General features: G+C 43.8%; 2 long non-coding RNA genes and 1 pseudogene across 2 annotated transcripts; 1 reads left to right on the top strand and 2 right to left on the bottom strand.

Moving 5' to 3' along the window:
- Nucleotides 1-38,938: 38,938 nt before the first annotated feature.
- Nucleotides 38,939-47,994, bottom strand: LOC115838283. The gene is made up of 2 exons (XR_004033285.1): nt 47,889-47,994; nt 38,939-40,103 (listed from the first exon to the last, which is right to left on the bottom strand). It is a non-coding gene; the product is annotated as an uncharacterized LOC115838283 (long non-coding RNA).
- Nucleotides 47,995-65,452: 17,458 nt separating this feature from the next.
- On the bottom strand, nt 65,453-119,712 carry LOC115838282. The gene is made up of 4 exons (XR_004033284.1): nt 119,647-119,712; nt 91,388-91,444; nt 90,540-90,619; nt 65,453-66,535 (listed from the first exon to the last, which is right to left on the bottom strand). It is a non-coding gene; the product is annotated as an uncharacterized LOC115838282 (long non-coding RNA).
- A 15,802-nt stretch (nt 119,713-135,514) lies between these two features.
- On the top strand, nt 135,515-136,054 carry LOC115838385 (annotated as a pseudogene).
- The last annotated feature ends 8,125 nt before the right edge of the window (nt 136,055-144,179 follow it).

Raw genomic sequence — 144,179 nt, 5'->3', positions numbered from 1 at the left:
AGTTCTAGCGTGTACATACTCTGGGTGGGTGGAGGCCTATCCAACACGGACCGAGAAAGCTCGTGAAGTAACCCGTGTGCTTCTATGAGATTTCATCCCTAAGTTTGGGCTGCCCTTACGAATCGGCTCGGACAACGGGCTGGCGTTTGTGGCTGACTTGGTACAGAAGAAGACAGCAAAGGTGATTGGGTATGAATCAAGGATTGGAACATAGCCCTGTTGTGGCCACGGTGGAAAGGACCCCAGACCGTTGTCTTGACCACTCCCACAGCCATAAAAGTAGAGGAAATCCCAGCCTGGATCCACCACAGTCACGTAAAACCTGCAGCACCTGAGACCTCGGAGGCGAGACCAAGCGCAGACAACCCACGCAAGGTGACTTTGAAGAAGATGACAAGCCCTGCTCCAATCACACCCGGAAGCTGACTGGTCCACGCATGGCCGAAGCATGAGGAAACTCATCGTGGGACTCATTTTCCTTAAATTTCGAACTTGTGCAGTAAGGACTTCAACTGACCTTCCTCAGACTGAGGACTGTTCAAGTTACTGAGTAGGGCAAAAAGTTAAAACAGTCTGTTTTATAGTTATTATGAATGTACTGGAACTCTAAAAGGGACTTGTGTGTATAATGCCACCCAGTACAAGGTATGCAGCCCAGGAAGTGACCAACCTGATATGTGCTATAACCCATTAGATCTACTTGATTCCCCATTGGAAAACAGGAGAGTATGTAACTCTAGGAATTGATGGAACTGGACTGGCAAGAAGACCTGGGTTGTGAAGATGAGAGTGAGAACTTCATCTTGAGTGAGGTTCTCAAAGGGGGGGGAAATGAGGAGCGAGGCCATTTCTCTTACTGTCTCCTGTCTCTGAAGAGAAGGAGGAAGTAAAAAGTTGAAAAACAACAGGAATGAAGTCAGTGGCAAGGCCAGCCAGTGCCACTGATGACCAGGCCTGAGGTTAAATGGTTAACCCCCCACTCTAACCACATCTGCTCTTAATCTATCACGACCATTTCATGTGGAACCCCTTAGAGTTGTAAGCCCTTAAAAGGGCCAGGAACTCTGGCTTTGGGGAGCTCAGTTCTTGAGACATGAGTCTGCCGAGGCTCCTGGCCAAATAAAGCCAAATCCTTCCTTAACCCAGTGTCTGAGGGGTTTTGTCAGTGGCTCGTCCTGCTACAATAATATTACAAATGGGCACGTTATTGTGAATAATCTTCTTAACCAGCAACATTTGCAAGAGGACTACTCTCTGCCAGGCCCTGTGTTAAGTGTTCCACGCACACTATCCGCCCCCCTGCCAAGGCCTCTCAATAGCCTTCCAGTGTGGGAAGTAGGTACCTTTATTTCATCACTGATTGTCACACACATCATTATTTTATATACTGTTAAAAAAGGAAAACAAAACCAATTAATTTACACAAAGTATTTCTTAGCCCTTAGAATTTTTATTTTACAGTTTTGAAAGAACTCTTTTAGATTTCCTTCAACAGAGATAGTTACTACATACCACTCTTGTGCACAGATAATAGGGAAAATGCAATTGAAATGAATAGGTGAAGATACTCCCCAAACTTCCTCTGATCTAGGGCCCACTCTTGGGATCACCATGGCCCAGTCCTTGAGATCCAAGTTTTACCCACAGTGCTGTCCTTTGTGGCAAGAGTGTTGGTATGGTGGCATTGCCCCAAAGAGGCTCCACTCTTGTCTCTGGGGTTCTCTCTCTGGCAGCTGACATCCCATCTGCGAGTTCTAATGTGTATGTCCAGGTGAGAATGACTACATTCACAACTCCTGCCAGCCCCACAAACACCTTAAAACACATCTCTATCTCAGAGATGTTAAGATGTGAAAAGAGTGTATCTTAGAGTCCTTGAAATAAATTAGCACTCACTTAAATTATTCCCATTTTAGAAATGAGGCTTAGGAAACTTTAGTAACTCGCCCTTTAATAAGTTCACCCTCGCTAACAATTGGCAGAACCAGGATTGAACCCAATCTACCTGAGTCCCTCTGACAGTGTCCTCAGTCAGGAGGAGGTCTCCAGGCCAGGGCCCAGTGGTGAGAACAGGAGAAGCAGAACCACAAACTGTCTTATGCTGGCCTAACCCAGAGAACCTCCATGGTTTATCACAAACAGCATAGGCAAAAGAACGGCTATTTTCATAGTTACAGGACAGATTTCACCACAATGCGATACTACTTACTACTTCACCACAATGCGATTCATACCCTTAGGATGGCTATAATTAAAAAAAAAAAAAAGAAAAAGGACATTGGCAACTGCGGGTAGGGATATAGAGAGATTGGAGCCCTCATACATTGCTTTTGGGAATGGGAAATGGTGCAGCTCCGTGGAAAACAGCTTGGCAGCTCCTCAAATGGTTAAACATCGAGTTATGAGCCCAGCAATTCTACCCCTAGGTACCTGAGAGAATAAAAAACCTATGTTCACACAAACTCTTGTAATGAATGTTTATAGTCATATAATAGATAGCTAAAATGTGGAATCAACAGATGAATGAATAAACCAAATGTGGTGTTTCCAGGCAACAATCTATCTTTTCACTGTCGTAGAGGCTAAAGCAACTAACTCCATCTTGGATGCTAATCTGCCATTTTGACTTCTGATAAACCCATTTGGGGAATGCCTCTAAGATTTCTACTTTACTACTTACTGTAAATCCTGCCCTTAGGCAAATTCCTTTTGAGGCATGGATATCTTTTCCCTATGGTATATAAGCCCTGGGCCTGGGGTGTAATGGTGTGGGGATTCACTGTCTCCTACCACCAGGAACGTGGCTTCCATTCCTATATCCCTATTAAACGTTTACTTCTGAGAAGCTGGATTGTCAGCCTCTTTCTCTGGCCTCTCAACTCCCTTGGCCTTTGGAGGCAGGTTTGCATAGACCTAATCACTGCAGAATAGCCATAAAAACGAATGAAGTACTGAGGCATGCTATACCAGGGATGAATCTTGAAAACATTCTAAGTGAAGCCAGACACAAAAGACCAGGTATTGTATGGTTCTATGTATATAAGATGTCCAGAATTGGTAATTCTATAGAGATAGGAAGACGATTAGTGGTTGCCAAGGGCTGGGTAGGTGGGAATGAGGACCGAATACTTGCTATGATCTGAATGTGTGTGTCCCTCCAAAATTCATATGTTGAAACTGAATATGTTGAAAGTGAATACCTGGTGTATTAAGAAGTGGTACCTTTGTGGAAGTGATTAAGTTATAAGCACTCCACCCCAATAAGGGAGACAAGTGTTCTTATAAAAGAGGTCAAGGCCAGGCCTGGTGGCTCACACCTGTAATCCCAGCATTTTGGGAGGCCGAGGCAGGCAGATTGCTTGAGCCCAGGAGTTTGAGGCCAGTCTGGGCAACATGGTAAAACCCTGTCTCTACAAAAATTACAAAAAGTTAGCTGACAGCCGGGCACGGTGGCTCATGCCTGTAATCCCAGCACTTTGGGAGGCTAAGGCAGGTGGATCACTGGAGGTCGGGAGTTTGAGACCAGCCTGGCCAACAGGGTGAAACCCTGTCTCCACTAATAATACAAAAATTAGCCAGGGGTGGTGGCACATGCCTATAATCCTAGCTACTCAGGAGGCTGAGACAGGACAATCGCTTGAACCCGGGAGGCAGAGGTTGTAGTGAGCAGAGATCATGCCATTGCACTCCAACTTGGGCAACAAAGGGAGGCTCTGTCTCAAAACAAAACAAAAAAATAAAAAGTTAGCTGAGAGTGGTGGCACATGCCTATAGTCCCAGCTACTCAGGAGGCTGAGGTGGGAGGATCAGCTGAACCCAGGAGGTTGAGGCTGTAGTGAGTTGTGATTGTGTTGCTGCACTCAACCTGGGCAACAGAGTGAGACCCTGTCTCAACAACAATAAAAAAGAGATCAAAGGGAATGCCTTAGTCCCTTTTCCCCTTTCACTTTTATGCCATGTGAGGACACACAAGAGCACCATCTTGGAAGCAAAGATGGAGCCCTCACCAGACACCAAATCTGCTGGCTTTGATCTTAGAGCTCTCAGCCTCCAGAGCTATGAAAAATAAATATCTGGGCCAGTGGCAGTGACTTGCACCTATAATCCCAGCACTTTGGGAGGCTGAAGCGGGTGGATGACCTGAGGTTGGAAGTTCGAGACCAGCCTGACCAACATGGAGAAACCCCGTCTCTACTAAACATACAAAATTAGCCGGGCTTGGTGGCTTATGCCTATATCCTAGCTACTCAGGAGGCTGAGGCAGGAGAATTGCTTGAACCTGGGAGGCGGAGATTGCAGTGAGCCGAAATTGTGCCATTGCACTCCAGCCTGGGCAACAAGAGTGAAACTCTGTATCAAAAAAAAAAAAAAAAAAATTTAAAAATAAAAATAAATGTCTGTTATTTCTAAATTACCCAATGTTGGGTATTCTGTTATAGCAGCAGGAATGGACTAAGACACTGCCAATAGGTACAAAGTTTCTTCTAGGGGGTGATAAAAATATTCTGGAATTAGATAGTGATAATGGTTGTACAACATTGTGAATATACTAAAAACCACTGAGTTATACACTTTAATTAATTAATTAATTTAAGACAGTGTCTCACTCTGTTGCTGAGGCTGGAGTGTAGTGGCATCATCACAGCTCACTGCAGCTTCAACCCCCCAAGCTCAAGTGATCCTCCTGCCTCAGCCTCCCAAGACCACAGGCATGCCCCACCATTCCTAATTTTTTTTATTCTTATTTTTGAGGAGATGGGGGTCTTGCCATGATGCTCAAGCTTGTCTGGAACTCCTGGGCTCAAGCCATCCTCCTACCTCAGCCTCCCAAAGTGATGGGATTATAGGTATGAACTACTGTGCCTGGCCCAGTTATACACTTTAAAGTGCTAATTTTATGTTATGATAATTATATTTATAGCACTTTAAAGCCCACTCAAGTGTCTATCCTCTATAAAAGCCATTCCTTAGCCTCTTCTGTCACTCAACCCATCTTCCCACCTCAAAACAGATCCCATTTCTTCTAGAATCCCTTTGTCCATACTCATCAATACCTGCCTGGTCCACTGCGTGGTAGCCAGCAGTACGTGTATCTCGCCTTCAAGGGTGGTGGGGCCCTGGAGGGCGAGAGATATGAGCTCATCTTTGCGTGCTCCAGCGCCACAGCCTGCATGCTGCGTATAAGAAATGCTCAACAAATCTTTGAAATCATTTCAACTCTTTCCTATGCAATAGAGCTGTCAATGCATCTGTGTCTCTTAAACCTCTCCTTCTGCCTGAAGACACTTTGGATTTATCTGGCTTGTGACCAGGTGGCTTCTGAACAAATAGGGACTTTGGTCAGTTTCACAAGGTGCCCACAAGTGCCAAGCACTGTGCTGGGAGCAGTGGCCATAACAGAACTAAATGGCATGGTCCCTGCCTTCAAGGAATTGATAATCCAGTAGTGGGAGATGAGGCAAGAGTCCATACCCCTTTATCCACAGTTTCACTTTCCATGGTTGCAGTTACCCGTGGTCAACTGAGGTTCAAAAGCATTACATACAATAAGATATTTTGCGGCCGGGCGCGGTGGCTCACGCCTGTAATCCCAGCACTTTGGGAGGCCGAGGGGGGCGGATCACGAGATCAGGAGATCGAGACCATCCTGGCTAACACAGTGAAACCCCATCTCTACTAAAAACACAAAAAATTAGCCGGCAGACGTGGCAGGCGCCTGTAGTCCCAGCTACTCGGGAGGCTGAGGCAGGAGAATGGCGTGAACCCCGGGGGGCGGAGCCTGCAGTGAGCCGAGATCGCACCACTGCACTCCAGCCTGGGCGACAATGAGCCTCTGTCTTAAAAAAAAAAAAAAATATATATATATATATATATTTTTTTTTTTTTTGAGAGAGAGAGAGAGAACGTGACCACATTCACATGACTATGACTATTTTTACAGTATAAGTGTGAAATGCTTTTTGATGAGCGCGATGAGGCAGATGGGTGGTAGACACAGCCCCTCACCTCACTTCTGTAGCCTTAGTGCTGCGTTGACCCTTGGAGTCACCTACTCGGAAGGCTGTTCCAGGATAGTGTGCTAGGAAGCTCTTCGTGTCCAATGGAAGGATGTTGTTGAGGACGTTGGTTAGCACTCTGTGTTGACAAGACTAGCCATGCTGAAGACTTAAATCTCTATATGTACAGATGAGAGCTGATCTGGCTCCAGGCAATGTAACCATACCAGGTTTGTTGCCCGATGTGTGGAAAGTGATGACACCAAGACACCGAGGTGCAGCACAGAAAGAGGGTTACTCATAAAGCAACCAAATGAGGAGATGAGAGCGAACTTCAAATCTGCCTCCCTGAGTTGGGGCTAGAGATTTTAAGGGGTCTGGATGAGTGTGGGGCTGAGATGTGGGGATCATTCCTTGGTCAAAGAGTGCAGGGTGAAGCCATGGGATGGGGGGGAATGAAACTACATTCTCATGCCAATTTGGTTCCACTGTGGGGGCCTTCAGATTGGTTGGCGTCAGCCATTCCGCTGGAATTCAGGATCTGAAAAACATCTTAAGCAATCCTTAAATGAAAGCCTTATGATGCTAACGTCAGAGATCCTATCCATAAGAACAATGGGAATGCAAATGGTCATGTGTGACTTATTTAGCAAGCAGCTATAAGGAAGTGTGCCAAGTGCAGCCTGATTAATGCTTAATTATATTTCTGTCAGAACCTGGCATGTAATTTTTGTTAACCCTGATGGTTTCAGCAAGAGACCGGGCCACACTTTCTAGCGGTGGTGTTTTCCAAGGAGGTGAAGCCCATGCAAGTGGCTCTTTCTTCTCTCTTCTCTGTCCAGGTGACCCTGGCATAGGCAGACGCTTCCCTCTGAGCCAGCCCATCCCTGTCTCCCTTTCTGTGTGGACATCCTTTCTTCCTCCCTCCTGGCATCAGGCTGAAGCAGCAGCATAGGCACACAGGAAACACACAGCTCCTCACCCTGGCCCCGCTGGGGATCCATTAGGCCAGGCTGCCCAGATCACGGTGGCAAGATTGGAGACTCAAGTTGGGGTGGTGGCTGTGAAATCGAGCATGCCTCCCAGGCTGCTTCGTCAGAAGCCATTTAGGCCTAACTGACTTAGAAAAGGGAGGCTGTTCTGGGAATCAAAATCTAGCTTCCCAGAGTTTTCTCTGCCCTGGAGTTGGGGGCCCAAGCCCCAGATAATAGTGTTACAGACATTACATGCCATTTGCTCATGAGAGCCTTCTTAGCACATATATTCCTTGGGAACATCATGGGAACAAACTGCTTGGATTCAACTCCCATTTCCTAATCAGTTGTGTGGCCACGGGCGAATTATACTTAACCTCTCGGTGCCTCAGTTTTCTCATCAGTAAAATGGGCGTAAGGTCATTGTCTTAATAAATTTACACATGTACAGCACTTTGGGCCACAGTTGGTTCATGGCTAGCACTCCCACCTAAGGCCGGTCCCTCCAGGAACCTGACACTTTTGGTGTTCCATCTCTTCTTCTCAACCATATTCCTGTCATGGTGGGTAGCACCCCTGTTCATCCATTTGAGCCAGCCACAAGCCTAGAGGTCACCCCACTCCCCGTCCCCACAAACCATCATCAAGGCTCATCAACCTTATTAACTTCCTTAAAAACTTCCAGATCCGTCCCCTCTGTCCTACTCTACAACTTCTCCCCAGAGCTAGCCCAGTAGCCCCCCAACTACAACCATCCCAGCCACTACCCATTTCCACCCTGCAGCCAGAGTCATGCTTTGAAATGCAGACCTGATCTTGTCACCCCTCCCTGGACTCGCCCTGCTGAAATCTCTTAATGACTTTCCACACCTCTTGGGGTGAAAATCAAAACCCTAACACCATGCAGACTGAGTCTGTTAGAATATTTTTGACCCTGAGGATCAGAAACCCTAGCAAAGCAAACTTAAAATACAGGCAGTTTATTAGCTTCCTCACAGGTAGACTGGATAGGGTGGGCTTCAGGCATTGTATGATTAAGGCTCTAGGAACACGTCCTGCTATTCTCTCAGCCCCGCCTTCGTCCCCGGGTGCCAGCTTTGTTCACAGTTCAGCTAGCATTCTTTTGATCAATATCAAGTGAAACACTTCCAGAGAAAAAAGGGAACATCCTGCCCAGCCATGAAATAAAACTCCTTCCTGTCAGCCTGAGTGAGCCAGCTGAGGCTATGTGCCCATTCCCAACCAAAAGATTCCTAGTGACATGCGTGCACTGAGTCCTTCCATGCTCTGCCTCTGGTGGGAAATGGGTTCTTCAGGACAAAAACACATTGAAATCATGCTGAAAGATACAACTAATATTAAAACCAGAAAGCTTTGCTTGAATGACGCGCAACTCTGAAGAATATGGAAGAGATAACCATGAACCTTAAAGCTCCCCACTGTTCTCAGTGACGGATCTAGGATCACAGGTCCCTAGGGCCTTGACCCCATGGAGATGAGCAGCAAGAGCCAAGGGCTGGAGCCCCAAGAGAGGACAAAAGGCAAGGAGCTTGCTGGCCTCAGAGGAGACTCAACGGATGTGATGGAAAAAACATGAACGTGCTGCTGTAGCATCTTCTGCACCCAGGCTAGGTTCTCAGCCTGCTAATTGTTTTCTTTCTGAAAATGGACTTAACCACCACAAGACTTGAAAGCAGGGACTCGAACTGCTATTTGTACATGGATAGTCACGGCAGCACTATTCACAGTAGCCGTTTGGTGAAGCCTTTTGATTCATCTTTTGGTGAAAACAACCCAAATGTCCATCTACGGAGGAGTGGATAAACAAACTGTGTTGTACACATATGATGGAATATTATTCAGCCTTGAAAAGGAATAAAGGAATGGAATTCTAACACATGTGTTAAATAAAATTGATAGGCCATCGTTTTGGGCTAAGCTCCTGCACTAAGTCCCAGTAAGACCAGACTCAAAGTCAAAATGGAGTCACCCATGCTAAAGTTCCACATCACTAAACCTAAATTAACTTATTATCTGTAGTTCTGAGAAATCAGGAGAGAGAGATAACAGCCAATTTCCCAAACAGGCCAGCTTCAATCTTCAGTTGACAGGATAATGAAGTTCCCTCTGCCTTAATCCTTGCACACAAAAGGTAGCCTGGAGTAACCTGAGGTTCACTAATCAGTGATTTTTCTACTTTTTCGATCTCCTTGTCTCTGCCTTACAAGGAAAGTCGCTTTGAAGTGACTAATACACTTGGCTCTTTGCTTCCACTCCCGCTAGTTCTTTTCTGTTTGTAAGGCCAACCTCTCTGCTCAGCTCATCGGAACATGTATTCTTTTTTTTTTTTTTTTTTTTTTTTTTTGAGACAGAGTCTCGCTCTGTCACCCAGGCTGGAGTGCAATGGCTCTATCTCAACTCACTGCAACCGCCACCTCCCAGGTTCAAGCGATTCTCCTGTCTCACCTCCCGAGTAGCTGGGATTACAGGCCCAGCTAATTTTTGTATTTTTTGTAGAGACAGGGTTTCATCATGTTGGCCAGGCTGGTCTCAAACTCCTGACCTGAAGTGATCCACCCGCTTCAGCCTCCCAAAGTGCTAGGATTACAGGTGTGAGCCACCGCACCTGGCCTAAAACATGTATTCTGTTTTATGGAATGAAGTGTTACCCAATTCTAGAATCACAAATAAAGTCAGTTAAGATCCTTAAACTGGATTTGTTGTGATTTTGTGTTTTGACATATGTTACAACATGGACAAATCTTGAACATATTATAATAAGTGAAATAGGCCAGACACAAAAGGATCAATATTGGATGATTCCACTTACATGAGCTACCTAAAGCAACCAAATTCATAGAGACGGAAAGTAGAACGGTGGTTGCCAGGGGTTGGGATGGCAATGGGAGGCAGAGCGAGGAGTTATGCACCCAGTTTCAGAGTGTGGGATGGTTAAAAAGTCCTGGCCACGGCGTGGTGGCTCACGCCTGTAATCCCAGTACTTTGGGAGGCCGAGGTGGGCAGATTGCTTGAGGTCAGGAGATTGAGATCAGCCTGGTTAACATGGTGAAACTCTGTCTCTACTAAATATATAAGAATTAGCCAGGTGTGGTGGCGTGTGCCTGTAGTCCCAGCTACTCGAGAGGGTGAGGCAGGAGAATTGCTTGAACCTGGAAGGCAGAAGCTACAGTGAGCCGAGATCGTGCCACTGCACTCCAGCCTGGGCAATAGAGTGAGATTCTGCCTCAAAAAAAAAAAAAAAAAAAAATTCTAGTGCTGGAAGATATTGATGGTTGCACAATGGGAATGAACTTACTGCCACTGAATTGCATCGCTGGGAAATGGTTAAATGGTAGATTTTATGTTATGTATATTTATCACACAGAAAAAAATAGATCAGCCAGATGTGGTGTAGTCCCAGCTACTTGCGAGGCTGAGGCAGGAGGATCAGTTGACCCCAGGAGTTTGAGGTTATGGTGAGCTATGGTCGTGCAGCCTGGGAACAGAGACCCCATTTCTTAAACAAACAAACAAAAACTTCTGAACAGTAGAGGGGCAATAGGCGAGTCTCAAAGAATAACTATTATTGATTGATTCACCAATCTGGATTAAAGACATTTTTAGTGAAATACTTTCATTAGATCTTGCGATGATGATAATGCTTGTTCCCAGGCCTCCCAACGCACGGAGCCCCAAGGCAGCGTGTGTGAGCGTGAGCTCCTCTCAGTCCCTGCACAGACTAATCCTCAGTAACACCCAGTCCCTCTGAATCATGGCAGGCTCTTTGTGAGATGGGCGTTTCCTCCTTCTGTTCCCTGCAAGGAGGAGGCTGAGGAGTGGCAGGAGGGAGAGAGAGGAGGTGGAGATGGGAATTTCCTCTGGCCAGGCAGGAAAATACTGTGAGGAAACCAAACTGTTCCCATTCATGGAAAATGTCCTTTCCTCCCCACTTCGTGTTGCCAGAGGGTTGATGGAGCAGCTGTCACCAGTTGGGTGTGACTCATTAGTTTATCATCTCTCCCCACCCCTATTCCCAACCCCCTCCCTCCAAACCCACCCACCCTGAAAATGCCTGAGCACAGTCTACTATTTTAAGAACTGAATTCCCTGTCGACATGGCAACTTCAAGGCTGTACTTCTTGTTAGTGGCTGCCTGGATGGAAGAAAAGCCACCTTTCACCAGGGCTCCAGCCAGCCTACAGCCGAGGTTAGACCCAACCACAGGGTGTCTGTCAACCTATTTTTTGCTTGTTTTACAACCCTTTAAAAACATAAAAACCTTTGGGTAAGAACAATCCTAATGACACTCATCAGATCCCAGAAAAGGTGTTGGTTGATATGGACAGCAGGATGGTGGCCAACTCCCCCGTGGAAAAAAATAAAATTACATTAAACATTTGAAAAAATATATATAATGATAGAACTATTTTTAGCCTGCTGGTCAAACAAAACAGGGCAGGACCATAGTTTTGGGTTTTGGGGTTTGGGTTTTTGATGTTTGTTTTTTTAGAATTTAAAGAGAGTGACAATATGCTTTCATGTTAATTATTTAGCAAACAGCAATACAAAATCTAAATTTTAATTCCTCCATTTTTGATTAATGTGTTTATCTTACAAAGTAAATGCACAACAGCAAAATCATATCTTTAATGTTATTCAAGGGCCATCTTTTAAATCTGTGGAAGAAGTCTGATTAAACAGTTCCCAAGAACCATAGTTTACCCAACCCCTGCTGCAAGACAAAAGCAACAGGTGTCAACACTGTATTTCTCACTGTGGACATTTGAAAGGTTGCGAGGAAGAGGAGGCTGCTAGGGGAGAAGATGGGAAAGGGATTCTGGAAGAAGGACAATGTGATTGATTTTTAAAATTTCCTTCCAAATCTACACATTTTTATTATACTTTAAAGATTTATTTAGATTCTTCAAGTACTCCATAATTAAAGTCTTAGGCTATGCCACCCTTCCCGTACCCCAGATAATGATTGAGGCTTACAATCTACGATTTCCACTTGTAGAAAATGACATTTACTGCATAACCTCTTCTCTCTCTCTTTTTTTTTTTTTTTGCAACAGCCAAATTTCCTTCAGACATGTTGAAGAAAGGATGTATTTTTAATGTTTCTCTTTTTTGTTTGTTCTTTGAATTTTTTATTTTTTGTCACAATCAAGATAATTTTCAAATAAAAATTTTTAAGCATATTTTAAGCATATGAAAAAGTAGAAAGACTAATGAAATAACCCCTCATGTACCTGATACTCCTAATTTATATTTAAAGGGCTTTTCTGTATAAATTAAAGAAATGGTTTCTACTTGCTTAAAACATGGATTCAAAGGGAAGAAAGGCTGAGCACACGTGTAATCCCAGTTACTTGGGAGGTTGAAACAGGAAGATTGCTTGAGCATAGTAGGACTCCATCTCTATTTAAAAGAAGGAAAGAAAAAGAAAGAGAAGGGAGGGGAGGGAGAGAGGGAGGGAGGAAGGGAGGAGGGAAGGGAACAATACCTCTGCAAATGGCATTTGTACAGAATCCAATTCTAGGTCATGCCTGAAGTGCTGGGTGCAGGTGAAGGTGGGAGGAACATTTGTAGGTAAGAAAGGGGGACCGCTCTTTGATGGTTACCATGGAGACCACTAGGCTAAGATGGTTGAGGTCATTTATGGGGCAGTCAGGTTACTGCTAATGGACTCTGGATCAGAACTATAGGATAAACCTCACTATCTCTGAAATTCCCTCACCTGCGTCCCACAGTATTATCAATTTGAGGATATTCTCATTCTGAATTTCTAGGGTTTGATTAAAATAGAGACAACAAACAAGCAAAACACGAACAAGCAAAACAAACAAAACAAAGGGTTAACCTGCATACTCACTTTGAGGAGTTCTGGGATTTCTGCGATTTTATAGTCGACTACTTGAGTCCTGTTTACAACAGTAGGGCCCCTAAATCCCCAGAAGAAAATCCTAGGAGGACTCATGCAGGTCTTGGGGTATTGATCCTTATGTGAGGATGCTGAAAGTATAGCCAGTGACACGCAGTCCAGAAGAGCAGGGAATCCAGCTAAGCCAACAAGATTTGGAGAGTTGGGGCTCGCTTTACCCCTCCTGAAGGAACTTGATTCCAGTGTAGAATATCCATCAATTGCCAACGTCCAGGGTTACTTTATACAACAGATCATTCGCTATAGGGCAGATCAGTAAGAAGTGTAACTTTGGCATGGCGCTGCCTGGACTCAGGTTCAATCCAAAACATATACTATTTCTACTGTGATGTACTCTCTTTAAAAAAAAAATTGTTTTTAAAGAGATGGGGTCTTGCTATGTTGCCCCGGCCGGTCTCAAACTTCTGGGCTCTAGCAGTTCTCCCACCTCGGCCTCCCAAAGTGCTGGGATTACAGGCCTGAGCCAATGTGCCCAGACTGATGTACCGTCCCTCACACCTACAAATATGGCTGGCCAGGGGAAGGATGTCTAGTACTCTCAAAGGGCAGGTGCACAGGCAGAAGCAGGCTGGAATTGGTCATCAAGGGATAAACATGAGCAGAGGGGACCAGGCAGAAGGCCACCCGGGACCTAGACTGGTCCTCAGCCACCCGGGACCTAGACTGGTCCTCAGCCACCCGGGACCTAGACTGGTCCTCACGGTGATGAGGTCCAGGCCTGAGGTCCTTAGTGAGCGTTCTGACGCTCCGGAGGAAGAAGACTGCACCGGCGAGGGGCGGCCACCAGGGGGTGCGCGGGGGCCGGAATTTCGGGAACCTAGGGCTGCGGCGGGAGAGAAGCAGGGGTGGCCTGGCAATGACAGGTATGTTATGGGCGGCTGCTGACCTGTCGCTAGCTCCTACATAACCAGCAGCTCCTTAAGTGCAGTTATTATGTTTTAGTCGCCTTGCTTTCCCAAGTGCCCATGAGCCTCGTTCTGAGGTTTGCTCTTTGAAGAGTCAAATGGATACGTTCTCACTCTGGGAGGAGGGGAAGTGAGGCAGCCCTGCTCAGACTTCTTGGTCTCGGGGCACCTTTATACTCTTAAACGTTACTGAAGACCTCGAAGAGCTTTTAGTTTGTTTATGTGGGTTGTACCTCTCAATAGTTACCAGTTTTTAGATTAAAACTGAACCGGCCTGGCCAATATGGGGAAACCCCATCTCTACCAAAAATTTTAAAAATTAGCCGCCCTGGTGGTGGGCGCCTGTGGTCCCAGCTACTTGGGAGGCTGAGGCAGGAAAATGGCTTGAATCTGGGAGGCAGAAGTTGCAGAGAGCCGAAATCGCGCCACTGCACTCCAGCCTGGGTGACAGAGCGAGACTCTCTGTCTCTCAAAACAAAACAAAATTGGCCAGGCATGGTAGCTCAAGCCTGTAATCCCAGCACTTTGGGAGGCCGAGGCGGGCAGATCAGGAGTTTGAGTCCAACCTGGCCAATATGGTGAAAACCCATCTCTACTAAAAATACAAAAATTAGCCAGGCCCACGTGGTGTCGCATGCCTGTAGTCCCAGCTACTTGGGTGGCTGAGGCAGAAGAATCACTTGAACTTGGGAGGCAGAGGTTGCAGTGAGCCGAGATCAGGCCACTGCACTCCAGCCTGGGCAACAGAGCGAGACTCTGCCTCAAAAATAAATAAATAAAATAACCGAAGCAGTCACGGTGGCCCATGCCTATAATCTCAGCTACTTGAGAGGCTGAGACAGGAGGATGCTTGAGCCCAGGAGTTCGAGATCAGCCTGGGTAACACAGCAGAGACCCCTGTCTCAAAAAAAAAAAAAAAAAAAAAAGTTTAAAAAGTGTAAAATAAAATAGAAACCAACGGCTGGGTGTAGTGGTTCATGCCTATCATCCCAGCACTTTGGGAAGCCAAGGTGGGTGGATCACCTGAGGTCAGAGTTAGAGACCAGCCTGGCCAACATGGCAAAACCCCATCTCTACTAAAAATACAACAATTAGTCGGGTGTGGTGGCACGTGCCTGTAGTCCTAGCTATTCGGGAGGCCGAGGCAAGAGAATCGCTTGAACCTGGGAGGCAGAGGTTGCAGTGAGCCAAGATTGGGCCATTGCACTCCAGCCTGGGCGACAGAGCGAGACTCCGTCTCAAGAAGAACAACAACAACAACCAAAAAAACAAAATGGAGAATTTAAAAAATTTCTTTATTTATTACAATAATAAACCTGCTACATGTTAACATTTCTCATTTAGAAAAATACCTATATTTTCCAAAACAAAAAGAAGTTTGGCCCTCTTTTATATTTCTGCAATTTTAAAAAGTATCTAGCTTAATAAAAGACAGATGGAGTCTCATATCTGCTTTTGCATTCAGTCTGCTGTGATATCAGACTGAGTTTTCCCAAAGCACGCAGCTTTGTACACTCAAGAGAGAACAGGGCGAAATGGGCAAATAACATCTCATATGAAAGTAGTTTTGGCCCTGCAGACCCCCTGCCCATTTTGATATTAAGTAGAGTCTAAATGCCATACAGTGTTATTTTGGGATGAGGATCGAATTGCTTTTTGTAAAAGGAAGGTTGCCTTTGGTGAGGGCTGAGGGCTGAGCACTGAGCACCAGTTTACCTGAAGTTCAACCATAGGCAAAGATGTGATGTCCACAGCCAGGGATGCTAGAAAGCAGGGCCTCCGCTGGTGTAGACACGCACATGCTTCATGTCTATTCCCAGCCTGTGAGTGGTAGGGCTCTATTGCAGCTGACTTGTCACTGCTTGCTGTCCTGAACTGCAGCTGATAGGAGAATGGCCAGAGGCATAGGAAAAGGTTGACTTGCTGGGAGGAGAATCTTGTTTTTCTGATTCAGGTACTCTGCTGACTTTGAAACCATAGGGTTCTTATCAATTCACAAGTATTTCAAGACAGGCTGGGCACGGTGGCTCACGCCTGTAATCCCATCACTTTGGGAGGTCGACGAGGGAGGATCGCTTGAGCCCAGGAGTTCGAGGGAGGATTGCTTGAGCCCAGGAGTTCGAGACCAGCCGGGGCAACATAGTGAAACCCCATCTCTTACCAAAAAAACGAAAAACAATTAAACTAGTATGGTGGCATGCATGTATAGTCCCTGCTACCCGGGAGGCTGAGGTGGGAGGACCACTTGAGCCCAGGAGTTCAAGGCTGCAGTAAGCGGTGATCACACCATTGCACTCCAGCCTGGGTGACAGAGCAAGATCCCATCTCAAAAAAAAAAATTATATTTTTCAGAACAATGGCCCCAACATCTCTGTACCCCTAGGCCTGCCCTGGTGGGGTTGGGAGGGCTGTGCGGAATGTCCCATCTGAAGGCAATGTGGGAGCATTGAGTAACAGATCATGCAAATTTCTTCCCAGTTATTTTCCTCCCAGGGTACCAAACCAAAGGGATTATTGTAATCATCTGAGGAACTTCCTAAGTATACTGATTCCTGGTCCCACCTCAGATCAACCAGGAGGGTAGCCTGGTTTTTAACACTCCCAGCAATTCTGGTACCACCAGGCTTGGGAGCCACCAGCCTTCTCTAACCCTGTTTACAAACTCAACAAAGGCCCTCCATCCTTAGGCCCTTGAAATCACCTGGAGCATGTATTTAAAATTTTGAATTCCAGCCTGTATGGTGGTGCACGCCTGTAGTCCCAGTTACTTGGGAGGCTGAGATAGGAGGAACGCTTGAGCACAAGAGTTCAAGTATAGCCTTGTCAACATAGCAAGACCCCCGTTTCTAAAAAATAAAGTAAAATGTGAATTTCTCAGGGCCAATCCTTAGAGGCCCAATATCTAAATTGGGTAGATCTAGGATAGCCTCATGAACAAGTTTCCAACCAATATCCCAGTTAATTCTACTGTAAGGGGACTAGGACCACAGTTTGCCTCCAGGGTTACTGCAGTCTGTGTGTCACACTCCATGTGTCACAGTCTGGGTGCCACAGTCCTTGTGTTGCCCATGAGTGACACTCGGCTGGGCGTGGAGGCTCACACCTGTAATCCCAGCACTTTGGGAGGTCGAGGTGGGAGGACTGCTTGAGCTCAGAGTTCGAGAGCAGCCTGAGCAACACGATAAGATGCCCATCTCTATAAAAAATTAAAAAATTCACCCAGCATGGTGGCGCATGTCTATGGTCCCAGCTACTTGGGAGACTGAGGTAGGAGAATCGCTTGACACTGGGAGGCAGAGGCTGCAGTGAGCCATGATTGCATCACTGTACTCCAGCCTGGGTGACAGAGGGAGACCTTGTATCAAAAAAAATTTACCAAAGAGTTACACTCCACGTGTTGTGGTGTGTGTCACAGTCCATGGTGTGTCACAGTCCCTGTGTCGTGGTATGTCGCAGTCCCTGTGTCATGGTGTGTGTGTCACGGTCCATGGCATGTAACAATCCCTGTGTTGTGGTATGTGTGTCACAGTCCATGGTGTGCCACAGTCCCTGTGTTGTGGTGCGTGTGTCATAGTCTGTGGTGTGGCATGGTCCCTGTGTCACACTGTGTGTTGCCATGTGTGTGTCACAGTCCGGTGTGTTACTCTATGTGTTGCAGTCTGTGTGTTACAAAGTGACTTTAGGGCCCAACTCAGAATCAGCATAATCTTAGCCTTCCCTCCTTTATCCCCTGAACAACCAGACGCCCTCCTGGGAGCCAAAATTTAAATCCAGGAGTTCCAAGTCCCCTCTGATGAAGGTGACAGCCTTCCTCCCCAGCCCCAGGACTGTGTACTCCAAGAAGATCCCTTTATTCTCAAATCCTGCCTGGGCCCCAGCCTGAGCGTTGGTCGTGCCCGCATTCACCCACTTGCCTTCTCCCCACTTTTCTACCATCCTTCTGATTTGGTCTTGGGGGTATGTGCTTGTGGACAGATACACATCCATCTTTCAAAAGAGCTCAGCTAAACGTGCACCAGGAAAAAAAAAGTGGACTTAGGAGCTCACTCAGATTTGCTTACACAGAGCCCTGCCCCACCTTCTCCCCCTGATTTCATAGAGGATATTTTAGTCTCATCTTCCCACAAGGAGCCGCTCTTTGCTCTCCACCTCCACCGTCCACCTCCAGCCATTGGTTTGGATGGTCACCAGCCTGAGCAGCTCACACAGTTTCCTAGCAGGACTCCTGGAGCCCTGGCTCCCTGGGAAACAGCCCCTGAGATCCGCGTGCAGCCCGCGGCCCTCACCCTCTGCTGCTGCCTCAGCTTTCACCCCCACATACGAAGGGGGTGAGTGGTAACTCATTTCATGAATTGCGTTAAGCATCAAATCATGATGTGTGTGTGTGTGTGTTTTTTCACTTGTGTCTATGCACACACACACACACATACACTCTCACACACTCAGGATGAAGTTGGGTTTGTCTGTTTCTTTAAATCCCTGCTCAGCTCCATCATCTGTGGTCTGAACTACCTGGGGACCATCAGTGGAATCTGGAGTTCTCTGCTGTCAGTTTTGGAAGACTTGATTCAGGGAGACCCGGTGAAAATGATGAAAGCACACCCATCAGGGCTATCTCCCAGCTCCCATGCTAATTACAGCCGAATCTCTGGGGGTGGCCCTGGCCCCCAGGGCTGCAGTGGCAGCAAGGCTGAAGAGCACGGCCCCACTCTGAGTCCTTAGGTGCAGCTTCCCTTCCTCCTTCCCTCATTTCTGTGGGTTTTCTTGGTTTGGAGACCATCCAGAAGAAGCTGGTCTAACCCAAGGAAAAGGGAAACGATCAGAATGAAGTCCTCATTCATTTATTCAGTCTCTCTTTAATCAACATTTATTGGGTATCTAACATGTCAAGCCCTGGGCTAACTATTAGAGGTACTAGGTTGAAAATAAAGGTACAGGCCCCAGAAGCGTAGTGGGGGTAACAGTTATCAAACTAGCAACTGCAGAGAGAGCTTAGCTTGTTCCCTAGGATGTTGGCCCATCTTGCTGGACCAGGGGCGGAGGGCTGTATGAGTGATGCAGGCCATTGTGGGGAGTAAGGATTCATCCACAGCAGTTTCCCCTGTAGGACGGGCAGCTTCAGATACCACAAGAGTCCTTTGAGAGCCCTCAGCTTTCAGGCCCAGGCTCTTTAATTCTTCATGTTACACTTCATCGGCTCTGTGCCAGGCACTGCTGTCATGCCCATTTTACAGACAAGGAAACTGAAACTCTGAGAATGAATTCGATTGTCTAAATTCCTCAGGAAGAAGAGCCAGAAGCAATCCTGGGGTCTGTGTGACTTCAGAGCTCTTTGTGTGACAGCTGACCTGTCCCAGCTCTAGACAGGCACGCTTTCTTTTTTTGAGACGGGGTCTTGCTCTGTTGCCCAGGCTGGAGTGCAGTAGTGCAGTAGTGCAATCACCACTCATTGCAGCCTCAACCTCCTGGGCACAAGTGATCCTCCCACCTCAGCCTCCCCAGTAGCTGGGACTATACGGACATGCCACAATGCCCAGCTAATTTTTTTTTTTTTTTTGCATTTTTTGTAGAGACCGGGTTCCACCATGTTGCCCAGGCTGGTGTCAAACTCCTGGGCTCAAGTGATAGGCAAGCTTTGATGAAGGAACTGGTAAAAACTGACAGGACCATTTCACTGGCACCTCAAAGGAGCCCTGCCCCTGCCTGGAGAGCTGGCAGTGTGAGGCTGCTGGTGTCAGCAGTGGTGAGTGGGGCTTTGAGGCTACTGTGGAAGATGGTGCCGGGGCTGCAGCACTCCTGGTGGGTAGCCAGCCATCACCTCCTGGGCACAATAGCTGACATTTATTGGCTGCTTACTATGAGCCAGGCACTGCCTAAGCATGATATAATTTATCTAATATTTACAACTACTCCCAGTTTTACAGAGTAGGCAACTGAGGCACAGAGAGGTAAGATAATTTTCATGGGGTCAGATGCTGGTAAATGCGGAGCCAGGATTCGAACCCCGGCACTTTGACTACTGAGCTTGTGCACTTAAGCACTGCGCTAGACGGCCTGTGTTTGGTGTGTCTGAAGGATGTCATATTTTTAAGTGCATTTGGCTGCATTGATGACGTGCCCCAAGAAAGAAGACAGCAAGTGTGGTAGACTGCACACATGGCTGCAGTACTTTGCAGCTCTTTCCATTTCAAGTGAAGTCCATTTGCCCACCCCTTGTGTTTGACAACACTTACTTTGATGAAGAGAATGTGGTGGAAGGGAAGGTGCGTCCGTTCCAAGCCTGGGGCTCAAGAAGTCTTGTAGCTTTTGCTCTTCCCATCCTTGGAAGCCTACTGCCATTGGAAGAAGCCCGGGGTAGGCTAGTGTGCTAGATGAGAGACACGTGGCCAGGTCACCCTTTCACCCCAGCTGACAGCCTGCCAACCACCAGATGTGTGAGAGAGGCCATCTTAAACCATCCGGTGACCTGCCAGCTCACCACAAACACAGTGAGCCCAGCAGAGCCAAGCCAGAAGAACCGCCCAGCCGACCCACAGAGTCATGAGCAAATAAATGTTTATTGTTTTAAGCTACTGAGTGTAAGCCACTGGGTGGCTCATTTTGTAGCAACAGATAACTGATACAGCAGGAGACACTTGAAAGAGGAGGAAGCTCTGGAGTTGGAGGCATTCCCACCGGACAGTATGGCTAAGTAGAAACCCTATGAAGCAGGAAAAATACAGATTCAGAGGACAAAGGGGAGAAGCGGGAGAGACCCTGCCTAGGTCCTTTGGAAACCCAGCACCCCTACTTCTGGCTTCTGCCAGATGGAGGAGTGGCAAGAGGAGAGAAATTCCAGATAGATGATGGGAAGCCGAAAGCAGGGGTTGTCTGCTGACTTTGGGAAGAGAGTCCCCCCACCCCATCGCCAGCACAAGGCAGCCGCCTCTTGACAGAATCAGTGGTGTTGCGTGTTGTGCAGAAAGGACTTGAGACACTCCCTTGAACTTCCCCAGGACCCTGTGTGCTATGGAAGGGATCCAGATACTCCCACTGGGCTACTGCAGTGATTGGGACTAGCGATAAGAGGCTGTGAACCTCCACTCAAGCAGGATTGTGAGAATGGGAAGTAGAAGGATTGGAGAAAGGTTTAGGATGCAAAGTGTAGGAAAACTTGGAGCAACTGAACTAGAGGGTCTGGCCACTGTGGGCGGGGCATCCTGAAGAAACACTGCTTGTCAGAGTACAAAAGGATGCCTCGACAACCAACAACAGGAATAAAAAAAGATTACACGCCGCTTATTAAACGCCATTACCATATAGTATGTACACATCATGGTGTAATCATGTCTCTTTGGGGACATTGGTGATTTCTTGATGTAGCCATCTGCCCTTGTTTTAAGGGTTCCCCTTCCTTGGGGCATTTGCATTTTAAAAGGAATCAAAGCCTGCAGGTGAAGGGATGATGTTGGATTGGTAGAATTTCAGGCATTCATTGAAAATGGAACAAGGGTTTTCTTTTATGTTGGCTCCTTCCCTAGGTTCTTGACTTCGGTGCCAGCCACGAAACCACAGAAAGCATCCCCCAGGACCTTGGCGTTGGACTCCTTTCCTTCCCTTCCTCCCAAAGTGTCCCACTGTTGCTCTGACTTGGGGGAGCAGGGCTCTCCCTGGCCCTCCCGGCTGCTCCCGGCTCAGGAGCGTGGGAGGTGAGGGGACGCGGCCGGGGGCGGCTCGGTGGGGTGGGGGGGGCTCGCGCGGCCGCCAGGGGGCGCTGCGGCGCCGCCGAGGCCGCGGCAGCCTGGGCGTGTGGCCTGGCGTGGGCACTTTTGTGTTGTTTAGATGCCAGCGTTCGCCGCTCACTCCTTTCTCAAACATGTTTCTAATTTACGCAGTATCTCTTCTACGGAAAAAAACTTTAGGAAAAAAAGATGCATGCTTAACGTCAGTGCCAGGGTGGGCAAAAATGGGTTTTGACACCAGATGCAGGTTTAGTTCCTGAACCCTCTGGGCCTGGGGTGAGCCGCCAGCAGGGCTCCTCCGCAGCTGCTCCTCCCGCTGGGGACAGAGGCGCCTGGAAACGCGCACGCCCGAACCCGGCCGCCCCGAGAGCCGCGCGTGGAGCCAGCACGCCCGCAGGTGCTCCTCCTGAAAACGGGTTCGGTTCAGGGCCGGTGCCCGAGGAGGGGAAGGACGACGCGGCACAGAACCTGGCGCGCCCCGCGGAGGGGGCCTAGTCTGGGCTTCTGGCCTTGCCCGGGCGCTGCCGGCACCCCCGGGGAGCAGAGAGGCGGAGGGGGCACTGTCCGTGCGCCGGGGGCAGCCACTGGGCACAGGGCGAGGTGGGGGAGGTGCGGGAGGAGAGGAGAGCCAGAGACCGGTCTGATGGGGGTCGGGGGGACGTGGGAACCAACAAGCCTGACGCCTGCAAATAGAAGTCATCAGGAAAGAGACCTCAAGGCCCATTCGACTGCTGGGAGGTCTCCGGGGTGGGGTCCTGGGGGGAGGAGTGTCTGATTGACGGCTAGGTTCTGTTTTTCAGACCAGATTAAAAAAAAAAAAAATCCCCTGTCGCCTGGGGAGATGTCTTAGTCACTTTCCTCCAGCAGGAAGCTGCTTCATGTTGGAGCCTCCTGGGATTGGCAGAGTTAAAAATCCTTTAACCCAGGATGCCTTGGGCCTTTTGTTCAGCCCTGACAATAGAATTGGGTGGAGGGGGCTGGGAAGGCAAGTAGCTGGGTTAGAGATGCATCTGTGGGGTGGGGGTATGGGGAAGCTTGTGTTCAGCCACTGGGTACATGAAAGCAATTGTGTGTGTGTGTGTGTGTGTGTGTGTGTGTGTGTGTGTGTGTGTGTGTGTCGGGGGAGGGTATAAGGGAGCCCAGGGACACTGGGGCACCAGCTCGTTAACACGTGTGTACGAATGCTGGCTGTGCGCTTGGCAAATCCTTAATTACACAGGGAGACCTTCCTAAACCGGGAACTCAGTATTGGTCCCTAAAAGGTTGGGTAATGGCTTTTTCTTGCATCTGGAATCCAAGGGGACCAATCTCTCTGGCTCCCCTGGGCTCAGATTCTTCTAGACGTCTTTGTCTTCTAAAATTCACATAGTTAAGGACACTCAGAAATGCATACCTTTCAACCCTATTAATCATCCTAAAACCTGTGCTTTCAACATATCACGTCCTTGATCTGTAACCCTCAGGGGCACCCACGATCTCCAATGACTGGGAGTGATGGCATTTAAGTCTTTCCACCATGCAGAAGTTTCTTCCCTCATTCCCCATGAATTCTCTCCTGTAGCCAGCCTGGCCCCTCATAACCCCTTAGATATACTGTATCTTGAATTCTCCAGCCTTTCTGCAGTTGCCTTCCTGGGACATTCATTCCCATGTTCACAATCTAGCCAATTGTATCCCTTCTCTATTCAGTTATAGCATCAGTCAGTCAATCAACAAGCATTTATTGAAAGTCCACCATGTGCAAGACATGTTTTAGGCCCTGGTAATACATCCGAGACTAAGACAAATACCTCCTCTTAAGGATTTTATATTTTAATGGGAGAAACAGAGTAGACTCATGGCTCACGCCTGTAATCCCAGGACTTTGGGAGGCCAAGGCAAGAGGATCACTTGAGGCCAGGAGCTCAAAACCAGCCTGGGCAGCAAGTGTCTTCTTTTGCCTCTACAAAAGAAAATTAAAAATAACAAAAAAAGGAAGCTAAACTAGAGTATTGTGGTAGAGGGGTGTGTGTGTGTGCATGTGGGTGCGTCCGTGTGTGTGGTGGGTTGATGGGTGCTGTTTTATTTAGCCAGGGAAGGTCTCTTTGAGGAGGTGGCATTCGAGACCTTGTGGGTGGGAAGGAGGCAGCCATGTGGCGATCTGGGGAAGAGTGCTGCAAGCAGAAGGGCAAGTAAAAACAAAAGCCTTGAGGCAGAAATGTGCTGCTTATGCTTAAGAAACACTGTGAAGGCCAACGTGGTTGGAGCAATGTGAGCAAGAAGAATAGAGGGGCCTTGGGAACAGAGGTAGCTGAGTCCTCATGGATCAAGGTAAGAAGTGTGGGTTTTATTTTGTTGCAGTGGGAAGCCTTTGGAGGGTTAAAAGGTGGGGAGTGAAGAAAACAGTTAAGATACTTTGCAAAAGTCCTGGCAGGAGGAGATTTTTAAAAACCAGAGTTGTGGCTATGGAGATGGTGAGATGTGATACTGGTTTCTGGGTCAGTTTTGGAGGTGGGAGTAGATAAGGCTTATTGATAATCTGACCCAGGACTAACTGGGTAGATCGGTGCCTATGTTGGGGGTAGGAGGTGGATCTGTAATTGTGTTTGGGCCATGCCAAGACCTATCAGACATCAGGTAAATATGTGTAGACAGCTTTGAGTCTGGAGTTCAGATTTAAATTTGAGAACCAGCATGTAGGTAGTTTCAAAGTAGTAGGCCAGAGTAATTCCACTTAGGGAGAGAGTCAAGTAAGTAGGTAGCAGATGGCTGAGACTGGTGCCACTCCAACCTTCAGAGATCTGGTAGGGGAAAACCCAGCAGAGCAGACTGAGGAAGACAGCCCATGAAATTGGAGGAAAACCAGAAGATGGTGATTACAAGGAACTCAGTAAAGGAAGTATTTTGAGAAAGAGGATGTATCAGTCTGCTATTGCTAGGTAACAAACAACCACAGAAATCTCAATGGCATAACAGTAAGTATTTATTTGACTCACATAGCTGTGGGTCAGCTGGGGGTTGGCTGGATGAGGCTGATGTTGGCTGGGTGGCTCTAAGCTGCCGTTGGGCTGAGCCTGCTCTGCATACATGTCCCTCACTCTTCTTGTACCTGCAGGCCAGCTAGGGCACATTTTTCTCCCGTGGTGATAATAGGCACAAAAAAGCAGGTGGAAACATAAAATGCCTCTACAGGCCTAGATTTGGAACTGGCACCATGTCACTTCCTCCTACATTCCATTGGCCAAAAGAGGTCATGCAGCCACACCCACAGTCAAGGGGCAAGAAAGTATAGTATAGTCTACCTCTAGCGGGAGGGACTGCAAAGTCGAATTGAAGGGGATAGGGATAGAGTGAGGCAGGACAAGAAATAGGACCCATAATTCAGTCTTCCACAGAGAGAGTGGTCAAACACGTTCAGTGCCACTGACAGGCCAGATGAATAGAGGACGGTGAACTGGCCACCAATGTGACCTTAAAATGTCAGTCATTGGCATCCTTGATAAGAGCTATTAAAACAGGCAGCTAGGGCTAAAAGCCCAGTTGGAGTGGGTGGAAATGAGAATGAGAAGTGTGGAGGTGGAGATGTCAGTGTGTAGACAACTCTTTCAGGAAGTCACTCTAAAGAGGGGCAGAAAAATGGTATAAGAGCAAGAAGGGGATATGAGGCTAAGGCTTTAGAGCTTTTTAAGTCCTGTTTAACTTCCATGGAAAGGCTCTAGTAGGAAGGAAGAAATTGATGAACATAACAGAAAGCGGATAATTGTGCTGGCAAAAGGGGATGGGGCCCAGGGCACAGATGGAGGGCTTGGCCATGGATGGCGGGTGGAGAGAATGCAGAGCTGTAGGCATTCTGGTGGCTTTGGAGGGAGGTAGGAAGATCCGGCAACAGATCGTACCTACTTTCTCTATGAAGGATAGTCTGAGGTTACAGTAAGAATGAAAGAGGAAGGGGAGTTGAGAATATGCAGAGAGAGGAGAAAGTGTGAAATTATTGCACTGTGGAGAAGGAAAAGGAATTTTCTAAGTAACCGTAGTAGGATTGTCCAACAATTCAAATGCCTGTTTGAAATTTATGGCCAGAAATTTGAATTGAGTCCATTCAGAGTAGCTGGCCGATTTTCTTTAGTGGTGTTCAGTTGCTCAGGTGCAGGTGTGAAGTAAACAGTTTGATTTAACCACAGCTGGGTTTTCGCCCAGTGAATACAATGGAGAGAGACCAGAGCAAGAAAGGTAGGAGTGTTTGCCAGGGAGATTTTGTGTGCTGGAGCATGGAGTTTCAGTTCTCAGCTGGCTGAGAATGAAAGCCTGAGGGGAGAGATGTCATGAGAAAACAGGAGAGTCATGGAATAGAGGTCTGAGATGGGAAAATTGCTGAGTCCAAGAACTAAAGTAAGTGACCTGGAGGACTGATAGGTGAAGGGATCTCTGGATCTGAGAGTTTAGAGATGGTGTAGACATTCATGGTTCCAAGATCTAGGATATGACCAGGAGGCTGAGGCAGGGCAGGAAGAATATTCTGCTAGGGCTAAGGATATTAACAGTCTTAGAGATCGGAGTGTTGGGTGGGTCATCAGCATAGATGCTGAAGTCACCAAAAATGATGATATGAGAGGAGAAAGAGCCTGATACTAAAATAATCAAGGGTTGGGGGAAGTGACTAGGAGGGTGACAGATGACATTAACTAGGAGGGGTGATTGGTGGCTTTTTTAATTAAATATTTTTAATTTTTAATACTTCTTAGAGTAGTTTCAGATTCACAGCAAAATTGAGTGGAAAATCCAGGGTTCTATATATCCACCCTCCTGAGAGCAGTGTCCCCCACTATCAACATTCCCCACCAGTATTTGTTACAATTGACGAACCTAAGTGACACATTGTTATCACCCCAAGTCCATAGTTTACATTGATGTGAATGCTTTATTCTTACTTTACATTACTTTTGCTGTTGTACATTCTGTAGGTTTGAACAAATGTATTATGACATTTATCCACCATTATAGTATCACATCTAGTAGTTTTGCTGCCCTAAGAGGCTGGGCTTTTGAAAGAGGAAGGAGAAACTATTTAGAAACTTCAGTGATGAATGCGGAGGACATCTTCAGGCCCCGAGCTGGGTGGCTGGAGGGAGAAAAGACCCTCTACTGGAGAGGGCTATAGGGCAGCAGCGTCCTGGGTGCAGGTGGGCTTCTGGAAGAAGAAAGTGAGGGTCCTAGTTTTGGAGGAGCTTGAGAGTAGAGGCCTGGGGTAAGATTCGGCAGCGCAGGCAGGGTGGAGGCAGGGTTGGCTGCTGGGTGCTCAGCAGTGTGGGGTCGGGAATGTGTGCTGTGGTGAGTGGGGGCGGCTGGGGCAGGCGGCAGGCCCTGGAGGGAGGTGGCAGGTCGGACACCCTCACCTGGCCCTGTTGTGGAAGCTTTCCAGATGACCTTGGGGAAAAACAGACTTCCCTTTCCAGGAACCCCTCTAAATTCGGCTGGTCGTGGTTCTCGGGGTTTATTCTCTCCTTCCCGGTATCTTCAGCGTTCTTCTTCCGTGTGGATTTCTTACTTCCTCAATTAGAGGAACTTTTGGGCAGGAACCCCAGCTCTACCATTTTGCACCCGCTCAAGTGCAGTACAGCACTTGACACATCATGTTTGTTGACTGCGTTGGATACAACTGCGGTCTGGTTTCCCTTCGCGGCCAGGAATCCGAGAACGCACCCTCACCCCGCGGCTGCCTCCCGGGCCAGCTGCCGTGCAGGTCCCCGGTAACCCGACGCCGGGCCGCTCCCCCTCCCGCCCCGGGGCTGCGGCCGCCAATGGACGCAGCCCAAGCCTCCGTCTGGGCCATGGGCCCCTCTCGGCGCCGCCTCCGCTGGGCTGGATCAGGGGCACCCGAGGCAAAGGGCCTGCAGACGCGCGAGCACAAACCGGCTCCCGTTCCCAGCCCCTGCTCGCCGCCCTCTGCGTGTCCCGGCCCCGGCCCTGCCGGGACACTTCTGCCCCCTGCCTCGAGCCCAGGAGGGCTGGCTGCCGCCCCAGGGCGCCCGGGCAGTCGCAGATGGCGGCCTCCAGAGGGCCACGCCGAGGCCTCTCCCAGCCCGGGAGCCAAGACACTTGGCTCTGGCCCCTCTCCACCGTTTGACCTGCCGAGAGACGTTGGGCGGTCCGAGAGCCTCCGAGCCTCGGTCTTCTCATCTGTAGCTGGGGCTGGGCCCTGCGCACCTCTGAGTGGAGTGATGCAAGGGTGAAGGGTTCGAAAGTCTCCCTGTGTTGCCCAGGGGTCAAGGTCAAACCCAAGACACAGTGGCCGCCAGCAGCTGCCCCGCCCGCAGCAGCTGCAGAACCGCAGCTCCTCCTGCCACCGTCCAGGGAACTCCCTAGCTCCAGAGGAGGAGCCTAACAAGGGCACTTGGCTTTCCTCCATGTCCCCGGCACGAGGCGTTTCCTGCAGCTCCTCACTTCCAATGTAGAAATCAGCTCTGGATTTCAGCAACCCTGGGAGAGGAGGCTGGAAATAGATGCTGGGCCAGCAGGAAGGTACATAGGCGGGACACCTTTCAGCTGCCTGTTTCATCTCCCGTACACGATACTCGCTAGAGTGTAACAAGTGTACCAGAGGAAACACTCACTGACAATGCCGATTTTCTCCCCAAATGGTTATAAATGCACATTCTTGAGTGACCTTCTACAGGCCACAAATACTGATGTATTTATCTGTACCTTGGGTCATGGTACCCAATAGAAAAGCAAAGGAGAGCTCAGAAAATACATTCTAGTCTCAAAGAGGAAGGAAGAGAAAAGAGGATGTATTTGTCAGTCTGCATTATGTTAACATTCATAGCCTCCCCTCACCCCCCATGATGGCAGGACACAGGTCACCTATGGTGATGGGGACATATGAAGTTCCCTGAGTTCTTCACTTCTGTGTTCATGTCCTGAACAGAATCCCAAGTTAGCTCCTGGAACCCGCAGCCTTGGCTCACACCAACAATGTCACAGAGGTAAACTGCTCTCGCTTCCCTGAGCTTGGACTTCAGGGCCTGGCAGCCCCCTCAGGTCCTCACCCTGGATGAATCCAACAGCAGGAAGTGACTGGGGAGTCCCTGAGCGGACAGAGGGAGAGGCGCCCACCAGCCCAGGCCTGATGTTCTTATGAATTCTTTTGGTTCCAGACCTTTATGGCCTTGCCAAGCCCTACAGCAAAGATGAGAGCAGCTGGAAATTTCTAGCAGGAAAGTGCCAGGTTCTGAACAGGTCCTAGTCTGCCTTAGAAACAGTTAGGGGCTGGGGCTGCTGGCGATTGGCATTCTTGTCTGCTTGGTCTCACAAACAGGCAGGAATTGCTTGTTCTCAGAAGGGAGTGCCGCCCCTGATGCTGGGCGGGAGCCGAAGTAAACCCAGGACACGGGGCTGGGGACGAAAATCAGAAGCCTCACTTCCACCCCAGCACCAAGACAGCGACACAAAGGACCTCCTCTGCTGGACAAGCAGGAGGCGACAGGCTGCCCCGGGGAGGGCTGAGACTCACCCAGTGTAGGGCCAGGCAGCTGCAAATGAAACAGGCCCAGAAGGCTCAGACAGGCATTCAGTCTTTCCCAGAGCCAAGAAATCCTGGCTAGAAACTTGACTACAGAGCGAGGAAAGGCACCGGGAAATACTTGAAACCAGGCGAGACCCCTGGTAATGCTGGACTTCTGACAAGCAAGGAGTCGGGCCAAGTGCTTCTTCCCGCCTGGCCCAAACACAAAAGCTGAGCTGGCCAGAGAGGTCCCAGGGGAGGTGGGAGAGCAGCTTGGGAGGAACCCAGCAGGAAGAGGAAAGCAGGCAGCAGAGTGATTTTTACCCTGCTCAGACCGCAGAGTTTTCGCACCGCAAGTCTGCAGACCAGGGGCCCACACTGTCTTCACGACCACAACCAAGGCCACTCCGGCCACTGGAGGCTCACACGAGGGTGTTATGGAAACTCTAGTGCGGCAGCGTGGGGTCACCAACACCTCAGTGGCCAGGCTGCATGGTGCCTGGGCCAGCTTCCCTGTGAGGAAGGGGAGTTTGCAGGGAAACTGCAGAAAAGCTGTTCCTACTGTGGAGGGACTGACCTTGGCCCCTGGAGCAGACTCAGTCCTTAACCACGTGCTCAGGCTACTTTATTTTAAATGAATTTGCACAGTAGCATGTTATGAGTGAAATTCATAAACCTACAAAGGAATAGTCTTTTATTCATGCTGGTATGTGTGGAAGGGGGTTACTTTTTTAAAGTTCTAAAATTAAAGAAAAAAAGGTAAATCATCTTGTGTTGAGGATTGGATTTTGCAACTGAATTCTCTTTATCCTTTGCTAGATCTTGAGAAAAAAAGAATAAAAAGAAATATGCTGAAGTACGATGACTTAAAAAAAAACTCTGAATATAAAAGTAGAACATGCTCTATAAAAAGAAATTCAGACAAAAAAATATAAAGAAGGGAACAAAAATCACCTGTCACCACACCACCAGTGAGATAGCCCTGATAGCATTTTTGTATATTTTTCCCATACTATTTTCTGTGCATACAGACATATGTTTTTATGTGAGATAAAATTGTTAACATGGTCATGCTCTCAGCATTCTTCCTGCCCCTGCCTACTGAAGAAAATCCTGAATTTGTCTATTTGGTTTCCGTCACTTCTCTCTTCCAGGGAGAGGAACAATTATTACTTGCTGAGAGGAGCTAAGCTGATCTGCACAATGAAGGAATGGAATGGGCTAAGGAAGACGTCCAGACAGGGAAAAGCCTTATGAAAGGGAATTCAACAGAGTTTTCAGAGATTAGCACATTTGAGGCTCTCTAGATAATCAGGTGTGGAGGAAGGGGCTTCTGAAATGAGCTAACACGACTATGACCCAGAGTCCTTTTAGTGTTCTTCCAAATATGTGATCAAATAATGGAATTTATTTTGTATTAATTTTGAGCACTAAACTGTGCATTAAGTCTATAGAGAGATTGAACCCTATGGTCTCCCCTCTGATTTACAAGAATTATGTTTTTAAAAGATGGGGTCATACTATATTTACTTTTACTTATAAAACATTTTTAAATTTTAATTTTAAATTAATTTATTTTTGACACAGAGTCTCGCTCTGTTGCCTAGGCTGGAGTGCAGTGGCTCGATCTCAGCTCACTGCAACCCCCGCCTCCTGGGTTCAAGTGATTCTTCTGCCTCAACCTGCCAAGTAGCTGGGACTACAGGCCCATGCCACCAAGCCCAGCTAATTTTTCTATTTTTAGTAGAGACAGGGTTTCACCATGTTGGTCAGGCTGGTCTCAAACTCCTGACCCCATGTGATCCACCCACTTTGGCCTCCCAAAGTGCTGGGATTACGGGCATGAGCCACCCCCTGGCCTTTCAAAAAAATTTTTAATTCACCACTATACTAATGAGGATATATTTGGTACTTATATGATCTTTTTTTAAAAAAAAAACAATTAAGTCTCATGGTCAATAAATGCAGAAATGAATTATCCTTTGAAACAGCTGCATGGTTGGCCTTCATTTATCTTCATCATAATTTATTTAACCCCCACTTACCGATTTTTGTCATTGTTGTTGTTTGTTTGTTTTTAGATAAAGTCTCACTCTGTTTCCTAGGCTAGAGTGCAGTGGTGTAGCCTCAAACCCCTGTACTCAAACAGTCCTCCCACCTCAGCCTCCTAAATAGCTGTGACTACAGGTGCACACCACCATATCTTGCTTTTTTTTTTTTTTGAGATTGAGTCTTGCTCTGTCACCCAGGCTGGAGTGCAATGGCGTGATCTCAGCTTACCGCAACCTCCATCTTTCAGGTTCAAGAAATTCTCCCACCTCAGCCTCCAGAATAGCTGGGATTACAGGTGCGTGCCACCATGTCCAGCTAATTTTTGTATTTTTAGTAGAGAGGGTGTTTCACCATGTTGGCCAAGCTGGTCTCGAACTCCTGACCTCAGGTGATCTGTCTGCCTTGGCCTCCCAAAGTGCTGGGATTACAGGCATGAGCCACCATGGCCGGCCACATCTGGCTATTTTTAAATTTTTGTAGAGATGGTGTTTCACTATGTTGTCCAGTCTGGCCTCAAACTCCTAGCTCAAACAATCCTCCCATTTCAGCCTCCCAAAGTTTTGGGGTTATAGGTGTGAGCCACTGCACCTGGCCAACCCCTCCCCTGTTGATGCCCACTTATGTTGTTTCCAAGTTGATAAACGATTACCTAAGGTCATCCTTATGTGCATACATCTTTGCATCTTGCTGAATTTTTCTTTAGAACATATTCCTAAAAGCATCCATGCAGAGTTAAAGGATAATAAGAACATCAGAATTCAGTGCGGTGCCAAGTTGCTCTCTGGAAAGCAAAATTAACACAATGACCTCCAGGGTTTGGTTTCTGCTCCTGAGTGTAGTTGTGCTGCCCAGGGAGGTCCAAGTGGGCAGAGATACTTGGGATAGAGTGGAGCCTTTGCACATGGTAGGGAAAGAAGGGAGGTTCTTCCTGGATGGAGGGCAAGAAAGGCCAGCGAAGGCCCTATGGAGGATTCATTTTGCTACCCAGCATTCTTTCCTCTGCCTGGCAATCACCTTTCCTCATTCCATAGAGACCATTCAGTCCATAAGGTTTGGGTGGTGTTGACCTCACACTTTGCCTCTTACCTCCAGCGTGGGCTAACCATGGGGGTGACCACATAGCTTGAGCCAGATCAGTCAGAAGACTCCATACCCTGGAGTCCTTGGTGATTGGACCAAGGATGTGTCTGTATCTGCAAGTCCACATGACCCATTCCAGGAAGCAGCTTCCTCTCTTCTTTATTCAGCCTCATGTGACACCAGAACTGGCAGTGTCCCTCTCCTCCCACACACAAGGGCTGCTGGGATGGAGACAAAACCCTGACAACATTGCTGAACCTCAGGATACAGCTGTGTCTGAAGTCAGCAGGATTCATACTAGACTTTGCCGTTACATGAGAGCCTGTATACTTCTTCCCCCCTGCCAAATTTTCATTCGATTTTATTTCTTACGTATTGAAAAAAGAAAAAAGAGCCAGGCATTGGGGTGCATGTCAGCAGTTTCTGTGACTGGGGGTGGGAAGTGGAGTTTTGGCGAGAGAGTGGCTGAGGTGGGAGAACTGCTTGAGCCCAGCCTGGGCAACATAGTGAGACCTTGTCTCAAAAGAAAAAAAAAAAAAGCATTGGATTTTTTTCTTTTTTTTTTTTTTGAGATGGAGTATCACTCTGTCACCAAGGCTGGAGTGCAGTGGTGCGATCTTGGCTCACTGCAACCTCCACCTCCTGGGTTCAAGTAATTCTCCTGCCTCAGCCTCCCGAATATCTGGGATTACAGGCACCTGCCACCACACCCAGCTAATTTTTTTATTTTAGTAGAGATGGGGTTTCACCTTGTTGGTCAAACTAGTCTTGAACTCCTGACCTCAAGTTATCTGCCCTCCTGGGCCTCCCAAAGTGCTGGGATTACAGGCATGAGCCACTGCACCCAGTTGGATTTTTTTCTTTTTATTCACATAACACAAAATTAATCATTAACCATTTTAAAGCGTGCAGTTCAGTGGCACTTACATTCACAAGTCTGTGCAACCAGCACCTCTATCCAGTTGAAGATCTTTTCATCATCCCAAAAGGAAACACCATACTCATTAAGCAATCACTTTCTCTTTCCCTCTCCCATCAACTCCTGGCAACCACTAGTTGGCTTTCTGTCTCTATGGCTGTACTTCTGGAAGATGGCTTTACCAAGACTGAAAGTTTCATATAAATGGAATCATACAATATGTGACCTTTTGTGTCTGGATTCTTTCACTTCACATAATGTTTTCAGGTTTCGTTAACATTGTAGAATGTTTAAGTACACCATTATTTCTTGGGGCTGAATACTATTCCACTGCATAGATACACCACCTTTTGTTTACCTATTCATTAGCTGGTGAGCATTTGGGTTGTTTCTGCCTTTGGCTATTATGAATAATGCCACTATCAACATTCATGTACAAGAATTTCACTACTTGTTTTCAATTTTTTTGGGTATAGACCTAGATGTGGAATTCCTGGATCATTTGGTAACTACTGTGTCCATACCTTCCTTTTCCAGTGTAAGCTAGAGCACAGCGTGGTTCTGTTCTGGGCAAACAAAGGAGTCCAGACTTACTCAGGCCTTGAAAGAGGAACCAGCCAGGCATGGTGGCTTTCATCTGTAATCCTAACACTTTGGGAGGCCGAGGCAGGAGGAATGCCCAAGCCTAGGAATTCAAGACCAGCCAGGGCAACATAGTGAGACCCTGTCTCTACCAAAAATAAAAAACAGCCAGGCATGGTGGTGTGCACTTGTAGTCCCAACTACTCAGGTGGCTGAGGCAGGAGGATTTCTTGAGCCTGGGAGGTCGAGGCTGCAGTGAGCCATGATTGCATCATTGCACTCCAGCCCAGGTGACAGAGCAAGAGTCTGCCTCAAAACAAACAAAGAGGAAGCAGCATGGCCAAAGCGGGGAGCAGTGAAGAAAGTGCTCTGCCCAGAGAGAGTGTGAAACCTCAAGATATGGGAAGCAGAGCAGGGAGGAAGCACTTTCTCTAGTGGGAGTGAGCGGCATATGAGAAGGTGGTGTTTTCTGAACAAGTAGCAGGGCCATATTGTCCAGAAGACCCAGGGAGAAGAGGCATCTTAGAGCAGTTATTTGGCAACCCAGTGTGTGGGAGGAAATGCTCCTCTCCTTCCTCTTTTTCTTCCTCCTCCCTTCTTGCCTGTGCAGAGATGAACCTCTAGGGAGTAGCTGGGTGGAAAAGAGCACATTGTCAAAAATTTTTAAGTGAAAGGTTTTGTTTCATTCTGTGCCTCTCACAGCCCTGCCAGGGATTTCTCCATTCTGGTGAGCTGCAGGTCAGAACTCAGGGCTGCATTTGAGGGTGGTCAGCCACCTTCAGCTATGTCTGCTCTGCCTGGGGGAGGCTCCCCCTTTCCTAAGCTGGGTCAGGGCCTTCCAGGTGCAGTGAAAGCCCTGACCCAGCTTAGAAATGATTGGGGTTTCTGCTCCTATTTCTTCATCCCCACCGCCTATCACTCTCTACACCCCGATGTTATTAGTTCATTTTGGGGAGATCAAACCAGGACAACTGAAATCCATGTTTTTGCTCACTCTGAGCACAGTTCTCTTCAAGGTCAGGGTTACATCCTCTCTGTGGAACGCACTATGGTGGAGACTGGTTCTATTCAATTCTCTTCATGTTGAGTGCCTTTTGTGTGTGTCATGCTGGGCCAGGTCATGAGCAATGGGGGAAGAAGAGATGGGCAAGGACATAGGGTTGCAGGCACTAGAAACCGAGGCACCTGACCCTGGGGAGCATGGACACATGTCTCAGTGGAGATAGACAGGTACCCAGAGGAAGCAGGTGGGGACATTCAGGAGAACAGACAACATTACAAAGGTAGGGGGAATTTTAGATCCCTCTAGTGCATACCTATGAGTGTAATATAAATTTTAAATTTTTAAAGTAATACCTTCACATACCCTAGAAGCTGAAGCCTCCTGCCAATAGCCAGCACCAACTTGCCAGTCATGTGAGAAGCTTCTTGGAAGCAAATTTTCCAGCCCCAGTCAAACTTTCAGATGTCTGCAACCTCATAAGAGACCCTGAGCCAGAACTGTCAAACTAAGTTATTCCTGAATTTCTGACCCACAGAAACTGCGTGAGGTAGTTAGTGGTTTAGTATTAAGTGGCTTCATTTGGGGGTGATTTATTGCACAGCAATAAAGAACTAATCCATAATCCTTGATGTTATTATTTTCTTGGGTCAGCATCCCCGAGCAAAGAAGCTAAGGAAGGAGATGTTCTGTGCTGTGCTGTGAACAGTGGGGATTGTGTGTGTTGGCAGTGGGGTGTGGCGGGGAGGGGAGGGGCGTGGGTAGTGGGGTTTTTTAGAGAGAGAGTCTCACTATGTTACCCAGGACTCAAACTCATGGGCTCCAGTGATCCTCCCACTTCAGCTTCCTAAGTAGCTGGGATTACAGGTGTGCACCACTACGCCTGGCTGTGAACACACACCTAGTGTTAATAGCTAGGACCACCTTGCTCCTGGGTTGTGTATAACATGATGGACTAAGGATCATCAGGCCACATTACAAAGCCTCCTTCAAAATGAGAAGTTTCACACCAAGTGAAGTGTGCTTCAGAAGCCAGCAGTCTCGGGAGGAGATGCCTGGGCTGGCAAACTTTGCTCACAGATGACCTCAAGTGCTCAGGTAACACACATCAAAATGAGAGTTATGGGGCTATAGATCTAACACAGTTCTCATAGCTGGGAATTGACTGAGCACTTTCTTTTCTTTTCTTTTTTTTTTTTTTTTTTTTTTGAGATGGCGTCTTGCTCTGTTGCCCAGGCTGCAGTGCAGTGGCACTGTCTCGGCTCACTGCAACTTCCACCTCCCGGGTTCAAGCAATTCTCCTGTCTCCGCCTCCTGAGTAGCTGGAATTACAGGCACCTGCCACCATGCTAATTTTTGTATTTTTAGTAGAGACAGGGTTTCACGATGTTGGCCAGGCTGGTCTCAAATTCCTGACCTCAGGTGATCCACCCACCTCAGACTCCCAAAGTGCTGGGATTACAGGTATGAGCCATCATGCCTGGCCAACTGAGCACTTACATTAGAAAAAGCTGGTCTCAGCCACAGGTTCATTTGGGTCTGGCCCATGTTGCCAGAGGGTGGAAGCTTCAGCCCTTCCCATGAAAATGAGGCAAAAACCTCTGCAGTATTTCCCAGCAAAACAAGTTTCCTTCCTTGTGGTGTGAAGGACACACCACTTCCCTGTGTTTCATCAGCTAAAGTGAGCTTGTGTCCAAGAAGTCCCCACCCCTCTGTCCTCTGAGTACCTGAGATTCTGGGAAATGAGTTCTATTTTAAGCCTCTGGGTTTTCCTTGTCAGTAGGAGCACAGAGCTCCTTGCAAATAGGTAGCCACAGGGGAGCTAAAAAAAAAAAGGGAAGATGAAATGAGACCCACGTAGCCCCAAGTTTTCCACCTAAAGACTCTGGAATCCTTCATCGCCCTTGGAGACATTAACTGTCTTTGGGTAGGGGCTTCTCTCAGCGACGGAATGGTTAACCGATCTGAGCTCCTTCCCTGTAAGAAGTTTGATATAAAACATGTCAAGAGTGTTTTAACACTTCTGTATTTTTTCAGCCAGCCGCAGTGGCTCAAGCCTGTAATCCCAGCATATAGGGAGGCCAAGGTGGGCAGATCACTTGAGGTCAGGAGTTCGAGACCAGCCTGGCCAATATGGTGAAACCCTGTGCCTACTAAAAATACCAAAATAGCCAGGTGTGGTGGCAGGTGCCTGTAGTCCCAGCTACTCGGGAGGCTGAGGCAGGAGAACCACTTGAAACCAGGAGGCGGAGGTTGCAGTGAGCAGAGATCGCACCACTGCACTCCAGCCTGGGTGACCAGGGCGAATCTCTGTCTAAAAAAAAAAAAAAAAAAAAAAAAACTATATTTTTTGTTGTTTGCTCCTTTCTTTTTTGATTTTGCTGCCGCAAAATGGATATTCAGCACCATCTACCTCTCAACAGCTATAAAGGGAAGTAGTTGAGAAAAGACCACTTTCCAATTTTCCTACGTCCCTTGGGAAGAAAGGACATGACACTTGGGTTCAGATTTTTTAAGGCCCCAGTGTTGACTAGTCTTCCCTCCTCTAGCCAAAGCCCATAGGTAGTAAACAAATTCAGTCAACTGGTTTCTTACAAGCCTTCCTTAAGCGTTTCATGAAGGATGCTTTTTGGATTAACGGCTAATATTGACTTCAGTCCCCAAAGGAAATTGAACATTTCCATGCACTTCCCAAAGGGTAAATGAAGAAACCCATGTTGAAAAAGTTAAATCAGGATTTCTGAGAAATAACCATAATTTGTGTGGGAGGGTGTCCTTGGCCTTCACTCTCATGCTCCTTGGGAGGACAATGTCAGTGCCATAGCTGAAGGGTAAATGGTGTGTGAATGAGGTGCCCTCAGCAGCAACTTTAGACAAGGCTGGCAGTGAAAGACAAGCAAAAATGAAATCAAAGTAAAATACTGCCAATGCTTCTATTGTCATTTGTATCATGTTACCCTTAATGATTTGTAATTTTACATTTAAAGTTATTATCTTTTGGCAGGCACCTTGACTTTAAGTGTCTGTTACACCAAGGGTTATGGCAAACTGTGTCTGCAGCCCACAGTAAAATCCAGTTTAAGGCTCTCCACACTGGAGTGCAGCTATCCAGGTAGGTAGTGCCACCAGCCTAAGGTCACACCTTCTTCCTTGGCGTGAGGTTGCCCCAGGTTGGCACTTATCATGGTCACTGCTTTGGTGACTGTCATTCTGCCCAGGGCTTTAAGCGACCACCTTCCACAGACTCCCCCATTTCATACTACAGAGAAAGCATCTCGTGTCTTGCCTTCCCTCCCTCAGTGTGCTAGGACTGCCTGGTGAGTGGCACTAAAGGATTGTCCCTTGGTTCCTGATATCTAGGAACCTACATATGCTTAAAAAGAGCAAGATACCTCCCCAGATTGAATCTCTGCAGGCTGAAAAGTTGGATGGATTCCAACCAGACCACCACCTCCCTAATCGCACACACGTTTAAGAGACTAGAGACTGAGGAATGTTCAGGGATTATCACAGAACATTCTGGTCCTTTTGTTGGAGCCTGAAAGCTCTTTAGAGCAATTGAGTACACAGAAATTCAGCCAGAATGGGAGCACAAGCAGAAGCAGACCAAGCTATTTCTCCCCTGAACACACACTCTGCACACTGACAGGTAAAAATATAGCTAAAAGAAATGGCTATTACATAAGTTCCTAGCCAGTGTCCAGCACACGGTAAGTCTATCAGTTAGCTCTTCCTGTTTAACAAATCTTCCCTAAACTTAGTGGCTCAAAACAACCATCCTTTAGCTTACGATTCTGCAGTCCGGCATATTTCTGCCAGCTTGCCCATGCTCAGAGGCCAGCTGCCTGGTGGGCTGGGGCCTGGCTGGACTAGGACAGCCTCAGCTGGGGCAGCTTCTCTGTGTTTCTCATTCTCCAGCAGGCTAGCTCGGGCTTGTTCACACAAGTTTCCAGAGAGAGAAGTAGGCAAGAGCTTCAGAACCGTACAAACAAGGTCCGCTGCATTCTACTGGCCACAGTGAGTCCCTAGTGTAGCCCCAATCGAAGGAGCAGAGAGGTAGTCTGTTCCTCTTGTTGGAAGAGGGGCACAGAGTCATTTAGCTTAGGGGTAAACATATAGACGCAGTGAAGGATTGTGGCCATTTTTACAATCTACCACTGTAGCTACCAGTAAGTTCTGTGTTTATAGTTTTTCAGCCACTTCCAAAAGGAATTATATTGATGTGTTAGTTGACAAGCCTACAATGCAAAGATAGATGGGAAAAGAAGACCATCAGACAGGTAAAGAAGATTGTCAAAGACCAATACCTTTGTTAATGAAGGCACTTGCTCCCCCAACAGCCAACCCCTCAAAGGGTCCCTCCCTGACCCAGCCCTCCTCCTCCCTCCCCTTAATGTGAGATCCTCACTGGGCCTCAGCCCAGGGCTTGCGTCCTGCCCTCAGGACATGAGCATCTGGTTGAGACTGTCTCCATCTTCTGGTGTAGCAGCTTTGGTCCCTTGTGAGCTACTCAACTCCTTGATGGAGTCATTTCAGAGTCTCTGGGAAAAATTGAAGCTCTCTTCCAAGAGTTGGGGGTGGGCTCCCCTGGTCTGGAATGTTCCTTTCCCTCTTATTTGGAAGTTAGAAAGTGGCTAGTAACATGGCTGGCACCTGTGGGATCATCCTCTTCCTCAAGGTGGCTGGATATGTGGAGACAAGCACGAAGAAGTCCAGGCTCTGTCACGACGTTGCTGACTGGCTTCTGCCACATTTTCAGGTGAGGCAAATCTGTGTAGTGATTTCCTGTCAAGAATAGGAATGGCATCCCCTCCTCCCTCTGATTGCACTACAAATGCCATCACACACGCAATGCACTCATGGGAACTCCATTGTTCTATTTCTTCAGCAGAGCAGACACCGTTGGCTTCTCATCTTCATTCACACAACCCTCTTTTCCACAGGCATCTTCTAGCTAGAGGTGAGCGTGTGACACCACACGGACAGTGAGAAATAGGCAAGTTCAGCCTAGTGATGCTTCTGGCAAAGCTTGTTTTCCTGATTTTTAAAAAAGGAGTGGGGGGACTGGCATGCCTTTTGTCCTTCCTCCCTCCTCCTGCCTGGAACATGGATGTGAGACCAGGAAGTACAGCAGCCATCTTGTGACCATGAGGACTAAAGTCCTGTGCTGAGGATGGTAGAGTAAAATGAAAGAAGCAGCCTGGATGCCTGATGAGCAGCTGCGCCAGTCCCAGGGTCATGCAAATCAGTGTCAATCATTGTGGTTCTGGTTTTCTCCTATTTGTAGCCAAATAAATTCCTTACTGATACAGGCAGGGTCCTTGTTGGTTCCAAAAAAAAGTGGATTCACAGAAATATAACTGAAAGAACCATGAATTTCTAAAGAAGTCCTAGAAATAGATCAGTCAGAGAAGTTGTCCATTTCAGGCAGGAGTTTCTACTGTAAGTTGCTTGGATGGAAAATAAATCAGTGTTAAGGAGGTGAGAATGCCATCACTTGAATCATATTACTATATCTTATTAAATCTCAGATGCCATCAGTTGTAAGGTATAGCATTATTTTACGTATCACTATGAGAGAAGAAAATGCTCTCAAGACATATCACTGATTGTAAGATGCATCCACCTTGATTTCAGAGATTTTAAAATGTGAAAAAAGGGAGGGACATCTTAGGATCAGTGAAATATGGCACATATTTATTTGCTTCCTTGATTCCTGCCTGCTGTCCCCATTAGACCAGAGACACTGTCTGCCGTGCTCTCTGCCAAGTCCTCCGTACCTAGAATTGGGCCTGGCATAGAGTGGGCTCCATAAATATTGGTTAATTAATAAGTTAACTAATAAGTTCTAGTCCTTGCTTTTCCAATAACTTCCCATGCTACCCTGGCTGGAGAAAGCATTTCCCTTTCTCTGTATCTCATTTCTCCATAATCTAGTTCAACTGACCCTCACCAGAACAGAAGAAACAAAAAGTCCCAAATATATGCAAAGCGGACCTACACTCTGCATCACCATGGTGACACCTCCCAGGGTCCCAGAGGGCAGGGAGGCCTCATCTTCCACCATCCCTAGAAATCTCTCTTTCCCCAGAACCCAACTCCTTCTAAAGTTCTGTGGTTAACCCTTTCCAGGCAAGCCTTTTCCAACACTCTGTTTGGGTTACTAAATGTGCTCCCTACAAATGGACTAGGGCCAAGGAATTATGCAAGATCCTTCAAGCAAAGAGATAGTATTTTGTAACTTCCCTGAGTTTCTCCAGGAAGATGAAATGCACAACATATTTTAGAATAATATCAACCTACATCTGTCAGAGAGGTAGTCTTGTCTAACCAAAGCCCTTGAGCTGGTGAGGGGCGGGGTTCCTGGTGCCCCTTCTGCTGCACTAGCATTGTATTCAGAAGTAATAAAGATGATGGCTTTCATGTAATGAGTGACGAACCCTTTGCATATATTCCTTCATTGAGTCTTCAACAGAAACTTATGGGGTAGGAAGTATCTTTATCCCCATTTTACAAGTGGGGAAACTGAGGCACATAGCTGTTAAGTAGGTGGCAGAGCCTGACCTCGAAGTCAGGTGGGGTAGCATCAGAGTTTATGCTCTTAACCACTATGTTCTATTGCCTTATAACTGCCTTACACTGGGCACCTAGTTCATGCCAGGCTCTGTGCTTGGCATTGAGGCACAGACAAAAATAAAGCCTCATTTCTACTCTGGAAGAGTTCATGCTCTAATGGAAAACACAGACCTCCTGGCAGAGATGGTCATGAAGTGTCACAGGAACACAAAAGAAAGAAAAAAAAAGGTCCCTGCCTGTAGGCAATCAAGGAAGTGTTCACAGAGGAGGTGCCTTTGAGTGGGCCATTGAAGGGAAAGTAGGAGTTTGCTAGGCAGACAATGGAGGGCAGGGCATCCCAGAGAGCAGAAGCTTCTTGGAGGCTCTATCTGGGGAGGAGGAAGACACAGAGGAGCTGACAGAAAGCAGGACTGGAAATTAGGGAAGGGGCCCCATGAAGAGGGAGTTTGCCTGCCTTGGTCAGGGAATCTGAGAAGGGTTTAAACAGTGGAGGAATATGCTTGCCTTGCATTTTTGAAAGAGTTCTCAGGTAGTTGCTTAGGGAGTGATTGTGGTGAGGAGAAAGAGAGAACTGTATTTGAGTGGATGGCAAACTTCATGTTTTCCCTCTGTGAGTGACATTGTGAAGTGGAGAAGAAAAGGGTAGACAGACATGGATATTAGCATGCGTTTTTTTGTTTGTTTGTTTGTATGTTTTTGTTTGGGTTTTTTTTTTTTTCTCACTCTGTTACCCAAGCTGGAGTGCAGTGGTGGAATCATGGCTCACTGCAGCCTCGACCTCCTGGGCCCAAATGATCCTCCCACCTCAGCCTCCCAAGTAGCTGGGACTACAGGTGTGTGCCACCATACCCGGCTAATTTTTTAATTTTTTTGTAGAGATGAGGTCTCCCTATGTTGCCCAGGCTGGTCTTGCATTCCTGAGCTCAAGCAATCCTCCTGCCTCGGCCTCCCAAAGTGCTGAGATTACGGGCATGTAATCTGCCACTGCACCTGGCCAAAACTAGCATGTATTAAAACATATATTTGGCTTCAAGCATAGGAATGCATGAATATCCACACCTACAGAACTCTCTCCACCTGGATAGGCTTTTTTTTTTTTTTTTAACTGCTCTTTGTGGAGGAGGGTTACCCCATAGGCAGTGTGCCCTAGTCCCATGTGTTCGTGTGCATTGACTTGAGGGCTCTGGCAGGGTTTCTACTCCCTTGTCTAAAACACCATGCCTCATGCCTGAAATTCCACTTTCGGAAATTATTCCTATAGCGTAAGTGCTAATCTCTCTTTTCCAGAATTTCTCTTATTTTTTCCAAAATGGTTCTTTTACTTATGTTTTAAATTTCCAAAGTGACATGGCCTTCTTATAGAAAAAGAAAGCATTAAAACCTAACTGGAAGTGTCCTTTATTTCCTCCCAACTCTGGCTTAGACTCTGAGCATCCCTCAATACCCATTCTCCATTCTTTGTTTTGGTGGAAGGACCCTGATTATATTCTGGGTGACAATGTGTCTTGCTAAAAAAGAAACCCCTTCATTTCTCAGACTTTCTTACAGCTAAGTGTGCACAACCTATGTGACTAGGTTCTAGCAATGAGATAAGTGCAAGTGTTCTGTGGGATTCCTAATAAGGCTGCTTCATGGGAGATGACAGCAGGGAGTTGGAGGAGCTTTTGTCTTTCTTTCCACCTTCCAGCCTGCAACTCCATGTGATGTAATGACTGGAGCTTCAGCAGCCATCTTGGATCATGAGGTGACCTTGAGGATAGAAGCTGCATACCCAGATAGTGATCAAGGGGCCACCGTACCAGTCCTGGACTGCTCGCCTCTTATATGAGAAAGAAAAAAATTTATATTTATATACATATAAAAAATATAATATGTAAGTTATATTATATTTATATATTATAGTTAATATAATATTTAAGTTTGTATATTATGTATAAGTTTATATATTATATATAAAAATTTATATTTATGTATCAAAAATATATGTAAGTTATATTATATATATTATACTTAATATATTTACATATATTATACATATATACTATATATTATACTTAATATAACATTTAAGTTTATATATTACATATAAGTTTATATTATATAATATATAAACATATATAATATATGTTATATTATATATAATATATAATATATATCAGGAATATATAAGCTTATATATTATATATATTATATAAACATATATATAAAATATATAAACATACATAATATATAAACTTAAATATTATATTAAGTATAATATATAAATACATATAACTTACATATTATATTTTTGATATATATATAAATATAAATTTTTTTCTCATATAAGAGGCGAGCAGTCCAGGACTGGTACGGTGGCCCCTTGATCACTATCTGGGTATGCAGCTTCTATCCTCAAGGTCACCTCATGATCCAAGATGGCTGCTGAAGCTCCAGTCATTACATCACATGGAGTTGCAGGTTATATATATAATATATAAACTTATATATTATATATAATATATGTTTATATATAATATATAATAAACATATATAATATATAAACATAGTATACATAAACATATATTGTATAATATATAAACATATATTGTATAATATATAAACATATATCATATAGAAACATATATAAATAATATAAGTTTATATATTATATATAATATAGAAGCTTATATATTATATATATGCTTCTATATTATATATATAATATAGAAGCTTATATATTTATGTTTCTATATTATATATAATATATGTTTATATATTCATAATATATAAGTTTATATATTATATATGTTTATATATTATTTATATATGGAATATGTTTATGTATTATATATGTTTATATATTTATATATAACATGCTTATATATTTTTATATATGTTTATATATTATTTATATGTTTATATTATATATAATATGTTTATATTAATATATATAATATGTTTATATTAATATATTTATATTATATATAAAATATATATATGTTTATATATTATATATATGTTTATATATTTATTATATATGTTTATATATTATTTATATTATATATAAATATATATATATGTTTATATATTATTTATATTATATATAAATATATATATGTTTATATATTATATATTATATATAAATATATATGTTTATATATTATATATATTATATATGTTTATATAATATATGTTTATGGAACGAAGTGTTGCCCAATTCTAGAATTGCAACAAAGCTGGTTGAGATCTTAAACTAAATTTGTTGTAATTTTGTCTTTTTACAATACTCTTTCTCATGCCACAAGGGATCTAAGGGGGGTTCCGATCTCATGTGTCATCAGTATCATCCTCCAAGCATGTATTAAACATTGGCTACATGCAGAGGGCTAGAAATAGAACAATGGCTAACATGAATGGAACACTTACTGTGGACCAGACATTGTGCTAAGTGATTTACCTACATTAGTCTGTGAGAGGCACTACTGTGTTTCATTGACTCAATAATACCAACAATTGTGAGTTACACCACTATGTACTAAGAAAGAAAAAGGAATCTGTCAATTAACTGGAGCATGCAGTACCAGTCAGGATATGCTAGAGTGTGCTGTCAAAACACAGAACCCCAATCTCAATGGCTAAAGAAGAAAGGTTTATGCTTCTGTTCTTTCAATGCCCACCCGCTGCAGCTCAGCTCCACATTCTCTTTACTGTGGGACTGGGCCCACGAAAGAGCCTCGAAACAGCCTCCATCTGGAACTTTGCTGGCTGCTGAGGTGGATGAAAAAGAGCATGAGCTGAACGACAGTTGCCTTTGAAAGCTGCAGCCCAGATGTGATAGATGTTGCTTGCTTCACACTCCATTGGCCAGGACAAGTCATATGGCTTGGAGGTGGAGTGTGGGCTTCTCTGGCAGGGCACTTGTAGAGGCACTACAGTCGATCTAGGAGTGGGAATACACAATCTCCTACCCCCATATCAACTGTAAGACATAGCCCAATTTCAGAGAGATTAAGATGCAAAAAGCTGCACATCCTAGAATTGATGAAATACACAATATCATCCCCAGTACACAGGTGAGGAATGGAGGCTTAGGTGGGTCATAAAATGTGCTTGAGATCTTAGAGCGGCAGAGCTGGGGCTTCAACCCAGGTGTCACTAACTCCACTTTAAACCACCCAACTTCCCAGGTGTGGCCTAAATGAGTCCTTACCAAAATAGTAGGATCTGTCAGGTCCTGGGGAATTACTCTCTATTTATTTGTAATTTTTTTTTTTTTTTTGGAGATGGAGACCTGCTCTGTCACCCAGGCTAGAATGCAGTGGCATGATCTCAGCTCACTGCAACCTCTGCTCCTCACGTTCAAGCAATTCTCCTGCCTCAGCCTCCCAAGTAGCTGGGATTACAGGCGCCCGCCACCATGCCCAGCTAATCTTTTTGTACTTTTATTAGAGATGGGGTTTCTCCATGTTGGCCAGGCTGGTCTTGAACTCCTGACCTCAGGTGATCTGCCTGCCTCAGCCTCCCAAAGTGCTGGGATTACAGGCATGAGCCACAGCACCTGGCCAGTAATTTTTTTTAAGCCTCTTTTATTCAAAGATGCATTGAGTCAGCACTGTGTTAGGTACAACACTAAAGGCTAAGACTCTAGTTCTCCTAAATAAAATGCCCCAGGTCAGCCAGGGGCCAGAAGGAAAGATCCACAGAGGTCAGTCATTAGCTGTGGAGCAAAAGGAGTGTGCTCAGAGGGTAAGATACACATGACCTCTTCCCATACTGGGCTGGCCCTGGTCATAAATTGTCCTGTAAAGAGATGACTATTTAGTCAGAGGCCTGGTGGGTGCAGTTTGAGTGCTAAGAAGCAAGTGAGCTGGCCGTTGGAATGTGAGTGTGGGTGGGTGGGAGGGGGAAGTGGCCACTGGCTTCCACTGAGTCACAGAGGGCTGGGTGGGGAGGCAGCTGGGCTCCACCTTGGTGCAGCAGGAAGGAGAAGGGCAGGAAGAGAAGGGGTGGGGCAGGGAGGGGAGGAGGGCGGGCTCAGGGCGCAGCAGATCCAGGCTGCGAGCAGGCCTTTGGTATAAACACTGCCCAGGGAAAAGCACCCAGGATCCAGGTGGCCACCCAGAAGGCCCCTTCTTGAGTGTAAATCTGGGTTGCTGTGAGAACATCCAGAACCCCTGGTTTTGTCAGGTGTGAAATTCAGAAGCTGCTGGCTGGAGTGTCAAATACAGGTCCCAAGAAGTAGAGATTTGGGGTCCTTTAGTTGCCACTCCTCCCTCTCTCTTTCTCAACTGTATACATATCCTGGAAGTTTTTAATTGATAACTATGGTTTCAACTATGAGCAAATCTTTTTTTTTCCCCCAAGTTACTTTTGTTGTACCATATTATCAAATCTTGACAACTCCTGAATTTATAGCTCTAGCCAAGACTATTCTTCTATGCTTTGACCTGTATTTGCTGTAAAGACATCAGTGTGATTGTTAAGATCCACAGTTTTGTTTTTTTTTTTTTTGAGACGGAGTCTCGCTCTGTTGCCCAGGCTGGAGTGCAGTGGCGCATCTCGGCTCACTGCAAGCTCCGCCTCCCGGGTTCATGCCATTCTCCTGCCTCAGCCTCTCCAAGTAGCTGGGACTACAGGCGCCCGCCACCACGCCCGGCGAATTTTTTTTGTATTTTTAGTAGAGACGGGGTTTCACCGTGGTCTCGATCTCCTGACCTCGTGATCCGCCCGCCTCGGCCTCCCAAAGTGCTGGGATTACAAGCGTGAGCCACCGCGCCCGGCCTAAGATCCACAGTTTTGGAGTCAGACATATCTAGGTTTGAGTCCTGGCTCTGCCACTTATAAGCTTTGTGCCTTTGGTCAGGTGTCTTAAGTTTTCTGTGCTTCAGTTTCCTCACTTATAAACTGGAGATCATCATGTGCTTACCTTATGGAGCTGCTGAGAAGATTACATGAGATTATGTACAGTGTGTAGGCAGTGCCTGGCTCATAGTAACAATTAATGCAGGTATGTTTATGGCATTCAGTTGCCTATTACTCATCTTTTTTTTTAAAGCTTGTATTTCCTAAACAGCCAGACACTAAACAATTTATATCATTTGAGTCTAAAAAACAAAATTTTAAAAGCCATGAAGTAGGTGTCGTATTCTCTCTTTACAGGTGAAGAAACTGAAGCTGACAAAGCATCTGTGTAAGGTCTCACATCCTGGTGGTGGCCAAGCCTGGCTTTGGACAGACTGATGCCAAAGTCCTCCTCAGCCACAACAATGACCCCATCTCAAACCATATTCAAACCAAAATTCATGTTCCATACCTGTTTGTCTGCTTAAAATCTCATTTTGCTGGAAGGATGTTAGCAAAAACCAACCTTGCAGGGGAGAGAAGGGTGTAGACAGGAAAGGTGGTGCTAGACTCTGCTTTCTCTATAGCCCTACCCCATTCAACCCATCACCAAGGCCAGTTGAGGTCCTCCCCAAATAGTCCCCTCCCCACAGACATCCTCTTCCCTCCATCCGCTTGCCCTCTGTTAGTCTCTCCAGATGTTTCTGTTGGGTTATTGTCATAGCCTCCTAACTGGTCTTTCTGCTGGAGACAGTACCTAGTAGGACATCAAGAAATAATCCCTTTGTTCTGCTAATCTAATCCTCCCTTTGTTCTGCTGCTAACATGTAACTTACATGTTCATTTCATTCTCCTAAAGGCCTTCAAGCAGGGGTGTCCAATTTTTGGCTTCCCTGGGCCACACTGGAAGAAAAATTGTCTTGGGCCACACATAAAATACACTAACACGAACGATAGTTGATGAGAAAAAAAAAATGCAAAAAAAAAAAAAAATCTCATAATGTTTTATGTTGGGCTGCATTCAAAGCATCCTGGGCCACAGGTGGCCTGTGGGCGGTAGGTTGGACAAGCTGGCTTTAAAGGCTCCTCATTTCCCATAGGACACAACATTAAGGGGAGTTAAGCAAAAGAGAAGTCCAGTGTGAAAGGTTTTGGGGTCCCTTGAAGGAAATGGAATTCCCAAGATTTGATCCTCTGCATCTGTGGCCTAAGGTTTAGGCAGGACTCATCCTCCAACAGGAGATGTTGGATTTATAGAACCCAGTAGACAGCTGCTTCCCAGCCCTCAGCCGCTTGTCTCCACTTCCCCAGTAGGGGTCAGTAGCGAGCAAAAGGTGTTGCCATAAGATGGGGCTAGTGACCTTGCTTCTGAACTGGGTATTCTCCAGTTCCCTGGGCAGATGTCCGAAGAAAAGACTCTGGCCACACAATTGGTCTTTCATTAGCATCTTTTCTGGCAGTCTCAGGGAAAATTTAGGACTGAAATGACTGGAAAAGGAATTCTTTTTCCTCTCTTTTTTTGGCGTTTCCTGCTCCTCCTTCTGGGGCCAGAAGACTCCTGAGCTGGGTGGAGAGGGATTGGAACCAAAGTTCTGCGGGGAGGGCCCACTGTCGCCGGGGCTGTCCACTGCCGCCTCAGGCCCTCCAGAGAATTGTCACTCCTTTGGCCTCTACCCTGGAGAGCCCCACCCCCAGGGTGACTCACCCTTTTCCGGGCCAGGCTAAGCAACTCAGTGGGAGGCCCAGTGGGGAACCCCATTGGACTCTGTTGGGTGTGCCCCTTACATGGCACGTGCCCTGGAAATTCCTGGGTGGTGCATGGCTCACTCAGTGTGTAGCCCGAGCTGGACTGACAGCTTCTCTTAGCCTTGTTTGAATGTTTCCCGGTCCACACACCAGGCTTAGAGTCACAGACACATGGAACCCTGGAGCAGGAAGAGAGGGCACAAAGAGTTCATCGCTTCTGCAGCCATGTGCTTCCTGGAAAACAGCACAACAAGGGGAAAGGGATTTTCTCAGTCAGTTAATCACAGCAGCGGGGTTGCTCTGGAACCTTAAACTGTTACGGGGCTGGGGGACGGTAAGAATGCAAAACAAGGCCAGGTGCGGTAAATCTCAGCACTTTGGGAGGCCGAGGTGGGCGGATCATCTGAGGTCAGGAGTTCCAGACCAGCCTGGCCAACATGGTGAAACCCCACCTGCACTAAAAATACAAAAATTAGCCGGGCATGGTGGCGGTCACATGTAGTCCCAGCTACTCGGGAGGCTGAGGCAGGGAGAATTGCTTGAACCTGGGAGGTGGAGGTTGCAGTGAGCCGAGATCGTGCCACTGCATTCCAGCCTGGGTGACAGAGTGAGACTCCATCAAAAAAAAGAATGCCAAACAAACAAAGGAAAATCCTAAAGATATTCTCTCATTTGCTATTTACCTCAGGACAGTGGCTGACCTGGTGGCGCCTGACCCAGTCAGACCTGTGGGTTTACACCCACTTGGTACAAATCCTTGGGCTAGTTTAAGATTTACAAACATGTTTCTTATTCCCTTGAATTCTAGAGCTTTAAAGCTAGAGAAATGTCAGAGAGCACCCAAGTCCCTCACTCAAATGAAGAGACCTAGAGGCTGGGTGATTTGACCTAGGCACACTGTTCCTATTGTTGGTTAATCATGAGTCACACCTGGAACCCAAATCCCCAACACCTTACACCGATTGTCAAATGCGCATCCTCTCCTAACCTTAGGCCAGGTAGAGGTCTGGTGGAGAGGCAGTGTGGCTTATGACCAAAGGAGCTGGTACTGGGGAAACACTAATCAAATGAATAGTGTATCCCTTGGGTTAAGAACCTTACGTAGAAAAAATTTGTTTCAGTGGGAAACTACAAATCATTTATAGCGCACCCCTCAGGGTTATGATATTCTAGCCCCGTTCATTGCAGTCTCTACCTCTCAGGCTCAGTGATGCCCCCACCTCAGCCTCCTGAGTAGCTAGGACTACAGGTGCACACCACTATGCCTAGCTAATTTTTGTATTTTTTGTAGAGATAGGGTCTCTACAAAAGACCCTATCTCTACAAAAAAAAATTTTGTAGAGATAGGGTCTCCCTGTCTTGCCCAGGCTGGTTTTTGAACTCCTGTGCTCAAGTGATCCTCCTGCAGGAGCCTCCCAAAGTGCTGGGATTACAGGCATGAGCCACCACACCCGGCCCATTGTCTTTTATTATATTTTTGTTTTTTTATTTAAAAGACAGGGTCTTGCTATGTTGCCCAGGCTGGTCTTGAACTCCTGGCCTCAAGTGATCTTCCCAACTTGGCCTCCGAAAGCGCTGGGATTCTATGTGTGAGCCACGTGCCAGGCCCCTTGTTCATTGTCTTTAAGCTATTTTGCACATCCATAAATTGTAGGTAATCCATAGATACATAAATTCTGTTCTGTCTGGTAGAGATTTGACTTTTTCTCACTCCCACTCACTTGGCAGGAAAAAAAACCCACTGTCTTCATTTGCAATTCATCTCAACATTTCTTTACTCCATATAAATTTGTGTTGTTTTTTTCCTTTGAACCAATTATAACACCTATTTGGTTTCTTCGTATTATTTGAGCAACATAAATTCCTTAACAGGTGTTCTTTTAAAAATATATTTATGGAAGTCATAATTTTACCTTTTAACAACTTCGCACCTGTCTACTAAGCCCAGCCATCCCTCTGTGTGGTGCAGTGAATAGGTGCTAGATGGATTTGTTTCCATATCCACATGAGCTGCTCTTGGCTGAGTTTTTCTGGGGAGACAGTGTGTGTAAAGATGGCAGATAGGGTTGGTACAGGGTGACCTGGGTCCCCCAGCCCCATGCAATGGACTGGTGTTCCCCTCGACACAGTATCCAAAAACAATGTCAGAGAATAAGTCCTAGCCCCTCTGAGAGCAGGAAGCTGGCTTAGAAGCAGATAAATGGCCAGCCCTTAGAAGCCAGGCTTACCTGGGCATAGTATAGCCTAGCTAGATGTCTCTTTGGGTCATCTTTCCCAGGTTTGAAGGGTCATCTTTCCCAGGTTTGAATTTTCTTCTCTTTTTTTTTCCTTATGGTAATTAGTCCATTGAAGATAACAGAAGTATTTACCTACTACACCAAAAAAGGGGGAAAAGGCAGAAGGAAGTAGGAAGAAATGAGGGGCAAACAGGGAAACAAGGAAGCAGGGAAGCAATGAGGGAGAGAAAACAAAGGGTAAGGTAAAGAGAATTGTCTTAGTCCATTTGTATTGCTGTAAAGGAATATCTGAGGCTGGGTCATTTATAAAGAAAAGAGGTTTATTTGGCTCATGGTTCTGCAGGTTGTACAAGAAGCATGGTGCTGGCATTTGCTTGGCTTCTGCTGATGGCCTCAGGCTGCTACCACTCCTGGCCAAAGGCAAAGAGGAGCTGGCATGTGCAGATCTCATGGCAAGAAAGAAAATAAGAGAGAGGGGGAGATGCTAGGTCCTCTTTAACAACCAGCTCTCATGGGAACTAATAGAACAAGAACTCACTCATTACTGTGAGGATGACAACAAGCCATTCATAAGGAATCCACCTCTGTGACCCAAACACCTCCCATTAGGCCTCCCCTCCAACATAGAGGATCACATTTCAACATGAGGTCTTGGGGAAAAACATCCAAAATATAACAAGAATACACTAGAGTAGTCTTCGCACCATTATTTCCTGAGCTACAGAAAATGATCTAAGGACACAGCATTAAGCAGAGATTGATGAGGCCATGCCCTTGGCACTTCTGATTATGTGACAGAGAAAGCCTCAGTTTGGTGCTGCTCTGTCTTCAACACCTCTCTTAACTTTTCCTTTCCCCCTCTTAACCAAGGATGAGGAGGCCTGGGGCTCAGAGCCTGTGGTCAGCAACAGTATCCAGTTAGAATTTAATGCCGCTGCTCTGTTTTCATTGTGTTTAGTTTACTGTTTTATAATTTCCTCCTATTTATAGCAAGATATATTGGTTTTCTATTGATAAAAAGTTTCTTTTTAAAATAATTTTGCTTAGCTTTTTAAAGGAGACCCAAGAGGGAAAAAAATCACTGGATGTAAAAAAATTAATATTAGGATATGCAAAAACCGTGGCGGTGGCACAGCAATGACTAGAATTAAGGACTGAAATCGAGAAGAAAAAGAAAAAAAGGCAAAGAAGAAAGGAGAAAGACAGCAATAATAATGAGAGAAGAGAAACTGCTAGAATCGTGCTGAGGTGGGGGATACTAGAAGGGCAGAGTTGACCATAAAGTGAAAAAGAGGATGTCTGAGAGGGACGAAAGAGGTTCTTGCTTTTGCATTTGGGGTCTGAAGTGGAGAGTGGATGATTTGAGGGTGGTATTGGTGCTGTGTCAACTGTATATTGGCTGTTTAGGAGACTCTGGGGAGTTCAGAAAACTAGAAGTGGTTTAGGATGGCTCTGACCTCTCAGAAAGGGAAAGGGGACTCTACCATGGGTGGCTCTGCGACAATTTCTACAGCCTCTCTGCCATTAAACAGTGACTTGAGTAGGTATCACTCCGTTTTTCCTTCTTTCTTCGTTGGTATGCATTAGTTGTTTTAAAATATCTAATTGCAAGAACTCGTTCTGAGCAGCTCAAATTTTCGTGCCGAGGCATGAATTAAGTGTCCAGTAACTCAGAGCCTGTCTGCTTCTCTACTTAATTTAGATATATGCTGGTTGGCACAAGGCTTATGGTGCCAAAAAATCTTTCATTTCTGAAGCTTTCTAGCCAGCTCCATGAAAAATACCACCATAAATACTCATTCCAACAGCTCCCCAGACCATAGTCACAAAGCTTTTACACTGCATTTACCCGGAGCTTCCCGGCCAAGATCATCTCAGTGGTACTTCTCCAGGGTCATTGGATATGTTCGTGTCCTCCCACCACCTACCTGCCTTGCTGTGTACCACCTTCCTTTCACCCCTGGGTGAATAGTCCACGTGTCCAGATGCCAGGTTGAAGCTGTGGGCCTGATTTCCTGCAGTCAAATTCCTGCAGTGGTAAACCTTTGGCTCCCCAGCTTACCACACAGTGATTCCCTGGCCAGGAGAGGTATTGGAGGCTGAATCCTCCAACTTTTGGTGAGGTCTGCAGGGTAGATTTTCTCAGTTGAATTGTGTAGGGGTAGTAGGGAGAGAGGTCTTGGAAGGACATAGGGTTCTTTCCCCCACCCCACAAATTGCCCTATAATCCCCAGAGTTATTCAGTCCACAGAAGCAAGCCAGTCTTGTTTTCAGAGGCCAGGCATAGAACAGTCACTAGCCAGCCACTACAAGATATATTGTGAGGCTCCTACTGTTTCTCAACCCTGGCTATGTGCTATTAATATAACTGGGGATCTTTAGAAATCATGATGCCTGAGGTCCATCCCAGACCATTTAAATCCTGTCTCTGAAAGTAAGCCTGACCATTGGTACTTTTAAATTGAGATATAACTTAGATGCAGCAGAATAACAAATCTTAAGTATATAGCCTGATAAGTTTTTGCATATGTATCTGTCTAGGTAATTACCACCTAGATCAAGATGTGGATCACTTCCAGTCTCTCTAAGGGCTCCTTTCTGGCCTTCTGCAGTATGTGTGTGTATATGTGCGTGTGTGTATATATATATATATATACACGTATATATATACGTGTATATAAACGTGTATATACACGTATATATAGTATATATATACATACACATACATGTGTGCATGCAATACATATATATACACACATATACATGTGTGCATGCAATACATATATGTATGCATATATTAATATATCTATATATAAAATATGTTACATGTATATAACTATGTTCATATATGAGGGTAGTCATTTTGGGGTGGTGGTGTCGAGGAGGAAAAATGTGTTTTTCTTTTACCTGGCTTAGGTTCTCTGAAACCCTGTAAAGTTGACTAACAAAAGACATATTAAAAAGAGAAAAATAAACAGAAGTTTATTAGCATGTGCATCCTGCTTACACAATGGAGTGCTCAGAGATGAGTAACCCAAAGGGGTGGGAGAACCTGGGTTTATATAGCATCTTAACAAAAGAACAATAAATTTTTAGAGAAGTGACAAGACAAAGGAAAATAACGTTGAATTTCTAAGGCTGCAAATTGTGGGAAGGCAAATATATGGAGGATCCAATGGAAGATAAGGGCTAGTGAGCAAGGTTTGCTGTGCAGATTCCTCCAGTGCCTTCTCTGGGCTGATGAGCATCTAAAATGGTCTCTGTTGATTAACTTCTGTCTTTTCTGGTAGACAGCAGAAGAGGAAACACCTTCACAAATTATATCCAGCTTTTAGGCAAATAGGGGGAAGGCTTTTCTTGTACCTGCTTCTTCTCATTTGCCTTCAGCTCAAAATAATCCTTATGCCAAAGTGGCATATTTTGGGGTGGCACATTCTGATCCCCTTCAAAAGTATCAGGGCCCACTAGATCAAAAGCAGGACAGCCGACACCTCTTCTTTAGACTTTCCCAGTCTTCCTAACTGCAGGAAACCTGTATTAAGCACTCTGGGTCCATCTCTTGGGTCCCCTGACTAGGCTTGATTGGGAGGGAAATGCCCAGGACTCCAGGACAACTCTCACCCTAGTATTTACACTGTTAGCATTTAGAATGAATCGCTGGAAGGTGACTGAGTGATGGGTTCAGAAAGGTAGAACTCTTTTTTTAAAAAAAAAGTAAATTTAACAAGTCCTGCTCAGAAGGTCCAGAACCTTTCTTTTAAAAGGGGGATGTTCTTCTCACTTCCCTTCTAAATTAGAGGCCTCAGCTGTACCCAACACAAGAAAAGCCCTATATTACCTCCCTGATATTGTGTGTGTGCACGTGTGTGGTTAAAATATACATAACACAAAATTTACCATTGTAATCATCTTAAGTGTACAATTATTTGTATATTCATATTAAGTATATTCACACTGTTGTACATTAAGTATATTCACACTGTTGTACAACCATCACCACCATCCATCCACAGATCATTTTCATCATCCCAAACTTAAACTATGTACCTATTAAACAATAACTTTCCAGTCCCCCATCCCCCAGCCCCTGGCAACCACCATTCTACCTGAGTCTCTATGAATTTGACTATTCTAGGCATCTCATATAAGTGGAATCATATAGTATTTGTCCTTGTGTCAGGCTTATTTCGCTTAGCATAATGTCTTCAAGATTCCTCCATGTTGTAGCATGCGTCACAATCTCCTTCCTCACTAAGGCTGAATAATGTTCCGTTACCTGCATGTATCGCATTTTGTTCATCTGTTCATCCCTTGGTGGACATTTAGGTTATTTCTACCTTTTGGTATTGTGAATAATGCTGCTGTGAACACTGGTGTGCAAAGAGCTGCTCAGGTGCTGCAGCATTCATATTTTTCCAGTGCTCCCCTGCTTATTCTAACATGCAAAAGAGACTGACAACCTGAAATAACTGAGGGGTCAGAAGCCAGTTTAAAGAATTTATTCACGTGAAAGGCTGAGAATAGTCATTCAGATAACACAGACTCCAGAGAAATGGGGTCAGTGCACCTAAGTTAAAAAGTTCAAATCTTGCTTATATAGGAAGGAAACAAAGAAATTTAACAGGATTACAACATTTTCTATACAAGAATGGTTTATGAGTTACGACAATTTGTTAGTTTTTTTCCTTCCCTTAGGGCTTGTTTTCATGTCCTTTCCGATTTAAAATAGTATATTTAACAATCCATTTTAGATAATGTGATCACCATGAAGTCTCTGTGTGAGAGAGGTAAGAAGAAAGTTTATCTATAATGAAGACAAACAGTAAGAGGGAAAGGATTTTCCCTGGTGCCCTTTAGTCATTCATAACATTTTACAAAATAATGTAGGTAAGGAAGAAGGCTTATCTGTGATTAGAGAAACATAGGTTACAGCTGCCTAGGTTTCAGCCACCTATCACGTCTCAGGCCCCATAATCATATTCCTTTAGGCTTAAAATAAAGTTTCAACAGCTCAGATTTTGAACTGGTTGTTTTCACAAGGTCCTCTGTTCTGTGGGTTCACGCCCTATCACTATTCTCAAAGCCAGGCTTCTTTGCAGGGTAGCTGCGGAAGACTAAAAGTGGCAGAACCAGGCAATCTCTCAGCGTTTCTGACTGATCCCAGGCCATGGTCAGGCACTGCCTCCCTGGAGGTGAACTCCTGTCATCCTTTTTTATCAGCCACATCAGCATGCCCAAGCCCTAGAAGATCCTGTGCGTCTTTGTAAATTGGCCCCCTCTTTGCTTGAAACCAACTCTGCATATCAAGGATGGTAGACAGGCCTTTGTCTTCTACAGAAGATGGTGCTGCACCCTTTTCCCAGGGCAGGGAGCACCTTTTAGCCTTCACATTTACATGACTAGAAGGGGCCACTGAAGGTATTGTCATAGAATAAAGAAAATCTTGCCAGGTGAGGTAGTAAAAAAAATCTTGCCAGGTGAGGTGATAGCATGTCTGTAGTCCCAGCTACTGGGGAGGCTGAAGTGGGAGGAACCCTTGAGCCCAAAAGTTCGTGTTCAAGCTGGGCGATACAGCAAGACCTCATTTCTAAAAAAAAAAAAAAAAATATGCTCCAAGATGACTTCCTGTTTCAACCAAGTCCTGGGAGGTGCTGGCAGCCTTTAACTTCATGCTTCTTTAGCTAAAAAATATCAGTTTTGCACCCTGCTACATTCATGGGTCTACCCTGTGACAGGCTCTGGCCTGGTATCTGAACCTGAACTGTGCATAGAGTGGCATTGGCAGAGGCTGCTTGGGTACAAAAGGGTCACTGTGCCATGTGGGCTAGGGAGAGGTTCATTGCACCCCCTAAAGGGGTACACAACATGGCTCGCTGAGTAGTGAGGGTCCCAGGGATGATGGCTGCACAGTTGTCATCTCTAAGGCTGGCAGCCCAGGATCCCTGGGTTGATGCCCTGGACTGGGACCTCGGCTTCCTCACAGACTGGTAGAAATGGACATGCCAATGCTTGCCTTGGCTTCCATGGCCAAGTCATCTGTGAGCTCATGGTGCACCACTGAGGCCTCCTAAAATGAAAGTGGGAGGTCAAAGTTCAGGGTTATGCAAGCAGGAGCCTAGGCCAAGGAAATTTGAAGTTTTACTGCTAACTGGCAGAAGCAGCCTTGGAATATTCTGATTCCTGGATAATCCTCAAATGCTAATCAATCAACGAATAGAGAAACTGATTCTTAGAGGAGTAGTTTCCAATCTGTCCCTTTTCCAGAGCTATAGCCAGTTTAATCTGAATTTCATGCTCCCAAGCTCCCCCTCCCCTGGGGGTGTGGTATGAAGTGGTCAAGGTTCTGAGAACAAGCCTGGCTTCTAGAGATACGTGTACCCAAATGGGAATTGTAACCCCTAGAACAAGTAGCTAGAATTAGCAAGGCTTTCCAGTCTTCTGGTTTTCATAGAAGTTCTTGCCTTGAGGACTGAATGGATTGATAGCGAGAGCCTAGAAATTAGGTTTGCCTGTTGGTGGCCAAGCATTTCTGTGGCTACTACCTTCTCTAGACCTCCTCAAGGTCAAAGTCTTCTCTAGGGTAGGGGTGTGTTAATCCGTTCTCGTGTTGCTATAAAGGAATGTCTGAGACTGGGTTATTTGTAAAGAAAAGAGGTTTAATTGGCTCAAAGTTGTGCAGGCTGTACAAGAAGCATGACACCAATATTGCTCAGCTTCTGATGAGGGACTCAGGAAGTTTCCATTCATGGTGGAAAGTGAAGGGGGAGCCAGCATGTCACACGGTAAGAGCAGGAGCAAGGCCAGGAGTGGGGAGCAGGGAGGTGACACCCTTCTTTAAGCAACCAGATCTCATGTGAACTCAAGAGTGAGAACTCACTCATTATCCTGAGGACAGCACCAAGCCATTCATGAGGGATCCACCTCCATGACTAGTGGGTGGACCCATTAGGCCCACCTCCAAACACTAGGGATCACATTCAACATGAGATTTGGAGGGGACAAAACATCCAAACCATATCAAGGGGTGAAGAGAAAACTTCCCCTTCGCCCTCTAAAGGCTTGCTGAAAATCAACTGACCAAAGCAGATTAATAGGAGAAAAGGTATACAAATTTTTATTTTTAGGTATACAGCTCGGGGGAATTGAAGGAGAATAATTACTCAATAATCCAACAACGTACAGATGCTTATACACCCTTCTTCACAGGAGAAGGGAGATGGGAGAAATGTGGCAATTCAAAGGACAGTAAATAATTTTTAGGGGAAAATAAATGGACTTGGAGAGCATACAATGGCCTGGGACAAAGTCTGTTGAGCCTGCAGAGCAGGTTTGTGACAAAAGTCTGTCTAGGTGTGTTGACAGACGTCAGTCTTTCTTCCTGCAATGAGTTCAGTTAATGAAAACTTGGGAAAGGGACCAGAGGTCATTGTTGTCTTCTTTGGTGAGTCTGAACTTTAGGCAGATAAGGGATCTTGGGAGAACAATTTATCCTGTGCTTTGGAAGAGACAGAGAATTGAGAAACAGTACTAGGCAGGGAGTGGCGGGGAGGTCAGAGAGACCTTGCGGGGCATGGTGGCTCACGCCTGTAATCCCAGCACTTCGGGAGGCCAAGGCGGGCGGATCACCTGAGGTCGGGAGTTTGAGACCAGCCTGACCAACATGGAGAAACCCCGTCCTACTGAAAATACAAAAGTAGCCGGGCGTGGTGGCGCATGCCTCTAATCCCAGCTACTCGGGAGGCTGAGGCAGGCGAATCGCTTGAACCCGGGCACTGGATATTGCGGTGAGCCGAGATCGCGTCATTGCACTCCAGCCTGGGTAACAAGAGTGAAACTCCGTCTCAAAAAAAAAAAAAAAAAAACAAAAACCTTGAGGCTGCTTCAGTCCAGCATGTCAATGCACCGTATTTTAGGATATCACTTTCTAAGCCCCAACATATTTAATAACGGCCATTCAGTTACACAGCCAGGAGTGGCTGCCTTCTCTTCATCAGAGCAGGAGCTGGAGCTCTGAAGCAGGAGGTAGGAATGGGGACCCTGGCCAAGAATAGGGTGTTAGGGACTCCCATACCTGTTTGCAATCATCTTCCCCATGCTAGGCTCCGGCCCCCAACAAGCTTTAGTGCAAGTCACACTCCTATGCCCTGAAGGATACAGAAAGGCCACAGGAAGTTTGCCATCTGGTAGAGGGAGTCAGGCCTACCTATAGGATAAGGAACCAGTGCCCCAAATAAAGCATGAGCAGGGAATGCATAGTTCTGTTCCCAGAGGAAATAATCCTGAAGCTGTGTGTGATGTGGTTCTGTTAAGATTGCCCCATTATTTTCATACAACTTTGGTATTATTTTAAGTAATAGCAGAAACTAACATACTAAGACTTTATTAGAGTCAGATGTGTGCTAAGAACTTTTTAATCTAATTGGATTTTGTTAAAGACAGGGTCTCACTCTGTCACTCAGACTAGAGTGTAGTGGTCTGATCATAGCTCACTGTAGCCTTGACATCCTGGGTCAAGCCATCTTGTTACTTCAGCCTCCTGAGTAGCTAAGGCTACAGGGCATGTGCCATCATGTCCCAAATTAAAAAAAAATTTTTTTGTAGAGACAGGCTCTTACTATGTTGCCCAGACTGGTCTTGAACTCCTAACCTCAAGAGATTCTCTCACCTTGGCCTCCCAATACACTGGGATTATAGGCGTGAACTACCATGCCTGGCCCTTGTGCTATGCACTTTAAATTCATGGAGCTGTTTAGTTGCCATGACAACACTAGGAGGAAAGTACTCTTACTATTATTATTTCCATTTTACAGATAAGGAAACTGACCCTCAAAGAAGTTAAATGCTAGTCCTAAAATGGTCCACCTGGTAAGAGGTGGAGCCAGAATTTTAGTCCACTTTGGTCCAATCTTGAAGTTTGAGTTGTCAATGTGATGCTATGCTGGACATTTGAAAGTACCTAGAGGCACATTGAAGGCAGCTCTGAAGAAGTGGGTCCTGGTTTTGGCGTCAGTACTATCCAGCTCTGTGGCCTTACACCAGTCCCTGTCAAGGGTTCGGTTTTCTCCTTGCTTGTTTTAATGGTTGGGCCAAAGGACTACAAATGTGCCTTTATTTCTAAAAATGCTCTCAAATCTAGGATTTTCAAGTTCCTAAAAATGAAACCAACTTATGCTCACTCTTGTTAATGTCTAAATCTGGAAGAACATTTACCAGGCAAATAAGGTACAGTCGTACCCACTCACTCCCTGGCTTCCGAGGAAACTGCTGTGAAGGATGAAGTGTGGTGGACAGGGTGGGAGAGGGGTATGGGGGTGGGGAACCCACAATCGTGTTGACAGGAACTCACTGAACATACTCTAGTATTTGTACAGTGTGTATCAGGATAGACTGCTGTGTCAAACAGCCCCAATGTTTTAATGGCTTAACCCAAGAAAAGCTTATTTCTAACTTAGGAAGAGCCCAACCTGTGTCCTAGTTGGCTGCCTCCAAGGGGCTCTTCTCCAGGGAGCTTCTCAGAAACCCAGGCTCCTCCTCTCTCATGGTTCTGCCTGTCTGCTGGGCCCTCAGGGTACTTTGTTTTTGGTTGAAGTTTTAGTGTGCAGGAAAATAGCATATTTGACTTCTGTTCCATTGCATGGGCTAGAATTAGTCACATGGCTCCACCTAACTTCCCACAACAAACTGGGACATAGGGAACTTACTCTATCAGTCATAAAGACGCTCCACAGATGTCCTCTCTGGTTGCTGATTACCCATTTTCCCACCATGACTGTTCATGTGACAAACCTGAGTGTCTTTTGGGAGGAATAAAATGACCCCCCTTTCCTTCCTTGATTCTCTAAAAGAAAGTAATGGAACTTTCTTTAAAGAGTGCAAAGACTTTCTTCAGGGTCTTGTCCTGGGATCAAAGGTAACAATAATATTAATAGTAGCTAGCATTTACTGAGCATATGTTATATATCAAGCACCTACATGCATTATCTCAGAGTAAGGGCAAATCTCAAGGTCTGGATGAGAAGTGTAGAATTGAGCAATGATGCAATTGTATTTACTTTTTCTATAAATGACTTTAATTTCTATTTTGAATGTCCATTCTCCTAGGTGGCAGCATCCTTATTTCATTGATTTGGGTCCCTGCCCTATCCCAAGTTTCGTCTAAGTTCCCAGGTGATGGGCGGTAGCTAGGACTTGCTGTTGCGTTTGCTCATCTATCCACAGTGGCACCTGTCATTATGTTGCAGTGTGAGGGCTGACATTCTTGCAGGCTTCTGCCTGATGGTCCTCCTTTACTCCATATCTAAAACCCATCACTCTCTTTGCTACCTCAAAACCACTTCGTAGTTCACAGGCAGCAAGCCACTGTTTCCAGCACCTGGTTCTGACCTAGAGCCTCTCTGTCTGAGCACATTTTGCAAACAATTCCTCTGCCCTGGAGACAGGAGGCACCAGTCCTCTCTGCTTTCCTGTCACTCATCATTGCAGATCAGGGACTCCAGATCAAGTCCCTGGGCAAGGAGCAAGGTGCAGGCCCCACTCTCAAGGACTCTGCCAACTTTCTGCCTCCCTTTGCTTCTTTCCTCCCTTCCATAGTCCTGATAATCCCATATTCCTGGAGACAGGGCAATCTCTTTGTTTTTCCAGTTCCAATATTTAGGGCGCAAACTTGACACCTTCAATTATTTCAGACTTAGACTTTTTTTTTTTTTTTTTTTCTGAGATAGTCTTGCTCTGTCACCTGGGCTGGAATGCAGTGGCACAATCTCGACTCACTGCAAACTCCACCTCCCAGGTTCAAGCCATCCTCTTGCCTCAGCCTCCAAGTAGCTGGGACTACAGATCCTGCCACCAAGCCCAGTTAAATTTTGTATTTTTAGTAAAGATGGAGTTTCGCCATGTTGGCCAGGCTGATTTCAGACTCCTGACCTCAGGTGATCTGCCACCTCAGCCTCCCAAAGTACTGGGATTACAGGCCTGAGCCACTGCACCAGGCCCAGACTTAAACTTTGCAGTTCAAAAGGCTTTCTTCTGACGGCTCCTAAACTGTTGTGCTGCTTTTCTGTCATGTCATTTGTCCTGAGGCAATGAATGCTGCAAGGCAGTAAAAGACTACAGACGAAATGGGAGAAGGCCAACAGATATAGGACATAAATACAGAGTGTTTAAAAAAAAAAAAAAGCTTTAAAAATTTCCCAAAATATTTTCCCTGTCACAATCTCACTGAATTCTCGGTGACCATCCTACAACAGAGGTGCCATTAATATTTCTGTTTTTTTAAGAGGGTCACATTGGCCAGGTGCAGTGGCTCGCACCTGTAATCCCAGCACTTTGGGAAGCTGAGGTGGGAGGATTACCTGAGGTCAGGAGTTCGAGACCAGCCTGGCCAACATGGTGAAACCCCATCTCTACTAAAAATACAAAAATTAGCTGGGCATGGTGGCACACGCCTGTAATCCCAGCTACTCAGGAAGCTGAGGCAGGAGAATCGCTTGAGCCAGGAGGCAGAGGTTGCCGTGAGCCGATATTGTGCCACTGCACTCCAGCCTGGCAGACAGAGCGAGACCCTGTCACACACACACACACAAAAGAGGGTCTCACTATGTTGCCCAGGCTGAAGTGCAGTGGTTATCCACAGGCACCATCCCACTACTGATCAGCCCTGGAACTTTGACCTGCTCCATTTCTGACCTGGGTTGGTTCACCTCTCCTTAGGCAACCTGGTGGTTCCCTGCTCCTGGGAGATCACTATATTGATGCTAAATTTAGTGCAAACACCTGATGGTCACAGCTCACTGCAGCCCAGAACACCTAGGCTCAAGTGATCCTCCCGCCTCAGCCTCCACTGTAGGTGGGACAACAGGTGCATACCACCACACCTAGCTACTATCTCTGTTTGACAAAAGAAGACACTAAGCTACATTCTTAAGATGCTTTGCAAGGACACTTCTCAACGTACTATGTGTGGAAAAAGTTAAGGTTATTTTGAATTGGCAAAAAGTTAGGATTGGGGTACTTAAAAGGTATTCACTGTTTTTTTAAGGGTGAACATAAACTTACTGATACAAAATCTTGCCTAATGCCAAGTCTTAGACTTCTTTAATAAATTCCTAAGGCACACTTGAAATTTGTAAGTAAGCCTATTATTTGGAAATGGATAAAACAACAGGTTTGTGAACTATCCTTTTAATTAAGTTAAACTCCCTCTTGCAATCTCTTCTAATGATTAGCTTATTAGAAAAATCCTTTTGTTTGCCAAGAGTGTGAATGTAAAGTTTGCTTAATTATTCAGTAATATTGATTGAGGTGATTTTGAGGCCCCTGTCTAAAGAATAATTCGCTTTTAACTCTCCAGTTTGCAGCATTTCCTCCCCTCAACTTTTGAATCTTTCCCTAAAATTTAAGTTTCTTTTTCTTTTTCTTTGAGACAGAAACTCTGTCACTCAGGCTGGAATGCAGTGGTAAAATCTCAGCTCTCTGCAACCACCACCTCCTGAGTTCAAGCAATCCTTGTGCCTCAGCCTCCAGAGTAGCCGAGACTACAAGCACGTGCCACCACGTTCGGCTAATTTTTGTATTTTTAGTAGAGACAGGGTTTTGCATGTTGGCCAGCCTGGTCTCAAACTCCTGACCTCAAGTTATCCGCCCATCTTGGCCTCCCAAAGTGCTGGGATTACAGGCATGATGCATCATGCCTGGCCTGAGGTTTATTGAATGAATACTTGCTGGGCACTGACCGGGTGCTGGGGCCTGTGTGGGCACTGGGGAAGCAGGAGGCTTTATGTCCTAAGGTGGGGCCTGGGAGCATCTCAAAGGAGAGAAGGTAGTGAGGCCATGAAAGGGGTACTTAGAATGAGAAGTTTAAGGCAGTGCCTGCCTCAGACCAGGTGCCAATTAAATGTTTGAGGTATGAATCAAAGTTGTGTTGGGGAAGAAAGAAAACCTTTTTTCCTTTACCCTCTTAGGTTCAGTGACTGGGACCCTGCAAAATAAGCTGCCAGGTGAACAGGAGAAAAATGTTCATTTGATATGCCCAGAGAAGACCTCTCAGAAATGAAATGAAAACTCTAGAAAGGTGGTCAGACCACAAGCCTTATCTACCATCCAAACAAAGGGCAATGTATTTGTGGAGAAGTGGCAAGACAAAGGAAAAGCGTTTTGAGCTTCCAGGGGTGGTTAATTGTGGGAAGGTGAATATATGGGGAAGCTAATGGCCGATAAGGGTTTTTAGTAAAGTTTGTGTGTGCAGGCTTATCTCAGTGCTGACTTGCCATCTTCTTCATGGCCATAAAAGTCCCCTGAAAGGACTGATGGAAACTCCCATTTCTCAGAAGTTTCTGCTCTTAGATAAAGAAAGCTTTGAGAAGTCTTTGTGCATCTGTTGATTCTCAATGGCATTCAACTCAAAATAACCCATACAACAAAGTGGCATATTTTCGGGCAGTATATTCTGCTCCCCTTCAGCTGCAAGGGATGCTAAAAAAATAAAATAGGAAATACCTTCTATACCTTCTCTAGTCCCTCTCGGGAGAATAACTCAACTTTTCATAGAATGCTCATTCACTGACCTGCCTTGACAGAATCTCACTCAAGGCCCAGGGCGAGTGGGCCTTTCTTATATCCAGTGAAGTGCATTCTTACCTTAGTCTCATAGTGCCAGACAGCACAGCAGAAAGATTTGGAGCAGCATGGGACCCAGTATCAGGGCTGACCCCAACACAAGCACGCACATGAGCCTCTGGAGAGAGTGGGTTACCACAGGGGCAGTAGCCGGGGATGGGTTTTGGGGAACATGGCTAGGGCTCTCATTTTTAAAAGAAACCTGGTAAAAAGTTATTCTTGAAGCTCACAGAACTTTGCTCAGGATTCCAGATGACACTTATCACAGAGCTTCCAGAGAACTCCTAACCTAGATATCTATGGGATAGGCTCAAGTATCTCCTAGATGATGGGCTAGGGCCCATCATCTTATGGTGGAAGGAGGGATGCCTGGCACCTCAGAAGTCTTGCAGGCATTTCCAGATCCTCACTTTTTGTTGAAAAAGACAACAGCTTCCAGTGGGTAGTGGGAAGATTCAGACCTTCTCAATGGAGCTTGGTGCAGCCTGCATTGGCCTCTTTATTAAGAGGTATCTAAGTGTTGTTGACATTGCCACTTATTTCCTTTGCAAACACCAGAATCAATAATGGCCATTTTTCAGTGGTTAGGCAGGTTCATAATGAAGCCTGGAGGTGTCTCTAAAGGAAGGAGTCAGGCTAACCTGGATTCAAATCTTGGCTTCACCACTTTCTAGATGTAGTAGGCTAAAGAAGGCAGCAAACTCTTTTCTATGCCTTCTCCCATTAAAAAATGAAGTCTGGAAAAAAAAAAATCGCTTGAACCCGGGAGGCAGAGGTTGTGGTGAGCCGAGATCACGCCATTGCACTCCAGCCTGGGCAACAAGAGTGAAACTCCGTCTCCGAAAAAAAAAAAAAAAAAAGTGAAGTCTATTCACCCCTCCTTTAATCTGGGTTAGGCCTGTGGTTCACTTTGACCAATAGGATACAGCAGAAGTGATGCTAGGGCAGAAGACGACTTGTAGCTTCTGGCTGGCTCTCTTAGAATGCTTGTTCTTGGGACATCCCTCTGGGAACACAAACTTCCTGTGGGGAGGCTGTGTGTAGGCAGGTGCTCTAGATGACAGCCCAAGTGACAGCCCCAGGTCAGCACTTGTTCAATAAAGTTTCGCTCTACTGTGCTTGGCCATCCAGCTCAGTAGAGTCTTCAGAAGACTACAGCCACAGCTGACATCTAACTGCAACTGCATGAGAGAACCCACGTGAGAATCACCCAATGGAGCTCTGTCAACCCTAGGATCACAAGCAACCATAGTAAAGTGTTGTTTTCAGCCACTCTGTGTTGGGATATGTATAGCATAGAACCTCAGGTGAGATACGGAACCACTCTGAGGTTTTGTTTTCTTCCGCAAGATGAGCAAAATAACAGTATCTACTTATAAAGTTATCATGATATGAATGCAATAATGACGGAAGTGCCTAGCATAGTAGTGCCCAGCACACAGTAGGCCTTCAGTATATTCCAGGTTCCTTCCTGCTCCTTCTCTAGGGTGCTCTGTATTCCAGATGTGTGTGAATCTTGGTTGCTGCTCTGAACTCACTGGGCAAAAATTCAACATCCTCCAAGAGAATGCCTAGAATCAATTTTGAAAATGGGATCGGAGAGTATTTGATTTTTCTTTCTGGGGCAATCTGTTACCCCTTAGGAAAAATATCAAGAAAATTGTATTTTTTTCTTTCTCCTCAATTTAAAGGGTAGAAGAATTAAGCTTTACCTTTTTTAAAAGACAAGAAATGTGCTTGCTCACACTGAAAAGTACCGGCATGAAATGAAACAACTTTCCTTTTGTTTCACAGCCAGCAGGTTCTCTTCAACACCCCAGCCCCGGAAAGCTGCAGATTGGACAACGGGCAGACTTTGTTGAACAGATGAACAACTGTGGCTTAACCTGTTTTGGAAAAAAAAAAAAAAAAGACCTGAAGCAATTGATAAACAAGAGGCTGAGGTCAGTGTGAAGGAAGAGTAAATGAGGCCAGACTGGAGAACATTGAAACGTAAGCCTCTTTCATCCCCTGTCCTGAATTGGGTGTGTGAGTAATAGTCAGGACTAATCCTGCTGAGAAAGGGATTGAGAATCTCTTGGACTGCCTGATGCTGGAGTTATGCTTTTTTAATTCAATTTTATTTTATTTTTGGAAAATTGTAATGGAAGTGTAACATAGAAAAGCACACAAGTCATAATACAGTTGCATAAGCTTTCATAAACTGAACATATCGTGTGATCAGCACCCAGGTCAAAAACAGAATATTGGCTGCACCCCAGCCCCCGGCATTCCATACCCTCACATGGACAATCCTGACTTGTAACCCAGTCATTATTATTTTTTATAGCTCTCACACATAGAACGCATATAAAATACATTCGTGTGTTTTCTTCTAGAGACATTCTATGCACCTGCTAGAATATGCATATGCTATTATATTGCACAGATGTAGTAAAATGTTTTTTGTTTTTTGAGACAGGGTCTTGCTCTGCCTCCCATGCTGCAGTGCAGTCGTGCAATCACAGCTCACTGTAGCCCCAAGCTCCTGGGCTCAAGCCATCCTCCCACCTCAGCCTCCTGAGTAGCCTCCTGAGTAGCAGATGTGCACCACCATTCCTGGCTAGTTTTTGTATTTTTTTTGTAGAGATGGGGTTTCGCTATGTTGCCCAGGCTGGTCTCAAACTCCTGGGCTCAAGCAATTGGCCTGCCTCGGCCTCTCAAAATGTTAGGATTACAGGTGTGAGCCACTGCACCTTGTGGTAAAATGTTTTAAACGCTATGTAGCATATTACCCAGACTGTTCTGCCTGTTTTTATTTTTCACATTTATCTTGGTGATCATTCCATACCAACACATAGAAAGCAGCCAGATTTCTTTAGTAGTTACCTAGTATTCCACTGTCTGAATGGATCGCAACTTATTTAATTTTATTCAAAAGCAAAGAGGTTGTGTCCAACCTTTTGTAGTTGGTTTTTAAGTATATATATTCTTAGAGGTACCATTGGTGTCCTTTATTTAAGGTGGCAACTAGGCACTGCTCTCTAGAGGCTCTTAAAAACACTACTAGTTCTCACTCCTTTCTGAAATGTGTTGGGTGTGGTGCCGCCTGGAGTGGTTGCCTATTTTATTCCCTCATCCTGTTAGAACTCAGTTGTTCCATGTTTGAACATGTAACCAGGAAGTGGAAATAATGTCCCTGACACCCCCACTTCCTCTTCTGGCAAATTGGTATCCGGTAAATGAATCCAACGACTTTCACCCACCCCTGTCCTTCAGGCAGCTACTTACTCAGCATTGTCCTTGCCACAATCTGGAGATTTCGGAAGATGGACCCCAAAAGCTCTTCCAAACAGGACTAGTTGGAAGAAACAGTGTTTGTTTTGGTTGAACCAAGCCTTCCCTTTCTGCCTGCCCTTTCCTCCTTCTGTGGATTCTTCTCACCCCTCACCATCAACCCCAGCCCTGCTCTGAACTCAGTTCTCAGAATAATTTACTGTGAGTTCAAGACAGTGTCTACTTCTTTCTTCCAGTGGTATTTGTCCTTTACATTTCATGTCTGCCATAATTACAGAACAAAAGGCTTTGTCTCCTTAAGGCTTTTGGATTGCCTGACAGCAGGAACAGATATATTTGGGGGCTAGGGCAATCTCCTCACCTTTCTCCTTCACTAGCAGAATCATGCCTGTCCTTCTTCAGCCCCCAGAGGACGGGCCAGAAGGGGCAGGCATGGCTGGTTCAGGACCTCAGCGGGAGGTAGGAGCATCTCTGTATCTGTTACCTACAGTGAAGGGGTACATGTCACCAGCTTGTGCAAAGGGGTGCCAAGCCTGAGTTGCAGAAGCATGTCCTCCATAGGCACGTATCAGGGACCAAGGGCAGCCCTGATTCAACAGAGAAGGGAAGCACACAGGGGTGTAAATATCAGGAGGTAACAATCACAGGAGCACCTCTGGGAACTGACAACTATACCTTCTCTGGGCCTCAGAGATGGCAAAAATAGCAATCCCCTCACAGAGTTGTAATAAAAGTTAAAGGAATAAATATTTAGTCATAGTAAGCACTCTATATGTTTATTTCTTGTTTATTTTATTGTTTATATACATTTTTAGAGATAAGGTCTCACTCTGTCGCCAAGAGTGGAGTGCAGTGGCGTGATCATGGCTCACTGCAGCCTCAAACTCCTAGGCTCAAGTGATCCTCTTTCCTTAGCCTCTTGAGTAGCTGGGACTGCAGGCGCTCACCACCACTCCTGGCTAATTTTTTAGTTTTTTATAGAGATGAGGATTCACTGTGTTGCCCAAGCTGATCACGAACTCCTGGCCTCAAACGATCCTCATGCCTCAACCTCCCAAAGCAGCACTCTATAAATGCACTCTAATTATTGTGTGAGGTGGTCTGGACACAGTGGTCCCAATTCTTATTACCAGTGACTAGATTAGCTGTCACTGCTCTATTTCTTGTCCTCTGACTTGCCCTGCGCTCCTGACTTGGCTATTCCAGCCTGAGCATTTTTCTAGTCTCTGCAGACCCCTTCATTGCCCTAGTCTCATGGTATCCAGGGGCTCCCCCACCTCCAGGTAAGGGGCTCCTCAGAACAGTAGCACATCACAAAAGGCACTGACAAGAACACCAGTGGATAGAAAATGATGTCTCATCATGTGAGCTTCTAAAATGGCTTGAGTGTTTTATTCAAGGTAAGCAATGCTCACCTTCATTGTCAACTAGAGCAATAGCATTCAATAACACTCTTTCATAGTTCCAAAACTGTCAGAGGTTTATGAAACATTGTCTTAGTCCATTTGTGTTGCTATAATAAAATACCTGAGAATGGGCAATTTGAAAAGAACAAGAAATTCTTTCTCACAGTTCTGGAGGCTGGGAAGTCCAAGATCAAGGCACCAGCATCTGGTGTCTGATGAGGGCCTTCTTGCTGCATCCTCATCTAGCAGAAGAGTGGAAGAGTGAGAGGGGCAAACTGCTTCCGAAGCCTCTTTTAAGAAGCCATTAATTCATTCATAAGGGCAGAGCCCTCAAGACTTGGTTACTTCCCCAAAGGCCCCACCTCTTAATACCACCACAGTGGGGACTAACTTTCAGCATGAATTTTGGAGGGGCACACGTCAAACCATATTAAATGTCTACATGGAGGGTAAGGTTAAGTCTTAACTTCTACCTGAGGTCTTCTCAACGTTTTCCCCTCAAGGTTTATTTGTTTATTTATTTATTTGAGACAGGGTCTCGCTTTGTCACCTAGGCTGGAGTGCAGTGGCGTGATCCTGGCTCACTGCAACCTCTGCCTCCCAGGATAAAGCAATTCTCCTGCTTCAGCCTCCAAAGTATCTGGGATTATGGATGTACACCACCATGCCTGGCAAATTTTTATATTTTTAGTAGAGAGGGGGTTTCACCATGTTGCCCAGTCTAGTCTCAAACTCCTGAGCTCAAAGCGATCACCTGCCTCAGCCTCCCAAAGTGCTAGGATTATAGGTACAAGCCACCACACCTGGCCCCTGAAGGTTTAAACTCTTCATTCTCCAAGTTTTTGCCTGAAGCTATCATTTGTGCATAGTCTGCCTAATGATATCTCTAGTTTTCTAGTATGAAACAGAGGGACTGTATTGGGTTGAATAATGTCCCCCAACTCCCAAAAAATTCAAGTGCACCCAGAACCTCAGAATATGATCTTATTTGCAAATAGAGCCTTTGTAATTAATTAAGATGAGGTCATACTGGATTAGGGTGGGCCCTAAATCCAATGACTGGTGTCCTTTTAAGAGAAATGAGAGGGAAAATGAGACACACACGCAAACACACACAGGAAAGAAAGTAACACAGCAATGGAAGGAGAGATTGGAGAGATGCATCTACAAACCAAGGAATGCTAAGGATTTCTGGGAACCCAGAGGCCAGGAAGAGGCAAGGAAGGGAACATGTCCTGCCAGCACCTCACTTTTGGACTTCTAGCCTCTTGAACTGTGAGAGAATAAATTTCTGTTGTTTTAAGCCCCTGGTTTGTGATGATTTGTCATGGCAGCCCTAGGAAACGAATACAGGGACTCTTGGTTGACTCTTTAAAATAATTCTTTATTGGCCGGGCGCGGTGGCTCACGCTTGTAATCCCAGCACTTTGGGAGGCCGAGGTGGGCGGATCACAAGGTCAGGAGATCGAGACCACGGTGAAACCCCGTCTCTACTAAAAATACAAAAAATTAGCTGGGCGTGGTGGCGGGCACCTGTAGTCCCAGCTACTCGGAGAGGCTGAGGCAGGAGAATGGCGTGAACCCAGGAGGCAGAGCTTGCAGTGAGCCGAGATTGCACCACTGCACTCCAGCCTGGGTGACAGAGCAAGACTCCGTCTCAAAAAAAAAAAAAAAAAATTCTTTATTATGAATATTTTCATGGATTTTTTTTTTTTTTAAGAGACGTAGTTTCTCTATGTTGCCCAGGCTGGACTACTTACAGGTGTGATCATCACACACTACAGCAGCCCCTGTTGCTAGGACTACAGGCATGTGGCACTGTGCCCAGTAAGTTTTAGCATATCAAAACAAAGGTAATATATGCTGTCAAATTTTGATGGCTGTGACATTACAGTGGCTATGATGTCATTAGGAGATAGAAATTTTTCAGCTCCATCATAATTTTATAGGACCACCATATATGCAGTTCATTGTTGACAGAAATGTCATTTTTTGTCACATGACTGTATATATAACTAAACTAGTATAACCAACTGTATTAGGGTTCTCCAGAGGGACAGAACTAATAGGATATATGTATATATGAAAGAGGGTTTACTAGGGAGAATTGGCTCACATGATCGAAAGGCAAAGTCCCACAGTTGGCCGTCTGCAAGCTGGGGAAGAAAGAAGCCAGTAGGGTTCAGTTTAGTCCTAAAGTCTCAAAACCAGGGAAGCTGACAGCACAGCCTTCAGTCTATGGCTGAAGGCCTGAGGGCCCCGGGCAAACTACTGGTGTAAGTCTAAGAGACCAAAGGCTGAAGAACCTGGAGGCTGATGTCCAAAGGGCAGAATGAACAGAAGGAAGCATCCAGCAAGGCAGAAAGATGAAAGCTAGAAGACTCAGCAAGCCAGCTTATCCCATCTTCTTCTACCTGCTTTGTTCTAGCCATGCTGGCAGCCAACTGGATGGTGCTCACATGTTGAGGGTGGGTCTTCCTCTCTCAGTCTACCTATTCAAATGTCAGTCTCCTCTGGCAACACCCTCACAGACACACACCCAGAAACAATACTTTATCAGCTATCTAAGCATCCTTCAATTCAACTTAAGTCGTTATGTTGTCTGGGGTAAATACCCAGGGTTCGTCATCTCATGCCAGGAAAATTTAGGACACAGACACACACAAGGAGTTTAGAAGTGGAGTTTAATAGGCAAAAGAAAGAGAAAGAAAGGGAGAGGAAAACAGCTCTCTCTCTAGTGAGAGAGAATGGACTTCTGAGAGGAAAAGATTGGCAGGTGGAGGATGTGCTGGATTTTATAGTCAGGCTTGAGGAGGCAGTATCTGATTTACATAGAGCTCACAGATTGGTTCGATCAGGTATGACATTTACATAGGGCCCAGGGAAGGCTGGCCACCCCACCCTAATCTTACTATGCAAATGGGCTTTCCAGTAGACCAGCACCATCTTGTCTGCTCCTTACTGTATGCATGGCTGACAAAGAGAAGGGAAGATGGAGCCGCCATTGGTGGCATCTATGTCTGCAGCTTGATTTTACAGGCTGCTGTTTGTAATTTGGGGCTGCTTTCATTAAAAGGAAAACCTTACCGAGGACTTCCATACCCTATCTGCCTAAATAATTTCTTCTTAACTCCTGTATCACAATCAAGTTGACACCTAATATTAGCCATCACACCAACATTTATTGAATGCTTATTTTATGGCAAGTACCATTCTAAGTGCTTTATAGGGTATCTATCACAGCATAAAACAATCCTAAGACCAGATGCCATGGCTCATGCTTGTAATCCCAATGCTTTGGGAGGCCAAGGCAGTGGGGATCGCTTAAGACCAGGAGTTTGCACAACCAGCCTGGGCAACATAGCAAGACCCTGTTATCTATGAAAAGTTATTTAAAATAATTTTTTAAAACAACCGTGAAATACAGTGACTTAAAACAACCATTTTTTTTTTTCCCCCGAATGGCATTTTTGTCAGAGAAACAAAACCAAAACCAAAACTAACCACCATTTTATTTGCTCACAGTTCTACTGGTTAGGAATCCAGGCAGGCTCAGTTCAGTAGTTCTGTGCCCATGCATCAGCTGACATTTACTCAGCTGCATTTAGCTGGTGGCTGGGCTGGAAAGACCAAGGCATCACTCATATGTCTGGCAGTTCAGTGCTCCTCCATGTGGCTAGCTTGGGCTTCCTCAAGGCATGGTGACTCACCACAGTTGGACTTCTCACGTGACAGCTGAATTCCAAGAGGATGGAACTGGAAGCCTCTGATCTCTTAGGCCTGGCCTTAGACATTACACATCCTAACTCTATCCCATTCTATTCATCTGTGTTAGTTTCCTACAGCAACTAACTGCAGCAAATTACCAGAAACATGGTGAAACCTCGTCTCTACTAAAAATACAAAAATTAGCCAGGAGTGGGGGTACATGCCTGTAGTCCCAGCTACCTGGGAGCCTGAGACACAAGAATTGCTTGAATCCAGGAGGTGGAGGTTGCAGTGAGCTGAGATTGTGCTATTGTACTCCAGCCTGGGCAACAGAGCAAGACTCCATCTCAAAACAAACAAACAAAACCCACAAATGTATTATTCTACAGGTTGGGAGATCAGAAGTCTAAAATGGGCCTCACTGGGCAGAAATCAAGGTGTTGGCATGGCTGCATTTTTCGGGGGGGGGGGTCTACAGAAGAATCCTTTTTCTTGCCTTTTCTGTTTTCTTGAAGCCACCTGCATTGCATGGCTTGGTCCCCTTTCATCTTCAAAGCTGGCAATGGCCAGTCAAGTCTTTCTCATCTTGTGTCACTGGACTCAGACTCTGTCCTGCCTCCCTCTTCCACATTTGAAGACCCTTGTGGTTCCATTGGGCCCACCTGGATAATTCAAGATCCTCTCCTCCACCTCAAGATCAACAGATTAACAACCTTAATTCCACCTGCAACCTTCATTCTTCTTTGCTGTGTGACATAATATAATCACAGGTTCTGGGGACTAGGACATGGACCTCTTCGGGGAGTCATTATTCTTCCTTTGATGTGGTCAAAACCAGCAACAGGGACAGCCCAGTCTCAAGGAAAAGGGAAACAGACCACTATTTGACAAGAGGAAAAACAAAGCTTTTGTGGCTCTCTAGTGCACACAGCGTGTGTTAACACACACAGTCTGCAGAACAACTCCATGAGGTAGGCACTAGTATCATGCACATTTTAAAGTAGGACTCTAAGAACAGAGGTGTTAAGAACTTGGCTAAGGCATGCCAGCTGGTGAGCAGGGCAGCTGGGGTTCAAATCTAGGCAGAGTGGCAGCAGGGCCAGAGCTCTCTCATGCCTGGCATGACTGGTGCTCCACAAAGGTTTGTTTTCTCCTCCTCTGATCCCCAGTTTTTCAGCCCCTCAAGGGCAGGAAGCCCCCATACCCATGATTACACACACACACATCTCTCTCTGTCTCATATAAACATTCACATACATGTAAGGATTCGTGGTTAAGTCCCTTTGGTAAGTAGAATGGTGGAATGATAGCCATTTCAGTGAATAAATATTCAACTTTGGTTTTCGGGCTGTGTCCTGTCTGGTTATTAAAGAAAGTTTCCTTATGATTTCTCTCTACCTGGGTTCTGATGCATCCACGTAACTGCTACACTCTTTTGGCTTTTTTTTTTTTTTTTTTTAATAGGGTCTCGCTCTGTCACTGGGGCTGGAGTGCAGTGGAGCAATCATAGTTCACTGCAGCCTCAACCTCCTAGGCTCAAGGGACCCTCCTGCCTCAGCCTCCTGAGTAGCTGGGACCACAGGCACAGTACACGGTGCCAGCTATTTTGGCTTTTCCACTCAAACCCGCTTGTGGCTACTAGTCCTTATTCTCGGACATGTCTTAACAATGTGTGGGCCCTCCCCTGCTCTGGTGTGGCTCTGAGCCCCAGCATTCCTCTGCCCTAGGTACCCCCAACCAACTCCAGGCCCAGCCTCCCAGAGCAAACTGCTGCTCTGCCTCACATAGTGCAGACCTTAACTGGGAAATGACAGGAGCTGTGCCCAAATGAAATGGAGGAAGCAGCATCCAAAATCAGCATCTTGTCAGAATACATTCAAATTTAGGTGAATTTTGAAATCAAATAGGCTTAAGGAGTTCCTCTGTCTATCCATTTAATAGCTGTTTGTGGAGCACTAGTCCAAGCCCTGGAGTACAGTTATGGGTGTGACAGCACCTGAAAAAGAATTGTTTGGTTTGGGCTGAGATCTGCACTTCCCATGCCAGAACCTGGGAGAAGGGCCCAGTGTCAGGACAGCCTTGCAGACAGAAGTGGACACATGCCTTGCAAACAAAGTCATGCTTTTAGACTCATTCGCTTCACCAACAAAGGTATATTGTCATTTGTTATGAGCTAGTCACTGTACTGGGCACAGAGGACAAGGATGAATAAATCAGATGCGTCCTGCCCTCAAGAAGCCCACAGTTCATTATAATAGTTATGATCCACATTTTATACCTGGGCATGGAACATCTAAAGATGTTAACCACTATATGAGTCTGCCAATAAGGCAAGGCTTTTTCCCAAAAAAGTCTTGATCAAGAAAGAAAGGAGTACTTTAGCTTTGAGTCCTTGCAATGTATCTCATGTTACACTAATGTTCACTAAATTACTTCATATTTAGCAACTATGGTACAGTTTGGGAAGACAGTAGCCTATAATCACTTCAGTTAATGTAGTTTGGGATACTTAGGGAGATCATTGACTCAGTATAAAAGGAGGTGAGCATGAACACAGATTCGTTAGTTATTCCTGGAAGTGTGACTTCACATTTGCAATGCTGGAAGTTGCTGTAAACAAGCCTTTTATGATGACTTTAAAAAGCAGTATAGTGAGTGGTTATGGTGGTGAGACCAGTGAAAACACAAGCTGACTAATGCTGTGCAAATGGGCACTTAGTGGTTTGGAAGAAAATTTCCAGTGACAGCATCCTATACAGAGTCTGAGACAATCTCCAGCAGTCCAGATGGAAGTGAGAATGCCTTCAAAATGGCTCTAATGATAACAAGAATACTGATGACCAAGGGGCACAGGAAAAGTTTGAATAGATTTGTTTAAAGAAATATGAGAGACTGGGCACAGTGGCTCACGCCTGTAATCCCAACAGTTTGGGAGGCCATGGTGGGCAGATCACCTGAGGTCAGGAGTTCGAGACCAGCCTGGCCAACATGGTGAAACCCTGCCTCTACTAAAAAAATACAAAAATTAGCCAGGTGACATGGCATGAGCCTGTAATCCCAGCTACTTGGGAGACTGAGGTAGGAGAATCGCTTGAACCCAGGAGGCAGAGGTTGCAGTGAGCTGAGATTGTGCCACTGTACTCCAGCCTGGGTGACAGAGCAAGACTCTGTTTCCAAAAAAAAAAAAAAAAAAGTGAGAGTGGGAAAAAAAGCAGCAATTATAAATTAATTCATTATATTATAAAAATGGTATTAAACATGTACATATAACTAAACTTATACATGTAATAGATGAAATTGTGATAAGCTTATATCACCTAAAGTTTTATGTGCTCAAGTTGACCAAAACATCACAGGAGGATTTACCCTTTGGAAAATTTAGTGACGACTTGTATTTGGTGCCAACTTCCATTTGGGCATAGGTGGAACTTTTGCCCAAATTCAAACCAGCTGTGGGAGGACAGCCAGGTTTGTCTGACCTACCCATGTGTTTGCCTTAATTCCTCATTTAGATCTGATTTAATAAAATCTAACACAATGGGTTTGTGCTATATCATCTATTTCATTCCATTTCAACTCAAAGCATTTATTGACCAGCAACAAAATGGAGAAATTGTTTTTCAAGTCTGTGAACCACTTTTAATAGTGAACTAAGAGAGAAGAGACTGCCTTTGAACTGAAGACTACAGAAAAAGGGTGGTTTTGACTAAGAACAGCACTGGATTTGGGTTTTACAGGCCATTCTCCTTGTTAGGCAATGCATCTTTCCTGTCCTCTTGCTTACTTCCTGAGAAGGATTAAAAATGCCAGAAACCTCAGCCCCAACAGGATGGCTGCAGGGAGCAAATAAATGTATGATTTCCCTCTGTCTGCTTTAAAATAATAATTTTTTAAAAAACCCGTTAGTCTCTTTGGGTAACAAATTTTTATCTTTTCTTTTTTCTTTTTTTTTTTTTTTTTTGAGACAGAGTCTTGCTCTTGTCACCCAGGCTAGAGTGCAGTGGCACAATCTTGGCTCACTGCAGCCTCCACCTCCCGGGTTCAAGCGATTCTCCTGCCTCAGCCTCCTGAGTAGGTGGGATTAGAGGTACCTGCCACCATGCCTGGCTAATTTTTGTATTTTTAGTAGAGATGGGGTTTTGCCATGTTGCCCAGGCTGGTCTTGAACTCCTGACCTCGTGATCCACCCGCCTCGGCCTTCCAAAGTGCTGGACTTACAGGCTTGAGCCACCGCGTCTGGCTCTACTTTTTCTTTATACTTTGCAGTATCATGTGAATTTTCTACATGAGCATATATTATCTTCAATCAGAAAAGAATCAGTAAGCATTCATTTTTGAAAACACACAACTATTAGGCTCCAGAATTTCAATTTTACTTGCCAGACTTGCATTGAGCCCACGTCACATTTAATCTCTTTCCTTACTATTAATCCAGGCTACAAAACCAAAGCACGTGCCTGTGGGTAATATATACAAGGATCCCTTCTCTCACGATCGGCAATCCCCCCACACCACGTCCCCCAAGGTGCCCAGAGAACTGCACACGAAGCAAACAGAACAGAAAGATGCCAAGAAGTTTGATTCTGTGTCAACTTGACTGGATCAGGGGTCCCTGGGTATTAGGCTAAGGGTGTGTCTTTGAGGATGTTTCCAGATGAGATTAGCATTTGAATCAGTGGGCTCAGTAAAGTTGCCCTCACCAGTGTGGGTGGGCCTTATCCAATTTGTTGAGAGCCTAAACAGAACAAAAGGTGGAGGAAAGGAGAATCTGCTTCCTTTTTTCTTTCTTTCTTTCTTTTTTCCTGCTTGACTTATTGAGCTGGGACATGGGTCTCTTCCTGTCCTCAGACCAAGACACACTATAGGCTCTCCTGGTTCTCAGGCCTTTGAACTCAGAGGCAATTACATTACTGGCTTTCCTGGGTCTGCAACTTGCAGATGGTGGATCATGGGACATCTCAGCCTCCACGATCTCATGAGCCAATTCTTCATAATAAATATATGTATTACTTTTATTATATATATCTCCTATTGGTTCTGTTTCTCTGGAGAATGCTGACTTATACAGATGCCAAAAAGAGCTGCTGCTGTGTCTTTTTGGTGTGTGTATTCAATATTATTATGTGTCTCCCTGAAAGTCTCCTTGTAAGGCCACACTCTTACAGATATATCAGATCCCTAGAAGTTCTGTGAAATAAAGAAGGAGGCCCTGTGAGCCTCAGGATGAGCCATGCTATCTCTCTGAGCTGGAGTTTGCTCATCTGTAAAATCGGTGATTGGATCCAAAAGAGAAAAATGAAAAGGAGCATTGCTTGAGGAGACAGATGGGACTGGATTCAAATCCCAGCTGCTTATCACTGGGCAGGAAGCTGAGCCTCAATTTCTTCGTTTGAAAGCAGGTGATAAAAGCCCCATTTTGGGGCCGGGCACGGTGGCTCATGCCTGTAATCCCAGCACTTTGGGAGGCTCAGGTGGGCGGATCACGAGGTCAGGAGATCGAGAACATCCTGGCTAACATAGTGAAACCCCGTCTCTACTAAAAATACAAAAAATTAGCTGGGTGTGGTGGTGGGTGCCTGTAGTCCCAGCTACTCAGGAGGCTGAGGCAGGAGAATGGCATGAACCTGGGAGGCGGAGTTTGCAGTGAGCCGAGATCGCGCCACTGCACTCCAGCCTGGGTGACAGAGAGAGACTCCATCTCAAAAAAAAAAAAAAAAAGCTCCATTTTGCAGCAGCTATTATTTTGTTGTGAAGAGTAAACATAATGTGGATTGTATACTGTATAATACACACTGGTATATCCTATATGCCAAACAAATGGTAGTAATGGTTGTTATGATAATTACTACCATGTATGTGAAAGTGCCTGTTTTTCTTAAAACCATAAAGCACACTCTGCCAGCTCAGCTGTGCAAACTGTGCACTGTACAACTCCAGAGAAAACTTAGCAAAGAACACTGTGCCTAAAACCCTTAAAAACTCTGTTCTTGTTTTGTCAGTACATTGCATCCCACATTGATTTTTTTCAATGAATCAAAAAGCTTATGCAATTTCTAAATTTAAAACTTTAAAACCCATGGAAATATTTTTCAAATAGTTTAAAATAACTCTCAGGTTTCTTATAAAGAATAAACAGAACATTTTGATGGCTACGGGCTAACACCAACTGCAACATCAATTACCATAAAGCAATGTACCTTTGGGTTAAGTTGGATTATTCCCTTTCCCCCAAATCGAACAGAGATGTAATGGAGAAGGGGGAGCAACAAAGTTATAAAATATATCAATTGATTACAAAATCATGCTTCAGGCTTGACTAATAATGAATAATGACAAATGATCTAATTACAAAGCATAAGCCGTACCTTCATACTTGACATAACTGCTTATGAAATCTGCTCTATATGGTTTCCTAACCTGAAAACATATTGCAGTGGATTGAATGGTGGCCTCCAAAAAGATATGTCCACATCCTAGTTCCCAGAAACTATGGATATTACCTTATTGGAAAAAGGGTCTTTGCAGATGTAATTAAGTTAAGAATCTTCAGACGAAGATATCATTCTGGAATATCCAAGTGGGCTCTAAGTCCATTGACAAGTGTCCTTACAAGAGAAAGGTGGAGGGAGATTTGAGATGGAAGAGGAGGAGGTAGTGTGATCATGGAGGCAGAGATTAGAGTGATTCATTGATCCACAAATAATCAATGCTGACATCCACCAAAAGCTGGAAGAGGCAAAGAACGAATCACCCTTAAAACCTATGGAGGGAGCACAGACTGGCTGATTTTTTACTTTTGGCCTTCATACTGTGAAAGAATAAATTCCTACTGTTTTAAGCTACCTCGTTTATGTTAATTTATTATAGCCCTAGGAAACTAATACACGTTTACCAAACAGAAGAGTAACTTGAAGACTACAGACAAAGGTATATAAAAGCAGAGGCCAATGAAATGTGGTCCTTGTCTATGGCTTCAGAAATACTCAAACCAGGCCGGGCGCGGTGGCTCACGCCTGTAATCCCGGCACTTTGGGAGTCCCAGGCAGGTGGATCACGAGGTCAGGAGATCAAGACCATCCTGGCCAACATGGTGAAACCTCGTCTCTACTAAAAATACAAAAATTAGCCAGGTGTGGCGGCACATGCCTGTAGTCCCAGCTACTTGGGAGGCTGAGGCAGGAGAACTGCTTGAACCCGGAAGGAGGAGGCTGCAGTGAGCCGAGATCGTGTCACTGCACTCCAGCTTGGGCGACAGAGCAAGACTCTGTCTCAAAAAAAAAAAAAAAAAAAAAAAGAAATACTCAAACCTCCACGAAGGTGAAGTCTGGGAAACCACCAACCAATTCATACCTGTTTTTCTTAAGCAAGTGAAAACTGAATCCAATGACTATTATAATTTTCCCTTCCCATTTAGAGGAAAAACAGGCATATGATAAGCCTGATTTCAATTTTACAAGCTAGCCAGATTAAAGAGCATCAGATCTAAGTTTTCTAGAGAAGCATTTGTACTTAAGGCAGAGTGTGAGAGGCTGCCTTATCTTGCTATAGAAGTCAAACATCTCAAGCATGAGACACAACATAAAATGCTGAGTGGATGGGAATGTCAGTTCAGTACTCAGGCAGAAGATATCTGCAAAGTGATATAAAACACATTTACCAGACTGGTCTCATTAACCTACTTTTGATAAGAAAAGGCATTTTTAAAGTTTTTGAACTGAAAACAAAATAACTATAGCAAATCCCGATTAGTGAGAATTTTATATACAGACAGTGGCACACACATACATATATATTTGTATATATTTTCATAAAGAAACAATAAAAGAATAAACCAAAAACTTAACAAAAAAGGTTAACTCTGCAGAGTGAGGAGAAAACAGGGAGGGGAGAGAGACTTACAGAAAAGTTACCAAAATAGTTGAGCTGAATCTAGCTGGATCTCTCAATATATTTTGTTTTACAGTTTGAAGTCTGAAGCAGGCAAATATTTTATATAATTAAAAAATCTTAGGCCAGGCGCGGTGGCTCACACCTGTAATCCCAGCACTTTGGGAGGCCAAGGCAGGTGGATCACGAGGTCAGGAGATCGAGACCATCCTGGTTAACATGGCGAAACCACATCTCTACTAAAAATACAAAAAATTAGCCGGGTGTGGTGGCGGGTGCCTGTAGTCCCAGCTACTAGGAAGACTGAGGCAGGAGAATGGCGTGAACCCGGGAGGCGGAGCTTGCAGTGAGCTGAGATTGCACCACTGCATTCCAGCCTGGATGACAGAGTGAGACTCCATTTCAAAAAAAAAAAAAAAAAACCTTAAAGGAATATGGGTCTGGGACAGACCACCTGGATTGGTATACTGGTTTCACTACTGAGTAGCTTTCAGCAAGTTATCCAAATTCTGCGTCTCAACTTATCTATAAAATGGGGATAATAACACTCACTTCATAGGGGTTGTTGTAAAGATTAAATGGGTGAACTTGTATAAAGGACTTAGCACAGTATGGAGCTCACAGTAATTTCTAAATAAATGCTAGATGGTGTTATTTTATTATCATCACCATAGCATTCCTTCTAAAATCAGAAACAAGTATATAACTGAGTTCTTCTCTATAGTCCACAAAGTAATTGTTGATGGGGTAAGAGAGATATGAGTTCACAGCTCAGTTAAAATGTGCATGGTTTGGCTCCCAAAGACACAGTTCCCAAGCAAGACCCATCAAGAACTTTAACCAGCGTTCCAAAGGCCACAAGGCAATGTAGAAACTTCACAAAATAAAACACAGCCACTTGTTGCTAAATTAAAGATAATGAAGGAGGGATCTAGATGCTGACCCTGACCTTCCTAGGTAATGAAGTTGAGAAGTTTCACAAGTTCTTAATAGTGTGTCTATTTTATATGCACTGGTAGTTTTCCCAAAAGTTCCTGAAACAAAAAGGCTTTGTACTTACCAGATAACTGTTCATTTATGGTCAAAGAGGGGATTCACTGGCTAACATACAGTCCAGAAGCTATGCCAAGCCCAACACTGTGTGCACATCTGGCCTGTCAGATGCTTGCAGAAACAAAGGAGGCCTCACTATGACTTCAATTAGAACATCAAGCTTAACCTACCAGAGCCACAAAATGAAAATGCCCTTTGCAGACAACTCTGGCTTTTATTGCTCTCATTAACATCTCTCAGTTGGCAGTTTTTTAAAGCATAGCTCCTCTGAACATTTGTGTGACATTTTTCATAGAAAAAGTCAAAACATTAACTTCCTGTATGACACAAAGAGTAACACCGTCTGGTCCATGTGAATAAAGCAGAGAGATTGATCAATTTTGATTCAGTCACCGAAATCTGAAGCTATACATAACTGACCACAACTAACATGTCACCCCAAAAGCATAAAACGGCCACAAACTGGTAATTATATTTAAGCAAAAGGAATTAATTATAATTATACAATCTTTAGGCAGAAAAGTTGTCAGGTTATCCAGAAAATCAATAGCAGCGAAAACTTAGCAAAGGACACTGCGCCTAAAACCCTTAAAAACTCTGTTCTTGTTTTGTCAAGACATTGCATCCCACATTGATTTTTTTCAATGAATCAAAAAGCTTATGCAATTTCCTAAATTTAAAACTTTAAAACCCATGGAAATATTTTTCAAATAGTTTAAAATAACTCTCAGGTTTCTTATAAAGAATAAACAGAACGTTTTGATGGCTATGGGCTAACCAACTGCAACATCAATTACCATAAAGCAATGTACCTTTGGGTTGCTTAAGTTGGATTATTCCCTTTCCCCCATATCAAACAGAGGTGTAATGGAGAAGGGGGAGCAACAAAGTCTGATTTAGAGATCTGAGCAATTTTAGTACAAGAAATAACATTTGAAGGCTGCTTTGCAAATTATTCTCCCTTCCCTCAATGTCCCTTTTTGTGTAATAAGTATGCACTTGTAGCTCAGTGCTTTTTATCTGCTGTAGGTCAGAAAACCAAGTAATTAAGCTTGTTAGAAATATAGGTACAATGATGTAAACAGGCTTTACTAGAGAGTATGTAGTGCTCTCCATTGAATTAAAATATATGAGCTTTCATTCTGTTGCTTGAAAGTCTTGGGTAATAATGGGACTCCAGGCCTACAGATGATATGCAGTCAATGTTTTAAGATAGGTTGATATGTTTTACACACCAGACTAGTAGTCGAAAATATCCTAGCTTTTGATAAAGAATGGAAGACTTTTTAATAGTCTCCCAAAGCGCTGGGATTATAGGCATGAGCCACGGCGCCCAGACAGTTACTATGTACTTTTTCTAGGGATTAAAAACAACAACAACTTTACGAGTATGGGCCCTTTTAAGAATCAGATAAGGCTACCATCTCAGAAAAAAAAATTAACAAAGAACATATCCTTAAAAACCTGTATACAATTTCCAGAAGGTACACAAAGCCCCTGAACCATACAGGGGATTCACATATCCCTAGGAAACTCTTCTCTACAGGATAAATTAGAGGGAGATTTGCACAAGAATGTCACTGATACACTAAATATCAAAGAAAAATATGTATCTTTTAATGCAGCCAATTAATCCTCTGCAAAAGGGATAATTTATATTGCATGTCAGTGACTAATTTCCAGTAAAATCATAAGGCTCAAGAATTCTGGTTTTCTCTCAGACCTGTAGTCAGAAAACAAAAAACAAAACAAAACAACCTCCCATTTTTATAAGAAGCAAATGACAGGACAGGCAGCAAAGTAACAAATTTTCAAGAACCCATCAAAGAAATGAATCACAGCACAAATAGCCAATTCAGAGACACAAGTGCCTGCAGGGAGACACAGGGCAGAGCATTTGGTTACCTGTGGCAGAAGCCACAGCAGGAACATTAAACTAGAAATTTTGAATCGCTGGATGCTGCGTGGGGACTAATAAGAGAACGTGAAGTTCCTGGGGGCTGTAGTTATTGGGGGAGGGCCCACCCGCTTGCAAGCTTTTTCTTCAGGAACCCAATTAGGCTCACACAGGGAAGCTGGGGCGGGGGCAGGGCTGGGGCGGTACCTGGAGAAAGCACCAGAGTGGTGCTGTCTGGGTACTTGGTGCTTAGTGCCCTGGTTCCCTTACCAAACAAAAGGCTTCATCTGCAGGGGAAGGGTATCAAGTGAGGGCAATGGTGTAGTTTCATTACTGCCGGGAGAAGGGAAAAGCATCCAGCCTCAGCCTCCCTGTGTTACCTAAGGGGCAAAAAGGTAATCTACAGGAGAGAGAACCTCAAGGACAAAGGCTGAGAACATCAGAAGATACCTGCTACAGGCCAATGAGGGAATAGGGGGCAGGGGCAAAAAGTCTCTACCTGAAGACTACCTTCCCTACCACCACTTCCGCCCCCAGAAACAGGACTACTAGGCACCCTAAAGACTAAGAAAGAGTTAATGAGAAGATAGCGAATACTGCCCCTCCCCCATACCCTCTACTACACTAAAGCCTCCAGGGATAATAACACTGGCTAACAGCTTGGGAGAGCTGCAAGAGACAAAATTCCTATGAGGACAAGCACAAAGAGACCTTGAGCCAAGAGGAGAGACAAAAACAGCGTCACTAGAAGAATTTGAAGTCTCTGTTACAGCAATAACAAATTTCAAACACTCTCATATATTGCTGGTGTGACTGAAAAATGATGAGCCCCTTTGGAAAACAGCCTCGTAGTTCTTTAAATAGTTAAATGGTTAAGTAGAATTACTATATGACCGACCAATTCCACTCCTATGTGTATAGTCAAGACAACTGAAAACGTACGTCAACATAAAAACTTGTACCTGAATGTTCATAGCAGAATTACTCATAATACCCCAAAAGTGGAAACAACCCAAATGTCCACCAACTGATGAACGGATAAACAAAATGTGGTGTACTGATAAAATGTAGTATCATTCAGTCATATAAAGAAATGAAGTGGCCAGGTGCGGTGACTCACACCTGTAATCCCAGCACTTTGGGAGGCCGAGGCGGGCGGATCACCTGAGGTCGGGAGTTCAAGACCAGCCTGACCAACATGGAGAAACTCTGTCTCTACTAAAAATACATAATTAGCCAGGTGTGGTGGTGCATGCCTGTAATCCCAGCTACTCAGGAGGCTGAGACAGGAGAATCACTTGAACGTAGGAGGCGGAGGTTGCAGTGAGCCGAGATTGCGCCACTGCACTCCAGCCTGGGCAACAAAAGTGAAACTGTGTCAAAAGAAAGAAAGAAAGCGGGGACGGAGGGAGGGAGGGAGGGAAGGCAGGCAGGAAGGAAGGAAGGAACGAACTAATACATGCTACAACATGAGGGGTGAAAACACTATGTTCAGTGAAAGAAGCCATACACAAAGGGCACGTATTGTATGATTCCATTTATATGAAATGTCTAGAATAGGCAAATCCATAGAGAAGGAAGGTAAATTAGTGGTTGCCAGGGGTTGCAGGTAGGGAGATTGGGGAATAACTGCTAATGGGTAAGGGGTTTCTTTCTGAGGTGATGAAAATGTTCTAAATTATGACTGTAATGGTTACACAACTCTGAACATACTAAAACCCACTGAATTATACACTTAAAATGGGTGAATTGTATGCTACAAGAATTGTATTTCAAGAAAGGATGTTAAAAATGGTTTTTAAAAAAGGGTGATTATTGGGGTGTCAATGTACACCACCTGAGAGGTCCTGATGTTCACTCTCTCCCAGCAATAATGAGGCATCTCTCCTCCTCAATGTGATGTTGGCAGACTGGGTAGGGAGCCTGGGCTGTCACCATCACTGATCAATAAGGTGATACCTTCACTACCACCATACCCTCCATCATCAGTGGGGCAACAAGGTGGTGGGAATTTCCACCTCTATGAAGCAGTAGACTCCCCAGCCCTGCTTCCCAGAGAGTGAAAGAGCTAGGATGGGGAGCTTAGGAATTCTATAACAGGTAGTAGAGAGTCAGGACCCCTCTTCCCCACTGGCCTGGTTATAGCAGAGGACTACTAAAACAGAAGATTTAAATAAGACTCAGTGTCTAATGACATAATACTAAAAAAGTCCAGGATACAACTGAAAATCACTCATCATACTAAGAACTGGGAATGAGAAGAGACAATTAACAGGCATCAACACTGAGATCCACAGATGTTAGAATTATCTGACAAGGATTTTAAAACGTCTATGATAAAAATGTTTCAAAAAGAAATTACAAACACTTTTGAAACAAAAAACAGAAAGTCTCAGTGAAGAAATGGAATATATATACATAAAGAGTAACCAAATGGAAATTTTAGAATGGAATAATGCAATTACTGAAATAACAAACTCATAAGATAGGCTCAACCAATGAATGGAATTAACAAACAGAAGACAGAACCAATGAACAAGAGAAATTACTCAATCTGTTCAACAGAATATACACTGAAAAAAAAAAAAAAGAGAAGTGCCTGAGGGACCTGTGGGAAAATAACAAAAGATCTACCATTCATGCAACTGAAGCCCCAAAAGGAGGGGAAAAAGAAGGTGGAGTTGAAAAATATTTGAAGAAATAATGGCTGAAAATTTCCCAAACTTAGTGGAAGATATAAATCTACAGATTCAAGAAGCTGACTAAAGCCCGAAGAGGATAAGCCAAAAGAAATCCACGCCCAGGTACATCATAATCTAACTTTTAAAAACTAAAAACAAAGAAAAATCTCAAAAACAACTGGGAAAGAAATGACTACCTAGAGGAGAACAACCTATTTGAATGGGGGCAGATTTCTCATCAGAAACCATGGAGGCCAGAAGGAAGTAGCACGACATTTTTCAAGTGCTGAAAGAAAAGTACTGTGAAACCAGAATTCTGTATCAAGTGAAAATATCCTTCAGGAATGAAGGAGAAATCAAGACATCCTCAGATGAAGGAAAACTAAGCAAATTCATCACCAGCAGACCTATCCTAAAATAACAGCTAAAGGAAATTCTTCAAACAGAAACAAATGAACAAAAAAGAAAAATGGGAACATCAGAAATGAAGAAGCATACAAATGTCATAGTTCTTAAGTGAACCTTAAAACAATTGTTTGAAGCAAACAGGTGCAGCAAGTAGGGCCAGGAAAATCAGAAATTGAGAGAAAAGTGATAGTCTGCTATCAGAAATAGGGCATAAACTGACGCTTTGAAAAAAGCAGCCAATGGCAGCCGGGCACAGTGGCTCATGTCTGTAATCCCAGCACTTTGGGAGGCCAAGGTGGGTGGATCACGAGGTCAGGAGTTCAAGAACAGCCTGACCAAGATGGTGAAACCCTGTCTCTACTAGAAATACAAAAATTAGCCAGGCGTGGTGGCAGGCACCTGTACTCCCAGCTACTCAGGAGGCTGAGGCAGGAAAATTGCTTGAAGCTGGGAGGTGGAGGTTGCAGTGAGCTGAGAGCACACCACTGCACTCTAGCCTGAGCGACAGAGCGAGACTCCGTCTCAAAATAAATAAATAAATAAAAAGCAGCCAATGGCAATATTGTTTCAGTTTCAGGGGCCAAATAGGAAGAAAGAATTCATGGTGGTTCCATCTGATTCCTCAAAGGCTGCCTTCAGACTCACCTGTGAGTAGTGTGTGCTTGTCACCTTTGCCAATTCCCACTTAACTTTTACTTCTCTTCTTTTACCAAGGGTTCCTACCATATTCTCCTTGCTGCCTGGGTTCCCAGCCCCTGTTCAATTCCAGGTTTGTTCTCTCTATTCTTGAGTTTTTGCTCTCACTTCATTATGGAAACTTTGATCATAACTACTCATGAGAAAACACTGGTGCTGTCCCATATTTCTTAACTGCCAAAGTTTCAACAAATGTTTACTATATAGTTATTGTACCCTACATAATATGTCCAATGCATACTGGTTAATAAAACAAGATTCAGGATGAATAAAAACTTGAATGTCAGTTCTGCTTTTTTTTAAATGACCCTGGGCAAGTAACTTCTCTGAGCCTCATCACCTGCAAAACAAACAAACGAACAACCAGAAAGTACCTACTTTATAGTATTACTGGAGGAATAGAACAAGAGTATATTACTTCCCCGATGTGCTTGATTATAAAAATCACCTGAGTCACTTTTTAAAATCCAGATCCCAGGCACTTTTCTTGGAAATACTAATTCAGTAGTGTCACAGGGTGGGGTAAGTCTGGAATCATTATTTTAAACAGGAATCCAAGGAGAGTCTCATAATTGTTTAAATTTGGGAAACAAACTAATGTAAAGCTTTTGACACACAAAACTTCAATAAATGGTAGCTATGAGAGATAGGTATGATAATGTCCATGTTATGCTGACAAATTATTTCAGAGAGATGAAATAAGCCAGCAAAGCAGAACATGGGATCAAGCTCTTCTAATGCAAAGGCTAGTTTTGTCCTACAATATCACCAGGTTTTCCTTTTTATAACAGAATATTAAATATAAACGAAAATAATTTGCTTTCAGCAGCCCAGGTCCCCTATCCCTTGCAACAAAAAGACTACTATTACCACTGCCTGGGAGGCAGTAGGCCTCAAAACCCAAAGCCCTTGAATTGCCTTATGTCCTAGAACCAGCTGTCCTCCTAAAAGGGTAAGTAGTGAGGTTTCTTTCTCACCATTCTGTAGTCAAAGTCTCCTCTAGACAGATGGGAAATTTCTTCCACTCCTGTTTATGTGTATTATATTCCCTAAGTCTTTCTGTATGACATGGACATATATAAATAAACTCTTACATTCTATTGTGCCCAGAAAAATCCCTGGCAAAGGAAACAAATGAAAAGTGACCTCCAAGGAAGAGAGAAATGCTCTCTGGTGGACACACCCAAAAGTAACCCACAAAGAGTCACTCCCTTTCTATTAAGGCAGTGGGACCTGTGACTTGCTTCTAAACAACAGAATATGGCAAACATGATGGGATGTCATTCCTTTGATTAGGTCACATTATATAGCAAATGTGATGGGGATGCCACTCCCATGATTATGTTATGTTATGTAACACCACATCTTAGCTGACCGGAGGGAAAGACTCTCCTTGCTGGCACTGAATAAGGCTGCCATGTTGTGAGAGGATCTATGGAAAAGGCCATGTGGCAAGAACTACAAGTGGTCTTTAGAAACTGAGAGCACTCTCTGCCAAAAGCAAGAAGGAAAACAGAAACCTCAGTCCTTCAGCTCCAAGGAGACAAATTCTGCCTACAACATGAGCTTGGTGGCAAATTCTTCCCTAGGCAAGCCTCCAGATGAGAACACATCCCATTTTCCAGTGATTTCAGCCTTGAAAGATCCTGAACAAAGAATCCAGTCACATCATGTCCAGATTACTGACCCACAGAAACTGAGATATAAGTGTGTGCTGCTTTAAGACATGAATTTTGTGATAATTTGTAATGCAGCAATACATAACTAATATATTCTCTGTTCCTTTACAGCTAAGGAAGTCTACTCACAGTAGAAGTGAAGATATACAAGGTCTTTTTATCATTTAATTATCACGAAGGAAAGTCTATAGGATCCACTAAACCATTATCAAGTCCAAGGGGAACCCTGGCACTTTGCTGGAAAAGATGACCAGCCTGATAAGGACTGACCTATTCTTTCTGGGCCAGCAGTGATCCAAAGGCTGTAAGGACCCATCACAGCTTCACAGACCATGACCCATATGATCTTTAATGTAGTCCATCTACAACCTACTCACCTGTCCCTTTCTGTACTATCTCTCCTCACCTGCTAACTTAGCTTTTCCCAATCATAGGCCAGGAGATCTCTAGGTCCTTCCCAATTCCCCTAGTCTGGCTCTCTTTGACTTCCTGGTTAGGAGAGGAATATTCTAAAGCAAGGCACTACGTGTCATCACAGTGTGAAGATGATTGAAATCACAAAATGAAATCACAGTGTGAAGATTATTGTTTTCCTAAAGGAGACAGAAAATGAAATCTTTCTTGGAAAACAAATAACTTCATCAGAAAATAAGCCTACCCACTGACACACTCTTTATTCTTCACATCTTCAGATTCTGGGTATTGTTGGTATATAGTTAGGAGGCAGCCATTTATCTTTTTAAAAGTTGTCTTAGTTTATTTAGTATTGCTATAAAGGAATACCTGAGGCTAAGTATTTATAAAGAAAAGAGGTTTATTTAGCTTACAGTTCTGCTGGCTGGAAGGTTCAAGACTGGGCAGCTGGTAAGGGCCTCAGGCTGCTTCTACTCATGGTGGAAGGCAAAGGAAAGCTAGCATATGTGGAGATCACATGGCCAGAGAAGAAACAAGAGAGAATGGGAGGAGGTGCCAGACTCTTTTTAACAACCAGCTCTGAAGGGAACTAACGGAGTGAAAAACTCACTTACCCCGCTGCACTGGGAGGGCATTAATCTATTTATGAGGGATATATTCCCATGATCCAAACATCTCCCATTAGGCCTGCACCTCCAACACTGGGATATAATTTCAACATGAGGTTTTGGGAGACAAGCATCCAAACTATAGCTTAAGTCTAAAAATTGAGAATATGATCTCACCTCAGCAGGTTTCTTGTGTTCATTTGGAATTTTTGACTTGATCCTATACATTGAGCCAGAAGTAAAGGAAGTGGAAGGACCTGTAAAAGATAATTAGAAAAAAATACTGAAACACATTACCTACTAATATAACTAAATGTCATAAAACTAAATGTCATCCAAGAGAATATGAAAAATATGATGGAGAAACCAAAGAGCTCATACCACTGAAGAAAACAGTCAAACTGCACTGAAGAGTGCCTCATAATGGAGTTTAGTGACATTTATAGATGATCTCCCACAGTGCAAAAGCTTCAACAATGCTAAGGATGAGATTATCTGATTTGGTATAATCACACATCATAATGTTCTGCAATAACACAATTCATATTCCACTTGAAGAAAAAGTATCTCCAAAAACAACTGGAAAAACTACAAATGTGGAGCAAGTAATCTGTGTATCCTTCAGCACTTCCCCAAAGGCTATTGCTAATAAGGTTACTGCCTTTTACAAATGATGATTGACTCACAGTCAAACACTTAGTACCTAAGCTACAATTAGAATCAGGGCCTACAATTTATGCTCTTGTACTTTTCTTCTTTCTAGAGAAGCTCTGTTAAAGCATTACTAAATTTGGCTTTTGTTGTTTAGGTAAATGAAAAGTGAAAAGTTATATGCCACACACAACCAATTCTTCTAATTTATCTATAATGAAATTTAAATAAGAAAATGGTGCCCTGAATTTTCCTTCTCAGAAACATTTTTTAACCATTGAAAAAAGCATGAAATGGCTTATCCTCAAATGAAAGGAAAAATTCCCAAGGGATATAGATAGAAAGGTTACCAGCTGCCAGCCGGTTCTACCCACTCTCGTCTGAACTGTCACTGCTGCTGACAGGCCTATGGCGTTTCATCCTGGAGCATCCTGGGAAAAAGAAAAACACTGAATAAAACAGTTCACACACACCCATCCCAGAGGGCAGTCAACACTGTCCCACGGATCCCAGAAATAGCAGCAAGCAAATCATACAAACTGAATGATTTTTGTTAAGAATATTCTCAAATTACTCAGAATAATGACAGAAGAGTGCTGCCAAATCTTTCAATACAAAGCATGTCAAAGACTAAGAAAGGCCACATTAGCCTTAGGAGGAAGCCCAAGCCACAGATGAGTGGTACAGCACTAACTGGAGCCTGAGATGTGGCCACATGGCCACTGTCCACCAAAACAAAGGGTGGGGCACCCATGGGGCCATAACCAGCCAGTGATCCCCAATAAGAGACGAACAGAAAAGAAAAAATCAGTCATGAGGGCAGGGCCATCAAGAGCCAAGGTTGAAAAGCATGAGACATAGTTGGCTGAAGAAAGAACAAGTGAGGCACATCCACCTTTAAGAACACGACCACACTGATTTTCTGCCTGTCCTTTATCCTTCTCTCACTCTCTTCCTGTCCCCATATCCCAAATAAGTAGCCTAGAGTCATAATTATATATACACTACAAGGAATGTTAAAGAAAGCTCCTATATTGTGAAGAGTAAATAAAAATGCTTTGGACTAAAACTTTTAACGGTTCAAGTGTACTTCCCTGAGTATGGCCAATGACAGATAAAAAAGAAGCATCACCCTTCTGGGAACACACTAGCACTGGAGTGTAAGAAAAAAGGAAGACACAGTTAAGCACTTTAAGTCACAAAGGAAGTGCTGAAAACGTAAACTTGAAAAGACAGCAATACAGTCAGTGACTGACATTCTTTTATGTGCCACAACATACAACATGCTACCAGGGGCTATCATGATTCCATAATGAATAAAGGTCAGGGCTACTGCCTTCAAGCTATTTACAATCTACTGAGGAAGTAGAAATCCAAGTACAAGGCCACTCTGAGCAATTAAGAATAGCAGCAACAAAATTGTATATTAAAAAGCTTATAGAGTTCCACTTCTGGCATAACGGTGTGAGCAGCTCCATGGACGACCCTCTTCCCAGTGAAATTGGTGAAAGTTATTTCAATTAAAAAAAAACAGCAACCATTTAAAGTCTCTGGAAATGGTTGTAAGGGCATACAGCAAATGAGGAAGTACTTATTCAAGAAAATCTACTAAAATTCATAAAGCAAAGTCAAAGTCTGCAGTATTTGGATCTAGAACCACTTCCTCCATCTTCCCTCCCAGCACAGATCTCATGCCAGAGTAGAGTAGCCAAGAACACAGGGTTCCTTCTACCCCAGCTCCAAGCTCCTTTCTTCCTGGGAAGAACAGGATGTCGGCATCTCTTATCCTGTTCCCAGCTATTTTTGCTGAGGCTACATTCCAGGAGAATGTGGCTGAGAGGTGGGGGCTCCCTTCTTCCACCTAGCCCCCAACTCATGGGATGGAGGCTATGCCTTGGGTGTTGTGCCACCAAGAATACCAGAGCCTTGATTGCTCTGGCGTTACCTTGTGGGGTGGTGGTTCTATACCAGAAGAGGCAAACCTGGGAGACCTGGGGCTGACACTCAGAGGGAAGCTCACCACTTGTCTCCATCCACTGCGTCAGAGCTGTGGCTCAAAGATTTTTCCCAGGGAGAGAGGCAGGGCATAGAATAGGGGGCTTCAATTCTCCTGCAATGAAACTGACTTCATTTGCAACTGAGTGTACAGCAGTTCAAGCCTAGGCTGCCTAATATGCCAGAGAGAACCAGGGAAAGAGACAGCAGGGAAAGAGCCTCTTGGGGTCAGAAGAAATCTCAAACACTGATCTCAGGAACTATCTTCAAAGGAGCCGTAATTTGATTGGATCAGTTTGTGGAGCAATTTATGTTCCAGGACATGATTAAAACAACAGTGCAGCTGGGAATGGTGGCAGGCGCCTGTAATCTCAGCTACTCCAGAGGCTGAGTCAGGAGAATTGCTTGAACCTGGGAGGTGGAGGTTGCAGTGAGCTGAGACTGCGCCATTGCACTCCAGCCTGGGTGACAAGAGTGAAACTCCATCTCAAAAAAACAAAAACAAAAACAAAACAAGAGCAACCAGTCAACAATTAGTAGACCATAACAGGATGGTGTGGTCAAGTAAAGAGACAGCCAAGGAGAGCCTCACCAAAACCACTGTCATCCCAGGGTGACTGTGGGCATATACAAGCTTGTACCTCCGTGAAGAGAAACACTAGAGGCTTCATACTGCAGGGTGAGAATGGGGGTTGAGGAAATAGACTTCAGTAAAATAATCCAGCCAGTTACTAAAGCAGTAAACAAGCAAATAATAATAAAGAACCCTGGTGGAAGGGTAGTACCCACAATTGTTACAATATATTATCCAAAATGCCCAGTTTCCAACAAAAACTTAAGAGATATGCAAAGAAACAGGAAAGTATGACCCATACAACCACATGTCAGATTTAACAGGCAAAACCTTCAAATTAGTCATATAAATATGTTCGAAGAACTAAAGAAAGCCATGATTAAAGAAGTAAAGGAAGGTATGATGACAATATTTTACAAAACAGAGACTATCAATAAAGAAATAGGAAGTATAAAAAATAACCGAATCGAAATTCTGATGATGAAAGCACAATTGAAATGAAAAATTCACTGAAGGGCTTCAACAGTAGATTGAACAGGCAGAAAAAAGAATTAATAAACTTGAAGTGGGTCAACAGTGATCAGGCAAGTTGAAGAACAGATGGAAAAAAGAAGAATAAACAGTCTCAGAGAAATGTAGAACACCATTAAGTTCATCAACATTTACATAATGGGAGTACCAAAAGGAAAAGTGAACAAGAAAGGAGGAGAAAAAACATTAGAAAAACTCCCCAAATTTACTGAAAAACATTAATTTACATATTCAGGAAACTCAAAGAACTCCAAGTAGGATAAATGCAAAGAGATCCAGAAAGAGATTCCTCATAGTAAAATTACTGAAAGCCAAAGACAAAGAGAAAATTTTGAAAGCAGCAAGGGAAAAAAAACAACTCATCACTTACAAGAGAAACCCAATAAAATTAACAGCTAACTTCTCAGAAACAATTAAAATTAGAAGACAGTGTGGAAACATATTGTGTCCTTTGGTGATTGGTTGCACATATCTGTGAATATATTAAAATAACTGAATTGTATACTTTAAGTGGGTAAGCTGCATGGTATACAAATTATGTCTCAAAGCTGTCATTTAAAAAACTAATAAAATTAGTACAAGAATCAGGACCATTAACTAAGGTTCTGTTTGTCCTACAGTCAAAGTCAATTGAATATTTTTTAAAAAGAGCCTCCCATCACATAAATTTTTGGGGCTACATTTGGCTGTCTGGTGCAAAATTTCATTCAAATCCCTTCTGAAAAGCAAACAAAACGAACAGTAACAACAAGACACTTCCTATTAAAAAGTAGTAGTGGGGAATTTAAAGTCACAATGATGTAGAAATTTAAGCAGAAATAAAAGTAATACATTTTCTAACTATTCCCCACTGAATGCACAGATCTACTTAGAGTAGCACTTCATTTATCTGATATTATGGAGATGTTGCACATATAAAAATTGTTCAGATACATAGTATACCCAAACGTATAAAATCCTATTTTAACAGAAGCTTTTCTAAAACATCTACTTATTAGTTTTCTAATGTTACAGTAACAAATTATCACAAACTCAGTGGCTTAAAACTACATAAATTTACTATCTTATAGTTCAGTGGGTCAGGATTTTGACACAGGTCTCACAGAGCTAAAATCAAGATGTCATCAGGGCTGCGTTCCTTTCTAGAGGCTACAGGGGAGAACTCATTTCCTTGCCTATTACAGCTTTTAGAGGACACTCTTACTCCCTTGATCTTGGCTGTCTTCTTCCATCTTCAAGGCAAGCAACACTGCATCTCTCTGATCCTGTTTCTGTCATCACATCTCATTCTTTGACCCTTCTGTTCTGCCTCCCTCTTCCACTTTTAAGAACCCATGTAATTACATTGGACCCACCCAGATAATCCAGGATAATGTCCTTATTTTATAGTCAGCTAAATAGCAATCTTAACATATTCATAGGCTGCAGAGATTAGGACATGGACATTTCTGCCTACCACAACCTAATACACAAAATGTAACTCAAAATGGATCACAGACTTAAATGAAAAATGTAAAATTATAAAATATTTACAGAAAGCATAAGAGAAAGTCTTCAGGAACTAGGGTTAAGCAAAGAGTTCTCAGACTTGATACCTAAAGCATGATTGGCAAAGAAAAATGTGTTTTCATCAAAATTAAAGACTTTTGCTCTCAGAAGCATATCCAGGACAACTTGAATCTATGCTGCTGGGTTGTGGTCTTCAAACTTGGGCCAAATAAACGATCTACTTATATTTTTAAAAAAACTTCTGCTCTGAGAAAGACCCTGTTAACAAGACGCAAAAGCAAGCAACAGAATGGGACGAAATATTTACACATATTACACACGTGTGTAATATCAAATGCTGGAGAAGATGTGAAGAAACTATCACTCACACATTGCTGGTGGGAATGTAAAAAGGAATAGCTATTCTAGAAAATATTTTGGTCATTTCTTAGAAATATTATACATGTGATATTTATTATAAAACACATACCTGACAATGAACTTATATTCCAGAATGCGTAAGGAACTCTCAAAATTCAACAGTAAGGAAACAAATGACCTAATTAAAAATCAACAGATGGGCCGGGCGTGGTGGCTTGCACCTGTAATCCCAGCACTTTGGGAGGCTAAGGCGGACGGATCATTTGAGGTCAGGAGTTCGAGAACAGCCTGGCCAACATAGTGAAACCTGTCTCTACTAAAAATTCAAAAATCAGCTGGGTGTGGTGGCATGCACCTGTAATCCCAGCTACTCGGGAGGCTGAGGCATTAGAATTGCTTGAACCTGGGAGGCGGAGGTTGCAGTGAGCCTAGATTGCACCACTGTACTCCAGCCTGGGTGACAGCGAGACTCTGTTTCAAAAAAAAAAAAAAAAAAAATCAGCAGACATTTTATCAAAGAGGAACGCAAATGACAAATAAGCCCGTGAAAAGACATTCAGTATCACCAGCCATTGGGGAAATGCCAATTAAAACCACAAGATATTATTACATACTTATTATTACAATAGCTGAAATAAAAAAACAGTGAAAATACCAAATCATGGAGAAAGTGTAGAGAAACTATATCACTCGTACATTGCTTGAGGGAATGTAAAATAGTATAGCTATTCCAGAAAATATTTTGGTCATTTCTTTAAAAATTAAATATGCAACTATGACTCAGCAATTGTACTCCTGGGCATTTATCCCAGAGAAATGAAAGTTTATGTTCCCACTGAATATACTGAATATAACCTCCATATGGATGACTCATGATGGGATCAAGGGCAACAAATGTCATATAAAAAACATTTTTATTCTCTAAAAATCTCAGTGAAGAAAGCCAACTGACCATGGACCCTCTCTCCTCACCTCCCTGAGAGTTTCAGAAGACCTAAGACTTCTTGTGAGATGGATACTCCTCTCATCTGAAGTTTTGGGTATGTGTACTTTGGATAAAACAGTTTCTCCATTTTCTATAATATTCTGTTCTTTAAGTAAGAGAGTTATCAAACTGTTCTTGACAGAGAGAGATTTTAAAGAATGGGCAAAATTTGGCGTTTTTAAAACAATTACAGTAACAACTATTTTTTATTATAGATGGAAACAAAAAATCTTGTATTATCAGTAAAAAGCCTAGGAAACAGATTATCTAATACGAGTAACACTAGTCCTGGGAAATAAGAAAATGAGTCACCAATGACTTTTAGAAAAGAAAACACAGCAAGTTAATTTTTGGGTACGGGCTATTTAAAGTCCAGTGATTTGTCTGTCCATTTCTGTGACATACTACTGTTTTAATTATTGTAGGAAAATGACAGAAAACAATAAATATCAGCAGAATGATTCAATGATGGTAAATCTTTATATCTCTATTTATTATTTCTAAGCCCAACAACATATCAGCAGCAGCCATTTTACAGATGAGGAAATTGGGGCTCAGAAGCATTAAAGCGACATGCTTAGAGCAACATGGCCACCAGGGGGCAGTCAGGTGCATTGACAATGAGCACTCCAAGTTGATCCAGAAGCCAGAGGACAGGCTGGAGGGATGACAGCAAGAATGGTGCCCCTTCTAAGCCCAATCTCCTCAGCATGGCTTGCGAGGCCCAGTTCTGGCTCCCAGTCTCTCAGGCCTCATCAACTGCTGTTCCCCCCACCCCACTCCAATTATTTTGCATATACTATGCCCCATGTGATTCCAGGAATACATTCGTCTTGTTTCATACTTGCTTGCCAGCCTTTGCACAGGGCTCTTCCTTCTACCTACAATTCCTCCCCATGTTTTCCTTCACCAGCCCATTTTCCCCAACCCTGGTTCTATTCATTCACTGGACGTCCTCGATGAAGCTTCCCAGATGTCCCTCCCCCACAATTATTCACTCCTTTGCTTTCTATCCAAGTATCCAAGTACATGCAAAGAAGCACCTCACTTGCACCACAATATTCTTTACATCAAGCTTGTCCAACCCGCAGCCTGCATGTGGCACACGATGGCTGTGAATGCCGCCAAACACACATTCATATACTTTCTTTAAACATTGAGATTTTTTTTTGTGATTCTTTAAAGCTCATCAGCTATCGTTAGGTGTTAGTGTATTTTATGTGTGACCCAAGAGAATTCTTCTTCCAATGTGACCTAGGGAAGCCAAAAGATTGGACACTGCTGCTTTACATGGTCAGCGCTGTTGTCACTAGACCACAAGCATCTTGAAAGCAGAGACTGTGTCACATTCATTTTTTACCCCTAGCTCTTAGCACAGTATCCTGCACAAAATAAACAGGCAAAGGAATAACACACTGTGCTGCCCCCACCCAATCCTGTTTACCTAGCTAGCATACTGTACCCATTTTCCGGCTACTTCCTGTTGGCTGCTAATGGCTCACAATGGCCCCTCTCTTCCTAAGAACTGGGGATTACACTCTTCCAGTCTCCCTCCCAGAGGCAGCCTGCAGTCAATAATTGTTCTGCCATCACCTCAAACAGGCTATGGCTAGATTTTCTTAAGACCCTAACTGGCTCCTTCTTCCTTACCCTGTTACCCTCTTCCCCTTACAGGTTTCTCCTGAGAACATTCCTCAATAAATCATGTACATTTGAATACTGTCTCAGGTTCTGCTTCTAGGCACCCCTACTTAACATGTGAATCCTTATTAAGTGGTAATTTTAAGAATGTACTACTTAAGGTAAGTCCTAGAGCTCTTTTGTACAGCAGAGTGCTATAGTTAACAATACTATATTGTATACCTAAAAGTTTGCTAACAGGATAGGCCTTTATATTGTGCTCTTACCATGACAGAATAATAGAGCAAAGGGAAACTTTTGGAGGTGATAGATAGGTTTATGGCATAGATTGTGATGATAGTTTCACAGGTATATACTTATCTCCAAACTCATTTAGTAGTTGTTGTTGTTTTTGAGACAGAGTCTCACTCCGTCACCCAGGCTAGAGTGCAATGGTGCAATCTCAGCTCACTGCAACCTCTGCCTCCCGGATTCAGGCGATTCTCTTGCCTCAGCCCCTGAGTAGCTGGAATTACAAGCATGCTCTGCCACACCTGGCTACTTTTTGTATTTTTAGTAGAGACGGAGTTTCACCATGTTGGCCAGGCTGGTCTCGAACTCCTGACCTCAAGTGATTCACCCACCTTGGCCTCCCAAAGTGATGAGATTACAGGCATGAGCCACCACACCCAGCCAAACTCATCTAGTTGTATATATTAACTGTACAGCTTTTTGTATGTCAAAAAAAATTTTTTAAGAAAGAAAAGCCCCATAGAAGGACTAGCCCTCTTTAGTTGACCAGGCAGATCTCAAAGTCACAGCAGCCCAAGGGCTGAGCATGATGCTTGATGACACCTGAAAGCATAAGGCAAACGGTTGTTTTCTGTGATGTCCCTGTCACGAATATTCATTTAAGAACTAGAAGGGAAAGAGGCCCAATAAGGTCTGTGATTGTCAAAGTAACTTCTTGGAAGAAAAGAGGAATAAGGAGCATAAAAGAAAACAAGTAAATAATTTATTTGTACCATGAAAAAAATTACCTTAGAATAAAATGTTTTGTTAAGCAAAACTATAAATCAGTATAGTGTAATCCTGGAGTAACTGTGTGATGTGTCTCGATGTCTTACACTTGGTTATATTATTCAGCTGTTTATTTTCTAGTCCTCAAATCAGAGCACAGACTTTATAAAGGCATTCTTTTCTTTCTTACCTTCATTTTGGCAGAAACGAAATGTACACTAGACCTCACCTTGCACCACTGAGAACAGTAATTTGATGGCAGTTTTCAGATCTTATTCCTACTATTGTCTCAAGTACAATGATTAACAGCACAGTGATTTAACAGTGACTGCAAACCAGGCAAAATACAAATGTCTGGAGTAAATGTCTTCCTTGGGTAAAATACCCTTTTAAAGGAGGACTGTCTGGAAGTCAACCCAACTGGGATTATTTGGGACTGGAACCTAAGCCTGTGGTTTGGTGGCTACTTGACTCCCCATTAATATTCCCATGGAAGAACATGCAGGCCAAGGAAAGAAAAAGTGATTAGCTCAAACATAGCCCTTTCCTTTCCTACTATATACCCATGAGACATACTTTGGAAATGCATGGTCAGTGCAAGGGGCCCCTATTCACTGCCCTCTGCAGGTCCATGTAGCAGTTTAAAAAATAGTCTAATGCTCTACTTTAAACATATTCACACCGTTTGACCTAGGAATTCTATTTCTAACATTCGTCCTTGAAAATTAATACTGGCTGGGCGCAGTGGTTCACGCCTATAATCCCAGAACTTTGGAAGGTCGAGGTGGGCAGATCACTTGAGGCCAGGATCAGATCACTTCGAGACCAGCCTGGCCAACATGGTGAAACCACGTCTCTACTAAAAATACAAAAATTAGCTGGGTGTGGTGGCGGGTGCCTGTAATCCCAGCCACTCAGGAGGCTGAGGCATGAGAATCGCTTGAACCCGGGAGGCAGAGGTTGCAGTGAGCTGAGATCATGCCACTGCACGCCAGCCTGGGTGACAGAGCAAGACTCTGTCCCAAAAAAAAAAGAAAAGAAAGAAAGAAAAATAATTTGAAACACGGAAAATGATTTATGAACCAAAATGTCCATTAAAACTTCATAATAAAAATAATGAAACCGACCTATAACACAAAAGAGGAATAATTAAGGTACATTAATATTATGGTATTTCATCCAGTCATTTAAACATGGCATACAGGGAAACATTTATGCTAAGATGTTTTAAAATGTATAAAAATTGGTTTTATAGTGAAATTACTATACATGTATGAAATAAAATATATAGAAAGTAAAAACCATAAACCAATTTACTAACATTAGTTGCACTGAAGTGACAGATTTCTGGTTGATAAAAACATTCTTTCCGAATTTTTCCATTCCCCACATTTTTACAGTAAACATATAGGACATTTACAACCGGAAAAAATACTTTTCTAAGATTTCAAGATACCTGTTCCCATGTGACTCCCAAATGATTAAGCTGACTTGAAACACTGAAACTATAAAAGTGGCCATCGCTGTCATTCAAGATGGACATTAACCAGAGCTGAAAGAAATCCAGAAAAGTGCAATATAATCAATTAAACAGAGACATCTCTGTGTCATAAAGACAGTCGCACAGACTTTGCATTTTGGAAAAGCCAAAGATCTAAGCAGTGATTCTCAACTGAAGACAATTTTGCCCCCCAGGAGACATTTGGCAATATCTGGAGACATTTATCGGTTATCACAATAATTGATGCTACTGGCATCTAGGGTTAGAGGTCAGGAGGGATGCCGTTAAAAATCCTACAAGGCACAGAAATAGTCCCTTACAATGTGCAGACTTATCTGGCTCAAAATGTCAACAGTGCCAAGGTTGAGAAATCTTGCTCTAAAGGGATGAAACAGAAATCAATGAGCTATTAAGAAGAGTGTAGAAATGATCAGCTTGATTTTATTCACCCAATTATAGATTAAATAACAAAGGGGTATTCCCTGAAACCTAAAGGCAATTTTATCAAAAGGAAAACAGGACTTTCGGCCATGCTTAGGGAACTAACTTAGAGAACTCATCAGTTTAAGAAGTGAAACAAAATGAAAATGTAAACGAGTTCAAGAAGGACTGAGATAAAAATCAGAGATAATAAAAGTAATCCTTAAGGAAAGAAACATCTGAAAGTCTAGCTCCCTTAGGCTTTCAGGAAAATATTCAGAGCCATTATCAGAGACAGACATTCAGTTAAGCCACTGGTCAGACCACAGCAGCATGTTTCTTATATCCCGAAGGGTGAATTCCTGCCCATGTGGTCAAAGAACCTCCCAAACTATTTTCTTTTTTTTTTTTTTTTTGAGACAGAGTCTCACTCTGTCGCCCAAGCTGGAGTACAGTGGCGCGATCTTGGCTCACCACAACCTCCGCCTCCCAGGTTCAAGCAACTCTCCTGTCTCAGCCTCCCGAGGACTGGGACTACAGGCATGTGCCACCACACCCAGCTAATTTTTTTGTATTTTTAGTAGAGACGGGGTTTCACCATGTTGGTCAGGCTGGTCTCGAACTCCTGACCTCAAATGATCCGCCCACCTCGGCCTCCCAAAGTGCTGGGATTACAGGCGTGAGCCACTGCACCCGGCCCAAACTATTTCTTTGTTTTGTTTTGTTTTCTGAGATGGAGTTTCACTCTTGTTGCGCAGGCTGGAGTGCAATGGCGCAGTCTTGGCTCACTGCAACCTCCGCCTCCCTGGTTCAAGGGATTGTCCTGCCTCAGCCTCCCTCGTAGCTGGGATTGCAGGCATGCACCACCATACCCGGTTAATTTTGTATTTTTAATAGAGATGGGGTTTTGTCATGTTGGTTAGGCTGTTCTCGAACTCCTGACCTCAGGTGATCCACCCAGTTCGGCCTCCCAAAGTGCTGGGATTACAGGTGTGAGCCACTGCGCCCGGCCTGCTTTATGTCTTTTGAAGAAAAGGCCCCCAGTTCCAATAACTTTTAAAAAAATTTGCAGAACATTTTCTTAATTTATGTACATATATTTTAAAATTTCAGCTGGGCACGGAGGCCTACGCCTGTAATCCCAGCACTTTGGGAGGCCGAGGCAGGCGGATCGCTTGAGGTCAGGAGTTTCAGACCAGCCTGGCCAACATAGTGAAACCCCGTCTCTACTAAAAATACAAAAATTAGCTGGGCATGGTGGCAGGCGCCTGTAATCCCAGCTACTCGGGAGGCTGAGGCTGCAGAATTGCTTGAACCCAGGAGGCGGAGGTTGCAGTGAGCCGAGATTGCGCCATTGCACTCCAGCCTGGGCGACAATAGTGAAACTCCGTTTCAAAAAAAAAAATTTCAACTACCCAGATAAGTCAGCTTGGTATCTTAAGAATAAAAAGATATATACATGTACAAAACATAAGTCCCTTTAAGATAAAATACCATTTGCAGATAAGACCTCTTAAGAGTAAAGTAAATCAGTAAGAGATGCTTTTACTATGAAATACACAATTCTTTCTCCAGATAGAAACTCAAACAATTTTTAAAAACAATGATTTCCATTGTTTTATCTGCTGCTGTGAGTTGTTTCCACACCGAAATTTTTACCCACATGTACCCATTATACATTTACAATAACATCCATGTGACTTAAAGTAATCATCCCAATTTATTAGAAGGAAAAACAACCTTTATCCCAGGTTTTCGTAACAACGACAGGCATGTAAACCTCACATATAAGGTTAAACACACAGAAATGACCCCAAACTTACTAAGCAAGTTCAAATCCACTGCACACCAACTTTTAATACTGTGCTAATAGAGGGCAGGCACTGTACTGGCCACCAGAAAGAGGACAGACAAGGAAAAAACTGAGAAACCAAGTTCTTTGGCTCCCACAGAGCCAGGGTCACAGGACCAGGTGCACCAAACACTGTGGCTTGGGTGATCACAGCCTAAAACCGTTAACCAATGATGTGTGACAAACCAATTAGAGGGGGGTTTGAGTTAATCCCAAGATCAATCAAATAGGGTGTGGATGTGACATGAAGGAGGGAGGGTTGCTGTTAAACCCTCACCTCTGGTCAGATCAATGCCCATGGCAAAGGAGCAGTCAGACATGGAAGTTAACATACAAGTCAGTACTGACTTTGAAGGCAACAAAAAATGAGGGAAAATGAAATGGCAACAAATTTCTCTGGGGAGAAATCAAAGGGTCTCGCAGATAAATGCCAATACATGTTAAATCCCAAAAAAATGTATTTGGCCTCCCCAGCAGAGGTTCTCAACCCCCATTACACATGGGAATCATATGCAGAACTTACAAAAATCCCAATGTCCAAATTGCACCCATTACCAATTAAGTCAGAATCTCTCTCTTGGAAGAACCAGTTTTTAGATGGATTGCTTTTTCTGTTTTTCTGTTTTTGATTACACTGACTTTTGTTCTTTTATTATTTCCTTCCTTCACTTACTTTGGGTTTATCTTGCTCTTCTTTTTCTAGTTAAAGTGGGAGCTTAGGTTATTCTTTTGAGGCCTTTCATCTTTTCCTCATATAAGCATTCAGTGCTCTAAATTTCCTTCTTAGCACTCATTTAAGTTATGCCCCACAAGTTTTTCTTTTTGAGATGGAGTTTTGCTCGTCACCCAGGCTGGAGTGCAGTGGAGCGATCTTGGCTCACTGCAACCTCTGCCTCCCGGGTTCGAGCAATTATTGTATCTCAGCCTCCTGAGTAGCTGGAATTACAGGTGCCTGCCACCACACCCACCTAATTTTTGTATTTTAAGTAGAGACAGGGTTTCACCATGTTGGCCAGGCTTGTCTTGAACTCCTGACCTCAGGTGATCTGTCCGCCTCGGCTTCCCAAAGTGCTGCGATTACAGGCGTGAGCCACTGCGCCCTGCCACGAGTTTTGATACGCTATATTTTCATCTACATTCAGGCATTCAAGCCACTGTACTGATGAGAAGTGTGATGCTTAGTTTCCAAGTGTTTGGAGAACTTCTTGTAGTCTTTCTGTTTTGTTTTGTTTTTTTCCTTTTTTGAGACAGAGTCTCGCTCTGTTGCCCAGGCTGGAGTGCAGTGGCACGATCTCGGCTCACTACAACCTCCGCCTCCTGGGTTAAAGCAATTCTCGTGCCTCAGCCTCCTGAGCAGCTGGGATTACAGGCATGTGCCCCTATGTCCGGCTGATTTTTGTATTTTTAGTAGAGAGGGGGTTTCACCATGTTGGCCAGGCTGGTCTTGAACTCCTGACCTCAAGTGATCTGTCCGCCTTGGCCTCCCAAAGTGCTAGGATTAGAGGCATGATCCACCACGCCCAGCCGTCTTTCTGTTTTTGATTTCTACTTTCATTCTATTATGGTCTGAGAATATACTCTATATGATTTCACTTCTTTTCCATTTGTTGAGGTTTGTTTTATGACCTAGGATGTGGTCGATCTTGGTGAATGTTGCTTGTGCACTTGAAAAGTAAGTATATTACGCTGTTGTTGGGTGAAGCATTCTATAAATGTCAATTAAATCTGGTTGATTGGTGGTTCTTCTATATCTTTGCTGATTTTCTGTCTACTGGTTCTATCGATTACTGAAAAGAGGGGTATTAACATTCTCAAGCATAATTGTGGGTTTGGGTTTGTCTATTTCTCAATTCAGGTCTGTTGGGTTTTGCTTTGTGTTCTTTGAAGCTCTTGTTATGTGGTGCATACACATTTAAAATTGCTATGCCTTCTTGGTGGATCAACCCTTTGTATCATTCTTTTAGTCCCCGGTAATTTTCTTTGCTGTGATATCTAATTATCTGATATTAGTATAGCTAGCCACTCCAGTTTTCTTTTGATTGGTGTTTGCACAATATTTTTTTCCATCCATTTACTTTTTATTTGGAGATACGGTCTTGCTCTGTCACCCAGGCTGGAGTGCAGTGACACAATCGTAGCTCACCATAACCTCCAATTCCTGGGCTCAAGCAATCCTCCTGCCTCAGCCTCCCAGGTAGCTAGGACTACAGGTGTGCACTACTGTGCCTGGTTAATTTTCCATTTACCTTTAAACTCACTGTATCATTACTTTGAATTGGAATAGACTGAAATGTGTCTACTCCATCCTGTCTGGAATGGGAAGTTTGCTCTCTGCACTATTTTTGCAACTCCTGTCTAAATTTATTATCTCACAATCTCTTAACTCAAAATAAAAAATTAACTCAAAATTTAAAAATTAACTATTAAAAAAGCAAGTATATGATAAAAAGAGCAGTTTATTAATGTTCCTACATATCTGGAAAGTATTAACTTCAGAAAGAGAAAGAATCAACCTATCATTTTGTGAGATTTTCACTTACTGTACTCTTCCAGAGCAAGGAAACAAACAGGCTAAGAAATGGGTAAAACTTACAAGCCTGGGGGTAATTGGGAGGCTGACCCCCTATCTGTGGGCCCAGAAGAAAGCAAGTCACTTTGTAACAAGGAAGTATATCTATTTTTCCTCAAAAGATAAATATTCACCACACCTGGTATTCCTGGTTTTGCTTTGGGAGCAGGGAGCTGTTTTCTCAGTCCTTGCATTTTCTAGTCTCCCTGCATGGATTTTAGTCATTTCACTACTTATTAGCATTCTGAAAGGTTAACAGAATTTAAAATGTGTAACTTGAGAAGAAATAAAAGGCTAATCAGTTAGTTACAACACTTGTTAGTTCTGTAAAAGCAATTATGAGTGAGAAAGCTGGAAAGCACTGACTAAAATATGGCTTTCTGAGAATTAGTTGAGTTCAGTCATTTTTGCTGTTCATGCTCCAGTACCCGCCAGGTACCCAGGAAGCCAGATTTGGATACAGATAGTACCTGAGTCATTTGAGACAAAACAACAAGTTACCCCTGAATTGTTTTAAATGCTAACGAAAGAGATCACTAAAAGATCTAAGTCATGGATGGAACCTAATTACCTCCCCTTGGCCCTAGAAAACCAAAAACATCCGGATAGGAATATGAAACACAGAAGAAAGCAGGTTTTTCCTTTCTATTCATTTCTCCTATTATCTTAGCCCTATTTTAATTATTCTGAGTTAACACTGTCTTACAAAAATGGACGGATAAAAAATTAAACTCAAAATTTTGAAACAAAGAATCTTTGTTGCTGTGTGTGGAAAGTGACCATCTTGTCAAAAAAATACCTGTGAGCCTAGAGCATGATTGATTGTTCAATGTGATGAAACTTTCCTGGACCCTAAGCCTCAATATTTTGTTATCTGAAAATCTGCAGTTTAATTTCATCCTTCAAGATCAAAGGCAAATAAATTAACTTGGTCTAGTGATTCCACAAATCTCTAGAGAGCTGCCAGGCAAGGCAGATCCACAGAATAACTCATTAACTTATAATGCTTAAAGTAACTTTGGGAAAACTGTTAGGAATTGAACACAGGCTAAAACTCCTGAAGGCACTCACCAATGTATCTTTCTACACAGTTGACCAGAAAACAGCTAAGCTCTGCTTGACTACTCCAGTGACCAGGAGCTCACTATCTAACAAGCAATTCATTCTAATGTCTAGACAGCTCTAAACATATGGATGATTTTCTATGAACAGAAAAAATCTGCCTTTTAACTTCCAAATTCTGCCTTTATACTGGATTTCTTTCTGTTAACAGGTTCCAATCTCTCTACCTTTATTCCCAAACCATCTCTTGACCCTACTTCATTTTTCTCTAGCTAATATCCACTTTTTCTTTGCCTTCTCTTGCAAACTCCTCAAAAAGTAGTTTACAGTCTGTAACTCCTTCCTTACTCTCAATCTCTCCTTAATTGCTTCTATCTCACCAGAATTCTTGGAAAAGTGTGCATACTTCCCAACCCTCATCTTTAAGTATCTGTATGCTGCATTTGACACGCTGATCACTCTGTCCTTGAAACTACTCCTTTGGCTTCCAGAAGCTTTTTTCAAGTTCGCTGTGTTGCTAACATACTTTTTTTCTTCCTCTAACCATCTTGTAGGTGATGGTGGTTCCCTGAAGTGCCTTACCCACATGCTTATGGCTCCCAAAACAAGGTCCTCTGGTCCAGAGCTGGAGATAGAAAGGAAAGGCGAAGGAGACAGGAAGGTAGGAGGGAAAAGCAAAGCAAAGAAGGAAGGAAGAAAGAATAGAAAAGATACATCAACAAAAAGAAAAAAGTCCTGACAACCAGATACATCAACCTGGAAGACGATCAATACTGAGGAAAGTATGTTCTCTTTTCCACTAGTTATTCCTCCCTTCTAACTGGTCTCAGCTGGCACCTTCCTCTGTGCCATCACAAAATCTAGAAAAATCTCTGAACTCTTTCCTATATGTTACCCTGGAACATCCAATCAATTATTAAGCCTTGTCAGTTAACCTCTGAAATAATCTTCCAAATCAATGTTCCTTTCCCATCTCAGCTGTCATTTTCTTAGTTTAGGACCTATCTATTTCCTCAAACCTAGAATGCAAGAGCAGTTTCCTAACTGGCTTTAAAAGTCCTAATCTTGTTTTCCCCAAACTTACCCTCCACCCAACTGCCAGAGATCTATCTAAAACACAAATTGGATCATGTGCCTCCATGGCCGAGAGATTTCAATGGCTGCCCTTTGCTCCTAGGATCTTTATTAAGGTCCTCATCAAGGCCAACATAGCCCTCCACAATCAAGCCATGTCTACTTCTGCAGCTTTATCCCTCACCACATTCTGCCCCAGTTTTATGCTCAAACAACGCTGAACCTCTGCAGTTCCTACCTCTAGGCTTTATACCATCCCTTCTCCCAGGAGGGTCCTCTTCTTGCTTCCTCACTTTTAAAACATATAAACTAATTCTTATAAGGCTCAGCAAACACGAGCCTTATCCTTATTAAGGCACAGCAAATCTCTTCTAGGATGCCTCCCCTACTATGACTCACCCACACTTTGACAATCAACAGCGGTATGCTCTCAGAGTGGCCCATGTATAGTACCATCACTAACTTAAAGTATTTTTAACCACTAATATTATCAAATCTCCGAGAATGAGTTCCTACCAGGTATGGACTGGACTTTAAAAATTTTGTAATGGATGTTATTCTTCCTTTATCTCTTTGAAAATCTTCCAGATTTAGACAGTGAGCCAATAATACATTTGTCCCTGGTCCTAAGTCTCTCTCTGCTCTCCTGCCTGCCACTCTGAACAGAAGCAACATCTTTTTACTGTCTCTGTTCATGGGCAATCTCTGACTTCACAGTCAGGGATCATTTCCTCCATTCACTGAATGTTTTCATCCCATTATCTACAGAAATACAATTCCCAGTCATCTCTACCTTTTTCTGGACCTAAGAGTCCGGAATGTTCATAACTATAGGCCTGTAACTAATAATCCTCACTTATTGTCTGATCTGTTTCTGGTCCAGAGATTTATACTTTCTTGACTGCAGATATGTCTAATTTTTTACTTTATTATCACTTTTAAAGAAAGGAGATATGAGTTTAAAGTATGAAATCAGGGGGAGGGGGGAGGGACAGCATTAGGAGATATACCTAATGCTAAATGACGAGTTAATGGGTGTAGCAAACCAACATGGCACATGGATACATATGTAACAAACCTGCACATTGTGCACGTGTACCCTAAAACCTAAAGTATAATTAAAAAAATCTGAAAAATAAAATAAAATAAAATAAAGTATGAAATCAGAGCCATCATGACCAGAAGCCCTCAAGTTTAAATTTTATGACTATTACACAACCTTTTAGATCGGGGTCAGCAAACTACAGCCCATGGGCCAAATCTAGCATACTGCTTATTTTTAGTATGGCCTGGAGTTTAAGAATGGTTTTTACATTTTTAAGTGGTTGAAAACAATTTAAAAAATATTTTGTGACACATAAAAATTATGTGAAATTCATATTTCAGTGTCTATAAACTTTTATTGGAACACACCCATGACCATTCACTTATGCTGTTCCAGTTACTGATTGTTGTGCAACAAACAACTGCAAAATTTAGTGGCATAAAACCACCACCACTTTATCACTTCATGAATTTTGTGGGTCAGGAATTCAGATAGGCACAGCAGTGATGACTTTTTTCTACTCCACAATGTATGGGACCTCAGTTGGGAAGATTCAAACAGCTGGATCATCTGGAGATGTCTTCACTCATCTGGCATCTTTGACTGGGATAGCTGGGCTTAGCAGAGACTACCTCTAGAGTGCCTACCTAAGGCCTCTCTGGCATAGGTGGCTTCTCAATAGTCAAACTTCTTACATGGCAGCTCAGGAGTCCTAGTATGAGCGTTCCAATGAACAAGGCAGAATCTGAATTGCCTTTTATGATTTAGCCTCAGAAGTCTCATACTCTATTGTATTGAAGTAGTCACAAGCTCACCCAGATTTAAGTGGAAGGAGACATAGATCCTACCTCCTGAGGAGAAGAGAATAAAAAAAATTTGCAGCTGTGTTTTAAACCTTCATTTATGGGTTTCACATCATTTTATTGCAAGGATCCAGGATTAATGACTGATTTAAAATGTGATACACATCCAGGCCTCAGAGCATCCAAGCTTCAAAACAATTTAGCTTCACAAGAGGACCATCATCAGGGTCATGACATGTGAACAATTTTAATACTTTCCTATTTGCTTCTGGTCAGTCTTTAATTCCAAACACATAGAACACATGCGTTTTTAAATGTTATAGGAGTAGACTGGTGCCTTAAAAAAGAGTAATTTGTATCTGTGTGATAGATAGCAAAAATGGCCCCAATTCTTTATCCATGCCCTTTCCTTATGGATGCTCCTTGAATTCGGACTGGCTTTGTGGCTTGCTTAGGGCAATCGAGTACAGTATGAGGTGATGGTGTGCCAGTTCAGAGCCTAGCCCTCAAGAGGCCTTGCTGCTTCTACTCACTCTTAGAAACCTGACCAACTACCATGAGAACAAGTCTGGGCTAGCCTGCTGCAGGATGAGAGATGCATAGCTCTGTGCTCCTACCTCCTACCACTGCCCCAGTTGACAGCCATTGGACTTCAAAAGCAGAGCTCCCTGCTGACCTGTAGTTGACCACAGGCATAAGGGGAGACCAGCTGAGAACAGCAGAACTGCTCAGCTGAACTCAGCCCAAATGACTGACCCACAAAATGAACTAAGTAATTACTATTTTAAGCCACTAACTTTTGAAGTGGTCGTTATATAGCAATAGTTAACTGACAGAATTTGAAACACAGCTTTTAATGATTAACTGTAGAGTGGAAATTTCATCACATACCTCAGTCCTACTACACTAAATCACTTTGGGTACTAATTTTCCAAAGCAGGCATTACTGCTGGGATCCACAGAGGAAGGCACTGTAGCTAATGCCAAGATCACATATGGGTCAAGCACTTGACCCAAAAGAAGTACATAACAGCAGCCATACAAGTAGCAAATGTCACTCTATCTGGAAGTTTCTAATCCTGTCTGATGCCAAGGCAGCCATAAGGTACCTCCCCTGTCCAGAGATAAGCGTGGCACCTGCAACCAGTGGTTAACTATTTAACTGGAATGTCAGAGTAACACATCAGAGCACCCCTGTAATCCCAGCACTTTGGGAGGCCGAGGCGGGTGGACCACAATGTCAGGAGTTCGAGACCAGCCTGGCCAACATGGTGAAACCCCGTCTCTACTAAAAATACAAAAATTAGCTGGGCGTGGCGGCAGGCACGCATAATCCCAGCCACTCAGGAGGCTTAGGTGGGAGAATCGTTTGAGCCTGGGAGGCGGAGCTTGCAGTGAGCGGAGACTGAGCCAGTGCACTTCAGCCTGGGAGACAGGGCAAGACTCTTTGTCCCAAAAAAAAAAAATTAGTTTTTATTAGGTTGAACCATATGAAACTGCCATTGTTGCAAGTCAAAATGTTTGTGTATCAGCAATTTCATATGGTTCAATCTAATACTGCAGGATTTGGCTCATGAACAAAAATGGGCAAAAAATAAAAGCTTCCTTCCTTTGCTTCTCTTAGTCTCCAAAGCCCTCACATATTCTAGACAAGTTTAATTCCTATGAACTTTTTTTTTTTTTTTTTTGAGACAGTCTCCCTCTGTCGCCCAGGCTGGAGTGCAGTGGCGCAATCTCGGCTCACTGCAAGCTCCGCCTCCCGAGTTCACGCCATTCTCCTGCCTCAGCCTCTCCGAGTAGCTGGGACTACAGGCGCCCGCCACCACGCCTGGCTAATTTTTTGTTTTTTTAGTAGAGACGGGGTTTCATCGTGGTCTTGATCTCCTGACCTCATGATCCGCCCGCCTCGGCCTCCCAAAGTGCTGGGATTACAAGCGTGAGCCACCGTGCCTGGCCTTAATTCCTATGAACTTTAAAGGACATATATTAAGAAATACATAAAGCCTCGCTTATAAATACTTTTTTTTTCTCAATTCAAAACACCTAGTTTCCTTTAGGAGTTGTATTCCACTTACCAGACTTAAGGTAATTGGCCTGTGGGTCCCCAGTGGAGTATTAGGTCTCTCTACCTACATCTCAAATTTCTAGATCAGATCTGAGCACCCTCTTTTCATGTACCATTTGTACACAGTGAACCAGGATTCCAGAATGTTGTTTAACACAAGAGGAAGTTGTTGACAAAAAGGTATTCTGATTATTACTATCAGTGTGGGCTTGGTGTCAGTTGGGGGAGGATATATTTGATTTTACTCTAGTTTCTGCTTTTTCTGCCCGAGAGTTGCAACCAGATGGCTAGACTATCATCTCTGGGTCTCTTGTCAGTCAGAGCAGGAGAAGCCTAAGAGGCAGGATTCCTACCCCTGTATATGTGACTAGAGTGGTGAGGCAGTTTTCCTCCATCTTCCTGGGCAGCCACAACAAGACCCTGTGAGGAGGCGCAGGTGCTTCGAATAACTGGCACTCTCCCAGGCCACAGCCAAAGCCACATGCTCAGAACAGAGGCTCAATTTTAATCCTTCTGAGACACCATTTCAGGGAATGGCCAATATACAGACGTGTAATCAATGTAATGCTTTTGTGTGTTCATGTGGGTCTTGAGCTCGTGAATTTTTTGCATTAACGGTTTTAGAATTTTCTGCCTAGAAATTTTTAGAATTACCCAAGTATAAATGCAGTCTTTTTTATGGTAAATGTTATTTCATGAGAAACACTGCATACATAATTTCAGCTTCAATGGTCAGAAGATCCTATGCTTTCAAGCTTACTGTTAGAAATGCAAAACAAGGACACCAAAACTCCATCATCCCACCTCACTTCCCTCAGTACAGGATGTTTCCCTCCTTCAAAGGTTTTTTATAAGATCTTTCGTCCAGTGTATTTTACATAACCAGCTTTCTCTATTTCCCAAAGAAAATTATTGCACAGTCTAATTAAGTTTTCCCTTAGGAAACACCACTCCTGACACACAAAGAAAGACAAAACAATGGTGGCAGATTGTGGAAACAGAAATATTTCATTTTTACCAACTGAAAAACTATAAAAATTAAAACTACCCCTAAGCTATTAATATGCAACGATTTGAAATATCAGCAATTCACAGGAGACTGGTAAAGAGTCCTTTGTTCATTTACTGTTTTTATCAAGTTCTGAATTCAGAACCCCACATTACTACTTTGACAACTGATAGCATCACAACCACCTAAAAACAAGTTCAGAGCGTTCCGTTGTAGACTGTATAAATGATGCTTGTTTTTGCATGACCTGTCTCAGAAGCACAGCCAAGGAGGAACTGAGTCTCACATGTTCACTCTCACAGGCCCATCAAAGAACTCAATAAAGATCTGATGAAGGAACTTAGGCTGGAATTTGGAAAATCTGGATAACACACCAAATTTCTAGTCCATTATCATATTATTTTTATTATAATGGCTTTGTAGTAAGTTTTAATTTGATAAAGCAAACTCCTCTCACAAATTTTCCTGCTTCTGGTGTGTTTATTCTTTCCAAAATGCAAACCTGATTATGATACTTGATATAAAACTGTTGCTTCCCAGTGCTCACAGACTCCCTTTTAGGCCCCTGCAGAACTGTGGTTTAGTAGAGTGGAGAGTGCGAGTTTAGGGTGAAATCTGACTGCTCAACAGGAGAGTCACTGCCACCATCAGAGAACCTCTCTCTCAAATATGCATTGAACAAATAATGGTTTTTGCAAGCGTGCTGTGTAAGGGGTTCCCAAGATCACCCCTAGGATAAGTGATTCACAAGGAAGACTCACAGGATTCAGCATATAATCATACTCATGGCTATGATTTATTACACTGAAAGGATACAAAGCAAAATTAGCAAAGGGAAAAGGCTCATGGGATGCAGTGCAGGGGAGACAAGGCACAAGCTTCTAAGAGTCCTCTCCTAGTGCATACACAGAACACAATTTCCCTAGCAACAAGTTGTGATGATATACGTGAAATGTTGTCTACTAGGGAAGTCCGCTAGAGACTCAGTGCCCCAGTACCTGGATGAGAATAAATAAATATATAATAAGTATTGAAAAAATACTTCAGTCTTCCCAGATTCTAACAAATGTGCTGTCTGCCATCACAGATGGCACACAGATACAGAAAACAAAAAACATAAAAAAATTTCCATTTAGTCACTGAAGTATCTTTATCATGATATATTTAAACCAAAGTCTTATACTCCACAGTTCCATTTCTAACACTGAACAACAACTCAGGTTTCCAGGAATTACGTTTTCTCTCAATTCTACTTTTTCCCCATGTGACAGGGATCAGTGAGAGCTGAAGGAGCTCCCTTAATGCAGCCTAAAAAGCATCAGCTATATGAGCCTAATTAAACCTCCTTCTAGAAGCATTCTGAAGGACCAGCTTCTTCCAGCATCATAGAAACTCTTTTTAGCCATGTTAATGGCAGTCAATAAAAACTGTTTAAGACCTACGCATTTGGTCCAGAGACATTGCCTCTATTGGATTGCAAGGTGGGACACTGAAGGGAAAATGACTTTCTTAAACCATTTTTGTTTAGGCCTCACTATATGCTTCTCTGGATGAGAGAGAGAGAGAGAGAGAGAGAGAGACCTCCCATTAGACAGAGAGAGAGAAAAAAAGAAACACCTCCCATTGTACTTGGAATAAAACACAAGCTCTTTAATGACGTCCCATAAGGCCCTGTCAATCTTTCCCTACCCACCTCATCCCTCTTACCCCAAGTCCTAGCCAAACCTCTGGGGATCCTTTCCACATCTCTCTCCCACCTCAGTGCCCTCACAACACCTGCTGCTACCCCTGCCTGGCAATCCCTTCTCTCTAACCTTTACCTTGCTTATTCCTGCTCATTCTCAAGGCTCAGGGCACCATGCTGGTCTCCCTCACAGGGACATTCTACCTTATACTTGCCGCATGACCTTGGGCAAGTTACCTTTGCTTCACCTTTCTGAGTTTCACACCTCAGAGAGAGAGATCCTCTGTTAGTTAAGCACTTAGCACAGTACTTGGCACACAGGAAATGTTTAAGAAATCATTGCCGCTGTTATTGTTATTATCCTATATGGTAATGTCCATCATAGCTCTTAGTGCAATTAGATATTTATTTGTTGAAAAAATAGAAACACACCGCTCCCCCCCCGCCCCCGGCTTGGATCCCACCTTAATACCTATTACTTTTCAGGCAATTTCCCCATATATTGCATTTTTGTAGAGTAAGATGAAATGAATGTTTACAGAGCATCGATCCATTCTCACTACCACCCTCAGAGATATGGTTTGACAAAGAAATTGAGGCACAGAGAAGTTAAATAACTGGCCAAGAGCAAGTGGTAGAGCTAGGATTTGAATCCAAGTTGGCCTGACCTCACAGCCTGTGCTAGGTATGACACCAAAGGCTTCCCTAATTCACGAACCTTGTCATCTAAGAGCAGGCCTCAGAGAAGACAGATCTTCATAGTTACATCCATCCCAAATGACTCCCAGAGATCTACTTCTCAGATCTTTAACCAGGATGGTGCTCCCATCACTCCCTGTGAACCCCTTCAGCAGAGCACTCTTCCCCCTGACTGTGAGAAGATGACTTAATTCCTTTCCACTGGAAGTTCAGCTGTTAAGGGGGTATCTTTCACCTCTTATACCCCTAGCAAACAGAAGGTATTCAATACATGTTTGCTGAATGAATTAAATGAAAATCTTGGAGAATATATTATTGCTGCAAAGTTGGGGAGTGGACTGAATTTTCATTAACAATATTAAAGTTTGGAATAGTTAAGAACAAACTTGACAAGAATGGCGAGAAAAGTGGAGTTTATCTTAACCACTGTTACAATTGATAATGATTTCTGTATCTAGCCCTAAAGATTCTAAATGGTTTACAAACTGTGTGCTTCATAACTGTAGGTAGACTTTGCTCTACCTCTGGACCCTGCCTCACCACGACTGTTCTGCTATACCCAGTGGCTGCAACTGAGCCACTGTTCAGGACAGGATGCCCTTGGTAAGTACCAATCTCTCAGTGATTACTAAGAAATGGCTTGAAAGAAACAACAAATAATAAATTTCAGTGATGACTAACAAATGGTTTGGAAAGAGAAACTAAAAGAGCAAGTGATAAAGCAAATGAGAGCAAACCGTTAATAATTGGGAATATAGTGAGTTCTTTGTACTATTCTTCTAACAGTTTGTAATTATCAAAATAAGTTTTTAAAATCTAAAAAAGAATGTGTCCCAGAAGATTCCAACACACAAAGTCTAGTGTATTGGCCATGCTGGTATCATATTTTCTTGTCATGTGTCTCAAAACAAAACAAAACAAAACAAACACATTCTAGGCTCGGGTTTCCTTGCCCATCAGCCAATACCAAGGGAAAAGGAGCTCCTTGGGTAGCAGGGCACAGCCATGGTTCCTGGGTTTTGGCAAAGATTAAATTATTTGCTGCTTGAAAAGTATTGATGAACTCATAGGTGTTTCCTATTGGTCAAAGCCCCAGTACTATTTCCCCACACCAGGTCCTTTATTCAGTCGGTTGCCTTCAGAGCTATTACCTTCCTTTTCACAAGCCTAGCTATGAAATCGGGCAAGTTTTTCCCAGGACCCTTTTTTTCTTTTTCTTTTTTTTTTTTTTTTTTACTTTCTCCCAAGAAAAGCACAGAGGCAGTTCTAATGGTAAGAACTTTGCTGCTATTGTCTATGGAAAGACCTACAGGAACAAGGCAAAAATAACCATGGGGGAGTCACGAAGATTCCAGAAAACAGAAGACTCAAAGTGGTAGTTACTTGGTCTGTAATGACCACTTACTTGCTAGTACCCGTTTATTCTGTCATCACTTCTACCCATTCATCCTAGATCCTCCCTACCATACAAACCAGAATGCTTCAGCTTTCCCAGCCACTGTAACTGGAACAACAGAAACTTGTGAGCCATTAAAGTGTCCCCATGTTAGGAGAGTGCCAGACAGGTGTCACCTAACACTCACTTCTCACCTATATTGTGGGGCAAATCAAGATCGTAGTAAATCATACCTCCGTGAGAGATTTTCTTAATGTAAGACAGCATATTACCTGTCTTCTCAGCTCCTATTTTGTGTAAGCTCCACAAGGAGGTAGGTGCATTATGTCCCATGATAATGTTCAACTTCATTTTTGGAGTGGCTCTCTGTAACTCTGATCAAGGCTTGTAAGAGCCCTCCCTAATGCCATGTCTTCACCAACACCTGATGCCTCCTACCTCCCCCACCTCTTCCAAAATACTTGCCTAGTTCCAGCCAGACCTCAAAGTAGTGGGCAGAAAGAAGATATGGCTTTGTGTAGGTTAGGGGGAAAAATGGGTTGTTATGGTTGGTGGAACACAAGAGAGGGAAAAGACAAGCATTATTAAAGGAGAGGACCATACTAAACCTACAAGTCTTCAACACCCTTTCTTCTTTATTTTAACTTTCACCAATCCATACTTCTTAGCTATGATGCCAGCCCTGCACCATCACCTCCTGCTCCTGGGAATCTCCTCTACAGGCCTGAAGGTGGGTCACAACACTTCAGGGAGGAGTGGGAAGCCTTTCTCTACTTTTTTCTACCTATGACCAGATTCACATCGCATTGCCGAGGTCAAGCAACATGACTCAAAGAGGGGAGAGAGAAAGTGTGAATTCTAGAGCCAGACTTGCACCCCTGACTATTCCAGAATTGACTGGACAGAAAGCAAGGCAACAATATTGGGTTAAAAGCCATTCTGTAGCAAACAAAAGCATAAAGAAGAGCGCAACTGGAGAAAAGGTGGCAATGATGGTGGCTAACATCGATTGAGAGTTGAATACACGCTGGGCACTGAAACACTTCTCAACGATCTCAGGTAATCCTCGAAGAGAGGGTATTATCCTTTTACAGTTCAAGTATTTAAGCTCAGAGCTCACTTTAAATGAAAGAGAAAATGATATGTTATGGAGGTAGAATACTCCTAGGTTAAACAAAAAAGAAAAAAAATCTATTTTCACTTAGCCGAAGAGTAATCACATGATGCTACAAAAGCATGAGAACCACACTACTTAAAGGGTACGAAGGCCGGGACCCATATTCCCATTGTCTACAGATGTTTTGGAAGTATTAAACTAAATAAAAATACAATGCTTTGTTCAGACCGACTCCTCTCTCAGCCCTACTCTTTCTCCCTCCCAGCCTAGGATGACAAGAAGTGGCTAAAGGGAAAGTATTTAACAGGAGAACTGGTCTAGGAAAGTGGATTGTGGGTTACTTAAACTAAGCAAAGACGTTGTGCGACCAGTTTTTACCTAAATTATTTTTCATTACTTCCCAAGTTTAGAGAGCAGCAGTTCACTTTATCACACTGAACATAGGGAATGAGGTCGCCTTTCCCTCCAGGCCACCACTGGAATCACCTTCAACACGTTTTTGACTTCTTACACAATCAGACGGCGGGAGGGGGGAATCTCATCCTCAGCTTCATAGATAAACGCACCTTACGGCACACACACACAAACAACTCGCGCACATCTGAGGCCACGGATTTCCTTCCAACTCAAAGTCGGAGAAGCGGCCAAACAAGTTTCTTGCCAAATCCCTAGTAGCTACATATGTCCCAGGGCTGCACAGCGATAAAAACTTTGAAACATGCCTCCACATACCACCACTGTGGTCACTCACTCCAGATCCCGCCACCCCCTCCTCACAAATAACAAACGCAGGCTGCCCTGTGCAATTTAAAGCTAGACTCCACCGAAGCACTGGCTCTGCTCTGAAAAGCGGGAGAAAAAGATTGAAGGCTATTAAAAAAACAACAAACAAAAAACAAAACAAAACAAAACAAAAAAACAAACTACGGCCCCCGGAGCGGAGGGAATAAGACGAACTCGAAAGCTGGAGAAAAGTTAACTTTGCGGTGGGAAAATTTCCCTGAAAGACTAGCAAAGCCCTCACGATTTTCCCACCCCGGGACCGCCCGACGCTCGACGGCCACGGACCCGCAGTTCGAACAATGCCGCCAGCGGGAGGGAAAGTTCGCCGGCCCGCCGGGCGCCCGCGCTCCCGCTCCCGCCGGGTGGGCACCCGGGCTTCCCGGGGTGCCTCGCCGCACCCAGCACCACCCGTTCTCCCCTCTCCAGGCACTCGGTTCTTTCCGCCCCCCAATATCTAAACAACCAGGGCGCGCCCTCGCTCCCTGGAGCATCCGACCCCCGGCGGCCGACAGAGCAGGTCCTCCCGCCACGGGTCTGGCCCCGTCAGCTCCGAAGCCAGGCAAAGGGCAGGAACGGAGGAGGGGGAGCCAGGCGGGGGCACCGAAGGAAAGAGCCGCAACAGTTATGGCGCTCAATTCCTGCCCGGTGTAGCCGGGAGCTGCAGCTGAGCTGGCGCGTCCGCCCCCGCCCCCCGCCCGGGCCACCAGGCACTGCCCGGGCGGGCAGAGGGGCCACTAGGCACTTTACCTCAGCCCACACACGCTCTCGGCCCCAAGGCGCTGGGGACGCCGGAGGCGACCAAGATGTGGAACCGGAGCGACCCGGAGCGCGGCGAGGCCGGGCCGGGACTGTGCGCTTCGCGCCGCCCGCTTCCACTCCCGGAGGCCCCCGCTCCCGCCGCCCAGCCGGCGCGACGCCCCCAACCTCGCCCGCGCCGGGTCCGGCCTCCGCGGCGCCTACCTTCACGCAGCTGGCTCGCGGCTCCTGCCCGGCTCCACGCCGCGGCCCGGCAATGTGCCAGGTGAGTCTGGTCGGAGTGGTAACCGCCCCCCCAACCGCTCGCTTTCTTCTCTTCCCTCCGTCGCACCTGCCCCTTAATCCCCTCCTCGTCCCCGCCCCGCTCCGGGGCCGCCCCCCGCGCCTCAGCTCCCGCCCTTGGCCCTCGTCCGCCCGGCCCGTCAGGCCTCAGCGCTGGGCAGGCGGTTGGGCGGCGGCGGCGGCTGAGGCGGCGCGGAGCACTATTGTATTCCTGACACTGTGCGCTCCCACGCTCCGCCTCTTCCCTTTCCTTCCTCCCCCAACCTCTCCTCCCACCCACCGCCGGCCGCGCTCGCCCTACGGGAGCGGCTCCCAGCCGTCTGCCCGCCGCACGTTCTTCTGGCCGGCTGGGCGCCGTCGCCACCCGCCGCCTCGACGTCCCGCCCACTAGCCGCTCCCGCACCCGCGGCGCCACGTTCGAGGTGGGCTCCCCTTCGGTCCAGCTGGGTGCGCCACTGTCCGAGACGCCCCAGCCCCGCCGAGCGCTAGAGAGGACGAGGTGCAGATGCCTCGGCTGTGTTGAAATACAGACTAAGGTTTTCACGGCCCCTTCCAACTCTGAAGTTCCAAAGTGGGACTCTCATACATCAACTCGGCGGCCGCTATTGATTTATGTCGCTTGTGCTTGAATTACCTGTAATAATAAAGCCAAGGTGACTATTAACATAATTCATTTATTCAGTTGCCAGCACAGGTGGTTTGTGATGTTGTGTGGCTTTTTCAATGTGTCCACTGGTTAGGCTATCGCCCACAGTTATTTGATCGAATGCCAATCCAGGTGTTGCTCTGGAGGTATTTTGCTGATGTAATTAGAGCTCCTAATCAGTTGGCTTAAAATTAGGGAGATAATCCTGGATAATCTAGGTGGGCCTGACGGAATCAGTTGGAGAGCCTTTCAATCAGGGCTGAGGGTGCTGAGTACGTCAGAGAAAGAGAATTTCCCCTATGGATGACACCTTTGGCTGGTGCCCATTGGTTCCAGCCTGCTCCTGATCTTCCCTTCCTGACTGTATGCCCTACAGATTTTGGATTTACTTAGCCACCACCACAATCGTCTAAGACAATAGCTTCAAAGAAATGAATGAACAGGGAGTGTATATACATATATTCCCATCACGCGTTCTTCTGGCGGGCTGGGCACCGTGTGTGTGTGTGTGTGTGTGTGTGTGTGTGTGTGTGTGTGTGTGTGTGTGTAAAATTTCCTACTGGTTCTGATCCTTTGGTTGAATTCTAATATAGATGTTTAAGCAACAAACCTTTTTGGCGTACCTCTCTGGGTTTGGAAATGTACTATATGCAACTATGATGAACTCATACTCATTCTCTTTCTTTTTTCTTTTCCTTTTTTTTTTTTTTTTTGAGTCAGGGTCTCGCTCTGTCGCCAAGCTGGAATGCAGTGGCTCGATCTCAGCTCACTGCAACCTCTTGGCTCCCTGTCACCCAGGCTAGAATGCAGTGGTGAGATCTCTTGGCTCACTGCAACCTCCACCTCCAGGGCTGAAGTGATTCTCCCACCTCAGCCTCCCAAGTAGCTGGGACTACAGGCACACGCCACCAGGGCCCGACTTATTTATTTATTTATTTGGTAGAGACAGAGTTTCACCATGTTGCTCAGGCTGGTCTTGAACTCCTAAGTTCAAGCTATCTGCCTGCCTGGGCCTCCCAAAGTGCTAGGATTACAGGCATGAGCTACTGTCCTGGGCTATTTTTGTTTACATTTCTAGGATGAACAATAATGTAGGCTCTTTTGTATTTTGTCTGTTTTCCATGTTAAAGATCTAGTTATATTCCATAATATGGAAATGTGTGAGTTCTAAAATATTCGTAGTCCTTCAGACTTATCTCACTTTATTATACTTATTTAAAAATAATTATAGATTCACCAGAAGTTGTAAAAAAAAAATGTACAGAGTGGTCCCATGTACCCTTCGCCCAGTTTCCCCCAATGGTAATAGATAACTATAATACAATATAGATATTAACATTAATACAATCCACAGACCTTATCCAGATTTCATCAATTTTCATGCACTGATAGTCTGAGTCTGTGTATATAGTTCTGTGCAATTTTAACACATTAAAATTTGTGTAATCACCACAATCAACTTTTTCTCCACCACAAAGATTCCTCCTGCTACACTTTGTAGTCACAGTCACTGCTTTCTCCTCCTCTAATTTCTGGCAACCCCTAACATGTTCTCCATCTCTATAAATTTGTCATTTCAAGAATATTGCATAAATGGAATCATACCTTTTGAAATCAGCTTTTCTTTACTCAGCATGATTTTCTTGAGATGTACCCAAGTTTGTTGCATGTCTCAATGATTTGTTGCTTTTTATTACTTAGTAGTATTCCGTAGTATGGATGTCCCACAGTTTGTTTATTCATGCATTGAAAGTCATTTGAGTTGTTTCCAATGTTTGCCCATTAAGAATAGAACTGCTATGAGCATTAATGTAGAAGTTTTTGTGTAAACATAAGTTTTCATTTCTCTGTGGCAGATGCTCAGGAGCGCAATTCCTGGGTCAGGTGGTAAGTGTATATTTAGTGTTACAAGAAAATGCCAAACTTTTCCAGACTATACCATTTTATATTACCACCAGCAATGTATGAGAGATCTAGTTTCTCCACATTTTTGTCAGCATTTGGTATTGTCACTATCTTTTTCTTTTAGCCATTCTAATAGGTGTGTAGTGATATCTCATTGCTGTTTTAAATTGCATTTCCTTAATGGCTAATGATGTTCAGCATCTTTTCATGTGCTTATTTGCCATCTGTAAAACCTCTTTGGCGAAATGTCTGTTCAAGTCTTTTGCCTATTTTCTAATCGGATTGTTTCCTACTGTTAAATTTTGAGAATTCTGTATACTATATTCTAGATACAAGTCCTCTGTCAGATATGTGATCTGCAAATATTTTTCCCAGTTTGCAGCTGGTCTTTTCATCCTAAGAGATTTTGCAGACCAAATTTTAAATTTTGATGATGTCCAATTTATCAATTTTTGCATTTATGTATCATGTTTTTGTGTCATGTCTAAGACATCTTCATCTAGCTCCAGGTCCTGAAGATTTTCTCTTATCTTTCCTTCTATAAGTGTTATAGTTTTATATTTTACATTTAAGTGCATGATTCATTTACTTTTTATATAGGATCTAAACCTAAGGTTGAGGTTCATATTTTTGTCTATGGTTGTCTGATGGCTCAAATAAAATGACTACTTTTCCTCCACTGAATTGCTTCTGCACTTTTGAAAAAATCAATTGGGCATATTTGTGTGGGGCTGTTTCTGGGTTCGCTATTGTGTTCTATCGATCTATGTGCCTATACCTCTGTGAATACCAGTCTTGATTACTATAGCTATATAATAAGCCTTAACACTGGGCAGAGCACTTCCTCCCACTTTATTGTTCTTTTTCAGAATTGTTTTAGCCATTCAAGGTCATTTGCCTTTCCATATAAATTTTGGAATGAGTGCATTCTGTATCTACGAAAACCTTGCTGGGATTTTGAAAGGAATTGTGTTAAGCCTGTAGATCAGTTTAAGGAGAATCGACATCCTTACTATTGTATATTGAATCTTCCAATCCATGAACGTGATATGTCTATCTCTCCATTTATTTAGATCTTCCTTGACTTCTTTCGTCAGCATTTTTGAATTTCCAGCATACAGAACCTATGCATGTTTTGTTAAATATATACCTAAGTATTTCATTTTCTTTGTCACGATTGTAAGCGGTATTGTGTTTTTAATTTGTCTTCACATTCATTGGTCATTGTTAATATATAGAAATGCAATTAATTTTTGTGTGTTGATCTTGTTTCCTCTGACCTTACTAAACTCACTTACTAGTTCTAGGAATTTTTCAGCAGATTGTTTGGGATTTTCCATGTAGACAATCATATTATCTGTGAATAGGGACAGTTTTATTTCTTCCTTTCCAAACTGTATGCCTTTTATTTCCTTTTCTTGCTGTCTTGTTCTAGCTAGAACATTCAGTACAATGTTGAATAAGAGTGGAGAGAGTGGACATACTCCCCTTGTTCCTTATCTTAAGGGGAAACATTCTGTCTTTCGCCATTAAATATGATAGTTGCAAGTTTTTTGTAGATGCTCTTTATTGAGTTGAGAAAGTACCTCTCTGTTCACAGTTTGCTGAGAGTTTTTATTATGAGTGAATGCTGAATTTTGTCAAATGCTTTTTCTGCATCAAGTTATATGATCATGTGATTTTTCTTCTTTAGCCTGTGGATATGGTAGATTACATCGATAGAATATTGATTTTTGAACCAACCATGCATAGCTGGAATAAACCCCATTTGGCCATAATATAATTATTTTTATACCTTGCTGGATTCTATATTGCTAATGTTTTGTTGCAGATTTTTGTGTTAAAGCCCATAAGAGATAAAAGTCTGTAGTTTGGGGCCGGGCGCGGTGGCTCACGCTTGTAATCCCAGCACTTTGGGAGGCCGAGGCGGGCGGATCACAAGGTCAGGAGATCAAGACCACGGTGAAACCCCGTCTCTACTAAAAATACAAAAAATTAGCCGGGCGTGGTGGCGGGCGCCTGTAGTCCCAGCTACTCGGAGAGGCTGAGGCAGGAGAATGGCGTGAATCCGGGAGGCGGAGCTTGCAGTGAGCTGAGATTGCGCCACTGCACTCCAGCCTGGGTGACAGAGCGAGACTCCGCCTCAAAAAAAAAAAAAAGTCTATAGTTTGGGGGAGATTTTTGCTACAGTCCTTGTCTGGTTTTGGTATTAGGATAATACTGGCCTCATAAAATGGGTTGAGGAAGTTGTGCAGAAAAGAGTTAACATAACAGGCCCTTGGCAGGCATCTGTGAACTTGGATTTCAGGAGAGCTCTCATTGTTCCCAGAACTGATAAGAATGGCTAACTATATCTAAGCTGTTTGTACAAATGTTATTTGTGCTGGGACTAGAACTCAAGTCTCCCGATTCTCAAGCTGTGCAGAAAAGAGTTAACATGAAAGGCCTCAGTGCTATCCTTTGAAAGCCCTGCATGCAAGGTCGGTCCATGGATGGCATTTGGAACTTAGATTTGAAGAGGGCTCTCACCATTCCCAGGGCTGATGAGACTGTTCACTGGGCCTAAACTGTTCGTACGAACAATGTGGTTTATGCTGAACACTTGTTTTCCTTATAGGAGTCTGGAGTTTTGGTAAGCGCTAGGCAGAGGGTGCCTATATGACCCACCCCCAGTAAATGTCCTGAGAGCTGAGTTTTTAATGAACTTCCCTGATAGACAACATTTCACACGTGTTGTCACAACTTGTTGCTGGAGGAATTAGTACATCCTGCGTGACTCCACTGGGAGAGGACTCTTGGAAGCTTGTACCTCGTTTCTTCTATACTTCCATGTGCCTTTTGCCTTTGAAGATTTTGTTCTGTGTGCTCTCACCATGAATGTGACTGTCTGCTGCATTCTGAGTCCTCATAGTGAATCATCAAGCCTGGGAATGGTTTGGGGGACCCCTAGCACAGAAGTGTTCCCTCCTCTTTGGTATTATAGAATCTATTGTGTAAAATCGGTGTTCTTTAAATGTTGGGTAAAATATTCTAGTGAAACCATGTGGACCTGGAGCCGCCTTTTTTCAATAACTTTTACATTATAAATCCTATTTTAAAATAGTTATTAGACTATTCAGATGATAAATTTCATATTGGTTGAGTTTTGGTAGTTTGTAGTTTCAAGGAATTGGTCCATTTCCTCTAAGTTGTTGAATTTATATATGTAAGGTTCTTGATAGAATTTCTCTATTTTCCTTTCAATGCCTGCAGGATCTGTAGTAAGATCCCCTGTCTCATTTGTGATTATACTGACTTATGCCTTCTCTCTTTTTATCTTAGTCAATCTTGCTATAGGTTTATCAAGTGTACTGATCTTTTCAGAGGAACAGCGTTTTGCTTAATTGATTTTATCTATTGTTTTCCTATTTTCAATTTCATTGATTTCTGCTGTTGTCTCTTTCCTTCTGCTTGCTTTGAAGTTTTAATTTTGCTCTTCTTTTTATAGTCTCTTGAGATGGGAGCTTACCCGATTGATTTAAGACCTTACCTCTTCTTTTTTAAAAATTTTTTAAAAATATATTACAAATTTTTCTTTTAGTGGCAAGTGACAGGCAGCCTCTTTTCTAATGTAAGGATTTAGTGCCATAAATTCTCTTGTCCGCACTGCTTTAGTTCCATTTCACAAGTTGTAATATGTTATATTTTCATTTTCATTCAGTTCATTGTATTTTTTAAAAATTTCCCTTGAGACTCCTTTTTTGACCTATGTATTAATGAGAAGTGTGTTGTCTAGTTTTCAAATATTTGGAGATTTTCCTGCTGACTTTGTTATTGATTTCTAGTTTGACTCCATTATGGTCAGAGACCATGACACAGTGGTTCATGCCTGTAATCCCAGCACTTTGGGAGGCTGAGGCAGGAGGATTGCTTGAAGCCAGGAGTTCAAGAGAACATACTGTGTCCGGAATTGGTGGGTTCTTGGTCTCACTGACTTAAAGAATGAAGCCGCGGGTGCTTGCAGTGAGTGTTACAGTTCTTAAAGGCGGCGTGTCCGGAGTTTGTTCCTTCTGATGTTCAGATGTGTTCGGAGTTTCTTCCTTCTGGTGGGTTCGTGGTTTCGCTGGCTCAGGAGTGAAGCTGCAGACCTTTGCAGTGAGTGTTACAGCTCTTAAGGCGGTGCGTCTGGAGTTGTTCGTTCCTCCCGGTGGGCTCATGGTCTCGCTGGCTTCAGGAGTGAAGCTGCAGACCTTCGCGGTGAGTGTTACAGCTCATAAAAGCAGTGTGGACCCAAAGAGTGAGCAGTAGCAAGATTTATTGCAAAGAGCAAAAGAACAAAGCTTCCACAGTGTGGAAGGGGACCCGAGCGGGTTGCCACTGCTGGCTCGGGCAGCCTGCTTTTATTCTCTTATCTGGCCCCACCCACATCCTGCTGATTGGTAGAGCCGAGTGGTCTGTTTTGACAGGGCGCTGATTGGTGCGTTTACAATCCCTGAGCTAGACATAAAGGTTCTGCACGTCCCCATCAGATCAGTTAGATACAGAGTATTGACATAAAGGTTATCCAAGGCCCCACCGGAGCAGCTAGATACAGAGTGTTGATTGGTGCACTCACAAACCCTGAGCTAGACGCAGGGTGCTGATTGGTGTGTTTACAAACCTTGAGCTAGATACAGAGTGCCGATTGGTGTATTTACAATCCCTGAGCTAGACATAAAGGTTCTCCACGTCTCTACCAGACTCAGGAGCCCAGCTGGCTTCACCCAGTGGATCCTGCACCGGGGTTGCAGGTGGAGCTGCCTGCCAGTCCTGCGCCACGCGCTTGCATTCCTCAGCCCTTGGGTGATCGATGGGACTGGGTGCCGTGGAGCAGGGGGTGGCGCTCGTCGGGGAGTCTCGGGCTGCACAGGAGCCCACGGAGGCACAGGAAGGCTCAGGCATGGCGGGCTGCAGTCCCCAGGCCTGCCCCACGGGAAGGCAGCTAAGGCCTGGCGAGAAATTGAGCAGAGCGCCGGTGGGCTGGCACTGCTGGGGAACCCATTACACCCTCCACAGCCGCTGGCCTGGGTGCTAAGTCCCTCATTGCCCGCTGCTCTGAGTGAGGGGCCCACCAAGCCCACGCCCACTGGGAACTCCAGCTGGCCCGCAAGTGCCGCACGCAGTCCCGGTTCCCGCTGGTGCCTCTCCCTCCACACCTCCCTGCAAGCTGAGGGAGCCAGCTCCCGCCTTGGCCAGCCCAGAAAGGGGCTCCCACAGTGCAGCGGTGGGCTGAAGGGCTCAAGTGCTGCCAAAGTGGGAGCCCATGCAGAGGAGGCACCGAGAGCGAGCGAGGGCTGTGAGGACTGCCAGCACGCTGTCACCTCTCAATACTCTGCATGGTTTCAATTCTTTTACATTTGTTGAAATTTTGTATGATGCAGAATACGGGTTATCTTGGTGAATGTTTCATGGGTATTTGAAAAGAATGTGAGTTATGCTATTGGGTAGAATGTCCTATAAATTAGGTCCTGTTGCTTTATGGTATTGTTGAGTTCTATAATCCTGCTGATTTCCTGTCTAGTATTTCTATTGCTGAGAGGAGGGTATTGAAGTCTCCAACTATAATCATGGATTTACCTGTTCTTCTTTCAGTTCTATCAGATTTTACTTCATGTATTTTGAAGCCCTATTTATTGGTGCATACATGTTTAGGATTTCTTTGTCTTCTTGGTGGATTGACTCATTTATCATTGTGTAATATCTCTGTTTGTCCTTGGGAATTTTATTTGCTCCAAAGTCTACTTTTCTGATATTAACATATAGCCATTATCTGTTTTTATAAATTCATGTCTGTGTAGTGTATCTTTTTCTTTTCACTTTCTACCTATGTTATCATATTTGAAGTAGTTTCATATAGACAGCATATAGAGGGTTATTTTTTAAAAATCCATTTTGTGATTGTCTGCCTTTTAGTTCATGTATTTAGACCATTTAATTAGAAGATAATTATTGGTATCTTAGGGCTTAAGTCTAATGTTTTGTTATTTGCTTTTCGTCTGTTCCATTTCTCATTCCTCTGTTTGCTGTTTCTGGCCTTACTGTGGGTTACTTGAATATGTTTTAGAACTCCGTTTGACTTTATTATAATGTTTTTGAGTATATCAGCGTGTATAGTTTTCTTACTGTTTTTTAGGTGTTAAAATATACACATAACTTATAGTGTATTGTTAGCAACATTTTACCACTTTTAGTAAGGGGTAGAAACTTTATTTTCCTTTAGGTTCCTTTATCCCTTACCCTCCCACTTTTTTTTTTTTTTTTAGACATAGTCTTGCTCTGTCACCCAGGCTGGAGTGCATGGCGCAACCTGAGCTCACTGCAACCTCTGCCTCCTGGATTCAAATGATTCTCATGCCTCAGCCTCCCAAGTAGCTGGGACTACAGACATGCACCACCACGCCTGGCTAATTTTTGTATTTTTAATAGAGCTGAGGTTTCTCCATGTTGTTCAGGCTGCTCTCAAACTCCTGGCCTCAAGTGATCTGCCTGCCTCGGCCTCCCAAAGGGCTGGGATTACAGGTGTGAGCCACTGCACCCGGCCTGTCCTCCCACTTTAAAAAATATAATTTCTATTTCTTGTACATACATTGAGCCCACATCAGATGGTGTTAAAATTTTTCCTTCAACAATTTAACATAATTGAAAGAAATTCATTAGGAAAAGGATAGTCTATTTATATTTATCCTTATTTTTTACACATTTCATTGTTTTCCTTCCTTTCTGAAGTTTCAGCCCTCCTCCTGCTATCATTTCCTTTTCATTTGGAGAACTTCCTTTAGCTATTCATTAATAGTAAGTCTGCTAGTGAAAATTTTATAAATTTTCTATCATCTGAGGATGTCTTTATTTCCTAGGCTGGAGTATGGTGGTGTGATCTCCGCCCACTGCAACCTCCACTTGCTGGATTCAAGCGATTCTCCTGCCTCAGCCTCTCGAGTAGCTGGGATTACATGCACTCACCACCATGTCTGGCTAATTTTTGTATTATTAGTAGAGACGAGGTTTCACCAGCCTTGAGGCCAGGCTGGTCTCGAACTCCTGGTCTCAAGTGACCCGCCCGCCTCAGCCTCCCAAAGTGCTGGGGTTATAGGCATGGCCACTGTGCACCTGGCCTGTAATGGTCAGTTTTATGTGTTAACATAGCTAGGCTATAGTCCCTAGTTTATAACTGGCTAACATAAGCCAGGTATTCCATTAAAATCTAATCTAGGTGGTGCTGAGAGGTATTTTGTAGATGTGAATCAAGTCTATAATCAGTTGACTTTATGTAAACAAGATTATCCTAGATAATCTGGTGGACCTGATTCAATCAGTTGAAGGCCTTAATAGCAGAATGGAGGCTTTCCTGAAGAAGAAATTCTGCCCGTAGACAGCAGCATTGGCAAGTGCTCGAGAACTCCTGCCTATCCTTTCTGATGGCCTGCTCTAAGGATTTCAGATTTCAGGCTTGCCTAGCTAGCCACCACAATCACAGAAGCCAGTTCATCTGTATCTATATATCTATATCTATATCTATATTTGTATCTATATCTACGTGTGTCTCCTAATGGTTCTGTTTCTCTGTTAGAATCCTGACTGATACAATCACTATCTTTACTTTTATATATAAATCCATAACTTATATGCACTTAAGAAAAAAAACTAATTTTCCGTGGATTTCATATTCTTTCTTTGGATTGGATTTTTCTCCATCAGAAATTTCAAAAGGGATGAAGAAAGTGTCTGACTCCAGAGAATGCTTAGCTTCAGAGACTATCCATAATTTTCTTTCTTTCTTTTCTTTCTTTTTTTTAGATGGAGTCTTGCTCTGTTGCTCAGACTAGAGTGCGGTGGTGTGATCTCAGCTCACTGCAACCTCTGCCTCCTGGGTTCAAGCAATTCTCCTGCCTCAACCTCCCAGGTGCATGCCACCATGCCTGGCTAAGTTTTGTAATTTTTGTAGAGACAGGGTTTTGCCATGTTGGCCAGGCTGGTCTTGAACTCCTGACCTCAAGTGATCTGCCCGCCTTGGCCTCCCAAAGTACTGGGATTACAAGCATGAGCCACCATGCCCAACCCATAATTTTCCATATTAGAAGTAAACTGCCCCATTTGTGGCTTAGGAGAGAGTTGTTCCTCTTGGGAACCATCATCGAAGTGAGTTCTCAGAGGCCTCTCTATTTAGCTTCCTGAAGATAGAAGCACCAGGGCCATAGGAGACAAAAGCCCATGAAAACTGCTCCAGGCCTTCTTGTATGCTCTATCCAAGTCCATTCATAAATCCTGTGTGTCTGTTGAGGTGCAAGAGCCAGTTTTCAAAAAATTTGTGTACATTTAAGGGGTAAAAGTGCAGTTTTGTTACGTGGATATAATGCATAGCTGTAACGTCCAGGCTTTTAGCATAACTGTCACCTGAATAATATACATTCTACCCATTAAGTAATTTCTTATTCCTCACCACCCTCCCATCCTTCTGAGTTGCCAGTGTCTATTATTCTATAGTAGAACCAGTTTGTTTGTTTTTTTAATCATAACATCAATAATTTTCCTTAAATCCTTCAGAAATTTCTTGGGAATACTTTACTTTTCTGGGAGACATTACCCAAATGATTTCATTCCACTGTTTTGTTTTTGTTTTTGAGACAGGGTTGCCTAGGCTGGAGTGCAGTGGTGTGATCATAGCTTACTGTAACCTTGAACTCCTGAGCTCAAGTGATCCTCCTGCCTCAGCCTCCCAAGTAGCTAGGACTATAGGTACATGCCATTATGCCCAGCTCATTAAATTTTTTTTTTTTTTTGTAGTGACAGGATCTCGCCATCTTGTCCAAGCTGGTCTCAAACTCCTGGTCTCAGCTAATCCTCTCACCTCGACCTCCCAAATCATCCCACTTTTTATCCCCCTGAAGAAATTTTGGGGTTACTTTTGGAAATGTTCTTAAATCTTTTCTCTCCCTTTTTTTAACTGCTATTTTTTATTCATCTATTTATTTAAAACTGAACTTCCAGAAATGATTTAATGTGGCCTATGATGATGCAATTAAATACAGCACAAAGATAAAAACTAAAATTGGTAGGAAAAAAGAGAAAGAAGGGAAATAAAAAAGAGTAGGAGAGAAAAGGAGAAAGTGAAAAAGAAAAAAGGAAACTGAGATTAAAAATGAATAGTAGTCTATAAAATGTATGCGGCTCAAAAGTTGGAAAAAAATAAGAAAAAATATATACTTCAAAATGTCCATGAGATAAAACCAAACCAACTAAGAGAATAACAACTATTTTTGGTGTGAAGACAGGAATTCCCCCAGAGATTTACTACAATATTCCCGTTGTGTTGCTTTTTAAAAGCAGTAAACAAAGCATTGCTTCTAACCCCAGGTACCATGGTGAGGTTTAAAAAAAGACATTTTTAGGTAGCAACTGATTCCAATTACATATTTTATTCTTTCTTCTCCTAACTTTGGAAAGAATTTATCTGAAACTGCACACAAATTATGAAATCTTCATATTCCTTACTTAGTGCTTGACTCAAGAACCTAGTTTGTCCAGTGGAGATAGCCAGGTATGGGGTGTCAGAGACCAAGGAGTATTTAGAGAGAATCCTCCTAAAGTGACCTTGTGTGGGCATCAAAGCTCAAACAGGGTAAGGGGGTATCCACACATGGTGGTGGTGGTGGAAGGGGATGCTCCCCAGCCTGGGGCATTGGAGTTTGAGCCAGGTGAAGAGTTCCTCTCACCTATTTATGGTGTTTCTTTGTTTTTGTTTTTGTTTTGTTTTGTTTTGTTTTGTTTAGGAGCAGAGGTTTAATAGGCAGAAGAGAAGAGAAAGAGAAACAGTTCTCTCTCTATATAGAGAGGGGTCTCCGAATAGAAAGGACCAGCAGGCGGCCCATGTGCCAGATTTTATAGTCAGGTTTGAGGAGGGGTGTCTGATTTACATAGGGCTCACAGATTGGTTTGATCAGGTATGACGTTTACATGGACTATGACATTCCCTGGTCTTGCCAAACAAGATTACTTCCCTGAACTGTAAAGCTTCCCATACATTGCATACAGAGAGGATAAGAGATATGGCAGTCACAGACAGGAAAGGAGGAAATTACAATAGGAAAGTTGGAGATCCTGTTGCCGACACCCCATCGAGGCAATTGGAGGCTGGGGCCAGTCCAGAAGCCTTTGGATAACACTGGGAGCTAGCCCTGGTCAGAAATCCTCAGCTGCCTCAGGACTTCTTCCAGCCCCACCTGATGGCTAAGTCTTCCGTGAAAGGAAGCTGGTTCAAACATGGCCAATATGCTCAGCAACCCATGGGTGCTGGGAGATTCTCCATGTTCTCCCTAGTAAGCCTGTCCCCCAAGTCTTGTAAGGCTGGCAGCCACACTAATCGTTTTTAAATGGCTGAAGGGGGCCCAGTATTTGGTTTGATTTGGTTCTAAAATGGAAGCCAAGAGCCTCGAAATGAAAGGACAGAGTTGGAGTCCACTCGTCTATTCATCATTTTGATGAATGTTGCACCTTGGTATCTCAGATGAGGTCCCCATTATGAAGTGACTACGTTGTCTGGGGTATATACCCTGGGGTTCGTTGTCGCGCGACAGGAAAATTTAGGACACGGACACACACGAGGAGTTTAGGAGTGGAGGTTTAATAGGCAGAAGACAAGAGGAAGAGAAACAGCTCTCGTGTCTATAGAAAGAGAGGTCTCCAAGTGGAAAGGACCCTATGGTGTATTTGAAACTAAACAGATTGCAAGCTTCATGTGGCAAATACTGATAGTTGCTTACCCAATAGCCACTCTTTTCACCTTTACTGTCAGAACCTCAATTTTTCAGCAAAACAATGTGACTAGTAAAAATACTTCCTCAGACTCCCTTGAAGCCAGAATGGACATGTGATCCAGCTCTGCCAAATGAGATCTAAGCAGAAGTCTACTGCATGAGGCTTCTGGGAAAGTTATTGTTTTCCTGATGAAAGGGGACAGACTTAGCTGGCCTTTTGCCACTCACTTTCTTTATTCTTTCTGCCTAGAATGCAGTCACAATACTTAAGAGGTATGAGAGCTATCTTACCAGCAAATAGAAAAAACTACATGATTAGGATGGCCAGGAAGGAAGATAGAAAGAGCCCAGGACCTTTCTATCTCACTAACCCACTTTCTAACCCACTGTGGGTTGCCTCCCTCAAGCCTTTGTGTTACATGAGAACCAGCATGTTATTCCTTTTTTGGCAACCCGCTAACGGTTCTCTTCTTCCTCCTACCCCCATCCTACAGTTTCAGCTCATTTCAATAAGTTACTGATTTAGTGGCATTCATGTACTAGAACCTCCTCGAACATATTCATATTTGCATTCATCCAACCAGTTTCTGCCTCAGGCAGTATTTGGCTGCCTAAGGCCAAGATGGGGCAGATATAGAAGTCTTGGTGTTGTCCACAGAGGGTTTTGTGTCATTTTGGAAAAAATAAAACATAAGAGAAGTAATACTTCAATGTTTTATATGATTAAGTGGAAGGAGAACTAACACTAGGGCTGGTACTTTTACTTATAGAATGCTCAAAATAACTGCAAAGCATGCATCACTCTCTTTTTGCAGAAGAGGAAACTAAAGACATTACATAGCTGATGAAGATCTAGGCAGGTAGTATGTAGCAGAATATAAGTCAAACTCAGGTCTGATGGTTCTCAAATCCACACTTGTTCTTTGCAACTCTGACACAACTAGCCCAAATGATCATGGGTCAGTGGCTTCCTGGAGGAGACAGAACTTGGACTAGTCCTGAAGGATGGGCAAAATTTGAAGCTTCGAGGTAGGGAGTAGAAAAAGGGATTGCAGGTATGGAAAGGAACATAAGCAAAGACCAGCTTTCATTGATCATGCCCCATTCAATAGTCAGGAGATGAAATGGCTAAAGCAGAGCACTCAGTTCTTTAAACACATAATATCTATTGACTTATCTTCTGTGATATCCTGTGATAGTTACTGTGAGATATGCCAAGGTTAATTTTGTGAAAGTACCTGGCATGTAGTTGCTGCCTGGTTTTTTTGGTTTGTTTTTGTTTTGTTTTGTTTTTTGAGACAGAGCCTCACTCTGTCACCCAGGCTGGAGTGCAGTAGCATGATGTAGAGACAGGGTCTTGCCATGTTGCCCAGGCTGGTCTCAAACTCCTGGGCTCAAGTGATCCTCCCACCTTGGCCTCCCAAAGTGCTGGGATTACAAGTACAGGTGTGAGCCACTGTACCTGGCCATTTTTTTGTCCTTTAAGAAAGTGCTGGCTGGGCACAGTGGCTCATGCCTGCAATCCCAGCACTTTGGGAGGCCGAGGTAGGTGGATTATCTGAGGTCTGGAGTTCAAGACCAGCCTGGCCAACATGGTGAAACCCCATCTCTACTAAAAATACAAAAAAATTAGCCAGGCGTGGTAGCAGGCACCTGTAATCCCAGCTACTCGGGAGGCTGAGGCAAGAGAATCGCTTGAATCTGGGAGGCAGAAGTTGCAGTGAGCCAAGATCACGCCATTGCACTCCAACCTGGGCAACAAGAGCAAAACTCCATCTCAAAAAGAAAAAAAAAAAAAAGAAAGTGCTCTCCTTTCTCGAAGTGAAGGTACTCATCATTTGGATTACTCAGAAAGCTGACAATCTAGCTAGGGAGATTTTTAAATTATTTAAGAGTTCCAAAATAGAAAGTGTCACAAGATGATACAAGACTGGTGATAACAGCCCCAGGGGCTATGCTCTTAACTACTATGCTCTTTTACCCTGCAGTGTATAGGATGTACAGGATGAAAAGATCCCAAGTGAGGACCCCAATCAGGAGGCTGATGTAAGTAACCGTGGGGTCATTAGGTTGATAATGATGGGCATGAAAAGGAGAGGATGGAGAAGAAAAACATTTCAACAACAAGGCTAGTTAACAGCTGCTTAGCAGAGTGGAAAAAAGAACAAGTTAAATGACCCCAAAATGTCAATGGTATAACTAAGATAACTGCATGTCATTGATGGAAATGGAAATGCCAGGACAGGGAAACCATCTGGGAAAGAGAAATGTAATGAGTTGAATTTAGTACATGGTGAGATGAGGAGAACGATTATTTAACTATTCAAGTGAGCATATTTGGTAGAGAGTTGGCAGATTGAGGAATGGCAGTCAGATGAATGGCTGTGCTCTGTAGTGACAGTTGAAGCTGTGGTGAGAAGGGTTCATGTACTTGAAGGAAAGAATATACAGGGCTGCAGCCACCCATTGAAACCTCTTTGTCCTCCTTGCCCTTGTTGTCGACGTCACGTTCCAATTCCTGCTTGCACTTACTTTTGGCAATGTGGTTGGAATTATGTGGCTCAGAACTATGACATACCAAATCTAGCTAAAACATTTGAAGAAATTAAAACGGAATTGGGTGCCAAGAAGACACCCCCTAGTTCATGAGGTCGACTCCAGCACTGCCTTCTGGATACACCGATTCCACTGCTCTTCAGGCCCTCCTTTACCACCTGAACCAAAAACTTTTGCTTTGTCTTCAGCCTCAGTGATTTTTCTTCTTTGCTAGACCCTGCATTGCCTTAGAACAAAAATGGAGCTAAAAACTATCCTTACTTTCCAACATCTTTGCCTCTTCCCATCCTCCTTTCAGCTGCTTGGGAGATTCTAAGACTGGAATTATGGTGCTAAATTAGTAAACTAGTAGACTCTCCCATACTCTTCAGGATTTCTACTATAGGTTGAACATCCCTGGTCCAAAAATATGAAATCTAAAATGTTCCAAGATCTGAAACTTGAGTGGTCATGCTCAAAGGAAATGCTCACTGGAGCATTTTGGATTTCAGATTTTTGGATTAGGGATGCCCAACTGGGAAGTATAATACAAATATTCCAGTCTGAAAAAATAAAAAAATCCAAAACACTTCTGGTCCCAAGCATTTCAGATAAAGGATACGCAACCTGTATTTTTTGTCAAAAGAAAGTTGATGAGTATTATATAATTGGTCAGATACAAATAATGCTGATTTTCCAGTTTAGCAATTATAATGGTTAAACATTTGATACTAAGTTAGGTTACTTCAAAGTAATTAAAATTAATATTTAGAAGCAAAAAAAAAAACATAAGGATAAAAGCAGAGGACTCAAGACTGAGTCTTGTACTGTGATGACAGCTGAGGTGGAGGAGGGTAGAGGAAAAAAGAAATGAGGAGCTAGCCAAAAAGACTAAGTCTCAGAGAAGTAGAAAACACTGAGTCTGGCACAGTTCCTGGCCCAAGAAGCAGTGCTCAGTGAATTCATAGATGGGGGACAACTGCATTCAATATCCCAGGAACCAAAATGGGAAGAAATTTTGAAGAAAAATGGAGTGATTTTCACTGATGTAAAAAATGCTACAGGGGCCGGGAGCAGTAGCTCACACCTGTAATCCCAGCACTTTGGGAGGCTGAGGCGGGTGGATCACCTGAGGTCAGGAGTTTGAGACCAGCCTGGCCAACATGGTGAAACCCCATCTCTACTAAAAATACAAAAATTAGCTGGGTGTAGTGGTGGGCACCTGTAGTCCCAGCTACTTAGGAGGCTGAGGCAGGAGAATCGCTTGAACCTGGGAGGTGGAGGTTGCAGTGAACCGAGACCTCGCCACTGTGCTCCAGCCTTGGCAACAGAGCAAGACTCCATCTCAAAGAAAAAAAAAAGCTATAGGGAACAAAATGTGATTTTTAAAACACACCTATAGATCCTGACAAGATTTAGAAGCACCCTTCTGGAGTATAAGTGATATTAACACTGGTAACTTTTTTTTTTTTTGAGACAAGGTCTTGTTCTATCACCCAGGCTGGAGTGCAGTGGCATGATCATGGCTCACTACAGCCTTGACCTCCTGGGCTCAAGCAATCCTCCCACTTCAGCATCCCAAGTAACTGGGACTACAGACATACACCACCACGCCCAGCTTAATTTTTAAATTTTTTGTAGAGATAGGCTCTTGCCATGTTGCCCAGGCTGGCCTTGAACTCCTGGGCTCAAGCAATCTTCTTGCGTCAGCCTCCCAGTAGCTGGGATTATAGGCACATGCCACTATACCTGGCTAATTTTTTCATAGTTTTTGTAGAGACAAGGCCCTACTATGTTGCACAGGCTGATCTAGAACTTCTGGGCTCAAGCGATCTTCCTGCCTCGGCCTCCCAAAGTGCTGGGTTTACAGGCGTGAGCCACCACATCTGGCCTGATAGCATTCTTAGGAGGTAAAAAGGAGTAATGCACATGAACAACAATAAAAGTTGTGCCAACTGACTTGGTGACTCTTAATTAATCTCAGTCTCTTAATTGAGTTGCAGTTCTTCATCAGCTACTTTAGTCGCTGAGCAAACATCTTTTATTCTGGGCTCCAGGTCCAGTCTATGATATCCAGCCAAAAGCCATCTCTTTCCAGCCATCTCTGAGCACTAACTTTTTTGCTTTCCCTGCATTCCACTACAAGTAAAAAAAGACCACCCAACTAATCTTTGGAAAAGTATTCCCGTGATTTTTTCTACTTATTCTTTTCTCCTTCACTCTACCACATTCTTTGTTTTTTACCCCTAACTTTTATTTTAAAATAGATAGTATATTTACGAAGTTCAAAAATCAAAACTCTAAAAGGTATACATTTTAAAAGTCTCATTTCCTTGGCTGGGCACACTGGCTCACACCTGTAATCTCAGCACTTTGGGAGGCTGAGGCAGGAGGATTGCTTGAGCCCATGGGCAACATAGTGAGACCCTGTCTGTACAACAAAAAGAGTCTAATTCTCACTTTTGACCCCACTCCCCTTGTTCCCCCCTGTCTTCTACAGGTAACTTGTATTCGTTTCTTATTTGCCCTTTCAGTGGTTCTTTTTGGGTTTTGTTTGTTTGTTTGTTTGTTTGTTTGTGTTGAGACAGTCTCATTGTATCACCTAGGCTGGAGTGCAGTGGCATGATCTCAGCTCACTGCAACTTCCGCCTCCCGGGTTGAAGCAATTCTCCTGCCTCAGCTTCTTGAGTAGCTGGAATTACAGGCGCCTGCCACCACACGTGGCTAATTTTTATATTTTTAGTAGAGATGGGATTTCACCATGTTGCCCAGGCTGGCCTCGAACTCCTCACCTCAGGAATTTGCCTTGGCCTCCGAAAGTGCTGGGATTACAGGCATAAGCCACTGTGCCCAGCCCTTTCAGTGGTTCTTGATGTAAAATTAAGCATACACACACACACACACACACACACACACACATCTCCCCTTTCTTAAGACATAAGGTAGCATAGTGAGTACACTGTTCCAGATCTTGGTTTTGTCATCTAACAGTAAGATTTCTCATGATCAGTACTTAGAGAGATAGATCTTTGAGTTTTTGCTTTGTTTTTGTTTTTGAGACAGAGTCTTGCTCTGCCACCCAGGCTGGAGGGCAGTGGCACAATCTCAGCTCACTGCAACTTCCACCTCCCAGGTTCAAGCGATTCTCCTGCCTTAGCCTCCCGAGTAGCTGGGATTACAGGTGTGCGCCACCACGTTTGGCTAATTTTTCTATTTTTAGTAGAGATGGGGTTTCACCATGTTGGCCAGGTCTTGAACTCCTGTCCTCAAGTGATCTGCCTGCCTCAGCCTCCCAAAGTGTTGGGATTACAGGCGTGAGCCACCACGCCTGGCCTGTTTTTGTTTTTGACTTCATGTTTATTTGCACGTTGTTTCTTTGCCCATCTTCAATCTTTTCTCCCATCTTTAATGCTTTGCACAATACCATGTTTAGGCTTTATAACTGCCTGGAGGGTTATATGTAATTTTGATATGCCCCTCCCACTGGAATAGTGGTTAAGAGCACAGATACTGGTTTAGATCCCAGTTCAGACACTTACTTGCTGTGGTAATGCTGGTCTTTAGGGTAAAGGAAGCTCAGGTTTCTCTTCTCTTTTTCTCCCCCAACCCCCCCACCCAGAAGGAATGTTAATCTGGATTGGGAAGATTCCATGGCACTAGGCTGTACCACAGTCACAGAAAGAGGAACTTTAAGAAGACTAAAGAGGTAAGTGGTTGTCTCCGTCTTCTGCCTGGAAGTGTCCTGTTGCTCATTCTCCCTTTCTCTCCCTTTGCAGCAGCCAGGCCTAGAGATAGAGCTCCCAAGCATCAATACAACCATCTTTCTTTCAATTTTCTCCTCCTCTAGCACTCATAGGCAGGGCCTTGTCCCATCAGTGGAGGAAGAGCAGAGCCTAGAATGTGTGCTCTGCAGGCCACAGGCCAATCTAGCACAGGAAAACTGCTATGGGCCAGCGTGAGTCCTTACAGTTCTACACTGGCAGTTAGGGCCAAAGCCCCAGCTAATAATGAAGAATCTTTGCTTTATTTCCTACTCTAGGCATAGATTTCCCTGAGATCGCCTGGAAACAGGTAGTTGGGGCAAGATTCAGGTTCTGTTCGGGTTTTACTCTATTTTGGCCAAATACATCCTTAACCATATATTTTTTTTTGAAGTTTTTTTTTTTTTAATTGTACTTTAAGTTTTAGGGTACATGTGCACAATGTGCAGGTTTGTTACATATGTATCCATGTGCCATGTTGGTGTGCTGCACCCATTAACTCATCATTTAGCATTAGGTGTATCTCCTAATGCTGTCCCTCCCCCCTCCCCCCACCCCACAACAGTCCCCAGAGTGTGATGTTCCCCTTCCTGTGTCCATGTGTTCTCGTTGTTCAATTCCCACCTATGAGTGAGAACATGCGGTGTTTGGTTTTTTGTCCTTGCGATAGTTTACTGAGAATGATGATTTCCAGTTTCATCCGTGTCCCTACGAAGGACATGAACTCATCATTTTTTATGGCTGCATAGTATTCCATGGTGTGTATGTGCCACATTTTCTTAATCTAGTCTATCGTTGTTGGACATTTGGGTTGGTTCCAAGTCTTTGCTATTGTGAATAGTGCTGCAATAAACATACGTGTGCATGTGTCTTTATAGCAGCATGATTTATAGTCCTTTGGGTATATACCCAGTAATGGGATGGCTGGGTCAAATGGTATTTCTAGTTCTAGATCCCTGAGGAATTGCCACACTGACTTCCACAATGGTTGAACTAGTTTACAGTCCCACCAACAGTGTAAAAGTGTTCCTATTTCTCCACATCCTCTCCAGCACCTGTTGTTTCCTGACTTTTTAATGATGGCCATTCTAACTGGTGTGAGATGGTATCTCATTGTGGTTTTGATTTGCATTTCTCTGATGGCCAGTGATTGATGAACATTTTTTCATGTGTTTTTTGGCTGCATAAATGTCTTCTTTTGCGAACTGTCTGTTCATGTCCTTTGCCCAGTTTTTGATGGGGTTGTTTTTTTCTTGTAAATTTGTTTGAGTTCATTGTGATTCTGGATATTAGCCCTTTGTCAGATGAGTAGGTTGCAAAAATTTTCTCCCATTTTGTAGGTTGCCTGTTCACTCTGATGGTAGTTTCTTTTGCTGTGCAGAAGCTCTTTAGTTTAATTAGATCCCATTTGTCAATTTTGGCTTTTGTTGCCATTGCTTTTGGTGTTTTAGACATGAAGTCCTTGCCCATGCCTGTGTCCTGAATGGTAATGCCTAGGTTTTCTTCTAGGCTTTTTATGATTTTAGGTCTAACATGTAAGTCTTTAATCCGTCTTAAATTAATTTTTGTATAAGCTGTAAGGAAGGGATCCAGTTTCAGCTTTCTACATATGGCTAGCCAGTTTTCCCAGCACCATTTATTAAATAGGGAATCCTTTCCCCATTTCTTGTTTTTGTCAGGTCATCCTTAACCATATTGATCTCATCCTTTAATAGGTCCCCTCTTCCCAATTTTCAAACATGTGACCCTGAACAAATGAGGTACTTGACCTAAGTGTAAATTTCTTCATCTGGCAAATTGGGACCAGTAATGTAGTCTTCATACACTTGATGTGAAAGTTAAATGACTTAATATATGCAAAATAGCGAGCACAGTGCCTGGCTGTTATAGCAGGTGCTCAGTAAATGGTTGCTAATATTTTTATTGCTAAGCAGTATAGTGTAGTGGCTAAGAGCATGGCTTTTGGAGTTAAACTGCTCTCTCTGGCCTTGGATCCAGACTCTGAGCTTAGCACCTGTTTGACCAAGGGAAATTAGCTCCCTAAGCTTCAATTTCCTCAATAAGAATAATAAAAAAGCAATAGTAATAGTGCCTCTCTTAGGGTTGCTGAGAAGATTAAATGAGATTCTATATGTAAAGTACTTAACACAGAAACACAGAGCCTGATAGATAAGTAACTGCTATATCTTAACAGCATTTAAAAACTCAAACCCAACTATACTTAAATGATTTATGTCCCTTCAGATACAGTGAGAAGCACCTCTTTACATATACTTGAGCTGGGGAAGAAAGTAACACTTACCCATAAAAATGCACTCATAGTCTGTATTTGTGTGACTTATGCTCACAGTTTTTATAGGTGAGAAACAGCCCTCACCAGGAAAGCACTAAAACACTAGAAAAGGAAGAAATTGCCATTTCTGAACATCTTGCTGGAGCTTGCCACTAAGAACCAAAATATATAAGGAAAGAGGTGAAGTATTTTAAAGGCTTATTACCCCACCCCATCTACCAAAAAAGAAGTCAACAGTGAATGACTCCATTTTCACAAAGAAGATTTCTATTATGAAAATTCAAATGAAGTTTAGCTTTCTTCGTGTTGTAGTTTTAAAGGATAAAATATTTTCTAGAATGAGTTTCGAAGGAGTGATCATACCCTAATTACAATACTTTCTCTTTGTATAGAGAATGGTTAAGTATGGCTAGGTGCCGGGGCTCACGCCTGTAATCCCAGCACTTTGGGAGGCCAAGGCAGTCAGATCATTTGAGGTGAGGAGTTTGAGACCAGCTTGGCCAATATGGTAAAACTCCATCTCTACTAAAAATACAAAAAATAGCTGGATTAGCCGGGCATGGTGGTGTGCACCTGTAATCCCGGCTACTCGGGAGGCTGAGCCAGGACAATCGCTTGAACTGAGGAGGCAGAGGTTGCAGTGAGCCAAGACTGCATCACTGCACTCCATAGCAAAACTCCGTCTCCAAAACAACAACAAACAGCTAAGTATGTACCTTTTAAATGAGAAAAACAAATTTTAAACATCAAGAATTATCCAATAATCTGGCTGGGCGCAGTGGCTCATGCCTATAATCCCAGCACTCTGGAAGGCCTAGGTGGGCAGATCACCTCAGGTCAGGAGTTTGACACCAGCCTGGCCAACATGGTAAAACCCTGTCTCTACTAAAAATACAAAACTTAGGTGGGCATGGTGGCACGCATCTGTAATCCCAGCTACTGGGGAGGCTGAGGCAGGAGAATCACTTGAACCCAAGAGGTGGAGGTTGCAGTGAACCAAGATCATGCCATTGCACTCCAGCCTGGGCAACAAGAGTGAAACTCCATCTCAGAAAAAAAAAAAAAATTATCCAGTAATCCAGGCTGTCACTACTTAAAAAAACTTATCCAATAAAAAATAATTTTTGTTATTGTCTTGTGCATGTTTTTTCTCAGTGCTCCAAATGTACATGCAGAACCTTTATAAAAATAATAAATGTTATTTTAAAAATTAATCAATCTGTAGTTGTTTCAGTCCTTCTGATTTGTGGGCTAGGAGAGGGAGAAGTTGGGTACAAAAGACTGGAAAATTTGTAATTTTAAAATAAGGTCCATTTGTATAAATCTGAAAGTGTATCACTATTTTTGTTAAATATGGAAGAGAAAGATACCTAATCTTACTATCCATTCATAATAACATTCAAAATAAAATTCCTTTTAGCAAAGGAAGCATTATATTGGAAATTCCTTAGATTAAAATAGGTTTTCTACTTCCTTCGCATTGCTCCAGTGTCTTACACACACACACACACACACACACACACACACACACACACACAGCTCACAGCTCATATCTCATTAACATAAGATGTAGATTAGAGTATTTTACATTTAATATTTAAAAAATTACGTCAAGTTTTGGCACATGTATGAGTAAATGCATATTATAGAGTGCTCTTAGTGGTAAGTCATTTTATCAGTCCATTTCAGGTTGCTATAAAAGAATGTCTGAGACTGGGTAATTTATAAAGAAAAGAGTTTCTGGGCCGGGCGAGGTGGCTCACGCCTGTAATCCCAGCACTCTGGGAGGCCAAGGTGGGTGGATCACTGGAGGTCAGGAGTTCGAGACCAGTCTAGCCAACATGGCGAAACCCCATCTCTACTAAAAATTCAAAAATTAGCTGGGTGTGGTGGCATGTGCCTGTAATCTCAGCTACTTGGGAGGCTGAGGAAGAAGAATCGTTTGAACCTGGGAGGTGGAGGTTGCAGTGAGCTGAGATCACGCCACTGCACTCCAGCCTGGGCGACAGAAGGAGATTCCATCTCAAAAAAATAAATAAAGAAAAAACAAAAAGAGGTTCTGTAGGTTCTCTTAAAGAAAAGAGGTTCTTTATAAAGAAAAGAGGTTCTTTATAAAAAAAAAGGGGTTCTGTAGGCTGAGAGGTTCAAGGGCATGGCTCTGGCTTCTGGTGAAGGCTTTTGTGCTACATCACAACATTGTGGAGAAGGTTAATGGGGAAGTGGACATTAGCAAAGAGAAGGAAACCCTAAGGGCTTTATAACCCTGCTTTATAACAACTCACTCTCACGGGAGCTAATCCAGTCTCTCTAGAGACAGGGCCAAGCCATTCAGGAGGGATTGGGCTGCATAATTCAAACACCTCCCGCTAGGCCCCATCTCCCAACACTGCCACATTGGGGATCAAATTTCAACATGAGCTTTGGTGGGGACAAACAGACCATATCTAAACCATTGCAGTCATTTTCATTTTAACAACACTTATTACAAATCACATTTTATAAACACTAGATAAATTACATATAAAAGCTAGACATAAATATAACAA

Source organism: Nomascus leucogenys, chromosome 14 (assembly GCF_006542625.1).
Source record: "Nomascus leucogenys isolate Asia chromosome 14, Asia_NLE_v1, whole genome shotgun sequence".
In the NCBI taxonomy this organism is placed as follows: Eukaryota; Metazoa; Chordata; class Mammalia; order Primates; family Hylobatidae; genus Nomascus; species Nomascus leucogenys.
Note: the sequence above shows the minus strand (reverse complement) of the source record. Positions and strands in the feature narration are given on the sequence as shown.